This window comes from Canis lupus, chromosome 35, assembly GCF_003254725.2.
Source record: "Canis lupus dingo isolate Sandy chromosome 35, ASM325472v2, whole genome shotgun sequence".
Taxonomy (NCBI): domain Eukaryota; kingdom Metazoa; phylum Chordata; class Mammalia; order Carnivora; family Canidae; genus Canis; species Canis lupus.
In genome coordinates this window covers 6,514,954-6,659,132 of record NC_064277.1, presented here as the reverse complement: position 1 = coordinate 6,659,132, position 144,179 = coordinate 6,514,954, and the positions used below count along the sequence as shown (strand labels likewise).

Here is a 144,179-nt window from a genome sequence, read left to right as displayed (position 1 = left end):
CTAGCTTTATATTTAAGATTCCTGGAGCTATTTATATCTCTTCAAACTTGCCCAATGTTGCATTTGTTCAGCTAAGTTATCTAATTATCCCACTATGTTAATGAGACCAAGCTCATTAGAACCATCTCTTTCTGAGTCCTTCAGTATCCTCCTAACCCTGGCCAACCATCTTGGAAATGTATGCTATTGAAAACAAGGGAAACCTAGAGTGTGCTTGAGAAAGTTCAAACCCTTTACCACTCCTGGAAAACACCTCGAGAGTCACAAGCTTACTAATAGCCTAATTTTCATATAGAAAGGACAGACCTGATCATTATTTGTAGCTCATTTAAGGTAGTTAATGAGGAATAACCTAATGAAGAGGCTAGAAAAATGTAGCACAAGGATAGCTTTGAATTGGCTTAATCTTCTTTGTCCAGTGAAAGTCTATTCATCTTTTTAACCCTCCAAAAGGGAGTCCAAAGGGGTGACTCATTTGAATATTTAGCAACATATTAAATACAGTTTAGATTCACTATTGTACTTAAAAAAAATAACGTTGTTTAATGAGTGCATTTCTAACATATAACTCACTGAGAGGATAAACATGCCTTTTCAGTGTGCTATTTAAGAAAGAAATGTATTAAATGAGCCCAGAATTGTTAAACTTAGCTCTATAAATGTTCAGCAATTTTCTACTTTTCCCTTGCTTTGTCTGCATATCTCCTTTTTCTTTCCAACCTTGGCTGGATTCTTTTTAAAGTTACTGTCTTCTGAACCATGTAATTTTCAGTAACAAGACAGCTAGGTGACATATTGCAATATCAGAATTGTTGAGTCAGGGCTCCATCATAATTTCACAACTGTTAAAATCCCCACATTGGAAAACATGACTAATTCCTTCTAATTCTCAAAAGTCTTCTCCAGAGGAAAAATTGTATTTTGTGCTACTCGGATGTCATAAAAACAGCTCCCTCATGGCTCCTAACTTAGTTTGTTGGGGGCTTACCTAATAGAAAGTTGATTTTCATAACCAATTGCATTAAAAGCTTTCCTCATAATTCTGTTTAAGAAATAAATAGGGCAGAAACCACCTACAGACCCGACATTGAATTTTATTTAAAAAAGAAATGTTTTGTGTCCAGTTCAAACCAATAGGTTCATGCTTCTGAAGGTGCTTTTAAAATTCTTCATAGATATTGCCCAAATTCTTCTTGCCTTGCAGAGACCTATAATTTCTAGGTAACACAGAAAGCATTCTCCAAATTACAGAGAGAGAGAGATTTCTGAGAATTTTGGGTACATGGGTGGTCACCACATTTCTTTTGGCAAAATAACCAGAGCCACAGGCCCAAGTGAAATTACTGTTATACTTCCTTATAAATAATTGTAACAGCTGATATTTCTCAGTGTTTAATAGGTGCTCCTCCTGAATTGGCCCATCCTTACAACAACCCATTGAGGCAGGTGTTACCATATTCATTTTACAGATAAGGCACCAAGGGTGCAGGGTAGTTAGATGACCTCATTTTGTATACGAGGAATTTGTATACTCTGTAATTGCAGTTCTTGCTCCTTGTAGCCAACAGAGTCAATGCTTTGCTCAGATCACCTCAACTTTCCCATACGCCATTTTTTATGTGCCCATTGGTTTTGGAGTGCTTTCCTTTTCCAGAACCTCAGGGCACTGGAGCCCTGCTGGCCTGCATAGTCTGGAAGCAGGAAGTGCCAGGGGAATTTGTGCCATTTATCTACTGGATGATGGCTACAGAAGTATGAGAGCCCCAGGCCCTTGTCTTGAAGAACACACCTTCCATTCCTAAGCTCCCTGCAGACTCAGGTTAAGGCTCTTTGTGCAGGAGGACTCTGCCTCCATCTGCCTTCTGGCTTGGCCTCTTTCCTTCACCGTCTTGTTCCTCCACTCTGCTGCTGGCTTCTTCCTAGGAGCCTTTCCTCAGAAAGTCTTTTGCTTATGGATCCTCATCTCAGGATCTGTTTCTGGGGAGCCTGACCTAAGGTGCTCACTCCTCTCACCTATAGTTCCACAGGACAGGTTTCTCTTGGAACATGAAAGGGAGGTGTATGGTAATATGCTCAGACTCACTTGCAGAAGCTGTGAATCTTGGAACTTTTCAAAAAAGGAAGAAAATGAAACTACATCTTTAGATGCCTTTTCTGCACTGTGCACCTTAGCTGGGGATACCTATGAGTTTTGTTTAACCTTCCTCCACTCCATCATTCCAGGGAACGTGCCTTGGGGTTCTCATGAATTGTTCTGGGAAGAAAAGGTGGATCTTTTTTATGCTTAGGGCATCCTTTTACTTTAATCCAGTCAGCTCATTCTTAATAGTCTGTCCTCAAATCATGCTTCATCTTTTAATTTATTTTTTATTTAAACTAATGAGAGAATTTACTGATCATCACAACTGTAAAACCCAGAGCCAGGGGCTAGCTCTGGGCACAGCTGGATTCTAGGACTCCAACAATACCATTAGGACCTGGTCTCCCTCTGCTTCTCCTCTTTGCTCTGCTCTGTTCCTTTTTTCTTTTTAAAAACTTTTTATTTAAATTAATTTTAAAAAATAAATTAATATATAATGTATTATTGGTTTCAGAGGTAGAGGTCAGTGATTCATAGTCTTATATAACACCCACTGCTCATTACATCACATGCCCTCCCTAATGTCCATCACCCAGTTACTCCATCCCCCTATTCTCCTCCCTCCAGTGGTCTTCAGTGTGTTTCCTATGATTAAGAGTCTCTTAGGGTTTGTCTCCCTCTCTGATTTTGTCTTGTTTTATTTTTTCCTCTCTTCACTATGAGCCTCTGGTTTGTTAGTTAAACTCCACATATGCATGAGATCATATGGCAATTGTCTTTCTCTGACTTATTTTGCTTAGCATAGTATCCTCTGGTTCCAGCCACATCATTGCAAATGGCAAGATTTCTTTCTTTCTTTCTTTCTTTCTTTCTTTCTTTCTTTCTTTCTTTCTTTCTTTCTTTCTTTCTCTTTCTTTCTTTCTTTCTTTCTTTCTTTCTTCTTTCTTTCTTTTTTTTATGGCTGCATACTCCATCTTTTTAGTTGTGATATTTCTCTCTGATATAATAGGCTCATCTACCATTGAAAGCAAGATGAAACCTGTTAATAATATTAAGTTTTCTCAAAGAGGAATACTTAACCCAAGACAAGAAGTGATTAGCACTAAGTATTAGGAGAAATACTCAGCTCCTGAAAATCTGGAGGTTGGTGGATGGGTGGGTGAGTCTTGGGGAAAGTGTGTGTGTTTGTGTCAGTGTGTTGTCAAAGAAGCATGTGACTCAAGAACTGAACCCTTATGAGCTTGTCAGTGTGACATGGAGTAGAGAGAGAGAGAGAGACAGAGAGTCCTTTCTCTTCCTCCTCCCAACACTGGGAAGCAGCGCTGGTGGTGTTGTTTTCTTCATGGTCAGAGACAGGGCCTGCGTGGGTGTATGCACTCCTGTATTCAGTGCAGCACAGATCCTGGCAGTGAGGGAATAGTGCAATGAAAGCAAGTACTCTGCCTCTCAAGAGTGACCCCATGTGGCACCAACAACTGCCCAGAAGAACAGGATTCTTCTCAGCACGCTTCTGTGGATGCTCAGGGAGCATAAATTTTATGTTTTGGAGTTAGAACAAGTTGGGGCTTCTCACTCTTTCTGTAGCCTTTATATTATTCTCTACTGTTGTGTATGGTCTCCAATTTCTTTGATATCTTAGAACGTGCTTAGGAAGATAAAACTCCAATCTAATGAAACAGGGTAGTGCTTTCCCTGAGGACTTTGGGGTGTTTTCTCTGACACTAAACCTGGGGATACAGCCTTTCTGGCAGGACTAAGCTTTTAGTGGTTATACATTATCTGGTTGTTGGTCCCATGAAGTCTTTGCTGCCATAGTGAGGCTCCGAGAGGTTCACGTGTCCTGTTCCCTGAATTCCCCTGTTCATGGCCCAGCAATTCTTTCCATGCCTTGGGGAAGCTTAGTTTCTCTTTGCTAGTTCGACTCTAATTCTATGTGCATTATAGGCAACATGTCCTACCTTTCCTGAGTCTTCAGCTCTTGTCTGGTCTGTTCCTTCTCCCAGTGATGAAATGAAAACATTAGAAAAAACTTGAAAGTGGCTATTTCAGAGATGGACCTCTGACCTATACTAGGTGGGTGGCTTGGAACACATCTCAAACACTTTGAGTCTGTTTTTCTTCTCTAATTTGTTTTAAGAATTAAATGTGTTAATGTGTCCAAAAACATTTTATAAAGTTTAAAGTACTTATTATAGAAATAGTAGACATTATTATGTGTCATTGCACACAACTGAGATTCAATAGTTGCTGCTATGTCTAAATTTTAGAATTCTGCAGGTATTAGATCTAGTCCCATCTTACAAAAACAAAAACAAAAACAGAAAACCGCACTCACTTTTATCTGCCTCACACCAAGAATCTTTCTATTGATTTCTTCCTACATCTATAAATTCATTTAAGAGTATATACAAGCACAGTCATTTAAAAATGCTTTGTCATTATAGAAGTGTGTTAATTATTGGCTTAGATTGCTGAAGTTTGGAAAATGAGACAAGAGAAAGAAATGCGATCAAATCATTACATAAAAGCCCATATCCTGTCAGATCCCAACGTACACTGAAGCAAGAAAAGAAGGGAGGGATGGGGTTGTGAAGGAATCAGAGTAGTTCCAATGGGCATTCAACAACTGATCAGGGTGTGAGGCAATGCACTTTTTCATACTTCTTGAACAATTTAGGAACCCGCTGCTTGTTTGGAGTAGGAAAAAGCAAAGGATCTTATGTTTCCAATGCAGAGAGGCTCATGCATAATAGAGGCCCTCTAACTATGTGTTGCATGCATGAATGTTTTGTCAATTTGGGTCTTTCAAAACCCTGGGTCTGACTAGAGAAATAAATTGTTTCCAGAAACTGTAGAGCAGATGTTCCCAAGTGAAGAACCATTATTCTCAGAGTGTCTCGAAGTGCCTTGGAATGAGAATTCATGTAAGGAAAGACAGGAGATGGGAATCTTCCAGAATGCAGCCTGAGGAGACTCTTGAGGACAGAAGTCATTGAACATGACTTGTTTTTACTGTTGGTGCCTATGCTATAAGGAAACTTGGCAGAGGAGTCTGAGGAAACAGCTGAGCAGAAGGAGTGTGCGTGCATGTGTGTGTCTGCGTGTGTCGTGGGGAAAGAAGGAACTGCGCTGTGTTAAATGTTTTATATGATTTTATTCTTCTCCTACCAATCCTATGAGATAAGTATTACTATCCCTTTTATTCATTCATTTAAAAAATGTGATAAAAATATACCATAAAATTTACCATCTTAACTATTTTAAGTGTACAGTTCAGTAACATTAATTGTACTTACAGTGTTATGCAACCATTACCACCATCCATCTCCAGAACCCTTTCCATATGCAAAACTGACTCTCTGAACCCATTAAACAACTCCTTTTCTCTCCTCCTTCCAGTGCCTGGAAATCATCTTTCTTTCTTTCTTTCTTTCTTTCTTTCTTTCTTTCTTTCTTTCTTTCTTTTTTTCTTTCTTCTTTCTTTCTTTCTTCTTTTCTTTCTTTCTTCTTTCTTTCTTTCTTCTTTCTTTTCCTTCTTTTTTTTTAGATTTTATTTATTCATTTGAGAGACAGAGAGAGAGATATAGTGAGAGTGCGAGACAGTGCAAGTGGAAGCATGGAGCAGGCTCCCCAACTGAGTAAGGAGCCTGATGTGGGGCTCCATCTCAGGATCCTGGGATCATGAGCTGAGCCAAAGGCAGATGTTTAACAGACTGAGCCACCTAGGCACCCCCACGCTTCTACTTTCTGTCTCTGTGAAGTTGATGACTCTGGGGACCTCTTACAAGTAGAATCATACATGTTTGTCTTTTTGTGACTGGCTTATTTCCCTTTGAATGACATTGTCAAGGTGCATCATGTGTGGCATGCAAAAGGATTTCTCTCTTTTTTAAGGCTGAAGGATGCTCCACTGTGGGTTACTGTCCCTTTTTGTAGATTAAGAAACAGAACGGTGGTGTTCAAATATTTCCCTGAGGAAAATAAGCAGAGTAACTAGAATTTGAACCCATGATGGCTGGTTCCAAAATCTGTATTCTTTCTACCATGTTAAACTGCCTCCTCAGAGAATTTATTGAGTGTGTAGCTGGGAATCCTTTACATCTCCTAGAATTTCTCCCTATCTCCTGCCACTCCATCATATTTTGTGGCATGCAGGAAATTACTCTGGGGAAGATATATGAAATAAACCCAGGAGTTACCCCGCAGAGACCACTGATCTACTACGATGTGTGCTTGTTCCATTAAGAAAAAAAATGTTTACTCAACAGTTCTCTGCTGTGCCTTTTTTAAAGGTACACTTGTAATGTCACATCCAGCTCTCTTCCTGGTGTATATTTGGTGGGGGGGGGCTGAGGATGATAGCAATGTTTGGGTGAAGCATACGTACTGAACAGCGCTGAGCGAAAGCTGGTAGAGATGCCCACAGTATATTGCTAAGTGAAAAAACTGAGTTGTAATGTGTTATGGGTAGTAGGATTTTATCTTAGGACAATGAAGAAATAAAATGCATATACATGGGTCAATAGATGTGTGTGTGGATTGGTGTGTGGGGAGGGCTCATGATAGCAATCTAATATGACTACTACAGAGCAGCTCTCAAATATGTGGCGGATGCAGGAATGCAACCTCACATTAGAAACTCTAGTACGCCAGGAAAAACTGCCAAAGGTCCGTTTTCAAGAAGGCTTCCAGAACCCCAGAACTAACTGTAAATTTCACTACTGGAATAATCTCGAACTCTCTGTGATGGCCTGTATAGTATATCTCCACATGCAGTGTTTATGGCCATCTTTCAAAATATTTCACCAGTCTACTCACCCACCTCCTTTCCTTGATGTTCAACCAGATTGGTCTTTTCTCGGTTCCCTAAACAGGTCAAGATCTTTCCTGTCTCAGGTCCTTGGTTTGTGCGAAATATTTCCTTTGCCTGGGATGCATTTAACCCATTCTACCTGGTTGGCTCCTTTTAATCATTGAGTTTCAACTTTCTTTTTTCTTTCTTTTTTTTTTTAAGATTTTTTATTTATTCATTTGAGAGAAAGAAATGGAGAGAGAGAGAAAGAGAGCACAAGCAGAGGGAGAGGCAGAGAAAGAGGGAGAATCAGACTCTCTGCTGAGCAGGGAGCTCGACATGGGGCTCAATCCAAAGACCCTGAGATCATGACCTGAACCAAAGGCAGATGCTTAACTAACTGAGCCACCCAGGCACCCCTAGTTTTCAGCTTTCACGTCACCTTTTCAAAGAGGTCTTCCTTGGATACTGTGTTAGAATAGGTGCCCCTCCTTCCTGAGAACTCTACCTCAGCCCTCTGGTTTCTTGCACAGCCCTTCTAAAACTTACAATCCTTTTATGGGGCACCTGATGGCTCTGTTGGTTAAGCATTCAACTTTTGATTTCAGTTCAGGTCAGGATCTCAGGGTCATGATATCAAACTCCACGTTGGGCCTGCACACTCAGTGAGGAATCTGCTCAAGATTCTTTCTCTCTCTCTTCCTCTGTTCCTCCCCACTGTGCTCTCTCTCTCTCTCTCTAAAATAAATAAATAAATCTTTTAAAAAAACCTTTAAAACTTGTAATCATTTTATTTGCTTATTCTGTTTCTGTTTTTGCTGTGTCCTTCCCTGGGTAGAAGGTAGCCAAGGAGCAACGGCCATCTTGCCCATCATTAATACCCTTGGTGCCTGACACATAGTAAGTTCTCGGTATATGTTGTTGAATGATTGCACTCAATGCCAGATGTGCAAATGTGTGGTGTAGCAAAGAAATAATCACCCTTCCTGAGCACAGAGGGTATTCCATAAGTATTCGTTAAATTTTTAAAAAGGAGATTTAACACCATTGCAGAAGAGGAGGCAAATGAAGGAATGAGGCTGGTCTTCTGCTTGTGGTGAGAACTCCACAGAACTCAAAATTTGTATTGAGGTCAAAGGGAATGACATGGGACCTATGAGCCATTTGGGACCTGGAAGTGGGCAAGTGGGGGGTGATATATGTAGCCCCTGGAATCTTGGCATGGGGGGAAAAGCTATGAGTCCAAAGTGGTCATTTTTGGAGGCCAAGAGCTAAAGTCTCTTGGCAATTGATTTGCTGAGACACCTTTCCCCCACTGTGTCCCCTATGTGGCAGAAAGAAGTGTTTCTGGCTGGGCACATGGAGAGCTGGCTGCAGTGTAGGGAATAGTGGATGGAGCAGGTGGCCATCAGACACCAGGCCAGTAGGCAGAGCCAGGGACTCTGAAACAGAGGAATCACATACTGCAGACTCAGCAGACTGGGAAGGTACCTTTACCTAGAACCCCAGAACATTTGCATCTAGTACTCAAAGGTTGAATTTGTTGTATCTTCTCTGAGACAGAAGGTAGGAAACTGTAGCCACAAATCCAATCCTATAAACGAAAAAACTAGACTAGGGAGAGTGGTTTGAGCTTTACCAACTTCTGTTTGATAATATGGATGCATGAGATTTCTCAGGGCTCTGGAGGAAGAAAAGCTGCAAGCAGCTCTACCTGAACCCAACATCTATGAAAAAGGGAGCAATTAGAGGCGGGGAGATGGGCTTATGTTCTGAAGCACTGCTATGTAATGCAGTTGTTCTGGATTTCCTATTGCTTGCTCTGGCCCTTGCCATGACTTGGTGAACCCTTCTGACCTTCTAAATCCTCTCTGTGAAGTGAGTGGGATCACTAGTTCTCCTTTAGAGATGAGGAGACAGACTCGGAGGGGATGGAGAGCTGAGACTAAATCTTGCAACTTGCTGCCCAAATTATTCACTCTATGTGTCCCAAGGTTTTTAAAAGAAGAGGGCTGGGAGCTAGAAAAGAAATCTGTTTAGGTGTGCACTTGATGTTGGCTCTCAGCTTTATGGGGTTTGATATTTGTTTTTTGTTTTTTTTTTTTTTTTTTTTTTTTTGCTGGAGGTAAGAGAAAAGAATTGCTTCCTGAATTGATCTCTTTGTGATGTAGATGCTTTTCTATTATTCCCTGGGAAATGTACAGCCTGGCTCCCCAGGGTTTGGAGAGGGTGTGAAGGAAAAGGAGGCCCCCTTCTGTGGCAGGCAGCATTGGAGAATCTAAGATTCTGACCTGCATGTTGGACATTCTCCTTTTTAATGTGGGGACCCCAGTGTCCCTCCAAGGAGAGCTTATGGCACTAGAGCTTGCACTTATCTAGAGCTTAAACACTAAAGGACTGGTTTCAGAGAGGTGGCACTCTGGTAAAACAGATAAGATCAATTTTGCATAACTAAAGTGTAGCATCATCTCAGGCTGTGAAGTTTCTCAGTCATTTTTGATCCAAAATTCTTCTGCTAAAGACACCCATTTTATGTGAAGTTTTTTTTTTTTTTGTGATGTGATATTACAAATAAATATCACAGTGAAAACAAATGACAATTTTAGAACTTTTTTTTTTCCAATCAGCAAGCCCTCACTCCCATTCTTTACAGGCCTTGCCAGGAAAATTCCGGCAACTGTTGAAAATCACTTGGTATTTCTTACAGAGCAAGGATGGAATGCCCTGAGGCCGTGATTCCTGAAGAGGGGTCCTGAGTAAACTCCACCAGACAGCTGGAGAGATTGTTGAAAATCAGATTCCGGAGCTCCATTTCCTGAGGTGCTAATGGAGTTGGTCTGGTTGGCCTATGTCATCTGTACAACTAAAGAGCATCCGTCCCCCACCCCAAGGTCATTTACCCAGATTTGGGAGCCAGTGGTCTAAGTAAGGCAGAGGGCTCTGGTAGAAGAATTAACCGCAAACACAGCCTCCTTGGGTCCCTTCCTCCCTTCGCCTCCTGCAAGACCAACTCCATCCCTCTAGGTCCACTGCAGAAAATCCCTTCAAGTCAGCAATCTTCCTCCACCCAACTGAGTCCCTATTAGTGAAATAAAACGTAGCATTTAAAACAAAAGTTCATTTGTAAAGGTCCAACCGAAGGGAATTCAATTAACATGAAAGTATGTTCCCGTAACCCCCCACCCATCCTGCTAAGCGCCTTTCAGACCCGTCATCTGGAGCGAGAAGAGCTTCGTCAGACAGATAGAAACTGGGTCACAAGTTGCGTGAAATTGGAGGCTTTTCCTGGGCACCTCTTCGTTCAGATGTCCAGGGGGAGTGGAAATAGCTACAGCCCACCCATTGCCTGTTGGGATTCAGCGGAGCGCATCAGCCTTCAGGAGACCACACAGCATCTTGGGTGACCTACCTTCATCCTCACAGGCCTGCAATGGCCAGATTCACAAATGCACTGGTTAGAAACGGGGTGTTATGGTTGAATTTCATCCTCACCTCCCTACTGTTTTCTCCAGGCTCATCTTCTCAAGGGGGGATCATGGAGATGGAATCTCTGGCCCTTGTGCCTTTCAAGAGCCTTACATCTGAATTTCTTATTGGCTCCTGGACATTCTTCCTTGAATTAGAACACATTATCTGTCACCCCAAACAGCTCATTCCTCTAGACTCTCTCTGCCCCCTGTGCTTTCTTCCCAGGCCCCCTTCCTCCCCAGCCCAGCTCCTCTCCTACCACTTCCAGTTTCATCACTGGCTGCCAGGCCCTCTGCAAATCCTCCCACCACTGGTGACATTCCCTCTTCTGCTCTCTCGTTATCATCTTCACGGGAAGAATCCTAGCTCTCTCTTTCATTTCATTTTTTCCTCTCAACTACTAATATGATTGATCACTGGTTATTGCTGCCCCAAGCCTGCCCCTGTCCCTTCACACACTATTGCTGTGTCATTCCTAGTAAAGCTTCACTTTGCCTGTCACTCAGTCCCCTGTTCACAAACTTGGCCCTTACAGATTTCCAAATGTCCTCCCTATTTCTCAAGCCTTATTTCTTCCTCTTCACCTACCCGTAGTCTATGTGTGCACCAGCTAACTCTACACACTCCCTGTAATTCCCCACCTCTAGGCTGTGAGAAGTGCTGTCTTTCTTTTTAAAGATTTTATCTGTTTATTCATGAGAGATGGAGAGAGAGACAGAGAGGCAGAGACACAGGCAGAGGGAGAAGCAGGCTCCATGCAGGGGGCCCGACGTGGGACTCCATCTGGAACTCAGTGAGCCAAAGGCAGAAGCTCAATCATGAACCACCCAGGTGTCTGTCCCTAAGAGCTGTCCTTCTTTTAGGCTGTCTTTCCTCCAACCCTTGCCTTCAGAAATCCACCAAGTGCCACAGAAGTTTTCTGGATGTCCTTTCTTCATCTGGACAAAGGATTGCTGCCTCTTTGGTTAAATGGACAAACAGAATTTCGGGGGAAATGTGACGAACTATTTCCAGAATTACACAAAAACCCACAGACATGCTAATGTAACATACACGCGAACGCACACAGCAGTGCCATTTTTCAAATCCACACTTCTCTTTGATTGCTGGGATGAGATGGCAGAGATGCAGCGATGATCTGTTAGCTGGCACTGACAACAAGAACATGTGAAATAGATAATAGAGTAGAGGGAGGGGGTGGCAGAGCAAACATTTCCAGATTTAATCTTGGGTTTGTTGCCTTAACAACTTGATGTAGATTTCAAAGAGGTGGCCTTTTCTCTTAATAATCCTCTTGGAACCCAGAGTTGTCATAACAATGGCATTGAAAATGAAAATAGCCAGCCCTCCGACAAATGGCCTTTACCGCTGACTTTTCTTTTCAAGAAAGGCCTGTAGAAAACTGGGATCAAGACCTGATGTGGGGAAAGAGAACAGGTAAATTGTGCCAAATGCAAAGGGCTTGCTTGTGGCCCTGTGTCTGTGATGGCTAATTCCAAGCTCCAGACACTGAGACTGATGAACATTGTTCCCACTTCCTCAATCTGTTCCATTAGCAGCTTTTCATGATGAGGCAATGTCTTAGATGCGTTTTTAAATTTATATAACATGCTTGAACAAAAGGTTAAACTATATGGAAACTTTTTTTTTTTCTCTTAAAAGAAAATTTGGAGTCCTGTGGTCCTCAACCACTGGCCCATGGCCTAGATTCATATGATTAACTTGGCATCCTGCTTGCCTGTGTCTCTCTCCCCAGCTATAGCATTCCCTTCTTGGCTTTTCTCTCTCTTTGCTCCCATGGTCTCCAGCAAGGAATTTACATTGTCACAAGAGTACAAGCATCATTGGATTGCAATCTGCTGCTCTAGATTATGAATGCTCAATGATCCGTGTGTTTCTCTGTCTTCTGGCCTGTCTCTTACACACTCTTAGTCTGTTTGGGCTGTTATAACAAAATATCACAGACTGGGTAGTTTATAAACACAGAAATTTACTGCTCACGGCTCTGGAGGCTGAAAGTCTGAGATAACAGAGCCAGCAGGGTTGGGTGAGAGCCCTCTTCTGGGCTGCAGACTCCTCATTATGTCCTTGGATGGCAGAAGGGCAAGGGAGCCTTTTTGACAAGAGCATTAATCTTGTTCATGAGGGCTTTACCCTCAGGACCTAATCACCTACCCAAGACCCCACCTCCTAATACCATCACACCGGGGGTTAGAACATCAACATATATACCCAAGAGACACACAGTCAGACCACAGCATGCTCGATCAAGGCGTACGTGTTAGTATTTATTGACTGGGGTGTCCACGAGTGCATTCAATTGCATGACATGTCCAAGCTGATCACTTTCCCTGCAAGGACAAGCCCCTTAGGTAGGATATCACCCAGGGAAAGAGTGATGGAATATTTTCTGCCCTGTCCCTGGCACTCAGCCTATGTTGACTTGGATCACATTTCCCTGATGTTAAGTCAAATGGATAGTGCGTGGAAAACCTTTTGTATATCGTGGTCACCTTCATGTAGTTCAAGTGCTTCCAAACAGAAGTGGAAGGTGTTGAAGTAGGAAGAAAGGGATACTGTATTCTGCTGGGCTGTGGGCAGGCACCATGAGAGAAGGACAGTGTCTAAACCATTAGCTATATCCTTAAAAGTGTGAGCAAAGTTGGGGCATCTGTGTGGCTCACTTGGTTAAGCATCCAAATCTTGATTTCGGATCAGGTCATGATCTCAGGGTTGTGAGATTGAGGCCCACATTAGAGCCTGCTTAAGGTGCTCTCTCTCTCTCTCTCCTTCTCTCTCTCTCTATCTCTCTCCTCTCTCTCTCTTCCTCTGTTCCTTCCTTGCCTCTAAGAAAAAAAAAAAAGCATGAGCAAAGCTCAGGCTCCTGCATCCTCCCACCTGTGGGTTCTGACATTCATGTGGGTTGTGAATATATAGAAAGAAACGTGTGTGTTAAGAAGCCCTCATGAATCTTCTTTGTTTCTCAGATTCCTCTTGGGAGCCATTGTTGGTTATTTCATCTTTTTAATGTGAGTTTTAAGATTCTTGGGGAAGAAAAAAAGAAATGGTTTTCTGGTTCCTTCCCACTGGGATACCTTACAAAGAAATAGTCAAAGAAATAGTAGGGCTGAAAAATGCAGAGTGGGACATAAATTCTAAAACATCCCAGAATGCGTAGAGTTCAGAGTCAGTGCTGGAAAAATTTATCTAAATCATAATTCCTCCAAAAGGGGAAAACACCCCAATCATATAAAGACACAAATAAAATACAAATTTTTGCACACATTCAAATTTATAGTTCTTAAATGATTTTCTTGGAAGCTGCTACATGATGTATATCATCAATATTTCTGGTTTCCAGATGGGAAGAGGGAAATGGAATGCTAATGAATTATAGGTTTGATTCAAAGTAAAAAAAAAAAAAAGTTTCTTTTCAGTCGGTTTTCTTTTATTTATTTTAAATCCAATTATTGTCCTGCTTTGTCACAAAATGTAACATTTGTCATTGTTTTATAGGTTTGGTTTTACAAGGCCAGTGCTCAGGAAGCTTTTTATTTCCTCTTACCTACCTTGCCTGCAATTTGGGTATGTGGGCAACAAGTGGATGATAGTGCCTTACCACTTGGCAATATAAAATGTTGTTAACAAAGAGGAAACTGGAGTGTTTTCATTTAGATTTTGCTTTTAAATTATCACTCATCCCCCCCCCCAAGTAGCTTATCACAAAAATTGCAATACAATGACCTTTTATTTTATTTATTTATTTATTTATATTTATTTTTTATTTTTTTTTACAATGACCTTTTCTAATACTACTAGTCACCAGGCTGTAAACTGGTGAATTTTCTAGAAAGACATAATACAAAATACAAAGCTCCTAATTGGAATTCATTCTTATTGTCCTTGCCTTCATTTCCCTCTTTGTGCTACTACTTTATTGAGGAGTAAACAATCTTATGAGCAAAAGTGAGGTAGCAGGAACAAGGAGCAAGAAAGAAGGGTGGGTTAGTAGAAGATCCCTCAGTGAGCTGACCATAGCTCTGTGTGGCCAGTTGCTCCATCTCACGTGGGCTGTCCTCTAAGAAGCCATGTAATTATGTCGCAGGACAGCCCATCTAGGAGGAAAAGAGGGAACTGTCTATCTGTTCCTGTATTCCACTTGTCCAAGGTGAGCCTTCTGGGGGTTCATCTCCTGCACTTCTGGATTATACACATTGTTCTCGTATCTCTGGCCAGTGTGTTCGCTGATGAACCTTGGCTATCTTACTGACTTTTGGGCTATTGCCAATGACCTAGGCATCTAGCCTGCTACTTGGAAAATGACAGACTGTCAGATTAAAGACACCGCTCATGAACTTTGGAAAGCAATCACAGCTGTTGATCAAGAGGTCTAAGTCACTTGTGCAGGAGTCCTCTTGATACACATCTTATAATGCAGCTGCTTCAGAAAGGAATTATTTCTTGGTGCTTCCTAAGTAATGATCAGGGTAAAAGGGGAAGGTTAATTAGGTCAACAGGAATATTTGGGATTCTGACTGTTCCTAAGCATGGTCCTTTCTTCCCATAACAGCAACTCCAAGTTGGATTGGTTGGTGCATCAAGCCAAAAGGGGCCTGGAATTCAATTTATTTCTGGTTTGGCCACCTGGATTCTCTAGTGGGATTGCCATGATCCTAAATGATAAGGATAATGACCATTTGACTGAGTATACTGTTCACTGAGTCCCTGTGCAAAGAGGAAACTGGAGTGTTTTCATTTAGATTTTGCTTTTAAATTATCATTTTAAATTATCATTCATCCCCCCCCCCCCCCGCGCAAGTAGCTTATCACAAAAATTGCATGACCTTCTCTAATACTACTAGTCACCAGGCTGTAAACTGGTGAATTTTCTAGAATGACATAATACAAAATACAAAGCTCCTAACTGGAATTCATTCTTATTGTCCTTGCCTTCATTTCCCTCTTTGTGCCACTACTTTATTGAGGAGTAAACAATTCCATGTGGGGGATGTACTAGATCTTTGTAAGTTTTATGAAACATCCTTGTGCTTTTTGCACTTGACGTTTCTGGGTGAAAGGTCTGGGTGCAATAGGGAACAATTGTATAAAAGATGAAATTATACCTACTGGAATGGGAAATTTCAAGTTCATTATGGTAGAGGGAGAAGAACTCTGATACCAGGGGAGGGAATATCTCGGATTCCAAGGTATAGTGAATGAAGGACATCAATGACCTTTGTCTTTCAGAATCACCCTTAGGGACTTTCCCACTCTTGTGGCTCTTCTGAATAATTGGAAGCACCTTGAATTTAACTGATGACTGGGTCTGCCATCACCCACCAGAGAGCTCTAACTCTGACTTCTATTCCATTTAATGTTATCAAGAAGTCTTTTGAAAACAGCAGGGGGATGAATCTAGCTCCTAAGCTTCTCACCAAAAACACTTCTGAACCCCAATTCACAAAGATTAGCCATTCCACGCAGTGGATGGATACCACTTCATTAGTGGTATGTACAAATGGAGCAGATTATCCCCTTACGCTTTGCCTCTAAAACCAAAGACTAGACTCAATTATTCAAACTGAGCTGGGCACTTTAAAGGCCAACGGCCAACCAGAAGGCCATTTTAAAGACACTGTCAACTTGTTCCCTGACTGATACAGGTCCCACTTTGGGGCCTCGACAATTGTAAGCAATAGGTTCTTTCTGGGGCACCATGTGCCCTTCTGGGACTGTATTTCTTGTATGGAAAACAGGGATAATTCTCTCCTCAAAACACAACGACCTTCACTTTAGAGATGTTCTTTTGTTATTAAAATAATGGGGATTAAAAACTTTTGCACAGTAAAGGAAAAACTTGACAAAACTAAAAAGCAACCTACAGAATGGGAGAAGATATTTGCAAATGTCTTATCAGATAAAGGACTAGTATCCAAAATCTATAAAGAACTTATGAAACTCAACACCCCAAAACCAAAAAAATCTAGTCAAGAAATGGGCACAAGACATGAACAGATATTTCTCCAAAGAAAACATAAAAATGGCCAACAGACATATGAAAAAATGTTCAACATCATTTGGCATCAGGGAGATACAAATCAAACCACAATGAGATACAACCTCACACTAGTCAGAATGGCTAAAATTAACTCAGGAACAACAGATGTTGGCAAGGATGCAGAGAAAGGGAAACCCTCTTAGTTGATGGGAATGCAAACTAGTACAGCCACTCTAGTAAACAGTGTGGAGATTCCTCAAAAAAGTAAAAAATAGAGCTACCTTACAACCCATTGCACTATTAGGTATTTATCCAAAGGATGCAGACATAATTACTTAAAGGGGCACATGTACCCCAAAGTTTACAGCAGCAATGTCCACAACTGCCAAAATATAGAAAGAGCCCAGAAGTCCATTGATAGATAAGATGAATGGATAAAGATCATGTGATATATATGTGAGATATATATATATGTGATATATATATATCATGTGATATATATATAGATATGTGTGTGTGTATATATCAGCCATCAAAAAGAATGAAATCTTGCCATTTGCCATGACGTGGATGGGACTAGAGGGTATTATGCTAAGTGAAATAAGTTAGGGAAAGACAAATAGCATATGATTTCACTCTTATGTGGAATTTAAGCAACAAAACAGATGAACATAGGGAAGGGAGGGAAAAAATAAAATAAGAGGAAAGCAGAGAAGGAGGAAAATCATAAGAGACTCTTAACTCTAAGAAACTGAGTGTTACTAGAGGAAAGGTGGATAAGGAATGGGATACTTGGGTGATGGGCATTAGAAGGGTCCTTAAGCAAAGAGCATCTGTATGCAGTGGATGAATCACTGAATTCTACCTCTGAAACTAATAATATGGTTTGTTATTTAAATTAAATTTAAATTAAAAAATTATATAAATATTAGGTATATACTTTGGAGTGGAATTCTCTATCATATGATAATTCCATATTTAACTGTTTGAGGTACTGCCAAGCTGTTTGGGGTACCATATTTTTCAAAGTGGTTGTGGTATCTTACATTCCCACCAGCAGTGTGTGAGGGTTCCTCCCCTATCCTGGGTGTGGCCATTTATCTATCTTTTTATTCAGCTTTCATAGCAAGTTTCAAGTGGTATTTCATTGTGCTTTTGATTTTCATTTCCCCCATGGCTAATGATGCTGAGCATCTTTTTGTGTGCTTACAGGTCATTTGTATTTCTTTGGAGAAACATCTATTTAGATCCTTGGTCTACATTTAAATTGGGTAATTATCTTTAATTGGGTAATTTATTATTGGATTTTTTTTTAAGATTTTATTTATTTATTTAAGAGAGTGAGAGAGAGAGTGAGAGACAGGTCATGCGCAGGGAAGGGGCAGAGGGAGAGGGCGAAGCAAGCGCTCCATGGAGCAAGGAGCCTAGATGGGGGACTCGATCCCAAGACCCTGGGATCATGACCTGAGCCAAAGGCTGACTGCAAGAAGAGGCAGACCCAGGTGCCCCTTACTGGATTGTTTTTAATACACATAATATATATGTTTATATATATATATATATATATATATATATATATATATATATAATTTGTTTTGTTTTACACACACACACACACATATATATATACACATATATATATATGAACACTCAGTGCTCATATCTAATACATATATAGCTTATATTAGATCATATATAGCATGTTTTGGATATAACCCCTTAACAGATACATAATTTGAAGAAAGTTTTCTCTCATTATGTGGACTGTCTTTACTCCCCACCCCACACTTTTTTGATGGTTTCCTTTGAGGCCCCAAATTTCTCATTTTGATAATGCCCAGTGTATTTTTTTTTCTTTTGTTGCTTGTGATTCATATTTACTTTTGGTTTTAATCTGCATTTCCCTAATTAACAATACTGAGCATCTTTTCATGTGCTTATTTGCCATTTATATTTCTTTGGTGAAATGTCTGTTCAGATCTTTGCTTTTTTGTTTGTTTTGACTGGTGTTTTGCTTTCTTATATTTGAGTTGTGAGAATTCTTTCAATATTTTGTATACAAGTCCTTTATCAGTGTGTTTTGCAAAGGTTTATTCCACGTTGGTGGCTTGTCTTAATATTCTTCATAATGCATTTTTTTGTTTTGTTTTGTTTTTAAACTTTTTTTTTAATTTGAGAGAGAGAGTGAGAGAGTGCAGGAGCAGGGGGAGGGGCAGAAGGAGAGGGAGAAGCAGATTTCCCACTGAGCAAGGAGCTTGGTGTAAGACTCAATCCCAGGACCCTGAGATCCCGACCTGAGCTGAAGGCAGACACTTAACCAGTTGAGCCATCCGGGTGCCCCCGTAGTGCATTTTGAAAAGCAAAAGGTTTTCCATTGATGTAGTTCAAATTATAGCTTTTTAAAAATATGATTCTTACTTTTGGTGTCTTATCTAAGAAATTTTTGAGCATCTAAGCTCATAAATGTTATCTTCCAGAGTTTTTATGTTGTTAAGTTTGGCATTTAGGCCTGTGACCCACTCTACAATTTTTTTAGGGTGCACCATGTAGATCAAAGTTCTTTTTTTTTTGCACGTGGATATCCTAATGTTCTAGCGCCATGTATTGAAGAATATCCTTTCTTCATTGAAATGGCTTTTTGCACCTTTATCCCTGGGTTTTAGCGGTTTGACTATGATGTTTCTTAGTGTGTTTCCTTTTTTTTTTAATTTATTATTTTTTTTATTTATTTATGATAGTCACAGAGAGAGAGGCAGAGACATAGGCAGAGGGAGAAGCAGGCTCCATGCACCGGGAGCCCGATGTGGGATTCGATCCCGGGTCTCCAGGATCGCGCCCTGGGCCAAAGGCAGGCGCCAAACCGCTTCGCCACCCAGGGATCCCTCTTATTGTGTTTCCTTCACGTTTCTTCTGCTTAGGGTTTGTGGAACTTTCAGACAGCTTTTCAGGGCATTAGTTCTTACCAAGTTTGGTAAATTTTAGGCCATTACTTGTCTCCTCCACCACCCCACAATCTCCTACTGGTATTTCAATTACATATAGGTCAGACTGGTTGATATAGTCCCATATCTCACTGAAGCTTATTCATTTATTATTATTTTTGTATCTTTTCTTCCTGTGTTCATTATTGATAATTCCTGTTGCTATGGCTTAAAGTTCATTAATAATTTCTTCTGCTGTGTCTAATCTGCTCTTATTTCCATCTAGTGTGTTTTTTATCTCTAGAAGTTCATTTTGAGTATCTTTTGTATCTTTAATTTTTCTTCTTATCATGCTCATGCTCTTTGCCTCCTTGAACATATGGAATACATTTATAGTAAGTATTTTATAGTAAGTATTTTAATGTCCTTGTCTACCAATTCTATAACCTTTATCATTTCAGGGTCTGTTTCTATTGAATGACTTTTCTTCTGACCATGGCCCATATTTTCCTGCTTCTTTGAAGTTCTAATGCTTGTACTAGATCCTAGATATTTTGAATTTTATGTTTTTTTGGTGCTTGTTTTTTTTTTTTTTTTAGGGGGGCTGGAGAATGGCTTATTCTTTTAAGTACTTTTGTTGTTGTTCTGGAATAGAGTTCATTTACTTGGAAACTGCCTGATTCTTGAGAGGTTTACTTTTAAGTTTTGCTAAGCAGGTGTTATGGACTGAAAGCTTGTGTCTCCTCCAGATCCATGCAGTAAAGCTTTATCCCCTGATGAAATAATAGTTAAAGGTGAAGGCTTTGGGTGTGGTAAGTAGGTTTAGATAGGTCATGTGGGTGGAGCTCCCATGATGGGATTAGTGTCCTTATAAGAAGAGGAAGAAACACCAGAGTGCTTTTTTTCCACATGTGGGGATAGTAGGAAGGCAGACATCAGCAAGTCAGGAAGAGAACTCTCACTAGCCACTAACAGTTGGCACCTTGGTCGTGGATTTTTCAGCCTCCAGAACTGTGAGAAATCAATGTTTGTTGGTTAAGCCACTGATTCAATGGTATTTTGCTGTAGCAGCCCAAGGTGACTAAGAGAAGCCCAGAATGGCCTTTACACTTTGCTGCACTACTGAGGCAATTCCCTGCTGAGGACTTTACTCAATACTCTGTGTATCCAGAGGTCTTTCTACTTCAACAAATAATTTCTATCTCTGAGGATTGTTCCCCCTCCTTCTTTCAGTGTTTTCACCCCTAGTGTGGTAGTTGCTTCCCATGCATGCATGCACACATCAATGCTTAGTTAAGCACTTAAGATGAATGTTTTGAAGATTTCCTAAGTTCTCTGTTCAGTTCTCTTTCCTCTAGTGCTCTACCCTGGGAAGTTTAGCAACTCTGGCCTAAACAAATATTAAACTTGAGTTCTCAACTCAAGGAGACCACTGGGCTCTGAGTTCCCTTTCCCTGTTGCACAGTGGCTTGCAAACTCCAAGTGTCAAGGTGAACAGTCACCTTGTTTGCCTCCCTTCTCTCAGAGATTGCTGTCCTGGAATGCCTGTTATCCAACGACTAGAGACTATTGTTTCATATATTTTGTCCAATTTTTTAGTTACTTAAGGTAGAAAGGTAAAGCAGGTTTCTGTTAACCCACTATGTCTAGAAGTAGAAGTATTTCACCTTGAAGGGAGTGGTAGGGGAAGCTGCTGGTTTCTGTGTACTGCAGAAGCTAGACACTGGAAAAGCTATAATCATTGCAAGAATCTGGTGCTGGCCAACCTGCCCACACTGCAAGATCTGGGCACTGGGGAAGCCATGTATAATATATGAACTGTGTCCTGGGGAAGCCATGCACATTGCAGGAGCCTGGCAAGCAAGCACACAAAAACCAGGAAGCAAAATCCTTTCTTCTTATAATGTCTCTCCAATGCCCTCTACTGACAAAATTTAATATCATGCCATTTAGCAGAAAAATACTTTTGAAGGGGCCCATATCCATTTTCCCAGAGCAGGTAATGAAGTATGAATTTAGATTCAAGAGGCAATAGATTGATAACTGGAATAGACATTGTGGAGGATTGCTGCCTACTGGTATTTCAAAATTATGTGGCCATCTGGTAAGTTCAGATCTATAACGTCAATTAAATACTTTTCATGAAAAATTTTGAGCTTGAGATGACTAAGATTTATTTAGTTCTAAGTAGAGGATAGTGGCTTCATCTATTCCTAGCAAAGAACAAAAACACTTTAAAATAGCATGCTATATTCTTCTCCATTTTTCCTTATTATTTGGTAGAAGAGAAAAAGAGGAGAGGAAGGAAACTAATGTTGTTGAGCTACTTCTATGTGCCAGGTGCTTTGCCTATATAATTATTTGAAACTCCCAAAGACACCCTATGAAGAAGGTTGGTCATGTGCCATTTTACAGATGAACAGATAAGGTTGAGGCAATTTGAATGGACAAGAATTTCCTGGGAAGGTTGTTAACAATGAAGATGATTTGACTAGCCCCATAGTTTTGGTTAAGTACATTAGGGATGAGGTTTAGGAATGTGCATTTTAAACCAACACCTAAGAGATTCTGGTTCAGGTGGTCCATGGGCCACATCACCTGAAACACTCATTTTGATAACTTGTTCAAGTTCATAAGGTTCAGGGACATGTTTCAGATTGAATAGAGGACTATTTGTCCCTAACCACGTCCAGCCTTTCCCCTCTGCTACACCAGACTGCAATAGTAGTGAGAATGGAGCAATTATTGGGCATCAACAGGCCCACCCTAGAACTATGTATGAGGGAAGCAAGCAGTTTAATGGACAAACAGCTGTTTAAAAATAAGCCCAGAGCTAATAGACTATGTTTCAGAAACAACATTTTATTGGATCAACACTGGTTGAGCTGGTTGACTCTTGTGATCATGAAATAGTTCCTTCCTTTAATCTCAGTTCCTTGATGGAACCTCAGTAGAGGTTCTCCTTCTTGGTCTAGGGAATTGATGGCACTTGATTATAAATTATGCTATTAAATCATCAGATAATGTGACAATCGTATAATAAGAATATTCAATAATAAAAATTTCCAAGATTATCAGTTGTCAAAGACATTTGATATCTTTCAAAGCTAATTATCAAATGTTAATTGGTAATACCTATTTTCTTAAGTGATTACAAATGAGATAATTTTAGATGTTTTCTTGCTGGGTGATGCATCACGCAGCATATGAGATGAAGGAATGGAACTAAGTTGGTTTTGGGTTGGGCAAGAACACCTAACTAATTTTAGAGCATTTGGAGGTCAATGCATTATTAAATAGATGCATTCCACATGTGAGTGACTCATTTAGTCTTGGTTCTGCCCTTGTTGTGCAAATGTGACATTCAGACAAGCCTTATTTAAGTTATTGAGTATCTTTTTCTGCAAAAATAGAAACAGAGCATCTAAGGCAAAGCCAGATTTTGTGTCAATCAAATAAATGGGCCTGTAGATTCTGAATAAAACTTTGTATTAGGATTCTGACATCCCTGGGACATGATTGATTTTTGTTTACCTCATTCAAAAAGGAACTCTACTAGAAAAGACTATAGTCTTTTCATGAGTAGAAAAATTCAACTGCATAAAGTTTTTCTCAAATTAATTCATAAATATTATGCAAATCCAACAATCATTTAACCAGATAAATTGATGGTAAACATCATGTGAGAAAAAAATAAGACAGAATGGCCAGTCACATTAAAAAAAGGAGATGGAGGGGATCCCTGGGTGGCGCAGCGGTTTGGCGCCTGCCTTTGGCCCAGGGTGTGATCCTGGAGACCCGGGATCGAGTCCCACGTCGGGCTCCCGGTGCATGGAGCCTGCTTCTCCCTCTGCCTGTGTCTCTGCCTCTCTCTCTCTCTCTGTGACTATCATAAATAATAAATAAAAAAAAAAAAAAAAAAAAAAAAAAAAAAAAAAAAAAAAAAAGGAGATGGAGAACTATCTTTATCAGATATCAAAACATATTCTAAAGCTGCAAAAATTAAAACAATATGATATTGCTGCATGGCTAGAAAAAGATAAATAGAACAAGAAGAAGTCCAGAAACATACCCTAATGCATTGAGAAATTTAATAAATGATATAGGTGGAATTTTAAGAGAGTAGGTGAAAATAGGGACTATGGAACTAATGGTTTTGGATCACTTTGAAAACTATCTGGGGAAAAAAAATGGATTCCCAAAAGATTGATAGGTTCAAATCAGTAAGGAAACCAACAACTCAATGGGAAAATGGATAAAGATATGAAAGAACAATTTCGTAATAAAGGAAATTCAAATGGTTCTCAAACAAACAAAATGATAAACAACCTTATATATAATAAGCAATATAGTAATTAAAACTATAATGACACATCATTTTTTGTCTTACCTATTACATAGTATAATGTATGTTGCATCAGCTGGAAACTAGAAAACAGGCTCTTTCATAACATTGCTGGTAGAGTGAAATTTGTTACAATCTCTATGGAGTGCTATTAACAATACCTTTATTTTTTTAAAAAAAGATTTTATTTATTTATTCATGAGAGACACAGAGAGAGAGAGAGAGAGGCAGAGACACAGACAGAGGGAGAAGCAGGCTCCATGCAGGAAGCCCGACGTGGGACTCGATCCTGGGACTCCAGGATCATGCCCTGGGCTGAAGGCGGCGCTAAACCGCTGAGCCACCAAGGGATCCCTAGCAATACCTTTAAAAATGCTGATACCCTTTGACCTTCTATGTATTTATCTCATATGTACTCACACTTGTGAAATGACTTACATATAAAGGTATCCACCAGACCGTTGTGTGTTGGAAATAAATTACAATCCTGCTAATAGACCATAGGTATGGTATACCCATATTCCATATTATGGAATACCATGCAGTCAATAAAAAGAATGGGGAAGCGCTTCATATATTACATATAGGCCTTACATTGTTAGGTTTAAAAATTTGCATAACAATGAATATAGTATGTTGCTATTTGGGTAAACACAATGTATACATATATGTGTATATGCATGCATACGTATGTGCATATGTGTTTATGTATAATATATGTGTATGTGAATATGCAGGCTAACATATAAAATGTCTCTGGAAGATACACAAGGAATTGGTTACATTGGATGCTTCAAGGAAGATGAACTAGGAGATTGGAGAAGACCAGAGAGAAGAATTCTTACTTTTAAAGATAGCATCTTTGATACATTTTGTGTTTTATGCCATGAGAAAGTATTAACCATTCTTCAACATGTTTTTTTTTTTTTTTTTTTTTACTGGCCATTAGTAATAATTTTGTGAGAACTTCTAAGATGATCTGATCTCAAGGTGGCTTCTATAGAACGATTATCTCTTTTGCCAAAGAGTAGAAAGACTACAATTAAAATGAGTATATATTTGTTGTTTTTTTGTGTTGGTTCCTATTTTAAAGGATGGAGGTAAATATTTCAGGAAAAATACTTAGATTTGTGCAAAGTATATCCTCATATATCATCCTGTTTTGGCCTTAGCAGTGTTGAGGTAGCTATGAACCAGACACAGGGCCCAGGGTGCTATCTAGTCTCACCATTAGTCATAACAGAAATTCTTACTAGAACATAGATTTTCTGTTTCTTAACCAATGGTTTTCCTTATTGTTTTTGCCAATATTATTGGTATTATGCTAATAATAACTTCAATTTGATTATCTGCTATGTGCCAGCCACTGACGCATGCTATGTCACTCATTCTACCTGTTTTACCATCTTTATCTGTTTTATCATTTTCACTTTTCAAATGAGAAATATGAGCACCAGAGTTAAATAAATTGTGCAAATTCATGTAATAAATGTAGAGTAAGGATTTGAGCCCCAGTTTTCTTAACTTTGTGACTTTTTCCTTTCCTACTGTATTATACGTCATTCTTTTCAAATGAATACCTCATGGTTTGTATGTGTACCTTTCCCCTAAGTGAAATACTTTGTTCAATATCTACTGATTGATTGCTTCTTCTTGACCCGGGTGGTGTGCACAGAGCTGGGCTATGGCAGCTGTCTTCAACAGAGTACAAATGCAAGTGGGTGCCATCACCTGCAAGTTATGATGGTCTTGTCGCCTCTCTTTTCTGGCCTATATTGTGTTGCACACTGAAGACTCCACATTGTCAGCAGCAGCTCAGGCAGGCAGCACCCTAGAACTTCTTGGTCACCTTGTGATTTTTTTATGTTATAAAAAATTATTTTATTTATTTGTTTGACAAGGAGAGAGAAAGCACAAGCAGCAGAAGTGGCAGGCAGAGGGAGAGAGAGAAGCAGGTTGAGCAGGGATCTGATGTGGAGCCTGATCCCAGGACCCTGAGATCATGACCTGAGTCAAAGGCAGATGCTTAACTGACTAAGCCACCCAAGTACACCTATTTTTGCTTTTTCAAAATGAAAATTGCTTCATTGTTTTTTTTTGTATTTTAAAGATAATATGTTTTCTTACAGTGTAAGAAATTCAGATAACAGAGATTAATAAAATGGATAAAATTAAAATAACCCAAAAGGTCATTGCTATGACCTATGTGCTATTAACATTTTAACAAATATATGATCAGACCTCTCCCTGTGGATAGAGGAACATATACATAGGCTATAGACTGAATATAGACTGCATATAGACTGAATAATTTTAGGGCATTCTATTTTTTCCCACTTAATAAATCAGTCATCTCATGTTCTTGAGTATAGGCTACATCATGATCAACTTTAAAAGTGTATGGCATTTTGCCAAGTAGTTAAACTGTACTTAACTGATTTACTTCCCAGTTCTTGCTATTATAAAAATGCTATAATGTAAACTTTTTTACATAACTATATAGTTTTCCCATTCTTTCTTTTTTTTCTTAAACGAAAGATTTATTTATTTATTTTAGAAAGAGAGAGACACGCAGAGAGAGAGAGAGAACAAGCAGGAGGGGCAGAGGGAGAGGGAGAGAGAATCTCCAGCAGATTCTGCACTGAGCACAGAGCCGAAAGCTGGGCTCAATCTCACAACTCTGAGGTCACAACCTGAGCCAAAATCAAGAGTCAGATGCTCAACAGACTAAGCCACCCAGGTGTCCCTTCCCAATATTTCTGAAGGAGAGAGTTCTGTGAGTAGAATTGCTGGATTGCTTGTAGCTTTTCTGAATGAGCTTGGAAACAGAAACTTGAGATCGAGGTCTCATTATAGATAACCAGTAATAAAAAGGGTCTTCTGACTTTTCCTAATACTTTTGCTTACTTTTCTTAGTAATAAAAAGGATCTTCTGACTTTTCCTAATACTTCTGCTTACTTTTCTTAGTAGTGTGTATACCTGCCTTCAAACATCCACACTTTCATTGTAGTTTTTCTCACCTTGCCCCTATCTCTACACTGTCATCTCTACTGTTTTCCTTTATATAACATCTACCTTCTGGGGAAAAAATAACAATAGTTACTTTAGAATTTGTTTTATCATAATTTTTCTTTTTAAACGGATTTTCATTTGTTGTGTCTGATTTTTCTTAGTAGAGATGGCAGGGGTCTGCTCAGAGCAGCTTAACGAAGCCATCTGTGTGTACGGAAAAGCAGAGACAATTAAAACCTGTTGACAACTTTGGGCAAAGCTGTGGGCCTCATGTTCTGTAATTTATGTGAAAAACTGAAGAACAATCAGTTCAAGCTGGTTCTTCAAAAAGGCACAGCCTGTAACACGCTTTTGGCAGTTCAGTATCTTTGCACCATAGCAAAGGGGTATTTGAGTCCAACGAATTCTGAGATGTGCAATAGGAGCTCATGAACAGGGTCCATGAAAACAAACACACATGTTGCCATGAAGAGAAAATGGAAACTGCTGCTGTTTTTTTTTTTCCAGTTTTTCATGTAACTCTGTTTCTCTAACAGACAAATATGCATAGTGCTTCCTTCCCATTGCCCAGTGCTTTTTTTTTGTCAGAGTACACAGAGTCCATTCTGACACCTGCTGTGGGGCATGTCATCAGGGTTAAGGACACAAAAAGTGGCAAGGGTGCTTGGGGAGGCAGTGGTTTGTAGCAAAGATTTTATATTTAAATCTCAGCTCTGCTCCCTCCTAGCAACTTGGGCCACTCTCTGTTTCCTACTTTTCAAAGAGCCATACCTGGCTATAGGATATATGATGTTTGGAGGTAATATATAGGATATTGCTTATATTTCCATCCTTCCTTTCTCATCTCTCTATTACCTTCCACATTCTTTTACATGGTTCCCACCCCCATCCTGCCACTGAAATTGCACTGGCCAGGTAACCAGCACCACTTCTGTTACTAAATCAGTCTTGTCTTAGGTGTTTCTTAGGAACACTGACCAATTCCACCTTCTTGAAGCATTCCCTTCCCTTGGCTTCCAAAAATCACACTTAGATTGCTTCCTTCTCCCGCTGTGGGCACTTGTCCATCTCCAGTGTATTCATCTCTTCCTCTCCTATATTTTATTCTAAAGTTGGTGGTATTCAGTTTCTGTTCTGCATCTCCTTGTTCTTGTTTACACTTTTGCTACAGAGTTCCATTTATATCTATGACATCAGCTGTCATCCTATATTGGAATCTCTACTACATAATTTCGGTTCATACAACATATCCCAGTCCGTCTTCAGATGGCCATGCTTGGAGACCACATGCTGGTGCAGGAAATGCAGAGGTCATTTCATTCCTCATGTCCCACTTCCCTAGCCCATTCTCAACTCCCTTACCCTTTAGGGGTCCAGGAGTTTCAGAGAACTGGAAGCCCCTGGGAGGAAAGGGTCTAGTCTAGTCTAGTTTGGCCCTCTCTTGCTTCTAAGGGCTTGATGAGTGATCCTTGCTGAGCAGAGGCTGGATTCGGTAAGTTGTATAAGTGTGAACAACAGACCAAATCCTCACCACCACAGTAACCACTAGTGATGGAGTAGAGTCTTGCACTGACTAAAGTGACACTTTGGGAGTGGGTTTCTCACTTCCCAAGGTTCCTAACAAGGAAAGGGGCTCTTGTCCAAATTGAGCAAAGCCTGACTGATTAAAAATCATTCCATTTGCTCCCCAACATACTTCATCAAGGCACCAGGGTCAGAGCAATGGGAAAGGGTTTAGTGTTAGTCACCTAATGTCATAAGATTGCATTTAATCTCCAGAGAAGCTAGATTTTGAAGCATCTTTAATGACACAAGGTCACACAGAGCACAGATACACAGAGGCATTGCATCTTCCCTTGAGAGGAGATGAGGCTATACAGGAATGTGGTGGTAACTGAGCCTCACTAGAAGATGGGGCTACATGGAAAGGAGTGTTACCTGTGCTAGGAAAACTGAATTGGCAGGTTGGTTCCAAAGCTACTATGGGTGCTGGTGGAAGCTCTCTTCCAGAAGATCCTGAAGGACAAGCAATTTCTAGGCTGCTACCATGAGATATGGGTTGGGATAGGCTATAGGTTCACAGTCCCCTTTGCAGTAGTCATTAATATCATTTACTCAAAATTTCCAGCTTTCTATCTCCTGAGTATACAATACAATTGCACTTTCTGACCCTCTTCTGGTTTAGTGGGGCCACATGACTAGTTATGACCAATGACTTGTAAGCAGATATGATGTGGGCCACTTTGAGGCAAGAGCATATTATGGCTGGTCCTAGACCCTCCAAAGCTCTCCTTTCTCTCTGGTAGACAGTGGCAGGGTTAGAAATATGGTTGCTCTATCATCTTGGGTACTTGAGAGATCACAATGAGCAGAACTCTCTGCTGTCCTACCATGGACACAGAAAAAGTGAGAAATGGAACCTTTGCAGTTACAAGCTAGGGGCATTGTTCATGTTATTTGTTACCACTGCAGAACCTAGCTTATCCTGACTGATAGATACTCTTTCCCACTCAAGCACATACTCTCTTGAATGTCATAAGCAGCTTTTAAAACACAGTTAAAGCACAAAGGACTTATTAAGATGGTGAGATCCACATCCATCTAACTAAAGGGGGATCCAACCAAGATGGTCTTCACTAAACAAGGAATATCTACATTAAGATTTTTTTTTCATTTGTCCCAGGACTATGAAGTTATTTACTTGCAATTTTTTCTCAATAAGGAAAAGAAACATCTCTGGTAGGAAATGCTTTTTTTTTCTTTTTTAAAGATTTTATTTATTCATGAGACACACACACACACACACAGAGGGAGAGAGAGAGAGAGAGAGGTAGACACAGGCAGAGGGAGAAGCAGGCTCCATGTAGGGAACCTGACATGGGACTGGATACCAGGTCTCCAGGATCACACCCTGCTGTTAGGGTCTCTCTCTACCTTGTTTCAGTTCAGATCTCTCTTCGGCTTCAGGCATATCGTTAACTGCCTTGTACTTATTTTCACTTGGATATCTCACTGGCATTTCAAACTCAACATATTCAGTGTAAAACTCATTATGTTCATTTCAAAATATTCTTCTTGTGCTGTGTTCTCTGTTTCAGTGAAAGTTTTCATACCCATACAATTGAAGTATCCTTGACCCCTTCATCTTCCTTTGGCCTCACACTAAATACTTTGCCCAAACCCATGGTTTCTACTTTCTTGTGTCCCACCACCTATACCCCCTACTGGCCAGCATTCTTTCTTTCCTAGATCAATATAAGCCTTCTTCTCATGGATTGCCTTATCCCCAGCCTCTCCTCTTTTCTAAGCGTGTTTTATATTGCAGCCAGACAAGCAGACCTGCTCAAAATATGCCTTTGTCAAATGTCCTTTCATGGTTCCTCATTGCTCTTAGAAGAAAGATGAAGTTTTTAAATGTTGTCTTCAAATCCCTGATTTGGTTCCTGCTTCCGTCTCTGGTTGCATTTTGACTCATGCTCTGCAGTCACGCACACTAAACATAACTGAAAGTTGCATACTTTAGAAAACCCTCTTGGACTTGTTCCCTCCAGCTGGACTAACCTTTCCCTCTGGTTTCTTGGCTCACAATCCTACTCATTTATTTGTCCTTAGCTTAGATCTTACTACCTCTGAGATACCTTCTTTATGTAGCCTACCCAAGCAGGAATAGGTGGCCTTTTGTGGACTCCTTTAATAACCTATTCTTATACTTATTGCTCTATAACTCACCATTTAAACCTCACCATAATCCCCTGAGATAAGTATTATCCCTATTTTAGACAAGGGCACCAAGAATAGGGAATTAAGGTAAGTGGTTTAAAGTCAATCAGCCAGTTAATGGCTATGTGTGACTTGAACCTATAGGAGTCGGCCTCCCAATCTCCTAGGCTTTACTGCTGTACTGTCCTATATGACTGCAGTATTTAAAGGGGTCAATCTATATTGTTCATTGCTGTATTCCCACTGCTTGGCACATGACAGGTATTTGGTAAACTGAGCTGAATAAATGAATAAAAGAAACAATAAAAAAAAAAGAAACAATAAAAGATGCCTGGCAAGTGATAAGTTCATAGCAAAAACCAGCTATTATTTTTTTTTTTTACAAACTTTTTATACAGCAAAACAGAAAATAGAAAAGAAAAATAAGATAGTATTAGCTGAGTTTCTAGATAGAGTTCGGAAACATCAAGGGCATAAGAAACAGTGTCTACACTACTTTTGAAATGGGGAGGCATTTTCCACAGAGCAACCTTGCTAGGCTCAGTGTCCTGTTCCTAGTAGTTCAGGTTCTCACTCTATCTTGATAAACTGGTATGTCACAAAAGAACCTTCCCAGCGTCAGCAACATTTACCAGGATGCTGTACATTCACCTATATTTCCTTTGGGACAACAGACTATTACAAAAGCTCCTCTTCTGATAAAAGAAAATCAGTGCTTGCAGGAAAAGAAAATGTTTTCAGTAAGTTCAATATTAACTTGCATTTAGCTAATGTTTAAACATAAGAAAGCTAATTTTTAAGTAGGAATTTGTGTAGGGCAGGTGATACTGGTAGGGTTTCTGGTACTTTTGAGTCCATATAGGGTAAAAATGTTTTAGGATGAGTTTTTAATTTTTTTAAATTAATTAATTTATTTATGATAGTCAGAGAGAGAGAGAGAGAGAGAGAGAGAGGCAGAAACACAGGCAGAGGGAGAAGCAGGCTCCATGCACCCGGAGCCTGATGTGGGATTCGATTCCAGGTCTCCAGGATCGTGCCCTGGGCCAAAGGCAGGTGCCAAACCGCTGTGCCAACCAGGGATTCCCTAGGATGAGTTGTTAAATTATAAATTAAGGATTTCATTCAAGTGACACATGCATGTGCAAAATAAAATTGTATGCAGGATTATAATGAAGAGTCCTAGTCTCCTGATACCTCCAGTATCACTCCAATCCCACTATGCAGAGGCAACCTTTTACCCATTTCTTTTTGTTTTTCTGGTGGACAAATGTCATATTTCTAAATGTTATGCTTATTACTGCCATATTTCTCTGTGCACATATCACTTGATTTCTTGCTTTGTCACCCTGAGTATGATGGGCACTTGCTAGGTTTCTGAACATTCTATGTGTTACAAATACCTTTTTTCCTATTTCTTTTCCTCTGTGGGAGATTTCCAGTGTTATGGGTCCTGCCTCCCCAAGCTAGAAGCCAAAATTATTCTTCAGCCTCCCTTGCTTGAGAGAAGCAGGTTTGTGGCAGTGGCTCCACTAAGGAGATCTACCAGGACTGTGCTGTGACCTAGCAGGGAGCAGAATGAGGAAATTGGTATTAGGAGATCTACTTTCTTTGCTGGGTGTGGCAGCAGGACTTCAAGCTGTTGGAAGAACATCTGTCATCCAAGCCTGAGTGGCATTGGGAGGGGGTATGGAGTCTGTGCCAGCATTTGGGGTGGAGATGGGGAGATTTCCTAAGAGCAGCCCCATACAAAACCACTCACCGCAGGGTGCCTGGAGCCTCAGTTAGTTAAGCCTCTGACTCTTGATTTTGACTCAGGTCCATATCTCAGGGTCGTGAGATTGAGCCCCACCTTGGGTTCTGTGCTGGGCATGGAGCCTGCTTAAGATACTCTCCCTCTCCCTCTGCCCCTCCCCTGCCCCACTGCTCCTGCATGCTCTCTTTCTCTAAACAAAACAAAACAAAAAACACTCCCTGCAGAGCTGTTTAAGGAGCTAATGTTTGCTTTTTCTTCTCTATGCATTTAATGCTAGGACTCTTGAGCCCCCTCCTGCAATATAGCTGGGCTCTGCATTGGGTGAAACTGTGTAACCAGTTCTATGAGTCTTTAAGGGAAATCTGATTCCAATACCCAATTTATTTTTTTTAAATTATTTAAAATTATTTTTTTAAAAACTAGTCATCCTGATTTCTGCTCCTTGCAATAAAGAACTAACTAGTCCTTTTGACCAGGATATTGACCACTGCCATAGGAGATAAAGGTTTATTTTACTGTTTCCACTCTGCCTTCTTTTCTCCCTTCTTTTCCATTTTTTGGTGATTATATTTTACTTGTATGACAATAAATATTAATAATAAATCTCCACTTATTATTCTATAAACTTGATTTATTTTTTCCAGCTTTATTAAAATATAGTTGACATGAGTTTAAGGTAAACATGTTGATTTGACCACTTATATAATACAAAATGATCACCACTATAGAGTTAGCTAGCACGTCTATCATATCACATAATTACCATTTCTGTGGAAAGAACATATAAGATCTACTCTCTTAGCAACTTTCAATATAACATTGTATTATTACCTATAATCACCATGCTGTACATTAAATCCCCCAAACTTATTCATCTTCTAAAACAAAGTTTTGTACCCTATGACCAACATCTCCTGACCCCAGTGCCTGGTAACTGCCACCCTGCACTCACAAACTCTATCTCTTGATCTGACACTCCTGGGACCGTAACCCCCTACACTTGTCTCCATCTCCCACTGCCCTCCCACTTCCCATCTTCTGGCAGCTGTAACTGTGCTTTCACTTTGTCAAAATTGAGAACATTTCTATTCTATTCTATGATGATAATTAAATCTTCTATGCTTTATCTCTCTGTGGATTCTAGAACTGGAAAACTAATAAGCAGCATTGACATTGTTAAGACTATATAAATGTTGACTTCAGAGATAAGAATGGACCTAAGGATTACTTGTCCTGCCTTACAGGTCTGATGTCATGATTCCCGTGCACTGGAAGGAAAATGTTTCTAGCCTTCAGGTCACATGGACTTTTCTGTTCTTACACTTTATCAGTCACTCAAAATCAAGTCATATTTTATTCTCTTCATTTTTGGAAACTGACTTTTTTTCTTTATGTTTACTGGGTACTTCTAATTGGGATTCTTTTTTCTTCACCTAAAAAAGAACCATAGGTCTCCATCACAACCTCACATGTATCCAGCTTTTCAATCATACTAATTACTATTATGTAGAATCCCTTTATCTTCTCATGGTCCCCTGTAATATGGTCCCTCCTAGAATGTTTTAATCTGGACCTGTTGTTTAGATCTGCTGCATAGCCATCATTCTTGGGCTTCTCTTCAGTGATCTCCTGGAGTTAAGGCCTGTCCTACATTCCATGTCATCTTTTTGGTACTCTCCTTGGTTTTATTGGGATATATACTCCGAAGACCTCCTAAGACAGAAAATACAACATATAAATGGGTCTTTGTGTGTCTGAAAATATCTTTATTTTACTCTCAGACAATGCAAATTTGACTGGGTATGGAATTATGGGTTCAAAATTTTTTTTTCCCATAGAACTTGGAAAACATTGATTTGTTATCTTCTGAATTTAATGTGACTAGTGAAAAGTTGAGTGGTTCCTTGCATTTTTCTCTGGAGATTTTTATGATTTTTTTTCGATCTTTGGTGTTCTAAAATTTCAAAAGGATGTGCTAGTTGTGTAAACTATTTTCATTCATCCTGCTGAGTACTCAGTAGATTCATCAAATATGAGGATTTGTCTTTCTTCTATTTGAGGAAATGTCCTACTATTTCTTTTAAAAAAATTCTCCCATTCACATTCTCTGTTCTCTTTTTCTGTAATTCCTCTTAGCCAACTGGTGGATTTCTGCAACTCTTATATTAATCCTCTATACATTTTGTCTTTACCCTCAAGTTTACTCTTTGCTATTTGCTTTAAACTCTAGGAGAGATTTTTGGTTTTTTATTTCAGCCCTTCTATTGAATTTCATTTTTGGGTACTATATTTTTAATTTGTAAAACCTCTTTCTTGTCTTCTAATTGTTCCCTTTTCAATCATACTATTCTTGTTTTAGGAATATAATGTCTTTTTTCAAATATCTTTGAAGATATTAATTAAATATTTTAAAAATCTCTTTCTGGTTCCTGAATTATTTCTGTTTCCTTGAGACTGTGCATTTTGGACTTTTCATTTCATTTTGGTAGTTTTCCTCAAATATCTGGTGATCTTGTTTTTACATTCATATTTATAAATGAAGGATTTCTTAATGATCACTATCCATTGTTGGCTTCTTCTGAGTTTGAGTTGATATGCTTCTTGATAGGATTGTCTCCTGAATGAGAAGGAAGAAGGCTGGTTAGCAGGCAGGTTTTGCTTTACTATGTGTACATGGGGAATGAGCCTTTAGTAAGACATTCTGTTTCATCTCCTTCCACCAAATGTCAGAACAAGGAGAGCTTTACTATTAGACCAACACACTCACACTAAAATACAAATCCCTCTTCAGCCAATTCATTCATCACTTTAGAGAAGAGCCTCCAGTTGTTTACTTTTTTTCCTCTCACTTCTGGAAGTAAAAACCTGGTTCCCTTATTTCTATCAATATGCATGGGGTAAAGTGAGAGGGGATCACTAACCCTACACCTAGACATGCACTGACATTTTGCCAGGATAACTGGCAGCTGGCTGCTTCCCCTGAAATTCCCCTCACACTCACATTTGGACTTTGGCTTCTTCTACTTTGTCTCACCCATCGACATGTTGCCATCTGCTTTCATATGCAAGAAATGTGTTGAAGTCTTTCATCTACAATCGACCTTCCTTCCCAGTTTCTTCATTGCTACAGATTTATTTCTTCTTGCACTCTAACTTGTCATTTTAGTGGAATCTCTGGCAAGGAAGGTATTACACTCATGTGCTCAATCAACCATCTTGTACCACCAGACACTTCCCCACTCCATGGTGGTGTTTTTAAAATGAATTTCTTTGTTGAAAGTCTACTCATCTCTTATCTATATTTCTACAGTTTAATATTTTATTTCTGGATATAACAATAGGATCTTATTAGAAAGAAGAAAGCAAGAAAGAAGAAAATCTTAAAGGAAGCAAACAAATGAAAGAAATTTAGATAATATTAGCAATTCAAACCCTCTCTTAACCATTTTTTGATAAACAGTTAAAAACAGCCTATGTTATTAATCTCACTGAAGGACCTTTGTCTCACCAACCAATTTACCATGTGCCACAGAGATTATTAAATGAGCAACTTCCAAGAGAAACGTGATCCTTCATAAAAGAGGCAAGTGTACTTGCCAGCAGCATTTCCAGAATTCAGAAAACATGCTCCAGAGAGTCTGTAGGAGACCACAGATAAACCAGTCCCACTCAAGCATCTGATACAGCACTCAACATTGATACAGCAACTGTAAGGTTCAGGTTTGAAAAGCATACATTCTACTTTACTTAATTCCTTTCCTTGAACTTAATTCCAGAAAGGAAAGTCAGCACTTTAGGTACTATCTCCTCTAAGGTCTAGTTATCTCTTAGAAGCCATGCTTTGAAGCAGTACAGGGTCTCCCCTTCTCAAGAGACCTGTAGGCCTTTTACCTCTCTCTAGAACATTCTCTTTATTGAGGTGTGTTGATGTAATTTCTTTAATTCTTTGGAGCTTTAGGAAATACGAAAGCTAAGCCAGTAGACCATTTCTGTCTTTTTCCTCTTCCTCTAGGCAATGAATCCAGAATATGGGTAGGAGGAGTGAGTGGGAGCAGGAGACAAAGGAAAAGGGGCAAATATCACAAGGAAAAAATCAGCCAATGTTTAAAAAATAATGCCATAGAATATACATTCAAACATAGAAGTATGCTCAAAAGGTTATGTGAGGGAATATAGAATGGTGTTCAGCCCAGAATGGATTTGGAGGAATAGGGTGGGGCAGGGAAGGGAGATGAATAGGAAATTATTTTAGAAGACAGTTCTACAGAAATTATAACAGAATGTCTTGAAGAATTTGAGTATGAGATGAAAATAGCCTCCAGTTGTGATGGTTTGGTTGTTAGCCATCCTTCCCCTCACAGGCCTTTGTTAAAGGCCTTTTGCCAAAGTTGTGTCACACTACATTGAGGAAGAATCCTGAGCCCATGACTAATGTTCCTGGAGACTATGTGAACATGCAGAATGGCCATATTGTGTAAAAATCTCTCTAATGATTATAGAGGAAGAACAAACATTCCTGGAAAAGTTTGTGGTTACAAAAACTCAATGTCCACAGCATTGCCATTGCCATAGGACAGCCTTGGGGTGCTGTTAGTCAATTTCATCCAGTATTCCAAGGAACTTCTGAATTTTAAGAGGGGACCAGTGTGATCCCATTTAGATTCTGCAATGATGTCTATTCACCTAAGATTCATTTTGATCAAGGAAAAAACATTGAAGGTGATTATGAATACTTAATAAAACAGATTCTCAATCCAAGCACATGGATCTCTTATCACACTCACTGGATCCTCTGTTTGCTTATGGCTCAACATGGCAGCAGCCTCAAGTCTACATGACTTTGCCTTGGCTCCTGAGAGTAACTGACTCAATCACTCAGTGTGCCAAATCCAACATTTTATGAGAGAGAATCTGATTGACTAGAGTTAAGTTGTGTCTACCATTTCCTATAGGGCTGCTTTCCAAATTAGTTTATTGTTAAAAACACAGTGGTCAGCTTGTATCCCTTAACCGATGCTGTAGATGGAACAGAACTTTTGTAAGAATATGGAGGCAGCTAGGCAATGATTAGCCTTTCAATATTCATCCACAGCTAGTCCCTATTTGTGTAAATACTAAAGCAATTCTCTTATTTTAGTGCATCCTGCCTTTGATTTAGAAATATTCAATATTTTCTATTTCTGAATCTACAATTTAGAAATGTTCAATATTTTCTATTTCTGATTTCATGAATCAAAATATGTGGTCCCATATTCACTGATGGGATGAATAGAAGATTGTCTTAAAGGTTTATTTTAGGTAGTTCTTACAAGATTTTCAATAACTAAGGAACCCCTTGATGGTCTCGTTGCTCCAATAAATTAAAGGATGGGTGGTCACACATACACCTGCTTCAAAATTAAATCAAGGGCTATTATTCTTCAGAGGTTTATTTAATTTCTACTTGAAATTCTTTTCCCAAAGGCAATAAGTACTGAATAACTTTATTGCATAGCGGAGAAAGGCATTCCAGCACCTCAGGGCTCACCAAAATGAATGTGGTTTCTATACAGTCTAGCAGCTCTTGACTCTTACTTTTACATGCCAAGACATGTCAGTAAACACAGGCCACCATTTTCTCTGTGCTATTTTCACTGCTACCATTTTTGCGTTTCAGCACAAGAGCTGTTCTTAGCCAGAAAATGCCAGATGGCACAGAGGAATCATTCGTACTATTCCAGAGCAATGTCATCTGCAAAAAAGCGCCAATAGCTAATTGACAAAGATACCCTTGCTGTTTCTATAGAAGTCAAGATGTCCTACTTCTATCACTAGGACTTTCCTTTTGCAATAGACTTGGGTTGCAAACTCTCTTTGGAACTTTATTCTAGGCATAATCCTTCTCAAATTCTGTCTTCAGATGCTACTGTGGAATGCCTTCTCCTTCAGATGATTTCTCTTTACTTTGCCAGCTTTGGAGATCCACTCTCCTTTCCCTCCAAGTTACCTTAGCATTCCTTACCTGCATTCTTTGATAATTATCATTTGTTATTTGGAATTTTTAATCTTTTAAAAAAATATATCTACTTCTTATCTTCACAACCAGCTCATGAGATCCTTCTAGAAGACAACGAAACATTTTTTCTTTTTCTTTCTTTCTTTCTTTCTTTCTTTCTTTCTTTCTTTCTTTCTTTCTTTCTTTCTTCTTTCTTTCTTTCTCTTTCCTTCCTTCCTTCCTTCCTTCCTTCCTTCCTTCCTTCCTTCCTTCCTTCCTTCTCTGTTGGAGCCTCCATAGTGATTTTTGCTTAATATGTATCTAGTTAATATTTGTCGATTGGGAGATTGTTACTCTGAGGTTTGCAATATCCAGATCAGAAAGTTTAGAAGAATAGAGTTCTATAGTGTATGATGAAGTCAGTAACTAAATAGTAAAGTTTATCCAAAATTACAAAGTAGATTCCCCCCCCCAAAATTGTTTTAGTTGCTCAATCATTTGGCTAAGTCACAGAAAACAATGGATAGGAAATTACTCTTTACCATTTCATTCCAATGTTTACTTGTGAGTGTGGCTCAAGTCCAGTGATTTCCAATTGCCTGTGAATGGATTTGCTTCAATAGAATCACACATGAAATTTGCTGCAATAGAATCATGTCCACGTTTCTGAATCAGAATATCATAGTGGCATTTGGAAATTTAGCAAACACCAGAGGTGATACTGAATGATGGTTTTGAAAATTTTGTTCTAGAACAGTAGTTCTCCAAATGTAGACCCCAGACAACAGCATCACCATCACCCAGGAGCTTGTTAGAAATATAAATCCTGGGGTCCCAGACTGCTAATCAGAAACTCTGGTGGCCCAGCAATTACATTATATTCCTTATAATTCTGAAACATACTTAAGTGTGAGAATCATTGTTATAGGGACTTCTTATGATTATAATAATCTAATATTTCTAGGAAACCACCTAGATAGGAATTGGTCTGCTTAAAATATGTGACACTATTAACAATTTGTCATTTGTTTATTTAAAAAAATTTTTGCTAAGTGGCTCTTATGTGTCAGGTACTATGCTGGAAATAAAAAGATAAATAAGACATGGTTTTTGCTCTAAGGAATTTTCTGACTGAAAAGAAATATGCATATATAAACAAATAATTGTAATTCAGTGTTCAGTGCTACTGAAGATTAATTTTGTTAAAGATTACTTTTGTTGTGTAAAAGATTAATTCTGTTATGAGGGATGTGGTTCAGGGAGAGCTTCTGAGTTTTAAATCAGTTCACAAACTGAGGCATATACAGATTTTTTTTTAAAGATTTACTTATTTTAGAGAGAGAGAGAGTGAGCATGACTGGAGGAGGGGCAGGAGAAGGAGGAGAGAGAGAATCTCAAGCAGACTCCTCACTGAGCATGCAGCCTGATGTGGGACCCAACCTCATGACTCTGAGATCATGATCTGAGCTGAAACCAAGAGTTGAACGGCCAAATGACTGAGCCACCTAGGCGCCCAGTGTATACAGACTTCAATGCATGCAAATCAGACAGCTATTAAAAACCCACTTATGGCTTTATGTGAAGACCTGTGGGTTGAAGCAAGAAGATAACTGAGTTTGAAATGTCAGACATATGACCATATGAAACTTAGTCAGACATATGACCATAGCCAACCTCCTCTAATTTCAAGTACAACTAAAGCAAGGAAGAGTCCAAAAGAAGGAAGTCACAGGAAAGCCTGAGCTTTAGCATTAACTCCATCCACTCAAGAAAGGTGGGTTCACTAATATTATATTTTTACATGATACCTCTTAGAAGCACTGAGCAAGGGAGAAGAGAATAACCTTGAGTTATGCTTCTTATATTATTCCTTTCTGGGAATAAAGTGTAAGGTTTTTCTTTTTCTTTAATGAAAATATATGGGACTGAGTTGTCAAGGACCCTTCACAAAAAGCCAGAATTTGTAGTCAGATGAACAGAAGGAAGGGAGCATTTAAAATGGAGGAAATAGCACATGCAAATCTTCTGGGGTCTACAATAACATGGAAAGTTTGTAGAAACATGGCATGGAATTTGGTTTAGTTTTTTTGGTGTTTCTTTTTACTTAGGGACAGGAGACTAACTTTGTTTTTTCTAGTTTTATTGAGAAATAATTGACATATGTCACTGTACAAGTTTTAGCACACAGTATGATGGTTTGACTTACATATATTGTGAAATGATTACCACAACAGGTTCAACTAACATCCATTTTTCATATTGATACAATAAAAAGAAAAGAAATAAGAAAAAAAATAAAGGAAAAAATTCTCCTTGTAAGAACTTTTAGAAATTACTTTTTTAACATCTTTCTTATAGATCATGTAGCAGTTTTAGATATAATTATCATATTGTACACTCTACTTCTACTACATATTTATATTATAACTGGAAGCTTGTGCCTTTTGAACACTTTTCTCCAATTCCCTCTCTCCCTCCCTACCACCTCTGGTATTCACAAGTCTGATCTCTTTTCCTATGAGGTTTCTTTTTAAGATTTTATTTTTTATTTATTCATGAGACACACAGAGAGAGAGAGAAAGAGAGAGAGAGGCAGAGACACAGGCAGGGGGAGAAGCAGGCTCCACCCAGGGAGCCCGATGTGGGACTCGATCCCGGGACTCCTGGATCACACCCTGAGCTGAAGGATGCTCAACCACTGAGCCACCCAGGTATTCCTCTTTTCCTATGAGTTTGGTTTGTTTTAGAATCCACATGTAAGTGAGATCATGCAATATTTGTCATTCTCTGTCCTACTTATTTCACTTAGCATAATGCCTTCAAGATTCATCCATGTTGTTGCAAATGGCAGGATTTCCTTTTCTAATAGCTGAACAATACTCTGTTTATCTCTATATATCTCACATCTTTATCCATTCATCCACACTTACATTGTTTCATGTCTGGGCTAATGTAAATAATGTTGCTATGAACATGGGAGTGCAGATATTTTTCCAGTTAGTGTTTTCACCCCCTTTGGGTATATTCCCCAAAGTGGAATTGCTGGATAATATTGGTAGTTTCAGGGATCCCTGGGTGGCGCAGCGGTTTAGCGCCTGCCTTTGGCCCAGGGCGCGATCCTGGAGACCCGGGCTCGAATCCCACGTCGGGCTCCCGGTGCATGGAGCCTGCTTCTCCCTCTGCCTATGTCTCTGCCTCTCTCTCTCTCTCTCTCTGACTATCATAAATAAATAAAAATAAAAAATTTTAAAAAAATATTGGTAGTTTCATTCATAATTGTTTTGAGAAACCTTCATATTGCTTTCCATAGTGGCTATACCAAGTTACAAAGCCTAAATTTATTTTAAATGTTAAAAACAGAACTTTGTTAATTTTATAACAGAAAAATTTGAGAAGATCACCCTGAGTAATAATAAGAGACTGATAAACTATGATAGAGATGAAATAAAATGGACTCATATTGTACAACTTCATATTTACTTTCTTTATATTTCACAGTATTTATTTATATTCACATGTATTTAAATCTTATTTTTTGATTTATTTTATTGATATAAGAATTATAAAACTATGGGAAGGCATTCCCCAATGTTAACAATGAGTACCTCTGGAATGTGAAATCGGTGACTATTTTCATTTGTTTTGCTGTGTGATTTTCCCTGCTTTTTTTTTCCAGCTTTTGGCAGTGAACATATGCTGCTTTTATGAGATAGAGCTTTTCTGACGAATTATGGGTATGGGTGATCTGTCATTCTGTGTTAAGTGTCAGTCTGGATGATGGACCCTGGCCATCAGTGTTAGCCATGGACTGGGCACAGCAGTTATGTTTGGAGGAGGTTCCTCTGCTGAACATAGAACCAATCACAATCTTTATTATTCACCACTTTATGTTTTCTGTAAATTCAGGGTTTTTTAAAAAAAAATAAATAGATTCAATTTAAAAATTAAATTCCAAAGTAGTTGTAACAACTCTTTCTAAACTTTTTTGAATTTGGGGCTCTGGGGTTTGTTAAAAGCAAGCTATGTCCTCCTTAAAGATTTTTTGGTGACAGAATAGACTGGAGTCTTTCTTTAACCGCCTTTTATGGGTTTATTTACTTTTATATAGTTCATGAAAGAGATATTAATGTTTCTTTGCCTTTTTGTTTTGCTGGAATGAATCTTAAAAGTGAAGTCTCCAATAGCAAATCTTAAGAATTTTTTCCCTTCTATTCTGTCTTTGCTCATATTTTCTGAATTAATTTCTCTTTTTTTCTTTTTCAGAAATCTTGGGGATGCATGCCACTTTTCCCTTACTTGTGAAATGATAACTTTGCATTCATTCCAGACCAGCCTTAGTTTACCCATATCCTGTCTTGCATTGCTCTGCCCACAGAGGCACAATTCTTAAGGGCTGAGGGACGAACAGGGTCTTATTTAGGACTAGTTTCTGCATGACACGCTCATGGTCATGTCACGCAGGCTTTTCAATCAGGATGGAAACACCCAGCAGCTGGGTGTTCATCTGCCAATTCATCAATTTGAGAAGCGAATCTGTTTCCGTTCAAGTCATCGTGTGCAAGGCATGGGGGCTGGTTCTGTGCCCACAGTCACTTCCTCCACAGTTTCTTTTCTAACCTCTCCCACCCTGCCCCATGGCTGGTGACAAAAGCTGTCATTGTCATTGTCTTCTCAGGCATACCGCACACTCAGCAGAACAAACCAGAAACCTCATGGTGGGTGGGATCTCCTCTAGGAGAATGGAGGCAACAGGGTGAGAACAAAGCTCCAGCATAAGAGATGACAGACTGACATCGGAATTCTGGTGACTGTGGACAGGCCACTTCACCTGTCTGTCTGTCTCAATAGTGTATCCATCCTACTTGATGTGGAGGCACTGAGGCTTGGGTGAATCCTTTTTTAAAAATTTTATCTATCATCTATCTATCTATCTATCTATTTATAAAAGATTTTGTTTATTTATTCATGGGAAACACATAGAGAGAGAGGCAGAGACATAGGCAGAGGAAAAAGCAGGCTCACCCCAGGGAGCCTGTTATGGGACTCGATCCCAGGACCCTGGAATCAGGACCTGAGCCAAAGGCAGATGCTCAACCACTGAGCCACCCAGGTGCTCCTTGGGTGAATCCTTATTTGACATGTGGACAGGACCATGCAAATGCCAGCCTTAAAAAAGAAAGAGACTGGCCAGCAGGGGCCATACCTGATAGCACATGGAAGTAGGTTAGACAGGGTCTGGAATATTTGTAGGAAGCTGAATGAGGAGATGAAAGGCACATAAGAAATGCTCATGTTAGTTCATTTCAGTTTCCTCATAACCCTACAAGGTATATGGTCTTGTTTCACAGATGACTGAACTGGGACTCAAAGAGACTGAATAACTCAGATGAACATAGCAATCCAATAACATGACTGTTTATTTAAGGGATGTGTGATTCTGAAGCCAAATTCTTCCTATGATATAGATAGTGTGTGTGTATGTGTGTGTGTGTGTGGTTAACATCTGTAGCTAGGCAGAGTATTAAATGTGCAAATCAGGATTAATATTGAGAACTATATCAGAGGTACAAGTGGAAAGAGTTTATTAGGGTCACTGTTTATAGATGTGGGGACAGAGTTGAGGGAGTCAGTCCACTGCAGGGACTGACACCAGCAGAAAGCAGTCTACAGCCCCAGGCCCGAAGGACCAATGGATATCTAGCCTTGCAAGGGGGTCTCCAGCAGGAGCTGTGGCTGCAGAGACAGAGACAGAGGGCTGGCACAGAGGGCACATGGAGGGGAATCAATACCCTGATCTGACCTGTCTTTCCTCCCACCCTCCAGTTTCCTGGCAGTACCTCCTCTATTTAACTAGAAGCTACGGCAAGGGGGCCTGGCTCATGCAAACCATTGAGGCTGATGCCTTGGAGCCCAGGAGAAGGGCAGTCAGTGACAGGGAGAGGCAAATGGAAAATATTAGCACAGTAATCAACCACAAGTGTGGTCAACTTGGCGTCAGATCAGAATTGTGGTGATGAAAGAACTAGTGCAACCTAAGAACAGAAAAGTGGCCTTGGAAGCCACAGCTTCAAGAGCAGGGAAAGAGGTAGGCAGGGAAAAGGAGACAAGAATTATCACCAGGGCTACGTGAAGTACACTGGGATGTTGGAGAGAGTAAAAATATTCCCAGCCAAGGGGTGGAATGCTAGGATTCCACCTGCATAGATGGATGCCCGAGGTCTGGGGCTATACTTACACCCTTACAAAGATTCGGCATAGAATCATCTTCATAGGGCCCTGTTTGAGAGAGATGCTGATATAAACATCCCTGCAGCGCTGGATAAAGCCTCCTAATGGGTGTAATTAGTGATTCTCACTGGAATGAGTGGTTTGGAAATGGAATGCCGGGTTTGATTAGCAGGTACGTCAATCTCAGTCTGATGGTTCCATATTCTGAACCCTGTGTTCTTTCTACATGAAGTGCACTGGTTGCAAAATTTAAAATAGGAAGCATGAAGTGCTGGATCTTCACTGTGAGACAAGAGCACGATGTAAGCATGGTGGTACCTCTGTCGTTTTACAGTACAGCAAATTCATCCAGATGACTTGTTGGAGCATCCATATTTATTGAGCTCCTGCTGTATAAACTATGTAGACAACTTTGATGTGTGCACTAGTGTCCTAGAGTTGCTGTAACATATTACTACAAACTGATGGCTCAAAACAATGGAAATTTGTTACATCACAGTTCTAGAGGTTAGAAATCTGAGATCAAGGTGTTGGCAGGGCCATGCTCCTTTCAGTGGTTCTAGGAGAGACTTGTCTCCTCCAGCTTTTTCCTTCTCCCCATGGTCCTTGTCTTGCGGGGGAGGCCTCTCGCCAATCTTTGCATCCACCTTCATGTGGCCATGTGTCCCTGTGAATCTCTTTATGTCCAAGTCTTCCTCTCCTTTCTCCTACAAGGATACCAGTAATCATATTTAGGGTGAGCTCTAAATCCAGAAAGATTTCACCTTGAGACCCTTCACTAATTACATCCACAAAGACCCTATTTTCAAATAAGGACACATTCTGAGTTTTCAAGAGGACATGGATTTTCAAGAGGACATAGTTTTCCCCACAAAATCCATGTCCTCTTGAAAACTCAGAAGGTGTCCTTATTTGTAACACATTACAACATGAGTTAATGTGGGCCTTGTTGTTATGAACTTTAGTGTTAATTATTTCCCATATATTCCTTCTTTGTTCTCATTTTTCTTAGTTATGTGCAAAGCCTTTTGTGCTCCTATATTGTGTGTGTTTTCATTCACTTTACAATAAGATGAGAGCTCTGTCCACCTTTCTGTCTTTCCTAAATTGTCTTATTTCATCACGGAATTATCATGTTCTTGCTTGTACTTACTTTATTTCTTATAATGAAAAAATACTGTTTTAGCTGTTAATATTCAGCCTCCATGCTTATCCTCCCCCGAGGGACATTCTCAATGGCCTGTTTTTACCTAAGGTCTGCAGACAGCTCACAGCATCTTTAAATCAGAAATGGAGAACCTTTTTCTTGACTTCAAAATAGTTTCATTTTGTGGCCTGTTGATTTCTTGCTTCTTTCAGCAGCTTGGCCTGGTGGGGAGGTGTGGGTTTATCCAACAGGTAGAGGGTTTCCTGCAAACTTACAGTCTCCACCTCTTTACCTTCCCCTAAAACAGACATCAAAATTACCACTAAAGCTCAGAATGTATAGAACATTAAGGGTTTCACTCAAGGCCCTGAAGTAACAATATTAAGAGAATAGCAATTCATGCATGTTTGGATTTTTAAATCTGGAGTATTTCTGCCTATTATTTCATGTCCTTTGGAGAGGTGAAAACCTGGGGCCCTTATCAAACCTGGGGCAAGCTGGCTCCTTCCCTGGTTGTTCTGTTGTGAAGAGCAAAGGTACGACAACCAGTAACAGTGGCTAAAAGATAGTGGGAAGTGCTTTTGATAAGCTAACAAACAGCCTTCAGCAGATTTTCTTAATCACTTCTTTTAACCACCCTGTGGGATGGCCACAGATTCATAGAAGGGGAACCAAGAGGCTGAGAAGTTAAATATCTTTGCGTATTAATGGTTTCTCAGGAGGCTTATTTCTATGGTTCCCATTTTCTCCTCCTGCCAGTCAAGGGTCCATAGGACACAGTGGTTCACTCAACTTTAGGTAATTCTGGAAGATTTATTTGGAAAAGAACTATTTATTAAGGTGTAGAGTAGAGAAGAACCACAAGGGATGGTGTGGATACTTGGGCTTAGTAGCAGCTGAGCTATTGCCATCCAAGGCACCAGAGACATAGTGATTGAGACTGTACAGGAAGACCTGAGAGGAGCCATGACTTTCAGTCAGAGGATAAGCCAGCTTGGGGTGACCTTGAAAGGATGGTAAATACTTTGACCCCATTCTCCTTTCATGTAAGGTATCAAAGACCTTCAGAAGTCTAGGGAGAATGACCAACTTGTTCAAGTTTGCCTAGGACTTTCTCAGCCTTGGCACTAAAAGTCTCTCATCTCTAGAACCCCCACAATCCCAGGCAAACCCAATCTATTTTTCATCCTAGCTCTTGGACTCTGAGCCTCAGGTATGTGCTGTCTGGGGTATCCCCCTAGAGACACAGGGACATGCAGAAGCCTGACCCCATCGATCCATCTATGGGCTTCATTCATTAGCTCAACTAGTATTTATTGAGTACCTATTATGTGCAGCACTGTTCCAGCCTTTGGAAAGTCAGCAATAAATGAGATGCAGGCTGCCCTCTCCTCATTGAGAATGAGGAAGACAGGAACAAGGAATATAAATAAAGAAAAAAAATAAATAAACAAGGAAATAAACATGTGATATGATTTTAGGCAGTGATAAATGCCATGAAGAAGACAATGGAATTCTCAAAGTGCAGAATGGAAGGTTGTGACTGTGGGGGTGCACTCCTTTAGACAGGGTGGTCTCTCCGAGGTGATGCCTGCACGCATATTCCTGAGTGAAGACGTTTTGACCGTTCCAGAATTTGAGCTGATGGAACTGCCTGTGGATGTTCACTCACACTTTTTCATCTCCTGTGGCTTTTCTTCAGCTTTCACCTTTTCCCTCAAGTCTTTTCTTGACTCCCTCTGCTCCCGTCTGCTCTGCTTGAATCCCAAAGATAGAACCCGCTTTACCCAGTAATTACAATGTTGGACATGGAAGGAAGAGAAGAGAAGATTCAGAGGCTTGAGCCCACAGAGGATAAACTCTCTCATCTAAATTTTACTTTCTGGGATTCCAGCTCTTTCTTCCCAAAGAGTTCATTGCAGCCCCTGGGTTCTGAGTCAGCAGACCAGAACCCAGAGTCAGCAGACCAGAAGTATTTTCAGAAGGCTCTCAATGCAGGGATGAAGGCCTCGAGAGGTTAAGGACCAGCACCAGGTTTCCCAGGGAAACCAGCACTACTGGACCTCTTTGGGGAAAGTTCACATTTGCCTTTAATTCTGTAATTTCTACCACTTATATTGTCTAAAGAGATAATAGGGAGCCATGTTGAAGCTCAGAGATTCCCCTGATATTTCGTATTGTCTGTGGAGATATATTTATAACTTTGTTCTAAAAGGAAAGAAAAAACAACAACCCTGTTTTATCTCAAGACTCCTCCTCTTCGTTCAATAACTGTAAAGCCAATACAACATTATCGAACTTCCTTTGCCTCTGGAATTTAAAAGAACGTAACAGGCAGTAATTGCTGTCTTGTTCTTAGACCACAGGAAACCACTTGTCACTACCCATTCACAGCTGCTTTTCAAGAATATTTTCCTTGTCTGCATTAGGAAGAAATAGATGACTAAGCAAAACTAAAAAGCTATTTGTTATATTCCAGTCAGAGGAACTAAAGTAAATTTTCCTGGATGGCCACGTACTTGCTCGTGACGTATGTTCATGTGTTTGCACGTGGCTGGTCCATATACTTATTTATCTCTCTATTTATATTTAATTTGTTGGTTTTGCATTATAGATAGATTAGCCCAGGTATATTACAGGGGTGCCTACATTCTGAGTGGTTTCTCCAGAGAGGAGTAGCTATGGTAAAGCATAACCCACTATCTGCAGATTTGGTAATGTTTTCTCTCTCTCTTTCTTTCTTTCTTTATATATACACATATTTTTGTGTATGTGTATATATATAAAAATGAATATATATATATTTTGTGTATATATATGTATATATACATATGCATACAAAATATATATAATATGTGTACATACAAAGCATATATAATAGACACATACATATAAGTATATATAATATATATGCAACATACATATATATTTATATTTCGGTGCCTAGAGAAGAGAAACTTAACTTTTATACTTAATGGATCTCCCTTGTTTTTATATATTTTCTCCAAAGAACACCATTTACTTGACAAAATAATTCAACATAAGGGAAACGTTGAATCTGACAACCCACTTTCAACTTACTGATGGAAACTGGGGACAAGGTGCCAGTCTTGATTTGGAGTTTTCAGCTGCTTGTCAGTCTGTCATGGCCTTAAGACCTCTATCTTGAAAAAAGAATTGGCAAAAATTTCCCTGAATATCATTTTTTGAAAAAAGAAAAATCTCTCAATGAACCTCACAGAGCTTCCTTCTTTTCCCAATGTGCAGTAACACGTTACCTCAGAAGTGGATGCTCAGCCATAACAGCTGTTTCCTTAGTTGAATTAGAGATGTTGTATCTCCTCCTGGTTTCCAAAGAAAGGTGGAATCTAATGCATCAGGAGAGATCACTTAATCTAGGTGTTTTCCAAAAATTCCTCTCTTGAAAGACTCTCCAGAGACTCTCATATCCTGAGGGGAGAGAATCTAAAACTGTGGAGGTCTCCTTTTAGGTGAGGGGGCGAGTCATGTTATTCAGTTAATATTCCTATAATCTCTACAAAGCCAGAAGTTTTGTGTGTCCAAGCCCGTATTTGTCACAGTGTGCATCATTAGAATTTTCTGGAGTGCTTGTTAGAAGTATAGACAGGAGCTCCATCCCTAACCTGGTAGACCAGACTCTGGGGGCAGAGCCGGTGAGCTGCAGATTTAATATGTCCTGCACTTGAGTGTTATGTTCTTCAATCTTGAGAACCTCTGGTTTAAACAGGGTCACCCCAGACAGGAAAATTCAACATATTTTCATCACCTGAAGCCTTGACAATTGGAAGGATTACCCAGGTTTGCTCCCGTTTTTACCTTTACAACTAAAGTATAAGGTGGGAGGTGAACAACACACATGATTGAGAGTCTGAATTACATGGGATTAGAGTGTTTTAGGGATAGTTTAATACGTATTTATTGAGGAATTTTTCTATAGCAAGCATTGTACTCAGCAGTGGAGAAATACAAATGAATACATTTCATTCATATGTGTATTATGAATACATATATGGTGTCTATCTTCAAGCAACTTTTAAATAATACAGAATGCAAATGATTCCTCCATAACATGGTAAATGCAGAGTTGGAGTCCTGAAAAGGACCTCGAGAAGAAAAAGAAGCAGTATTGTACTACTTTGCAACTTTCTGAGCAGGGTGCAGCTCACACACAGAGAGAAGCACATATATCCTATGTGTGCAACTCAATAAATTTTCACACATGCACACAATCCATTATAACCACCACCTGGATCAAGATACAGAACATTTTCAGCAATTGAGAAGGCTCCTTTGCTCTTCGTGCAGTAACTCTCCCTAAAATGTGACCATTATATGGTCTCATTCATTTGGGGAATATAAAAAAATAGTGAAAGGGAATAAAGGGGAACGGAGAAAAAATGAGTGGGAAATGTCAGAGAACAAGATAGAACACGAGAGACTCCTAACTCTGGGAAACGAACTAGGGGTAGTGGAAGGGGAGGTGGGTGGGTGTGGGGGTGACTGGGTGACGGGCACTGAGGGGGGCACTTGATGGGAAGAGCACTGGGTGTTATTCTATATGTTGGCAAATTGAACACCAATAAAAAATAAACTTATATAAATAAATAAATAAATAAATAAATAAATAATTCCCTCAAACAGGCAAAAAAAAAAAAAGTGACCATTATTCTGACTTCTGTCATCATAGATTAATTTTGACTGGTTTCTCATATAAATTGAATTACACACGTGTCATACTTCTTTTATCTGGCTTCATCCGTTCAATATTTTGCTGTAACATTTCAGGCATTCTGTTCACTTTTCAGTACTTCTTTCTTTGTCAGTCTGTGGTACTCTACTGAATGGTTATATTATGATTGATTCATTTGACCACTAATGGTCATTCAGATAATTTCCAGTTTGAGGTAATAATGAATAAAGTGGCTATGAACAATCTTGCATGTGTTTTGGTGGCTCACATCTATTGGGTTTATACCTATCAGTGAAATTTTTGGATCACCGAGCTGCATGTATTATTCATCTTTAGACAAAACTGCTAACAGTTCTCCAAAATGATTGTACCATTTTCTACACATCCTAGCGGCAGTGTAGAATGCTCTCTGTTGTCCTGCATTCTTGCAGACAAGAATGTTTTGGTGTTTTCAGTCTTTTAAATCTTGGTTATTTGTGTGCACGCACATGTGTGTGCATGTTCATAGAGGTGGTATTTGCTAGTATCTCAATTATGTTATTATGTGCATTTCTGTCATGAGTAATGTCATTGAGTAACTTTTCACATGCTTATTGGTCGTTTGGGTATCTTGTTTTGTGAAATGTTGTTGCAAGTCTTTTGTTCATATTTTAAAATCTGATTGCTCTGACTGCCTTGAAGGACTTTAAACATAGGTTATAAATCCTTTGTTGGGTCTATCTGTTGCAAGTATCCTCTCCCACTGATGTTTGCCTTTTCTCTCTTTAAAGCTCTTTATTTTAACAGAATCTAATTTATTGGCATGCAGTCCTAAACCTTTTTACACACAGTCCCAGCCTCATTGACTTCTTTTCAGTCCCATCCCTGGTATTGGGATCTGCTTTAGTCCTTTTTGTCTGGCTGCTTCCACCTGATAAAAGAGAGGAAGAATAGTTCTTCATTTTGGATCCCATAAATGTAATTTATTTATAAAGGTGAGCAATGTACAATATTTTAGTTTAGATTAGTTTAGTTTAGTTTAGATTTCCATTTCCATTAAGCTGTCATAGAGACCTGGGTGACAACTGTAAAAACACAAGTGAAACCCATCTCTTTCAACACCATACAGTCAGATGCACCCCAGTTGTAATCTACCCCTCATATAAATTGAATCTACCCCTCATATAATTGAATTTATTTCTCTTGGCAGAAACCTCCCCTCCCCACTACCACCACCAACCACCCTCTAGCACTGTTCCACAGCCCTTGAAATTGGAAAATACTTTCCCTTCTCTTGATTTCAGTGAACTATGAGTGACTCAGACTTTCAGTGACCAGCACTCTATTGAGAGGATCCCTAGCAGGCAGCCTACTTCATTCTTTGAGGTTCCAGAATCTGTCTTGCCAAGCAACTTGAAAAGGCTTTCCCTTTGACCAGACTGGGAGACTCTAAGTTCACTCCTCTGGGCCATTCTAAGGAAAATTATTGTATTATATTATATTAATTATATTATATTATATTATATTATATTATATTATATTATATATATGTTTTACGAGAGCATGCATATGCAGGGATGGAGGGGCAGAAGGAGAGGGATATAGAGAATCTCAAGAAGGTTCCATGTTGAACCATGTTGAGTGTGGAACCTGACTAAGAGCTCAATCTCATGACCCTGAGATCATGACCTGGGCTTGAAATCAAGAGTCAGACGCCTAATCAACTGAGCCATCCAGGTGGAAAATATTTTAGAATAGAAAGATGGTTGTGGTGGTTTGAATACTTTCCTAAAGTGATTTCCTTCTGAATGCCTCCAACTTTACCCCCATTGCCACGTCAGATGGCTTCCCAGGCTAATGTCATTAATTCTCCAATGTGACTGCAGGTAACAATCAGCCTAGGCAGAAAAAAATGTGTCAAAAACACCAAAAAAAACCCCATGTTTTGACATCCTTATATTCTCATATTCCCAGAGCTGTACCTCTTGACTACGTGTTCTAGAAGGCATCTGTAAATTGGGACACTGACAATATCTATTCTAATTGAATATCTTTCTTTAGCATATTGTGAAGAAATAAGGCTCAGAGTCCTTTCCCTCTTTTCTCTCTCATTTGTAGGAGTGGAATTGTGACAAAGCATTTTTGTTTAAAAGATTAATTTTCTACTGCCAAAAGTGGAGTGTTTACCCAATGCACTCGGGTGCTGGCAGCCTCTGGGAGCCCTGTGCTAAGGGCTCATTGTTTTGCTCATTCTCTCGGCAATCAAACTGGTGTGTCAGATGTGACAAGAGCACCCAACACCAAGAAAAGGACAGTAATTGCTTTGCTGAAGAAAAAATAAAATGGACTTGCCTTCCCTATATAGCTTGTCCTCCTGGAAGCTACGAAAAAACTTCTAGTTTATTTTCCTGGATAATTGATGTGTTCTTCATTTGGCTTTTAGAAAAATACAGAAACCAATGTTTGAAAGATAAAATTATTTTGTTTTCCACTGTGTGAAGATGGGATTTTCCCATGGCACACTTCTTCATCCCAGGAGCTAATGGCATAAGTTAAGTCAAGGAAATACCTCATCCAAGCATCGCATACTATGGAGTGACAGGAGCCCAGGGTCTGGTGATTTTGTTGGCTGCTGGTGGCTCTGACGCTCCCTTAGGAGATGAAGTGTAGTGTGTGGGCAGATTTGGACTTCACGGCTTTAAAAAATCCCCCTTAACGTGGAGGTTCCTGAAACCCAGGAGATTTTCCATCTGTCTCCTTTGCAGGATTCGTGTTGGGGAGAGGCACCATCATACAGACATTTTGGATTCCCAGAATCACATTTTGAAAACTCTGTTTAATAAAACATGGATTTAACTCTCCCAGTTAATTTGTGTCTCTTGTTCATTTTTAAGAGAAATAAAATCCCCAGGCTTCTACATTACTGAAATCAAAGTCATAAAGATGTTACTTTCTAAGTATCAAATTTTGTTAAGAGAGTCATTCTTCAAGAAGACTTCTTAAAGAAGAAAATTTTAAGAAGAATATTTTAATGAGTGGCAAATGGAGGTTCAATCCTGTCTGTGACCATGAACTTGGAGTGTACTCTGAAATTAACTATGGGGGGAAAAAAAGGAAAAAATGTTCAGATAGCCTCTTGGTTCTTTTCAGCCCTTTCATGGGACTCTGATTCCTTTCTAGGTGCAAGTCATTCATCTACCAGTGCTCAAAGGCGGGTCACCCTGGTGGTTTCAAGTAGAACCTCTCTTTTCAGAATATGGTCTCTTTATAATTTTTTCAAGCTGATCTGTCATTATTGGCTTTGTAAGAGAGCATATTTGGAAGGACTTAGTCTGGAGAATTCATTTCTTCGCTACTTCCCATAGAATCCTAAATTTATACACTCCTCTAACTCAATCAGGTCTTTGCTTTACCCACCTTTATAATTTGAAAATATATAGTTTAGTTTTTTTTTTCTTCAATGACTTCCAAAATCTTGCCAATTTTGGCCTGTCTCAGTTCAGTGATAAGACATATGCAGCTGGCACAGCTCGTTTAACCAGACAAATGAAGTGCTTTTCTTAGAATTGAGCAGACACTCTGATGCAAGTTCTAAAATCTGAAGATCCTGCCCACTCCATTCAAAACCCAAATGATCAGCCAAGCAAAAGGTTCCTCTTTAGCCAACAAAGAATCCAAATACTTTTCATCCAGTAAGTTGAAAGCACAGACTGAGGCTGCACTGTTTACATGGGTGAGCAATGACTTACTCCAAATCACCAAGTTAAGCCATGGCTTCCGCAATTTATAATTTTTTTTTATATCATTTCCCTAGTAATGAGATACTGTTCCTGCGAATGCTGCCAAGGGCCAGGCATTATAGGCATTCATTTTATCTTTTTGTGGACATGAAAGCAGTGATCTCATTCTGTATCATAAACCCTGTTATCTGCAGCCAGTGTGTCCTGTGTTTCTAGAGGCCCAAAGAGTGCACCGGCTGTACCCTTAGTAGTCCTGGAAAAAAAAAAAAAAAAAAAAAAAAAAAAAAGGCTAGTTTCAGATTCTATGCAAATGTAGGAAGTAAACTTTACTTCTTCCCAGATTCCCAAGTCTCTGCTCCATGAGAGCACAGAATTTCATAGCACAGTTTGACCATCTTCTCCTCTGATATGTTTTTTTCCAATCTTCCAAATTGAGCTCAGTGCCTCTTCCAACCCTCCAGTATGTGCATATTGTAATTGTCAGTTTATGCCCCTACCCCTCCCTGTAGACTGTGATCTTAGTGTCTTTAACACCTGTAGTAATGGGCAGCCCGGGTGGCTCAGCAGTTTAGAGCCGCCTTCAGCCCAGGGCTTGATCCTGGAGACCTGAGATCGAGTCCCATGTCGGGATCCCTGCATGGAGCCTGCTTCTTCCCTTGCCTGTGTCTCTGCCTCTCTATCTCTTTCTCTTTCTGTGTCTCTCATGAATAAATAAATAAAATCTTAAAAAAAAAAACCCACCGGTAGTAGTGCCTAGCTCTTAAAGGCCCTCCCAAGATTTTGTTGAATGAATGAATAGAAGTCTGTTGGATAGCCATGCCAGTGAAATGTGGCTCTCATCAGCCTTTTGCCTGATTGTATTAGGCCTTTCTTTCCTTGCAGTGGGACATTCAGGCTGCTTGTCCATGATGGCTGGCCCACATGTGTTCTCCACTGACATCCTGATATAATATCTTGAGCAGAGTCACCTGAGAGTCCACTTGGGAAACAGCCATATCTGGAGTCCTAGGGGCCAGCCAGTCTGTTCCCAGTCATTAGTGTATGACCTTGCACTATCAAATCATGGACAGAGTTGCATCTCCACCTGTCCTGGCTTTGGGGACCAAGCAGACCTCTGTTCTCTGGGTCATTAAAAGAGTGTGAGTAACCATATGACTATGGGACATAAACATTTTCAGTAGCCAGTCCTAGAAGTCAAAACATGGGAATGTTTGTGTCATACTCAGTAATAAACCTCAGAGGACCCATGGCCAAGGCAATCTGACTAACTCAATGGGTCCAGATTTTGAGCTCTGTGCCCTAACTTAGAGCCACAAAACCATCCTGGTTGCTAACAGATGCTATGTGGTAATAAACACAAGTAGAAGTCTTTTTATTTAAGAAATGGGAGTAGGAGGGTATATTGCAAAGGTTTGATATATATTAAAGTGTTCCTGATTTCCTGAACTGAAGGGCAGTTTGTCCTTTAAATCAACTAGGTTGTCATTTCAGCGCTTGTCCAGAAGGAAAAGCTATTTTGGGGGGCGGGGGGGCATCGATCTAGGTCAGTCTAATTTCTGTTGATTTGATCCTCAGCCTAATGATATTTTTTTCTTCTTCTGAGTTTCTATCCCCTATACCTGCAGAGATAAAGCTTAATCCACAGCCTTACAAAGTGGAGTCAATGACATTAAGTGTTCAGGTTCCCAGTGGGATTCTTTTTTTTTTTTTTTCTCCCCAGTGGGATTCCTAAGAAGCAAAGAAGGAGGTGACTTTAAACTGTTCCCTTTAGTAAAGAAAGGCATTTTCTGTTCAAAGTACTTATTTAATTTACCTGTACATGGATTTCTGCATTTGTTTATGCCATGTATTTACTTAGCTCAGATATCTATTTATTTTTCAAGAGACATCTGTGTAGTATGTACCGTTGTCAAACCCATAATTTAGATTTACTGTTTAATCTACTGTTTCAGAATTTAATACCAAATGCCAGAGCCTCTGAGAAAGCAACTAGTGTGTCCTGCTTAGATTTTAGGAGATCTTTGATCTTACCACCCTTTCCTTTCTCCCTCAGCCCTTCCATAAAAATCCTGCTTGCCTTGTCACTAACATTGGTTTGCATTTTTTATTTCCTTATTATCTTTTTTCCCATTAAAAAAGTAACTTATGTATATTGTAGAAGTTGTAAAATCCAAAAAGGTGGGGGAAAAAGGAGAAAAGGGAAAATTATCCAGTTTTTCTAAAAGAGCTGCTATGAACATTTTGATGTAACTCTTCTCTTTTCTGCTGCTTAAAAACTTAGTCTTATTATACATATTATATTAACATATTATACAGACCCCTCTATATCTCAGTTTAACTTAAGGTTATAACATAAGCATCTCTTCTCCTTCTTGTAAACTATTCATGTTACTTTAGTGGAGACATACTACTTCATTATATTGGTATAACATTGTTTACTTAAGTAATCTCCTTTTGTTTAAATTTATCTATTTTCCTTGCTATTATAAACAATGCTGTCATAAACATCTTGTGGATGGAGGCTTTATGTAGTTCAGATTTCTTTTTTAAGAAACAATTCCCTGAAACATAATTACTGAGTCAAACACGTATAGCTATTTTCAGACTATTAACATACTGCCAAATCACTTTCCAAAAAGGTTTTGTCAATGTAGACTTTTTTTTCTAGCAATGTATCAGAATGTCTAGTGTAGCCATGTAAGCTCTTTTTTTTTAAATTTAATTTTATTTTGGTAAGAACATAACATGAGGATATGTGATATGTAACATGAGGATATGTGATAACATGAGGATATGTGATATGTCCCTCTTGATGTATTTTTAAGGGTACAATACAGTACCGGTAACTACAGGCACAATGTCGTACAGCACCTATGTTGTGGTCATTTGTGATGGCAATCCTAGGACACCAATACACAGGGTAAATTCAAATAACACCCACTGGGGAGTGTACATTTATATGAAATTAGCATGTCATGGTCAAGCAGAGTTTGTATTATTTAAAGTCACTGAGATCTACTAGGAACCCTAAACAGAATCACGGGTAGTTTCAGAGTGATCTTCCTAGGTGACATGTGATATCAGGGAACTGATAGAGAGACCCAAGCCACCTGCTATGTTCCTGCCTATCCTTCCCACCCACCCCCACCCCATCCCCATGAGCTTCTTGATGGATCTCTGCTCTAATTGGCCATTGGTAACAGGGTCTCATTTCCATGTCCACTCCACTGCTAGACTGTAATGATGATTGATTCACATAGCAAATGGCCTAAAGTGGCCCTCACAGCCTTATTATTGCAGATACAATTACCACTAGGCTGAGCTTGCTGCTACAGTGTCTGATAATGGACTCTAATTTGCCAGTGGGGTTTGTGATTCTTTGTTCCCAGACAGAGATCCATTTCTAAACTGGAGAGTAATTCATAAATATTTTTTCTCTCTAGTCATGAGGGAAGGCCAGATCTAATTGCATGTTGAAAGATAGTTCTATCTAGAGGCCACTGAGGGAGAATGTGGGCTTAGGCCTGGGGCAGGGGTCACTGATCCAGGCTGCTCATTTTACAGAAAAACCTACTGAGGCCCAGAGAGGTGATGTGACTTATTCAAAGTCACACAGCTGGCACTTTATGTTCTCTAACACTGCCTCCCTTGCTCTCTGAGTTGGGGAATAGCCAAGAAAAGGGTGGTTCTAGCAGCATTTTTAGATTTGCCCAGCTTGACTTCTGCTTATTTGAAATAATGGTAGGAATTTTAAAAAATAATATATTTTTGTTTCTATTGTACTATAATGTTGGAAACTCATTGATGAGAATTAAGAAATATAGGAAAATCAAAGAAAAAAGAAAAATTCACTATCATTTTTTCACAAGTTAGGATGTCTTATTCATTTACAATTTTTATCTGTATATGTATAAATTTTTTATTTTGGACAAATTTGAGATCATATTGTATATCTAGTCCCCCCCGCCCCAATCAATAGAGGGCTCTTACTGCATCTTAAAAAATCACAAGTAGGTCTTAAGACTCATCTGGCATCTTGTTCTTTCTGTAGCTGGACAGCTCTTAGATCTTATTCATCAGTCTGCTGAACTGTTCCTTTTTCAGAGGCATAGATGCCATCCAAAAATTTTCTCTTAGCCTTGTTTGTAACTGTTGTGGCTTCCTGAATCAAGACAAGTTTAATGTTATTTTCTTCAAGAATTAACTTACTTTTTCTGGACTTGAGACACTGGACAAGTGATGCCTAGCCTCATCTGAACCCTGTAGATGTATTTTTTGCCTGGGAAATTTCAGATTTCAACAAGAAACACTTTATCCTGAACAATGACCTTGATGGGGAAGTGAGCATGTGCAAACCTCATTCAGTAACAGAAGCCTATATAAAGTTCCACCTTCGTTCTGTTTTTTTTCTGCATATTGCAGGTTGGGTGCTTTTTCATGTGATGAAATATCATGTTATATCTTCAAAAACAGAATTACATAGTATTAAGCAATGAATATTTAGAAGCTATTTAAATATTTTTGCTGTTAGACATTTTTCAGTTTGTGCAATTATAAATAATTGTCGTATTTTAACTTGTGCATATGTATTTAAGATTACTTCTGATCATTTCTTTATAATTAACACTTAGAATTTGATTAAAAGAATATGAGTATTTTTTAAAATCTTAAACTATGCTTATTACTAAATTACATGGCTTCTGATTAGGGTAAAAATTGAAAGTTGGACTTACCATCAGAAAATCCAGGTTCTGGGCAGCCCAGGTGGCTCAACAGTTTAGTGCCGCCTTCAGCCCAGGGCCTGATCCTGGAGACCTGGGATCGAGTCCCACGTCGGGTTCCCTGCACGGAGCCTGCTTTTCCCTCTGCCTCTCTCTCTCTGTGTCTCTCATGAATAAATAAAATCTTTAAAAAAGAAAAAAAAAGAAAGAAAATCCAGGTTCAAATACCAAGTTTGCCACTTTGTTAGCTGTACGATCACAGGCAAATTCTCCTGTTTCTTAACCTAATGTGTAAAATAACAACAATAGTTAGCTAATTAGGTTATTATGAGAATTAAATAAAATAAATATTAAAATGGTTAGCACAGTGACTAAAAACTTAGCAGATCCTCAACAAATATTCATTGTTGTTTTTTTGAACTTTCATCACCAGTAATAAGCTAAGAACCAGAATCTTCTAGGGAAAGATAAAAAATTTTAATTTTCCAAATAAGTGGTTATTGATGAAGGGTTCAAGCATATAGATACATTCAGTGCAAAGCCCCTAAGAAAGCTGTTCTCAAGTGCTAATGCAATGAAGATGGAAGGATCGGGCTCAAATGACAGAGTCAGATCCAGCACTTTGAAGATGTCAATCCCTTCCTGTAGAGGATAATTTGGCAGGTTACATTGCTGTCAAAAAAGAAGGATTCACTAAACTTAACAGCCAGCTGCACACAAGTTTAGCTGCAGTCTCCGCCTGAGAGAGGAAGATGAGAGAATGGTTATGTATGGGGGTTAAGGGAATAAAGCTCTGACTCTAGATCCTTCCCTAAATCCTTCGATTCCCAAAGGCTACAAAGGAGGTTGAGTTGAGGCAATGTGGGGAAGTGAGCTAAAATCAAACAAACACAAGCTTTGAATCACCAAACTTGGAGACAAATCCAAACTCTGACACTTGCTAGATATGCAACTTTGGACAAATCACTTCACAGTGACCTCTCTGCCTCTATTTCCTACTCTTTCAAGGGATGCTAATGCAGCCTACTTAGCTAGGTTTTTTCCAGGCCAAAAGAAAATGAATATAAGATGGAAAAACATGTAATATTGGACAATTTATTACCTGACCTTAGTCTTATTTTCTCCATTCATAAAATGGGAAAAATAATAATTGTACTTAAGCTGCAATATTGTCATGGGAATGATTGAAAAAAAATATATGTGAAAAGTCTGAGTAATCTCTGCAGTGCTATGGAAAAATCAGGATTTGGGGGAGGGGAGGAGAATCTTCACCTCCAAGCATGGGAAAATGAGGACAGCAACTTTTCAAGCTCTGTGGGTCTGGGGCTGGGAGCTTACTCCTGTGCCTCAGCCAGTGGCCAAGCGTCTTCATTTTGTGTACCACTTGCTTAGGCATTGCCCTGCGGTCACTGTTTCCTCAGTGCCAAGATAATTCAGATGTTTTGTGTTACAAAAATCACTCACATCCAGATTTAGGCATATCCTACAGAGTCGGTTTGGGATAATCACTGTTTGTTTCCCAACCAGGGCTGAAATTCCTGTGGTCTGCTTCCAAGGTGAAGGCCTGATTATAGTAGTCAGTAACCACCTTGCAGAGAGGAGGAGGATGGGCAGTGCTTCAGTGTATAAGTTATGAACCTCAAGCACTAGACCAGCCTCCCTCTGGCATCTTGCTGGTCCTAGATCCATCTGGCAGGATTTGAAGTGTCAGGAAGAAGCAGTGTTTTTACGTCCAGGGTGCTACCCACCCAGCCACCTGCACAATACAATCCCTTCTGTCTGAAGCTTGTCCTGTGCAACCATCATCATGTACCTATAAGACTATGGCCAGGGCAAGGATGAGGGAGCAGGTAACGGGAATGGTACGAGCAGGTAATGGGAAGCCAAATGCCATTAATCACATGATTTTGAGCTGTTTAAGTTAAACATGAAAAACATAGGAAACTAGGACATTGGACATTAGGACTGACAGAAAGATTAGCCCTCTTTCTTACATTTGATTCCTGTGTAATGTTCCTGTCAAGCCCAAATGTATTCAACTCATTGTTATTTATAATAAAAATTAATAAAGCCTGCAGATATTTAGACTTTTCATCATGGGACCCACTATTAAAAAGAGAGCCCAATGGCAACAAAAGATGATCTTACCAAAGTTATTATTGATTGGGGAGGATACAAAGGGAGATATAAAATAATTGTATTTCACAAACTTTTCTTTGATGATCTGATCAGAGAAAGTTGTGAGTTGGTGAATTGCCCATCCTTGAGAGTCACTCAGCAAATCCTTCGTGGGAACCTGGCATGTAGTTATGATTGCTAGTGGTTGGAGCCCTCCTGGGAGTGGAGGTGCAGGAGATGGAGGGAATGGCTTTGAAAGGTGGCATGGAGGTATAATAAATGGAAGGATGTGGTCTCAAAGGGATGAGGGAAAAGGAGCCTTGGGTTATTCCTCAGTTGTAGCATACACGACTGATTAAGTAGTGGGGAGGTGATATTCCCAGGAGGAATAGATGCAGAAAGAAGAGCAGCTTCACAGGGGCCATAGAGGGGGGGTGGTAAGTACTCATCTGGTCTGAGTGTCTGAGTCCTTTCCCTATGAGGAAGGCATTGAGAGTAGTGGATGCACAGTGATGTACATTTTATCCAAAATTATAGAGCAGGAAACCAGTAGTTAGAGTTGTTGTATTCTTCAGTAGTGCCAGGGGTCAAATATGGGAGAGAAAGCCTCATTTATTACAGTGAAACTCAGAGAATTGGAACCAGAGTATGGGCTGTGTATCCATTAGCCACTTTGTATAACAAATCACCCCAAAACTTAGTGGGTTAAAATAATAACCCTTTCTTATTTCTTGTGAATCCATGGGGCAGCTGAACATCTCCACCAATTAGGACCAGACTTGGCTGATCCTGGCTGGACTCATTCCTGTGTCTATAGCTATGTGGGAAGTTTGGATGGGAGGTGGTTGGTCTGGGTAGCTTCAGCTGGAATAATTCAGTCCTGTTCCATGTTGTCTTTCATCTTGCAGAAGCTTATTCTCATAGTAGATGGGGGGTTTCAAGAGTGAGCAAAAGCATGCAAGTCCTCTTGAGATTTAGGCTTGCACACTGTCATTTCTGCTGCAAAGGCAGTCTCAAGACCAGTCCTGATTCAGGGAGTGAGGGACTAAACTTCATTTCTTGATGGGAGAAATTGCAAAGTCCCGCTGCAAAGAATATGAATACAAGGAGAGGTAGAGAATTGGGGGCATTTTCAGAAAAAATCAACTCCATATGAAGTCCTGAGACCAGGAAAGCTAAGGAGGGCAGAGGTAGAGCAAAAAGAATATTCATACTGATAGTGGCTTTCTATAAGGTCCAGTGCAGTTTTGTGAAGTCATTTAAAGAGTTTGAAACAAAGTGAACACTTGGTAAAAGAGGCGTAATGTGGAGGAAAAGTTGGCATGAACTTAGGGGAAAGGCCTGCTCATTTTGTTTTCCAAGCACTTCTGTTGTAGGGGGCACATTTCTTTAGTTGAAAGCTTTGGACCCTGTAAAAATGTGACTCACTCAAAGATAGGCAACACTGTAGTGTTGTGAATTTATGAAGGAGTTTTGAATCTTTTCTTGAGAGTCAGTTTGTCAGTAGAGAATAAGGAGGCAGTTGGCATTTGGAGGTAAAGCCTCACCCCTATCACTGTTCTGCAAGGAAGCTCACTCTCCTTATGTGAAGCCAATAGAAATGTCATTTGCTGTTTGGTGTCTGCACACTGAATAACTGAATGTGAATCAGCAATGTTGTGCAACTTTTAGAAAAACCAAGGAGTGTCCAAGGAAGGAATAAGGAATGAAGAATTTAGCAACCCGAGGCAGACTCCCATGGTTTCCAAATTAGCCAGAAATTACCAAAATGTTCTGTTGGCCCCTGGTCATTGCATAATGGTGTCATAGAGATTGTACAGAATCCAGGAAGTGAAGGTGGGAAGGTGGGAATAAGGTAGGAGAAAAAAGGCTCATAGAAGAATCAAGGATTTGAGCAACTAAACTAAAAGAAGGAGGAACTGGAGAGAGACCAGTGTTATGATTTGTGATACTTTAAAAAGAAGTCATGGGTGATAAAATGGGCCCCATATCTTTTGAGGAAAACAGAAAGAAAGGAGAATAAATGTAACACACGATATTAAGGTTGGATTTAAAGGGAGAATGTACTGAGTGACTTTTCTTAAATACCACTGGATTAGCTTTTAGGAAGAAATAGGCTGACTACAGAATAAGAGCAGCATGTCAATATTAACGTTGCTTAGCACAAATGTTACTTATGGAGCTACTGTATAAATAACTGAACTTCTCTCCTCCTCCCCCCCCCCCCCCCGCCCATGGGAGGGTCTTCAAAATGAGATAGCTGCTCTGGAGTGAAGGGCCCAGAGTAGGATTCACTGGCCTCGAGTTTCTTTCCAAGTCTTCCAAATGGAGGGCCAACATATTTTGTTGCGTCCCTGAGGTTTTTAGACTATTATGCCTTTGCTAAACACTCTTAGCTTTTATCTTGAGGATTTCTTCCTCATTTTGAATGCCAGGCAACAAGCGATCTCAATTGGTATTCACTTGGTCTTTGTGAACTCTTCCTTCTTTTATAGGAGTAGGGGGATGGTGGGCATCTAGATGTGGCCTCCCCCTAAAAATGCACATGCATGGGGCACTTGGGTGGTTCAGTTGGTTAAGCATCTGTCTTCAGCTCAGGTCATGATCCCAGAGTTCTGGGATTGAGTCCCAAGTTGGGCTCCTCACACAGCGGAGAGTCAGCTTCTTTCTCTCCCTCTGCCATTCCCCACCCCTTGTGCTCTCTGTCTCTTCAATCAATCAATCATCAATTAATCTTTTTTAAAAACGCACATGCAGTTCTCTGGAGTTCTCCACTAGAATTGGTTCCAACAACGCTAACTCATCTGTGTGATTTTGCTACTCACATACCACTTTGCCAAGGTGGCCTTCATCAGCTGTATCAGGAGCAGTGTGACTTGGGGACATAGGCTTGAGGTAGATCTGAATAAGATGCCTTGAGTAACAAACCCTGGAAGCAAAATCTGCTGGAAGTAGGGAATGCAGTTTAATTTCCTTATTTATAAGACAAATTGGGGCCCATGTAGAGTTGGGGGGCACACAGACTAGCGAGAATATTAGAAAAGAGCAGTGGTGTGTGCAGTGGATGAAGAGCAACTATGATTGCAGCCGAAAGAGAGGGAATGTGAGTGTGGATGAGTAAGATCAGTAGAAGCAAACGAAATCAAGTGCCATCTATCACCCTCTGTGCTATGTGGGCAAAAAGTCTGAATATGAAGGAGGGTGTAAACAAACAACTTCATGTTGAAAGGTGAGAAGCCCAATGACCTGTAGGCGGGACCTCAATGACGAGATTGCTTGGGTGTCTGAAACAAGTGATTCACCAGGGAGTTACAGCTGTTTACAGCTGACCCGTGTGTTAAATATTCATCACTCAGGGCTCTCTTGGGTGTGCAGTGAGATTTGTTCCAGTCCCCGCCAAGCAAAGCAGGAGTTTTTCTGTTTTATTGGAGAAGTAAAAAATAAGGAAACACATTTTTTCCTTCTCCTAAATTTCCAGTGTGTCTTTTGAGATTATTTACAGAGCTTGAATTAGTCAAAGAAAACTTCTGTTTATTTGACATCATCTTTTTCAGAGTGTATGTGTGGGGAAAGGTGGTGGTAGGGACAAGTAATTTCTGTTGAATGGGCTAAATTTCCCAGAGCTGTATGGTTTCTCTTGACTCTAGATGCCTTCATGAAGCCCCTTCAGAGGTGGGTGAAACCATTTGATATCTGTTTTACTTATTAGGTTCACGGGTGATGTCATGTTTGTTAATGGATACGAGGTGCAATACTACTATAAGTTGACCAAAATAAACAGAACTGATGGTTGCCTTTTTGAGTTTATCTGAAACATATCCACACCCTTGTGGGGATGGGTGAAATAGAAGAGGACACGTAGCATGATGAACATGGAGCAATGCAAAGAATGGTTGAATATATTGTACTCCTAGAAGCTAATATAACACTGTATATTAACATCACTGGAATCTAAAAAAAATAACAAAATAAAATAAATAAAATAAAATGCACGACAAAAGTAATTCAAGTCAGGACGGTTGAAAATAGAATTGTAAGTGTTCTAAGTTACCATTTAGGGAGGTTGTAAAAATAATCATTTATGTGAGAATATATTAGCAGTATTCTAATTCTAATCTAACCAAAAAGATTACATTCCACACATTAAATATTTGTCACCGATAAACACTTTCACTTGAGCTGGTTCGATAGATCCCTTACAATAATTAATCAGTGATGATAACATATAACAGGCATTATGACTTTGAAGTTTATAATTTGTTTTTTACATTTCTATGAGATATGGGTTAGTGCCTTTAATAGAGTCTAAGAAAGCTCAACTGATTTGCTTAAATTCACATAGCTGCCGAATAGTAGGTGTGGGGTTTTTTTTTTTTTTTTTTTTTTTTTTTTTTTTTTTTTTTTTTGGTGCGGGGCTTTTTATGGAGACTTTTTAAATTGTAGGTTCATTGTTCTTTATTTCACATCCTAGCTAAGAAGAAACATTGAAAGAGGCAAAGTAAGGATGCTAAACCAGCAGCTGTTGAGGGACAAAGCTCCCAAGGAGTGGAGGTGGAGTGGACCTAGAAGCAGATTTTGCCTCCTTAACCAATCTTGCCTTCTATCAAGCATTGCACAGGAGGCGAGGTACATACCTCTGTTGTTCTGGAAGAGGAAGCTTTGAAGGCCTCATTGATTTTATGATTTTATTGGGCTTCTACTTCATACTAAGCTTTGATCTCATCGCTGAAGATAGATTGGGGGGCAAGGAAGACAAGCCCTAATGGAACTTTGGTATTGCAGTTATAAGAGGTAAGAGTTACTAATCCTTATGGATTAAATGCTTTGCTCTACAGTGCCCTCTTTGCCAGACAACGTCAAGACTGAATAGAAAACTCATTACAAGTGCAGGTTTACATCTCTACTTTCCCACTTATTTTTCCCCATAGAAAATATGACACAATAATAACCAGCTTATTGGTTTCTTTGAAAAATTAAGATAATGTAGGTGATGCATTTAGCACAATGCCTGACATACAGTCAGTATTCAGTAAATGCCTAGTGCTGTTATTATCACTATTACTTTAATATATGACACCCAGTGCAGTAGCATTAGGTTCCCCCAAGGGAAAATGCAAAGAGATGTGACGAAAAGAATTGTCAATAGAAAGACAACAGAGAATACCTTTCTGGTGAGGACTCTATCTTGCTGCAGTAGAGACAACAGAGTCTCGCATGGTATCAGCTCATCAGCTGTGGCAGAGGAAGCAAAATGCTCCAGAGTGACCCTCGTGCTGGGTCCATGTAATATTCAGGAAAGGTTTGTTAGAATGCATATGGCATGTCCAGCAATGTGCTGGCTGTTGAGGGTTAAAAATGAATATAGCACTTTCCCCACAGCTATAGTGATATAGCTGTGAAATATATTCTATTTCTTTTAAATAAAGATGCCCTGTTTTCTACGGTGGTAAGGCAAGGAGGATTGTCCAGTGAGTACCTGGAGGTCAACTGCCAGGCAATGAGCTCACCAGGATCAAGGTTTCCTGTTCTCCAATGGCAGAGCCTGTGCTCAACTCAGCTTTTCATGGGACCATGTCCCCTCCCTGCTCATGTAGCAGCCTGAATCCAATGTTGCAAAATGTCTCCAGGTGCACAAGCTGATGTTCTCAGCCTCCAGTTGGAACTTACAGGCAGATGGCCCATCTGCTTTTTCCTCAACTAAGGCTATTTTTGACTCTCTTCTCTATAAGAAGGTAGGAGGACAAGGCCCCTCCTCTGGAGCACAGATATGGAGTCCAACAGCATTACCCCACCCAAGCACAGCTCTTCCTGGGATGGTGAGAGATAGGGAACGAGGTACACGTTCATGCTGATCTTGGCATCTTTGTTCTCCCCATCCATAGCCTCTTCATGAGTCTTGAGGCTATTTACCTTTACTCATCACTCCATTACTGCTCACTAGATAGAATTTGTACAAATGAAAGTCAAAGCAAATACTAACAAGTGTCTATGAAAACTTGTAATAAGAAGCCATTGAAACCCCCCCATGTTCTAAGTTTGGCAACTCCCGATACAATAGGGAATTAGTAAATTCAGGTAAAAAAAAAAAAAAGTGAGACTATTCCAGTCCTACTTTCCAACTTAAATAAATATAAGCTTGGCACTTTAGAAACACCATCCTAGCCTGTGACTATGTCTCATTATCAGGCAAGGTTTCCTGCTTCTTTTACTGACTTCACTGGATTTGTTTTCCAACTTTGGATTATTGCCAGTATTATTTTTCACTTGTAGGTGTTCATTACTCTCAAATTATGTCATGAGTGTATATTTGATTTCCTTAGTGTATAAGAATCCAAAGGCCAAGATCTATGTCTTATTTATGTTGTACCTTTCAATGGTAGATTGTTAACAACTGATTATTTCTTTTTTAACTGAACTTCTATGGTTAGGATAAAAAAAATCTTTGGATATGTCCAAACTAAAAGTCTAGGGCATGGTGAAGAAATAAGTAAAACCACAAACTATATTTCTCTTTACCCATTGGTTTGCAAAGCAAATTTGTTGAAAGTATAAATTAGTTATTCTGTGGTTCTTCATATCTTAGTATGCTTAGACAGGCAACAAAGCCCATTATTTTTGGCTGATGTGTCCGTGCCTTAGCCTCACTGCATTTCATAAATCAGTTCTTTGGGTTGTAATTTGGAGGAGTTGCTAATAATGTGACCTATCACTATTGTGATGTGGTCTTCCAAATATATTCACTCTCCCTTCAACATTTTTATCAGGGACACATTTAAAGTAGGGGAAGATATTAGTGAAAACAGAAAATAGTTGTGACTATTCTAAAGTTCATGTCAGTATACATAGGGGGAAACATCTCTGATCTCTGGCTGGTATCCATTAGACATTCAAAGTATGTTTGAAACTCTCGGGTTGTACTTTGGCTAAAAAGACAGGCTCATCAAATGTTTTCACATGGTAATACCTCCAACTGAAACAGAAAGCCACCACTAAATAAACAAACAGCTCTGGAAATAGAATTGTACCACAAAGTACTTAACCAGTATGTATATATTTTTTTAATGATGTTATAGGTATCGTGAAACAATCATCTTATTAAAACTTAAGGAGTTTAAATGACATTTTGGAATCAAATACTAGTCTGTCAGTTTCCCAGAGATTTTTTTCCCCCTTGAATAATTGATTTAACTGAAAAAAAAAACTTGCATGCTGATTTTGATTGTATATTTTTTTATATCAACTCGTTTTTGGTACCTGAACTATTGTGTTTATGTGGAATCAGAAGCAGCCCAAGGTAAGACAATGATGTTACTGTTGGAAAAAGTAGGAGGGGAAGAAAGAGAGGGAAGAGAAATATTGAAAAAGAAGAAGGGAGGACAGGAATTGGTAAGTGCAGGTCACTGGTAGGGCTATAAAAGAATACAGAAGGGGGCAATTCAGTGGCTTAGTCAGTTAAGCCTCTGCCTTTGGCTCAGGTCATGATTCCAGCATCCTGGGATGGAGCCCAACGTAGGGCTCCCCTCTCAGTGGAGAGCTTACTTTTTCCTCTCCTTCTGCTACGTCCTCTGCTTGTTCACTCTCTCTCTCTCTCTCTCTCTCTCAAATAAAATTTAAGAAAATCTTAAAAAAAAAAAAAAGAATATGGAAGAGTGGGGAGAGAAAGACTAGTCTGGGGAAATTTTATTAGGCCTGTAGGAACAGGGCAATTATATCAAAACTAGTTCTGATGAGTAGCCCAGAGGCCCTTTGTTAGAAAGATAAGCACAGATGGCTTGTGTTTTTGTGAACAAAGGTCACACTTTCTTCGGGAGAAGCCACTAGGCAAATTTTGCAGGCGATGGTCTCTCTTGTAGCAGATGCTGTCACTGCTCCACCCACATCCTTTTGGTTCCTTTGCCATTTTCTTGCACCGTGTCCCCCATATGCTTTCACTCCGGACAACCTGCATGGGTGTCTGAGGACCATTGGTGTTGCTTGGGGTGTGAGGACACCTTCAACTTTGTTTCACCTGCACATTCTGGAAGCTATATGTGCTTGGCAACTTACATCCCTCTCCCATCCCCAGAGCAGCCCTTGAGTGATGATGGTTGCAGCAGTTTGAATACACCAATTCTCCTGCCCCTGGACTCTGAGATGTGGTTGCGCTATCTCTACAGCTCCCCCTGCAGGACTGAGCCAAATTTACCCTCTGTGGGATAACTTTCTTCCCTTCCTTTTTCCTTTTCTTGTGCCTCTACTGGTTGTTTTAAATATGCTCCCTAAAACAAACTAGGGGTGGTAGAAGGGGAGGAGGGCGGGGGGTGGGAGTGAATGGGTGACGGGCACTGGGTGTTATTCTGTATGTTAGTAAATTGAACACCAATAAAAAAAAAAATCTTAAAAAAAAAAAAAAAAATATATGCTCCCTAATACACCTTATGAAACTTTACTTTGGAATCTGCTTCTGGGATCCAATTACCTGCACCCAATTACCTGCAAGTCCAGATTATTCCAAAGACCACTGAAGCAATATTTCATTGTTTGATCCTCAGAGGAGACCCAGCAAGATGCAAGCTTTACTCTATGTGTGGATCTATTCTTACAATGAGAGAGGACATTCCCCTTCCATACAGTCTCCCTCTGCCCACACTTTTCTCTTCAAGAACTTGGCTTCTGCTGGAACACGCTAGCATCTGTCCTGACACAGATGAACCCCATCCTTGGAGACTCAGTTCTCACCATCTCCCTCCTCCTCCCAGTCTCTGCTGTGGTTGCTGAAGCTCAGCTCCATCTGGAAGTCTGACAGGCATTTTTCTCCAGAGCTGGGAGTTATTGCTGGGTGTGTTTGGGAGTTGGCTCAATTCTAACAACCATCCCATCAACCACTGTCTGCCGATGTCACCTTTGCTTGGGTGGGTTGGAAATCACAAGGCAGGCATATTCACTCACAGCCTTGTGGTTTTAATAGACATTTATCACCCAACTCCAGATGAGTGTTAGAAGTAGAGTCAGGGGGTGTGTACTAAAATAGCACCTGGGTTTTTATAATTTTGAAGGAGGCAGCTAAGGCAGTGTTTTCTGGTTCCTTGTGATCCCATAATTGCTCTATGAAGTCATTGTGGCTCACCATATTCAGTGAATCAGTTCTTAGGATTCTAATTTAGAGGGGGCATGTTTTTCTTATTTTGAAATACTATGAAAAATGTGTCTGAATCTAATCATTTCTTCTCCCACACATATAAAAAGAGGACAGGAAATAACTCCTTTTCTCAAAGTTAGAAAATTGGAAGTGGTAATGACTATTTGTCCTTAGGAGGACTGTTCCAAGTGAATCGAGGCTGGAAAAAGCTCCCTGGCTGTTGAAACCACAGAATAGACAAATCAGAAATCCAGATGATTTTGTGATGGCTCTCATCAGGAGGCCAATTTGGGGGCATGTGGCAGAGATGGTACCAGGCTTCTCTTTGAAAAACCCTATAATGAGTGTTTGTTGAACTTGTACTATATGCCCATTAATATGGGGACCAATGCTAGTGGTGGTGGGGGTAAGTTAAACTGACTTTTATTGCCCTTCAGGAATACATTGTTTAAATATTATACTATATTATAAAACTCTGTTAATTTTGATCTCTTTGACCCAGAGATATTTTTAAAAGATTTTATTTATTCATTCATGAGAGACACACAGAGAAAGAGGCAGAGACACAGACAGAAGGAGGATGCAGGACTCAATCCCAGGACCCCGGGATCATGCCCTGAGCTGAAGGCAGATGCTCAGCCACTGAGTCACCCAGGTGCTACATGATCCAGAGATTTTATAGTGACATGAGAGATCTTCCTCAGATGGAAAACATGAGAGTTTTTAAATTTAAAATGCCGCCTTCTTGAAATCAGCTGTCTGATTGTACCAGAGATCCCCAAGTCAGCAGTCAACTGCTTCCTTCTCATTCTAGTAACAGAAAAATTGCAGTAAATCATGATTTTATGGGAGCTGTCACTCATATCTTTTCTGTACCTCTTATTTCTTGAAAGTTTCTTGTAGTTAAGCCAATTTTCAAAATACTTTGTTTTGACAATAAATTAATGGAAGTAAACATTTCTGACAGGCATTATAAACTGAAATTCATAACAGTTACATTTTTATCCCTAAGGGTAATTTTCATTAAATAATTATTGTAACAGAAATCACAAAGCTTGTTAAAAAATTAAACAGTACAAAAGTAAAAAGTAACCGGCCCTCTCAAACTCCACTTCTTAGATTTGATCTCAGCAATAGCATGTATATTTAACTAAATATTAAAGTGGAAATGGTATCTGAAGCATTGAGATAGGAGATTCCACAAGGAATTCCACAAGGATTCCATAAGGATTCCAAAGGAGATGGCCAAATAATAGTTATAAACTCATATACTTCCTATGTTGTATAAAGGGTTACCTTTTTTGGAGTTAAGTAAGATTTACCGAAAAGAGTTTTGGAGAGCACCATTGAGTTTTGTAAGTCTGCCCTTCAAAGTAGAGGCGCTTTCCCCTTTATTTTACATCCAAATGGAAGTTAATGAGACCGTGAGAGTTTTTAGGTACCCCTGAAATTTGTGGGCTTGCTGGGCCAATATCTGAGTTCAGTAAAAAAAAAAAAAATCTAATAGGTGGGAGATTGGCTGGACATAAGTTCTGAGTAAAGAAGAGATTGTTGCTGGTTGGGAATGGTCTATCTCTCCAGAGTTGCAAGAACTAAGGATGGATGAGTGTTTCCCATGGACTGGATACAGTTCATGTGAGAGGGAAAACCAATGTGGGGTCAGCTAAAGTCCAGTTAAAAGTTCCAGCTCAGCAGAAAGAATCAGAAGTGAATGGCCGAACTCCAGAGGCTAAAGGAGCTTCCAATGATAAGTGAGAACAGAGATGTGTCTGCTGATCTAGAGGAAATAGAGGAGGAATTTCTTCAGGTATAGGTGAAGGAATCTCTGAAGAACCCTTACAAGTGTTCATAAGAGATAAAAATCAGCTTAATCTTTTGTCAAAAGAGTACACTGCATCCATTCATGACAGTGTCAATCAAGTGAGAACATTCTTTGTCTCCCTTTCCTTTGTTCCCCTCCTGGGCTCCAACCCTGAAGGATCAGGGAGCTAAGGGAATGGAATAAGGAACCAGACAACCACCCCTTCTCAGTGATGATTTCCCATCCACAGCAGACCTGAGTTGGGGAAAAGGGAGAAACCTCAAATTTAAATCAAGTTTAGAGTGTTGTGTTTTTGTGAACAGAGGTCACAAAAACCAGTTGAATGATACATTATTACTAAATTGAGACTTTACTGTGACTTAAAATGACTGTAGGAATTTTGATTTTGTAAAAGTAACCAGAAGGTCATGCCCTGCCTAAGTTTGTATCCAGGATCAAAGGGAAAATGACTAACCTCACTAAATAAACATCTAGTGATAGAATACAGCTCAAAAGTCACGCTCTTTAACATGAGAATTATATAAATGCATATATGAGAGTCTATATACATAGACTTAAGACTTAAGACTAAGGTCATATTTATCAATACATGTGCTCAAGGACTAAAGATTCATTGGCATCTACTCAAGAACAGCAGTAATTTTTTACAAAGATTTTATTTATCTATTCATGAGAGACAGACAGAGAGAGTCAGAGACATGGGCAGAGGGAGAAGCAGGCTCTCTATGGGAAGGGAATCAGCCTCCCTACAAGGAGCCTGCTGCAGGACTTGATCCCAGGACCCCGGGATCATGACCCAAGCCAAAGGCAGACAGACACTCAACCACTGAGCCACCCGGGTGCCCCAACAGGAGCCATTTTAACCGAACTTTCTAAAAGCAGCAATAAGATGTCAAGGAATAAGTAAATGGACCCCTAAATCAATGCAAGAGATTCTTTTGAAATTACATATCATTATATTAATTGTGCTCATTTGCTCAGTCTTATTTTTCAGAGTAACTAACAACAGACAAAACTTTTAAAATCCTATAATTTAACCAATTAAAGTCCAATTCCTGTCACATCACCATCTGATTATGATGAAGAGTGCTCCACTATCTTGTAGCCATCTGAAGCAATGGTCTCCAACTTCTCCTTGGCAGGATCCAGTCTCATGGTCCCAGTCTAACTGCAAGCAGGGCTGAAAAGTACAGACAAATGGATGAATATTTGGTGAGCACTGACTGCCTCTGCCATTTACCATGTGCTCATCAATACTTATTGAGCAAATACTATATAAATTAGATGCCTTTTGGTAGGCAAAATCACAAACTTTAGAATTAGACACACCTGGGCATGAATTCCTACCACTTATTAGGTATTAATAATTAGCTAAGCTCTTAGCCGTGTCTACGTTTCCACAGATAAAGTACCTCCATAGAATTGTCATAAGTAGTAAAGAGGTAAGTCTTTAAAGATCTTGTTACAACAGTACCAAGCTGGTTCTCTTCTACCATTTTGCTGCAAGTCACTATGATAGGATTATATAAGATACAAAAATTTCTAAGAAATGATCTCCATCCTCAAAGAGCATGCAACTCTGGAGATATCAGTAGCATGAATACACAAATAAAAGACATTATGAAAGTGTTAGTATTGATATAAATGAGAGAGTCAGTAAGAATTCAAGGGAAAAGACATCTTGCTATTGAAGACTTTGTGGGAGAGGTTGTAGTTGAACTTGGTTCTGAAGAATGGGAGGATTTCAAGATGACACCATTGGATTTGGAAATTCTGTGTGGACAGAATACTTTGAGTAAAGGTGCAAAGTCAAAAAATTTAAAGGACTATTTGGCAGATGAAAATAGACCAATTTTGGCAGCAAATGGGTGTTTAAAATAGGGTGCTGATGAAAAATAGTCTGAAAAAGTAGGCCAAGTGCATAGATGAAGGAGGGTCTTGAAAGTTAGCTGAGGGGGCTTGAATTTGATCTTGTATTTAATGGAGAATCATACAGGGTTTTAAGGAATAGAGTGATAGTATTGAAGCAGTGCATACAGAAAGAGGCATAATGTGATGACAGGTAATAACAAATGGTCCTCCATGCCACTCCCAAGGAAAGCAGGGAGGAGAGTAAAGAGAAAAAGAACCTTAGAGAATTTTTAATCCAACCTTGATAATTTGTGGATGAGAGAACTGAGATGAAGAAATTAAATGACTAGCTCAAGATTATTTAATGAAGCAGGAATAGGTACAAGATGTTTCTTTTTTTTCTTTAAGATTTTATTAATTAAAAAAATTTATTAATTTATTCATGAGAGACACAGAGAGAGAGGCAGAGACATAGGCAGAAGGAGAAGCAGGCTCCCTGTGGGGAACTGGATATGGGATTCGATTCCAGGACCCCAGGATCACGACCTGAGCCAAAGGCAGACACTCAACCACTGAGCCACACAGGCACCCCAGGTACAAGATGTTTCTTTTTTTTTTTTTTTTTTTTTTTTTTTTACAAGATGTTTCGATGTAACCACTTTGGTGCTTTCACTTTAGTGACTTCTTTTTAATATCCTGTCAATATTCTGTTAGTTCAGGGCAATTTGGGATTCTCAAGATGCCTTCTTGTCTTTCCTTACAGGAGGAAACTAGTCTGGATGCCCTTGACATGAGTGATAGATTTCTAACATTCCCATGCATGATTATATTTTAGCCCACTCTGTATGTTTTTTTGACCACCTCGTATATGCCAGGCACTGTGCTGGGTATGCTGAGCACTATAAAGATGACAGTGGGATTTCTGCCCTCAAGTATAAGGGATAACTTAGACAAAGCATTTAAAAATGAATAGAGAAGGAATAGAATATTTTAGCTGGGGTTTCTGAAGAGGAAATGTAAGGAAAAAATGGCCTAAAGTTCATGTTTGTAGAGGAATGTATCTCTAGAATTGGATATTCACACACTATTCATACACCAGTAGTGTAGAGCAATCGACACCCCTCCAGTTGCTCTACTAAGCCTTTATCTACTTCACCTGTCTGGGCAAATTTGGTTCCTGGTAGCATACATGGGAGGATTGTAGGGGTATATGAAGAATACTTATTCACACACACACACACACACACACAAACACACACACACTTCTCTCTAATCATTATAAATTAATTGCAGTGGAAATTTGTTCTTGTTTTCCTCAATTGTCCATCATCTAATTATCTTCCTTCCTGACCTTTGGACTCAGAGATTATTTAATACAAGATTTCAGGGTTGATTTTTTCCCTTATATCTTAGAAATTTATTAATGACCACATAGATAGTCCTCATTTTAAGGTCAGATGACCATCTAGTTATGCCCCAAAGGTGGGGAGGTAGGAGCAGATTAGACTATGGTAGATAATGGTACCATTTCAATGTTAATTACATTGGTTCTATAAGATACTTACTACCATTTTTAAGATGCAAATCCTGATTTAGTGGTAAATGGGCATTATATCTGCAACATTTGAATGGTTCAAAAAATATTAGATACACAGTTATAGATATATATAGATATATGATGTATAGAGAGACAGAGAGAGAGAGAGAGCAAATGCAGCTAAATGTTAACTTTTGGGGGCAGCTGGGTAGCTCAGTCCGTTGGGCATCCAACTCTTGCTTTTGACTCAGATCATAATCTCAGGATTATGAGATCGAGGTCCCCATTGGACTCCATGCTCTACAAGGAGTCTGCTCAGGATTCTCTCTCTCCCTCTGCACCTCCCCCTCCTCAAGCACACACTCTCTCTCTAAAATAAATAAACAAAACTAAATGTTAACTTTTGAGGGATCTGGGGAAAGGATAAAGGATATCTGGGAAATCTCTGACTTTTCCCACTGTCTTTAAATCTGAAATTGTCAAAATAAATATGATAAAAATGGATTTTACATCACCACCCAGTGAATGTACACATATGTACATGTCCATTATTTATTCATTAAACTAAGTTTTAATGAATGCCAATCATATTCCATTCTAGGCAATGGATATACCTCAGTGATCAAAATGAACAAAATATCTTCCCAAGAAGCTTACATGTATATATACCACCCCTGTTAATGTATGTATGTGTGTATATGTATATGTCTATCTACATATACATATGTAAGAAGGAAACAAAACTTTTCTTTAAATTATACTTACTATTAGTAGTATATCATGATTTTTAAATTCTATGTCATTTAAAAAAATAAAGCCAATGAGGTAAAAAAAATTTGATTTCATGAACCACTAAGGGATCATAATCTTCAGTTTATAAAGCATAGCCCTGGATCAGAGATATAAAAGCATCAGCCAAAATCCCCTTGAATTTTAAGTGTTCATCCACAGCATCCCACTACACAAATTTGTGAATCCAACCTAAACCTATCTTCTGGTCTCCATTTCTTCCTTTCCAACTGCAAACTTGCCATAGCCTCAGCCATTTCAGACTTGTTCAGTCCAAAATTAAACTCTTGATCTTTCTCTTAAGACTGTTCTTCCTCCAGGTTTCCCATTTCAGGAAATAGCACCTCAACCCACCCATTGCTCATCTTAGAAAGACTGAAGTCATCCTTAACACCTCCTTTTTCTTCACTCCCTACAACGATCAGTAACCAAGTCCTCTTGATTCTCTCTCCTAAATATATCTCAAATTCATTTTTTCTTCTTGTCTGACACTGTTTTAATCTAAATTCACTAGCATCTTTAACCTAAATTATTGTAATAATTTCCCAGTTGATCTCCCTATATCCAGTCTATTCCTATTTCAAGCCTTTACATGATAAAATTATCTTTTAAACTGAAAGGCAATTATGTCATAACTTTTTTTTATTTTCCCAATACTTGTAAGAGAGGCTAACACATCCTTAACAACGTATTAGTTAAGATTATGTTTAACCATGAAGGACAAAAAAAAAAAAAAAAACCAAAAAAACCCTAAAATCACAGCGGATTAATAGGATACAAATTTCTTCTCCCTCACATAAGAGAAATAAGAGATGGGCAGACCAGGGCTGACTTTGTATAACATGATACCTAAGACATGGACATTTTCTACCTTTAGCTGGTATTGCAACATGCGGCTCTTACTCACAGTCAAGAAGGCTGTTTAGTCTCCAGTCATTGTGTCCATCTTCTGGCTAACTGAAAGGAGGAAATTATTTTGACACTTTCTCCCTTAACAGACCATTCTGCTTACCTTGTGTTGTCCACAGTGTATCATACAACCTCTTAGCCATAAAGGAAGTAGGATATAGTCTTTTATTTTTTTAAAGTGGACATCTGGGTTTTATTTCTGGGTAATTTTGATGCTTCTCATTAAATTTCACCATTTGCATGAGAAGGGGAAGGATAGTAGAGAATGTGGTCATTCTATGTCCCACTGCAGAGGCATGAAAAGTGGTAAGGATATCTCGCTGTGATGAACAGGAAATGGCAAGGCAACCAGATGCCTTATGCCTTGCATAGCATTAGGGCCAACAGCCCTTTTCATCTGAGTTCACCTCCTCAAGGGGAGATCTCCATGGAAAGAGCATGACTGACAACATGGCCAGAAAACCCCTCAATCCCATTCATGGGGCAGATGATAAGACAGGCACTCTTCCCTCCCAAGTAACTCAGACTGATGCAGGGCCAGACGTGTCCACAGAAGGTAGCATGATTGAAATTAAAGGTGTGACACCTCTCTGACACATTGTAGGAGCCCTGGGTTTAGAGTCTTTTATCCAAGCAGATGATACTCAGCTAAAAAAATGGATATTAATAATTGGGTATTCATAATTAAAAGTTTGAAAATGAATATATAGGAACTATTATTAGTTTCTGGCCTTTGAAGTTCTACAAGACTTGGCCCTGACATACACTCCAGCCATGATGGGCATCTCCCTTCAGTGAGCAAACATTCTCCTATCTCTAGATCTTTGCACGTGTTGCTACCCTCCCGAAATACTTTTTTGTTTGTTTCCTTGGAAAGAACTTCTTTGACCTAAAAGACAAGGCAATAATTGCTCTCTAAACTCCTTAGACATTCTCTTCATAGTATTAATTCTGTTACATGTTTATTTATGTAAGCATTTGATTAATATTATTATACTGTATTTGAAATTCTCCAGCATGAGTACTGAGGTATGTGTGTATAAACAGGTTAAACCTAACCTGTATCAACAATTTCGAGCTGACCAATAATCTTATAAATAAGCAAATTTAAACGACTCTATATCCACCGTGGAGGGTTGCCTTATTACATAAGGAATAATAGAAATAATAGAATAATAGAAATTTGACATATTTAAGATATTTGAGGGGTGGCTTGGTTAAACGTCTGACTCTTGATTTCAGGTCAGGTCATGATCTAGGGTTGTGGAATCAAGCCCCGCATTAGGATCTACACTCAGTAAGTAGTCTGCTTGAGATTCTCTCTCTCCATCTTCCTCTGCCTCTCTCCTCTGCACCATCTCTCTTTCTAAAGTAAATAAATCTTAAAAAAAAAAAAGATATATGATTGGTTGGGTGGAAGTTGGCAGACCCACTGCATTTGGAGGACCAAGAATTTTTAAAAAGGTAATCCCTTTAAGTCTATTCCAGTGGTACTTATGGTCCAGAGCCCAGCTAGGGTATGGCACGTAGTAGGCATTCATTTTTTGAGTGAGTAGGTAATTTAACTTAGTGTTCACTGTAGAGGTGGCTAATATTAGAATAAAACTAAAAACCCAGTTGAGAGATAAAAAAATCAATATATATATATATATATATATTTTTTTTTTTTTTGCTGTGTTACCTTGCTGTCAAGTAGAATCAGGTGAGCATTAGTAAATGTCATAGATTATCAATACCTTTATTATTATATAACTGACATAACAAAATTCATCACTTTAAAAGCCTATAATTTAATGGATTTTAGTATATTCACAGAGTTGCACAACTACAATATAATTTGGAACAATTTAATCATTCTCAAATGAAATCCCATACATGTTAGTAATCACTCCCTATCTCCTACTAATTTATTCTGTTCCTGTAGATTTGACCATTCTGTACATTTCATATAAATAACCAACTTCTTTCACTTAGCGTGACATTTTAAAAGTTTATTCATGATGTAGCATGCATTGCTACTTCATTTTTTTTCTATTTCGAATACCATTCCATTCTTTGGAAATACCACATTTTGTTCACCTATTCATCAATTGATGAACATTTGGGTTATTTTTACTTTTTGGTAATTAAGAAAAATGCTATAAGAACATTTGTATGTAAGTCCTTATGTGGACGTATGCTTTCATTTCTCTTGGATATTGTATTAGTTTGCTGTCATTGACTACACAGTAGCTTACTATCTTATTTAGTTCTAGAGGTCTGAAGTTCAAGAACAGTCTCACTGAGCTAAAATCAGGTGTTGGCCGGGTTGTTATCCTACTAGAGGCACCAGGAGAGCAGTTTCCAACTTCCAACCCACATTCTCTGGCTCCTTTTAACAATAGCATCACTCCCACTTCTGTTTCCAATGTCTTGTCTCCTTGTCTCTCCCTTCTGTTGTTACTTCTTTAACTGTCCTTGCTTGCATCATCACACAGGCTTCTCTAACTCTGGCCATCCTATCTCCCTTTTGTAAGGACCCTTATGATTACATTGGGCACTCACAGATAGTACAGGACAATCTCCCCATCTCAAGACACCTGACTTAATCAAGGCACAAAGTTCCTTAGGTGTTGGAAATTAAGATGTGGCTATCTTTGGGGGGCCAAAGTCTGTTTGTTTTTCATTTTATTGTAGCAAAATGATTTAAATTTTGATGAGGTTTAATTTACCTATTTTTTGTTGTTTTGGTGTTGTATATCTCAGAAACTATTGCTTAATCTGAGGTCATAAGGATTTCCTTCTATGTTTTCTTCTAAGAGTTTTATGGTTTTAGCTCTTACATTTAGGTCTACGATCTATTTTGAGGGTGTGTGTGTGTGTGTGTGTGTGTGTGTGTGTGATATAGGGCTATTTCACTCTTTGACATATGGTTATCCAGTCATCCCAGCACTGTTTGTTGAAAAATTATTTTCTCCATTGTGTTGTCACTCTTGTCAAAAATCCATTAATCATAAAAGTAAAGATTTATTTCTGTACTATTAATTCTATTCTATTCATTTATATGTGTATCCTTATGTCAGTTCTACACTCACTTGATCACTGGCTTTGTGCTTAGTTTTGAAATTGGGAAAAATGAGTCCTCCAGGTATGGTTTTCTTTGGTTTTGACTATTCTGGGTTCTTTGTACGTTTATAAATTTTAGGACCATTTGTCAATTTCTCCCAAAAGCCAGCTAGGGTTTTGATAAACATTAGAATCTGTAGATTGGGGATCCCTGGGTGGCGCAGCGGTTTGGCGCCTGCCTTTGGCCCAGGGCGCGATCCTGGAGACTCGGGATCGAATCCCACGTCGGGCTCCTGGTGCATGGAGCCTGCTCTCCCTCTGCCTGTGTCTCTGCCTCTCTCTCTCTCTCTCTCTATGTGACTATCATAAATAAATAAAATTTAAAAAAAATCTGTAGATTGATTTACAGAATATTTCTATTTTTAATAGTATCAAGTCTTCTGATCCATGAACCTAAGATGTATTTCCATGCATTTAGACCTTTAATTTCTTTCACCAGTTTTGTAATTTTCAGTGTATAAGTTTCATGTTTCTTTTGTTAAATTTACTCCTAAGTATTTATCTTTTTGAGGCTATTAAATTATTTTCTTAATTTTATTTTTGAATTGTTCTTTGTAAATGTGTAGAGATGCAACTGATTTTTTAAAAAGATTTTATTTATTTATTTGACAAAGAGCAAGAGAGAGAGAGCACAAATAAGGGCAGAAGCAGAGGGAGAGTAAGAAGCAGGCTCTTCATTGAGCAAGAAGCCTGATATGGGGCTCAGTCCCAGGACTCTGAGGTCATGACCTGAGCCAAAGGCAGACGCTTAACCAACTGAGCTACCCAGGCCCCCCTGATTTTTTTTAAAGATCTTCTTACTTTTTTAAAAAAAATTATTTATTTATTCATGAGATACATACAGAGAGAGAGAGAGAGACAGAGACAGAGACAGAGACAGAGACAGAGACACAGGCAGGAGAAGCGGGCTCCATGCAGGGAGCCTGACATGGGACTCCATCCCGGGACTCTAGGATCACATCCTGGGCCAAAGGCGGGCACGCAACTGCTGAGCCACCCAGGGATCCCCTTAAAGATTTTATTTCTTTATTTGAGTGAGAGATAGTGAGAGAAAGCACAAGAAGGTGGGTGGTGGTGGTGAGAGAGAGAAGCAGACTCCCTGCTGAACAGAGAACCTGATGAAGGGCTCATTCCCAGGACCCTGGGATCATGACCTGAGCTGAAGACAGATGCTTAACTGACTGAGCCACCCAAGTGCACTTACCCAAATGATTTTTTTTAAAATATCAATCATTTAACCTATAATTCTTCTGAACTCATTTAGTAGTTCTACATTCTTTTTATTCCTTAGGATGTTCTTTATACAATATCATGTCAGCTGCAGAGATTATTTTACCTCTTCTTTTCCAATATGGAGGTCTTTTATTTCTTTTTCTTGCCTGATTTTTCCAGCTAAAATGTTTAGTGCAATACTGAATAGATATGGCAAGAGTGGACATTTTTCTGATCTTAGGGGGAAAACCTTCTCTCTTTCACCATTAAGTATGATGCCATTTGCCAGGACTTAAAGGAATAGAAGGAAACTTTGTTTTATTCCTAGTTTGTTGATGATTTTTGTCATAAAAGAGTGTTCTCTTCTGTTAGATGCCTTTTTGTATCTATAGAGATATCATGTGGTTTTTGTTCTTTATTAATGTCATGCATTACATTGATCGATTTTCAGATGTGAAACCAATTCTAACATTTTAGATATAGGAAACTTCAGTTCTTATAACATTTATAATACCTGATTTAAGATATTTGTTTAGCAAGTTCAATATCTGAAGTTCCTTTGGAAGGTTTTCTTTTGATTCCTTTTTTTCCTTTTATAAATCTTTACTTTTTTAAAATTCTAAATTGGCCATTTTATTTAAAATATTTAACTTCAATTTTCTTAAATTTGAGTTTAGTTGACGCAATTACATTAGTCAGGTGTACAACTAAGTGATTTGACAAGTCTATACATTATGTTACGCTCACCACAAATATAGGTATTTGTGTCCTCTGTCCCATTACATCACTATTATAATATTATTGACTTATTGACTATTCCTTATGTTCTGCTTTTTATTCCTGTAAGTTACTCATTCCATATTGGAGATCTGTATTTTCTTCTTCCCCTCACCCATTTTGCCCCCTCCCATCTGGAAACTATCAGTTTGTTCTATGTATTTATAGTTCTACTTCCTCTTTTTGTTATTTTTAAGATTCCATTTATGAATGGAATCATATGGTATTTGTCTTTCTCAGTCTGACCTATTTCACTTAGCACAATGCCTTCTTGGTCCATCCATTTTTCTCAAATGGTACAATCTTATCCTTTTTATGGCTGTATGATATTCCATCATTACACAAAACTAGAACAAAGCTAAAATTCTGCATGGAACCACAGAAGACTCCAAACAGGCAAGGCAATCCTGAGAAAGAAGAACAAAGCTGAAGGTATCACAAGTCCAGATTTCAAGATATACTACAAAACTTTAGTGATCAAAACAGTATGGTACTGGCACAAAAATAGATTCATAGAAAAGAATAGAGAACCCAGAAGTAAACCCAATTAATCTATGACCAAGGAGACAAAAATATATAATGAGGACTATAAATTAGGCATAATATAATGTGGTAACTCTGAACATCAGAGTCCACTATCCTCCCCAGACTTTGTTTTTGTTGCTATTTTGTTGTTATTGCTATTTGTTTGTTCTGTTTGTGTAGTAACATTCCTTAACTAAGTCTTCAAAGTCTGTATTCCCTGTATAGTTACATCACTGAAGTCTTTGCTCAGTTAGTTTAGTGGTCATCTACTGAGATGTCAACTACTAAGTGCACAAAGCCCGTGTTCTTATTGAGGTTCAATAATTATTTTTCTTTTTTAAGAATAAATGCTCCTCAAATCATTGCAAGCCTTTCATTACTGTTTAGAGTTCTGAAAAAGTTGTTTTCGATGATTCTTACCATCATTTTATTCTTTTTATGGAGAAGCAGATTTACATTAGTCCTCATGCTGCCACTCCAAAACTCCTACCCCTTCACAAAAATCTCACTAATTTATTCATATTTGCATCTCATCACTAATTAGAAATAAAAATTATGAAGCAAAACAAACAAACAACCTTGATTCAGCCTTAGACAAAATTAAAATAGATTATAAATCACAGCCATTTGTAATAAGCCTCAAGAAAGAATCAGGTTGACTATTGAGTATTCTGAGTTTTAAAGTATTCTTCCTGTAAAATTAGAATATATACAATACAGAGTTCAGATAGGACCTCAGAGAAAAAAGGGTACATAGACAAAAGGTGAAAAAATTAGTTATATTATATTTATACCAGTTCTGATAATTATTATTATAATTATCCAAGATCTTCAATAGGACTAGAAAATTCTTCCCATTTGTTAGCTCAATATCCAGCACAAAATTCATATTTAATTTTTAATTTTTCTGATGTGTAACCTCCAATTGTGAAGCAAGTAAAAGTAATGCATCCTATTGCTTATTTTGTCAACATATTATATTTGTTATAGGATATGGAATTTGTTCATTTACGTTTGTAATTGAATTTACTAGCATTGTATTAATCACTATATAGCTTGTGTAAGCACCTCTAGTAATCTGGAAAACCACAGACCCTGGGATCAAATTTTCTTCTCCCATAGTGCATAAAATAAAATGTAAATTAATAGATCCAAATTCAAATGCAAGAGGAATCCTGGATTTTTTTTTCTTGTTTTTTTATTTTTTTTATTGGTGTTCAATTTACTAACATACAGAATAACCCCCAGTGCCCGTCACCCATTCACTCCCACCCCTGGATTTTTTGACAGTAGCTTGCCTACATACATTGGGTGTATGTGATAAGCACAGTTAAGTTTATTGACAGAGACATGCTTAAATTCATAGAGATTACTACCAGCAATAGGAGTAAAAGGTGACTCTTAATGTTTTAGACAATGCAACTGGGTACAGAAGAACAATTTATAGAAAACTATAAACTTTTTAAGAAATTTGAGGATACATTTATATTTTTTTTTATTTTTTTAATTTATTTTTTATTGGTGTTCAATTTACTAACATACAGAATAACCCCCAGTGCCCGTCACCCATTCACTCCCACCCCCCGCCCTCCTCCCCTTCCACCACCCCTAGTTCGTTTCCCAGAGTTAGCAGTCTTTACGTTCTGTCTCCCTTTCTGATATTTCCCACACATTTCTTCCCCCTTCCCTTATATTCCCTTTCACTATTATTTATCTTCCCCAAATGAATGAGAACATATAATGTTTGTCCTTCTCCGACTGGCTTACTTCACTCAGCTACATTTATATTTTCACTGCTTATAGTATATGTTTTGGATTGACACTGAAGCCACCTTTTAAAAACAGTTGTGTTGATTCATCATGAAAAACAAAGTACCTGGTGATTTGACATTTTTATATTGTGCCTTTTACCCCCGACACTTGTTCTGTTTCAAAACCTCTGAGATGATACGAAGAAGTGCATGAAGAAGATAAGTTCAGTTGCCATGCGCTGAGTAGTTCAAGATATACTGATTCTGTGGGAACTGGGTGGTGTTCCATTTTGACCACAAACACTCCCCTTCTTGAGTTGGATCAAGTGGAATCAAAGGTGACTCTGTGACTATTTTTGGGCAAGAGGCAGTTTATTGATGAATCAACTATTAGCAACATGTCTTTCTTGCAGATAGCTGAGTCAGAGCAAACTTAAGGCAAATATTCTGACAGCTTTTGAAGAAGAATTTGCAAGTTGTTTCCTCCAGTCTGGCACAAACCCAGATAATTGAACAAAATTTGTCTTTTTTTTTTTAATCAGTTGTATCTGTTTTTCTTTCTTTTAAAATAAAATTGACTCAAAAGTTTCCACTGAGTTCCAATCAATATGTCATGGATGGGCCAAGTCATCCTGGCAGAGGGAAGAACTGAGATTGTATTCCTGAGGAATGTGCCAGGTGTTAGATTTCTCTAAGGGAGGGCCGGAGTAAATTCAGAAGCTCCAGAGACCTGGTGGCAGTAAAGGTAGAAGGCTGCGCATGGCCATACTTAAGGCTGAGCAGTGCTCATGGTGAATATTGGCAGACTTCTATGGCTTGTTTCCTTGTTTCCCTACCATGTTACTTGAATAAGCCATTTGGCTACATTTACACCTCCTTTCTCCAGCTCCTGAAAGTAAGAGATATTGTGGTGAAGGATGGTGTAACTTTAACTTTTCTGCAAAAATATATTCTTGGATAGCTGAATATACATTTAGTGAATTAAAACATACAATTTCACTGAAATAGTATTTTTGAGATTTGTTCTTCTTTTCCATGATTAATCTTCAATTGGCAATATTACTGACATACTAGCTTCATGTGTCTCTGTCCTCAACTTGTTTGACAAGGAGTTAATAATTCTAATGGAGAACTTAAGATAAAGCTCTTTTTTGAGAATATTTATATTTTCCATATAGATGTAAGATTTGGAGACACCCATAGGTTAGTGGAGCTCAGAATGAGAAGGGCTATGAATTCTAAAATGTGTCATTTTATAACAACAAAAATAAAAACTGAAGTATTTGTTTTTAATGTGGCTGATATTAATATTTTGATTAATGACAAATTATCAGCTGTAACAGCTATAACTAGTTTTGACAGGAGCAGAAAATTTCTTTGGGATCCTCAGAGCAGCCTACATCAAAAGGGTAGCCATGTGTCTGGTTGCGTGCACATGTTTACATGAGCACACACAGTACGAGGACTGGTTTCATTTGCCTTAGGAAAAGAAATATGAGTCTACGTTGGAGAGGGAGTGGTCATGCGGCAGAAAATGGGGCCACTGGCTATGGATCCATGGGATGATAAAGTAAGAGCTTAACCCAGTCTTTCAAGGACCAGTTTATACCCTGGGAAGTAATTGTATATTCAAACAAAAAGAGCTGACTCTGAAAACTGTGACAATGAGGTGTCAAGCATGCTTGATTCAATTTTGCACTGAAGGTATTGACTTAAACACCTCTCTTTTTTTATTGTAAACACCTCTCTTACATAACTACTGTGTCTGTATGGAAATATGGACTTATGTTGCTACAAAATACACACAAAAAAGACATTATGCAGCACTAAGCTTCAAGAGCAACACTGGGTAATAATAATAAAAAGTAGCAATGGTGAATTGATGGGATTCTACATCCCTTTATGCCTGATAGTAGGAGAGGATCAATTCCTCCCCTTGGAATGAGTAAATCTGTAGGATTAGTGGGCAGCATATACCAGGAAGAGGGGATGATCCTCAAAGGGAAACTACTAGACTTTCTAAATAGAAGATGGCTGGAGGGGAGGTGTATAGTGATTATTTGGAAACATGAAATACATATAACCATAGTATTACTTAGATTTTAAATCAGTAGGTAAAAGACAGTCATAGAAAAAGAACACATCACATACGGGAAAACAGCAATAAGAATTATCACTTGACTTTTCCTCAGCAGCAAGACAATGGATGACAATGGAATGACATCTTTTAAAAGTTTAAATAAAAATAAAATTGTTAATTTAGAATTCTATATCCAATAACAATATTGTTCAAAAATGAAACAAATTTTGATGATGTTTTTAGATATGTAAAAGTTGAGAAAATTTGTCACTAGCTGAACTACACTACAAGAAATGTTAATAAAGATTTTTCATACTGAAGTCAAATAATGTCTAACAGAATCTTAAATCTTAAAAAAAGGAATGAAAAAAAAAAAGGAATGAAATACACCAGATACAATAAATATGTAAACAAATGTAAAAAGTTTTTATTGCTTCTTAATTTCCTTTAAAAAATTCTTATTAAAGCAAAAGTAACCAATAATGAAGATGAGACAGATTAATTAAGGAAAAAAAAACTCAATAAAAAGAAAGCAGAAAAGGAAAAAGAAACAAAGAACAGTTGAAATAACTAGAAAAAATACTAATAGACTTAAAACCAGTCATCAGTCATCAATTAAACCCAGACTAGTTTACAGAGCAAGACTTAACTGTACACGATTTTTGAGGGATATACTGTAAATATGAAGACACAAGCTAAATATAAAGGATGAAAAATATTTACCATAAAAATACTAATCGTAAGAAAATAAAGTGGTTATTTTAGTATCAGAATAAATAGGCTTCAGTACAAGAAGAATTATCAGAAATAAAAAGGAACATTTCATAATAATAAAAAGACCAATTCTTCAAGAGGATATAACAATCTTAAGTGCACATATGTATAATAAAATGATTTCAAAATACATGAAGAATTGATGGAACTGAAGAGTGAAATAGACAATTCTGCCATTACAACTTGGAAACTTTAACATTGCTTTCTTGATACTTGATAGAAAAGATAATGCTTGACCAACTTTATCTAGACACTTATTGCTTTTATAGATCACCAGGTGCAACAAGTTCAGAATACATTCTTCAAAATAGGTATATACAATAACATAGGGTATAAAATAAGTCTTGATAGATTTCTTGATAGGCTTGAAAACAGAGTATATTCTCTGGCCACAATAAGATTATACTATAAATCAACAACAAAAAATTCTAGAAAAATCTTCAAATAATTGGAAATTAATCACTCATTTTTAACAATCCTTGAGTAAAAGAAAATGTCACAGTTGAGCCAAGTAATAACAAAAAAGTAACTTATTTAAAAAAGTAATATGTAGGAAAGAAGTATTTAGAAATAAATTTATAGATTTTTTTTAAAGATTTAAAAAATATTTTATTTACTTATTCATGAGAGACAGAGGCAGAGACATAGGCAGAGGGAGAAGCAGGCTTCCTGTGGGGAGCCTGATGAGGGACTTAGTCCCAGGACCCCAGGATTAACATCTGAGCCTAAGACAGATGCTCAACCACTGAGCCACCCAGGTGCCCCAAATTTATAGATTTAAATGTTTATATTAGAGACACCTGGATAGGATAGCTCAGTTAGTTAAGCATCTGACACTTGATTTTGGCTCAGGTCATGATCTCAGGATCACGAGATTGAGCCCCGTTTAGGATTCTCTCTCTTTCTTCCCATGCCCCTCTCCACCACTTGCACTCTCACTTGTGCTCTTTCCCTCAAAAAAAGAAAAATACAGGAAAAGCATTTGAAAAAATACAAAACTAATTAATGATGAAAATTCTCAATGAGAATGAAACTTACTCAACTTGATAAAGGATGTCTATGAAAACATGCAATAACATCATACTTATTAGTGAAAGATTAAATAGGCAATTCTGCCTCCAAGATTAAGAATATTGCAAGATAATACTGTCATTACCCAGAGTTGTACTAGGGATCTTAGCCAGTGTAATAAGGGAAGAAAAAGATATAAAAGACAAAGATTGGAAAGGAGGAAGTGAACTGCCTTTATTTATAGACATATAAATATTCTCTCTATAAAAAGTCCTAAGGAGTCTGTATAAAGAAATGTCAAGGGCAGCCCCGGTGGCTCAGCAGTTTAGCACTGCCTTCAGTCTGTGGTGTGATCCTGGAGACCTGGGATCGAGTCCCATGTTGAGCTCCCTGCATGGAGCCTGCTTCTTCCTCTGTGTCTGTCTCTGCCTCTCTCTCTGTCTCTGTGTCCCTCATGAATAAATACATAAAAATCTTTGAAAAAAGAAATGTCAAGTAAAAAAAAATAATAGAACAAAGTTACAAATGCAAGGTCAATACGTAAAACTTAATGTTTCCATATGCTATCCATGAATAATTGGGAAATACCATCTACTATAATATAAAAAACAGAGCATCATTAAAGGTAAATTCAATAAAAATATGTGCAAGACTTATACACTGAAAATGTAAGACATTGTTGAGATAAATTATAGAAAACCTAAGTAAAAGGAAATATCCATGGAATGGAAGACTTAACATTGTCAAGAGGTCAAGTCTTCCCAATATGACGCAAAATTTCAATGCAATCCTAATAAATTTTTGTAGATATTAGAAATCTGATTTTAAAATTTACAAAGAAATTCAAGATTTAGAGTAGTGAAAACAATCTTGAATGACAATGAAATTAGAGGACTTATGCTATGTGAATTCACTACTTACACTGCATTTACAGTAACTATGAATCATTATATAGAAGCTATATATGATATATATGTGTAAATACATAAAAAATATCATATCAATCAAAAGATACGATAAAGAGCCCATACATAGACCCTCATATATGTGTTTAGTTGATCTTTGACATATTCACCAAAGCAATTCAAAGAGAAAAAGAAGTCCTTTCAACAAATGGTGTTAGAGCAACAGAAAAAGTGTGGAAATTTCAATTTACAGTAGACACAAAAATTTATTCTATTTCATAGATCTAAATGTAAAAGCCAAGCTTATAAAGTTTAGAGAAGAAAACCTAAGAGAATATCTTTGTGACCTTGGGCATTCAAAAATTTCTTGAATAGGATCCAGGAATAGTTATTTATAATATAAACTGTTGAAATTGAATTCATTGAACTAAAAAAAGTTCTGCTCTTTGAAAAACATTTTGCACTGTAAAAAAAAAAATAGTAGAGCTACATACTGGAAAAAATTCTCAATGCACATATCTGACAGTAAGCACATATATTCATATATCTTATGTACACATACATATATATATATAAACTCTTAAAATGCAAAATAAGAAAACAATTCAATAAAAATGGGCAAAGACTTGAAGAGACATTTAACAAACAAGATATATCAGTAATCAATAAGCACATTTTAAAATTATCTGCATTGTTAGTTATCTAAAATGAAAATTAGAACTACAATAAATAGCACTAAGAAATCATATAATGGTTAACATTAAAAAGACTAAGAATACTTAATATTCATGACCATATGGAGCAACTAGAATAACCATATATGACAAAGGGAGTGTAAACTTATATAACCAGTGGGGAAACTAGTTTAAAAGTTTCTTGTAAAGTCGAAAACAAAACAAAAGTACCCTATCACCCAGATATTATACTTTTAGATATTTACTCAAAAGAAATATAAATATGTCTCAAAAAGATCTGTACAAGAACATTCATGCAACTTTACATATAATGGTCAGAAACGAGAAAAGCCTAAATATCAATAAAAGAATAAACTGCCATGTACGTATACAATGGAGTACTAACCACAAATGAAAAGAATGAATTTCTAACTCATGCACAGCATTCATGAACCTCAAAAACATTGAGCCAAAAAGTTAAAATCAAAGAGTATTTTTGTGTGACTCCATTTATAAGAAACTTAAGTACAGGTAAAACTAAGATAAAAAGAATATTATTGCTTGGAATTCAGGACTTGGTGCTGTTTTTGGAGGGCACAGGACAATTTTCTGGAGTGAATGGAAAATTTCTGCCTTGACAGTGGTGTCGGCTACACATATGAATGTGTTTATTAAAACTAGATGAAAAACTTAGCATTTCTACGTTTCACTATGTATAAGTTATATATTATTCAAATGTATTTAAATATAGTATTTTCTACGTTTCACTATGTATAAGTTACATATTATTCAAATGTATTTAAATATAATATTTTAATATGTAAAAATACTAGAAAGAAACAGAATTTAAAAATAAATCAAAGAGTAGGAAAGCCCAGAAACTGGAAAGGAAAAATAGATAAATTTGCAAATTTGAGTATATAAAAATTGTAATTTATGTATGGCAAATAAAGGAGCATAGGTAATGTTAAAATGTGGATAACAAACTAGAAAAATGTATTTAATAGAGCAAAGGACTAATTAAAATCTAAAGAGCTCCTACAAATCATTATTATAAATAATTATCCACTGGAAAATAAAACATGAACAGGGAGTTAAAAGAAACAAATATATATAATATGTATATACATATATATTATATACATATTTATAAAAAACTAAACATAAATATGTATATATATAATATACATACAACATCACACATGAAATGATGTTGTACCCCACCCATAATAAAAGAAATGCAAATTAGCTAATAATTCAAATTTTTAACCAATCAGATTTGTAGAATACATAGCATTTGATAAAACAGAGTACTGGTTATGAAAATGTGTTTCTACATTTTTGGTGAAGTATAAATAAGTGCAAACTCTCTGAGAGGCAATGTACCAATTCTCATGTATTGGGGTACATATCTTTGAATGTACATATCTTTGAACTCAGAAATTGGACTCCTAGAACACATGTACAAAATACTGTGCTGTTTGTGATGACAAATGACTGGAAACAATATGGAATTGGTTTAACAAATTGTGATTACATTCAGACATTGTTTACATAAAGTCATGAAAAAGAACAAGGAACTTTACATGGTGATACAGATCTATCTAAAAGATAATTTGTTAATGAGGAGCATAAAGGCATATCTATATATCTGTGTGAATAAAATAGATAAATGTAAATATAAATGTAATATATGTTCAGAATATGTGTAGGAGGATTAATAAGAAACTCAACAGAAATTATCTAATGGGAAGGGGACAGTGGTACTGAGACAAGGTTGGGAAATGTGCTTACTTTTCATATGTAACAACAAAAAGTATTTTTTGCAATATTTATATATTTATAGTATTTGTGTAGATCTGGCATAGAGAAGATGGTAAGAAATGTTGAATAGATAGATGAACAAAGTTTAAGTTAGCAGGAGTTTTTTCTACACAGGCATTCACTGTCTATTGTTTATCTATTCTCTAATTTATCTCCACTCTAGTCTATTATTTCATTCCTTCTAATATTTTTGGGTTTGCTTTGCTCTGATTTTTCTAGTTCCTTAAGGTGTATAGTTAGATTATTATTTTTATATCTATCTTCTTTTTAATATAGTTGTTTGCAGCTATAAATGTCTTGTGTAGCAATGCTTTTTGCTGTATCCGCTAGGTTTTGGTGTGTTATGTTTCTGTTTTCATTCATTTCAAGGTACTTCTAGTTTTCCTCGTGATTTCTTCTTTGACTCATTGGTTAAAAGTGTGGTGTTGACTTCCAATATTTGTAAGTTTTTCAATTTTCCTTCTGATTTGCAGTTTCATTCCATTGTGGTCATAACAGATACCTTGTATAATTTTAATCTTTTTAAACTTATTAAGACCCATTTTGTGGTTTAACACATGGCCTGCTGCGGAGAATTCTCCATGGACCCTTGAGAAGACTGTATATTTGGAAGTTGTTGGGTGCAGTGTTCTGGACAAGTCCTCTATTTTCTTTTGATCTTTCTGTTCAATCCACTTTCAAGAATGGGCATCAAATCATCATGTCCATCGTAAACTTACACAACGTTATATGTCAATTATGTCTAAGTAAAAAAAGAAATAAAAGAACTTAAAGTCTCCAATTATTATTGTAGAACCACTTATTTCCCTATTCAATTCTGTCAATTTTTGTTTCATATTTTAAGATTCTATTGCTAGGTGAATGTATGTTTATAAATGTTATATTTTCATGGTGGTTTGAATCTGTTGTCAATATATGACTTTGTCTCTTGTAAACTTTTTTGACCTAAAGTCTAATTTGTCTGACGACAAGATAGCCATCCTAGCTCTCTTTTGGTTGCTGTTTGCATAGAATAGCTGAGTAGCTATTGAAAGTAAAAAGCTTTTACTTTCAATACATTTTTTACTTTCAATCTCTTTGTGTCTTTATATATAAATTGAGTGTTTTGTAGACACAATATAGATGAATCATGGTATTTTTTTATCCAATCTACTCAACCTTTTAAAGTTTTTAATTAAATTCCAGTTAGTTAATATACAGTGAAATGTTAGTTTCAGGTGTACTATATAGTGATTCAACACAACAGCATTGCTCATCACAACCAGTGCACTCCTGCCCCATTCTTCGTTTTTTTTTTTTTAATTTTTTATTTATTTATGATAGTCACACAGAGAGAGAGAGAGAGAAAGGCAGAGACACAGGCAGAGGGAGAAGCAGGCTCCATGCACCGGGAGCCCGATGTGGGATTCGATCCCGGGTCTCCAGGATCGTGCCCTGGGCCAAAGGCAGGTGCCAAACTGCTGCGCCACCCAGGGATCCCCCCATTCTTCGTTTTTAATAGGAGAGTTTAATGCATTTCCATTTAAAATTATTACTGATAAGAAAGTATTTACACCTGCCATTTAGTTATTTGTTCTGTAAGCCTTACATGTCTTATTCCTTTCTTTCATTACTGCCTTCTTATGTATTTATTTCTTTTCTTTTTTTCTTTTGTATTTAGTTGATTTTTATAATGTGCCATTTTGATTCCCTTCTTTACTGTCCTATGCATTTAAAAAATTATTTTCCTAGTGATAACCTTGGAAATTACAATTCATATCTTAAACAACTAAATAATAATATCATTTCAGAATATCAACTCAGTTTTAGTAGTATAGAAGCACTCTATTCCAATGTATCTCCATTGCTCCCCCTTTGTTTTGTTATTGCTACAGATATATTTTTACCCATTGTTTGCCCTTAACATAGATTCACAATGACTGTATTATACATTTGAATTTCAAATCACATAGGGAAAAAAAGAAAAATTATAAGCCAAAAGTATAATAATACTGAATTTATATTTACCGATGTGGTTTCCTTTACCAATGTTCTTTATTTCTTCCTATAACTTTGAGTTATTGTCCAGTGTCCATTTTTTAAAAAATATTTATTTATTTATTTATTCATGAGAGACACAGAGAGAGTCAGAGACACAGGCAGGGGAAGAAGCAGGCTCTCCACAGAGACCCTAATGTGGGGTTCAATCCCAGGATCCAGGATCATGCCCCAAGCCAAAGGCAGAAGCTCAACCACTGAGCCACCCAGGGGTCCCATCCAATGTCCATTTCTATCAGCCTGAAGAACTCCTTTAGCATGTCTTATAGTGAGGATTACTGGTAATATATTATCTCAGCTTTTATTTTTCAGGAAATGTCTGAGATTTTCTTTTATTCTTAAAGGATGGTTTTGTCAGATATAGCACTCTTGTTTGATGGTGGATCTTTTTTTCCTTTAAATATGTCAATCATCCTACTGCCTCTTGCCTCCATGGTTTTTTTTTTTTTAATTTTTTTTAATTTTTATTTATTTATGATAGTCACAGAGAGAGAGAGAGAGGCGCAGAGACACAGGCAGAGGGAGAAGCAGGCTCCATGCACCAGGAGCCCGACGTGGGACTCGATCCCGGTCTCCAGGATCGCGCCCTGGGCCAAAGGCAGGCGCCAAACCGCTGCGCCACCCAGGGATCCCTATGGTTTTTAATGAGAAATTAGTTGTTAAGCTTATTGAGGATATAAGACAAATTGCTTCTCTATTGCTACTTTAAAATTTTTCTCTTTTCCTTTAGATTTCAGCAATGTGACTGCATCTCAGCATGGAGATCTTTGAGTTTCTTATCTGTAGTTCATTGAGCTTCTTAGATATATATTTTCATTACTTTCATCACATTTAAGAAGTTCTTCAAATTATTTCTTCAAGTGTTTTTTTCTGCCTTCCTTTCTGTTCTCCTCCTGGCATTCCTACAATGCAGATGTTGATCTGATTGATGGTGTCCAACAGGTCCCCAAGGTTCTGTTTATTTTTCCTTCTTTCTGTTCCTCATTCTCAATTAGTTCACTGCCTATATTCAAGTTTTCTAAGACTTTCTTCTACATGCTCAAATTTGGTTTTGAGCTCCTGCAGTGAATTTTTCTTTTTTTTTAATTATTTATTTCTTTATTTGATAGAAAGAGAAAGAGAGAGTGAGAGAGAGAGAAAAAAAACACAAGCAGGGAGAGGAGCAGGCAGAGAGAGGGAGAGGAAAAAGCAGGGAGCAATTCTGTGGGGCTCGATTCTGGACCCTGGGATCCTGACCTGTTCCAAAGGCAGATGCTTAACTGACTGAACTACCCAGGTTCCCCTCCAGTGCATTTTTCATTTCAGATAACTTTCAACCCCAGAGTTTGCATTTGGTTCCTTTTTATAATTTCAATCTTTTTGTCGATATTCTTATTTTGTTCATACATATCTTAAAAAATTTTCTGTAGTTCTTAATCCTGAGTGTGTTTGTTTGTTTATTTATTTATTTATTTATTTATTTATTTATTTATTTATTTATTATTTTTAAAAGCTCCTAGGCAATGTTGTTAATGTTTTTTAAAAAAAAATTAAATATTTTATTTATTTATTCATGAGAGACACACACAAACAGAGAGGCAGAGACACAGGCAGAGGGAGAAGCAGGCTCCATGCAGGGAGCCCAACGTGGGACTCGATCCCGGGTCTCCAGGATCATGCCCTGGGCTGAAGGCAGCCTAAACTGCTGAGCCACCCGGGTTGCCCCGTCCTGACTGTATTTTAGACAGTTGATTTATCCTTTCTGATAAGTAATTTTAATACCTGGGCTTTCTCAGTGACGATTTTTGTCATTTTCTTTCCTGTGAATGAACTATACTTGTCTTTGCATCACTTGTAATATTCGTTGTTTTGTTGAGAACTGGACTTTCTGAGTTTTATAATATGGCAACTGGAAATGTGATTCTCTGACATGCTAAGGAGTATTGATTTCTCTCTTTTGAGAGCTGGAGCAATCTGTTTGTGATTTTTCTAATCCATCTTCTGCAAAATGTATATTCTTTATTGTGTGTGTCCCTGATATTTCTGTTCCATTATATCGGCTGTCATCTAGTGACCCAATGAAAATTTCCTTAAATATTTGGTTCCAAAAAGACAAAAGAAAATAAAAGGGCCGTGGATCTTCAAATCTTCTGACAGAGGTCACTGAGCATTGCCGCTACAGTTGAGAAAGCTGAAACTAAGTCCCTCAGGACACTTCCCCAGAAACATAGGCAACCATCCTCACAGCCACGATGGGGCTGAAGAATAGGGAATGGTGGCTGGTTCACGTATCCCACATTTTTACCTAAGAATTTTGCATGAAGTTACTGTATGAGTGCATTTTTAAATTAGTGTATATGGTGTATGTCTATCTATCTAAAATTTCATTTCTTACTTTTTCCACCAACTATCATGTTTTTAAAAACTGTGGTAAAATATACATAACACAAAATTTACCTTCTTAATAATTTTTAAGTGTACAGCTCAGTGGCATCAAGTATATTCATATTGTTGTACTACTATCACCACCATCCCTTTACAGAATGATTTTTACTTCCCAAACTGAAACTCTGTAGCCATTTAACCCTAATTTCCCATTCCACCGAGCCCCAGACTCTGGCAATAACCATTCTACTTTCTGTCTCTGTAAATTTGACTACTCTAGGTTCCTCAGCTAAGTAGAGTCATAACAGTATTTGTCCTTTTGCGACTGACCTATTTCATTTAGTAGAATATCCTTCACATTCATCCATGTGTCAGAACTTCCTTTTTTAAAGGCTGACTAATATTCCATTATATTCCACATTTTGTTTATCTATGCATTAGTTGACGAACATTTGGATTGCTTCCACCTTTTGGTTGTTGTGAATAATGCTGCTCTGAACATGGGTGCACAAATATCCATTTGAGCCCCAGATTTCAATTCTTTGGGATATATACCTGGAATTGCTGGATCATCTGGTAATTCTATGTTTATTTTTTTAAGGAACTACTATATGATTTTCCACAGTTGCTGCATAAGTTTATATTCCCATCAACAGTGCAGAAGGATTCTAATTTCTCCACATCCTTACCAACACTTGCTATGTTTTAAATAGTAGCCACCCTAATAGGTGTGGCATCATTTTCTCAAAGCCAGACATGTTTCTTCAAACTGCCACATTATACTCCAGAAATGTGATTGCACATTATTTTATGCGTATTCTCTCCCAGGGTGGACACCCAGATTACATCCACCACCCCACCATCATACATAAAGCTGTAGTAACATCTTCACTCATGTTCTCTTTTGAATCTGTGTGAAACTTGTTTGGGCATATATCCTCAGGAATGGAATCACTAGCTCTCAGTGTATGAAAATATGTGTGCTCTTAAGCTGACTAAGTCATCAAAGTAAAATCATATTGCTCTCTGGAATAGCTACACGGGCTTATACCCTGCCAACAACATATGAGGATTCTCCATCTCCACTATCTATTACAAAAACTTAGCAGTATACAGCTTTCTATCTTATGCAGTCTTACATGTAAGAATTTAATTTTTTCTTATATCAAATTATGTTGAGCATTTCTTCCAATGATTATAAGCTTTGTGAATTTTTTTATATTAAAAACACCCTATTGAGATCTTTTGCTCATTTTAATTTTGGATTCCTAAATGTTTTGTTTTGTTTTGGCACTAACAGGATAGGCACTGATGTTCTGGATATACTTTTTTAGATTTTATTTATTTATTTGAAAGAAAGAAAGAGAGTGTGAGAGAGGTAGAGACCTTGAGCAGGGGAAATGGAAGAGGGAGAAAAAACTCCCTGCTGAGCAGGGAGCCTGATGCAAGATTTGATCTCAGAATCAGATCATGACCTGAGCTGAAGGCAGATACTCCAACTGAGTCACCCAGGCACCCCCATGTTCTGTATATTAATCTTTTTAGACATTACATATTCTTATAATCTGCCATGTGTTTATTAAGTTTGTCTTTAGTGTTTTCATTAAAGTTTTTAATTTCAATAAAATCATTTAAACAATTTTTAAATCTATGCATTACATTGTTTTGTTTTAATTAACCTTCCTCTGCCCATAGTTCACAGAAAAGTTTCTTCTAAATTTTACTCTATGAACTCAAAAATTTTACCTTTCTTGTTTTTCAATCCACCTTGCATCCACCTTTATATGTAGTATTGTTAGGAAGAGATTTACTTTATTTTTCTTCATATAATGGGAGAAATATGCTTTCCACATATTTTCTCCACTTAATTTTTCTCTCCATTATCTACTAATCAAGTTGTTTTTCTCCATTAATTTGTAATAATCTCTTCATCAGATATTTTGTTAGTATATACACATGGTATGTAGTACTATATACACATATACATAGCTCTTTTTGTACTCCATTCTATTTCATTGCTCTATTTATCTGTTTGTTTCACCAAGACACAGGTTTTTAAAAAATCATAATGATACTTTATACGTTGAATTATATGAAATTACTAATATTCAATCGTTTTTGACCTACAAAAATGGTGATTTCATGTGGTTCCACCCAATAGTATATCTTCAATCTTTTTTTAAAGATTTTATTTATTTATTCATGAGATACACACAGAGAGGCAGAGACACAGGCAGAGGGAGAAGCAGGCTCCACGCAGGGATCCCAATATGGGGCTTGATCCCAGCACCCCAGGATCACGTCCTGAGCCAAAGACAGATGCCCAACCCCTGAGCCACACAGGTGTCCCATATATCTTAAATCTGATGGAGCAAAAAGTCCCTTCTCTTTGCTCTTTTAAAAAATCTGTTTATATGCATTTATTTTGCTAAATTCTATTTTAAGTTTAATTAATTTAGTTTTAAAATCCAACTAGTATTTTAAGTTTCATTGAATTTTAGATCAATGTAAGGAAAATCATAATATTGAGATAGATCATTTAAGAACATAGAGTATCTTAATTTATTCAAATAATTTTTAATATTCTTTATGAAAGCTTTAAATTCTTCTACACAGAAATATATATATATATATATTCTGATTTAATTTGTAAATCCCTTAATTTTGTTATTTTGAAAAATATGATTTTGCATTTTATTTTGAGTCAGTCTTTACTGGATTGGAGAAATACTATTGAGTTTTCTAGATTGTGCTTCTATTGAGATATCTTACTGAACTCTCTTATTCTAATTATTTTTCTATTAGAAGTTTGTTGATTCTATTTGTTTTTCTAGATAGATGGTAATATTATCTATAAATAATGATAGTTTTACCTCTTTATTTCCAATCTTAAAACTGTTTCCTCTTCCTTCCCTATAACATTAACCACTACTGTGTTGAAATACATGGTAATAAGGAACCCTTATTTGTTCTTAGTCTTTAGAGGAAAATCTGGTTTCTTCATTCTTGTAACCTTTAACATTTGGCATTCTCTTTGTACATATTAACATTCAAAATGACCTCAGAATATTCAACCAGCTTCCTGGTCCAAATCCCTCTCTTCATGGCTTAAAAAATCACATTCATTATAAATCAACTAGAAGTAGGGTGAGGTAAAATTGTTTTTTTACATTATGTATCTCCCTAGTCCTTGTGCTGGTCAAAATGCATCTTTTTTTTTTTTTTTTTGTATTTCTGTATAAAATAACCAAATCCTTCTATCTAAACTTTGACACCTCATGAAAAACTGAAAGGAAGACATGTGGCTTACTGAAGGTCCTCTTTATTTCCAAAAAGAGGGAACTCCTTATTTCTCCCTAACCTGTCAAGGGAGGCATCTTAATATTCTCAAAGTCATATTTCAAATTTTTGCACCGGTAGCAGCCTCTAAAATGTGTCCAATGTTTGTGAGATAATTAGTAACCTTCTAGGGTCTTTCCCCTAGCAACCTCAATACCTACCTTTCATACATGCCATCTTATTACTGACAATGATGGCATTCCATTTACTGTTTTAAAACTGAACTTTACTTTCCTGTTTATAAATATGTTTTAAATACAAAAGGTTTGGCTAATTTAAAAAGCAGTTTGATTTGAAATATCTGTCTATTCACTATCTAAAAGAAAAATGAAAACTCACTTCCAGTATTATGCTACAGAGTCATTATTACTCACAGTTATATTGATCTTCCCCTTTGTTGTTTGAGAAGATAAAATATTTGTACTCTAAAACTGTCATTAAAAGTCAAGTCTTGAGATTTGTCTTTGGTTCCTAGACCTCCCATCCCATTTTGTTGTCCTACTATTTTGGACTATAAATAGTATATGTAATTATTATATTATATTATATTATATTATATTATATTATATACTATACTATATTATAGTATAATTATATACTACAAATAGTATATATAATAGTATATATAATTATATATAATATAGTCCTCAACTATAAATAGTTGTTATAAAACTGCAAGCCCTAATGGAGAAGTTATTCAATGCAAATCAATATATGATAGACAAGTTAATATCTGGTTTGTGATGAAATGGATCCTGATCACTTTTCCCATTTTTTAAGGCAACAGTAAGTAGGAATGTATTGGAGAAAAGGGGCCTATTGCTATATCCCATTTAGTACTCAGAGAATTCCATGAGATTAGTCTTATTTCTCATTTTCTAGAGGAGTAAAATATAGATTACTGAAATCTTAGGGTAAGCAAGGTCACAAGATATTTATGTGGGAGAGCCAGATTTAAAACCCACATAAGTTTGACTCCAAATTCCTCACTTTTTTTCATTTCAGCACAGAACCCACAGGCATTTCTTTGCTGAAATTGGCAGGGCAGCTCTCTTTCAGAGAGGTAATTTCTGCCTAATTAGTAGATCATGAAAGCTGGACCTAGAATAAGAGACCTGGCTTTTCCCGACTCCCAGTGTGGAAGATAGGGAAGCTCTGTAGTCTAAATGAACTACAAGGCAACTGCAACAAAGGTAGAGGTCTTAAAAATTGGGTAGGATGAGTATCAAGGGCAACTTAAAAAGTGGTGGATCTGAACAGGAATATACCTAATTTTAAAAATGAATAAATAATTAATAATCTTGCAAAATAGAAAGCATCAAGACCAAATGGATTCACTAGTGAAGTCTACAGAACATCTAGGAAGAAATTATATCAATTGTCTACAATCTGTTCCAGAAAACAGAAACAGAGAAAATACTTATTCTATGAGCCCAGCATTGTCCTAATACCAAAACCAGACAAAGAAAAGAAAATGAAAAGTGAATGCTTTTTATGAATATGGTTGAAAAAATCTGAAACAAAATATTAGCAAATTGAATCCAATAATATATTTAAGAAAGAACTATATGCCACAATCAAGGGGGATTTATCCTATAGGTATGCAAGATGGTTCAATATTTGAAAGACATTTTATATAATATCTGCATCAACAAAAAGAAGAAAAGTCACATAATCATATACGTAGATGCAGAAAAAGCATTTGTCAAAATCCAATACCTATTTAACATAAAAACCATCAACAAACTAGGAATAGTGGGAAACTTCCTCAACTTGATAAAGAATGTCTTTAAAAACCTACCACTAACATCATACTTAATGGTGAGAAATTCAACTTTTCCACTAAGATCAGGAATAAGATAATATCCCTTCTCTCTGCTCCTTTTCAAGATAGTCTTGGCTAAACTAATTAGATAAGAAAAGAAAAATGAAAGTTATTAGGATTGGGAAGAAAGACCTAAAACTGTCTTTATGCACTGATGATAAGACTGTCTGTGTAGAAAATCTGTAGTAATTAACCAGAAACTTGAAACTGATACATGATTATGGCAAAGTTGCAGGATACAAAGTTAATATAAGAAAATTAATTGCTTTCCTATATACTAGCAATGAACAAGTGGAATTTGAAATTAAAAATAAATTCCATTTATATTAGCTTCAAAAAGTGAAATACTTAGACATAAATCTAACAAACTATGTATAAGATTTATACAAGGAAATCTATACAACTCTGATGAAAGAAATTAAAGAACTAAATAAATGAAGAGAAATTCTATGTTTTTGGATAGGAAGACTCAATATAGTCAAGATGTCAGCTCTTCCTAATGTGATACTTAGATGTGATGCAAACCCAATCAGTATTCATGCAAGTTATTTTGTGAGTATTGACAAACTGGCTTTCAAGTTTACATGGAAAGGCAAAAGACCCAGGATGCCCATTCAATATTGAAAGCCCTTTAAACAAATTGTGATGGAATATTGGACATCCACATACAAAAATTAAGTCTAGATACAGACTTTATACCTTTGACCAAAAAAAAAAGATCAGTAAAAATAGATCATTGACCTAAATGTAAAACACAAAACTATAAAACTCCTAGAAGATAACAGAGCAGAAAATCTTCATGACCTTGGATATGGCAATGACATGTTAGCTATACCTCATGAAAGAAATAATTAATAAACTGGATTTCACGAAAACTAAAAAAACTTCTGTTCTGAAAAAGATCATGTCAAGTGAGTAAGACAAGCTACTGACTGGGAGAAAATATTTGCAAAGACACGTCTAATAAAGGGCTGTATCCAAAATGTAAAGTACACTTAGAACTCTACAATAAAAAAGTAAACAATCTGATTAGAAAAAAGGGCAAAAAAACCTGAATAGGCATCTCACCAAAAGAGATATAAAGATGACAAATAATCTTATGGAAAGATGTTCAACATCAGAGTATTAGGGAATCATAAATTAAAGCAACAATGAGATACTACTACACACTTATTAGAATAGCCAAATTCCAAAACGCTGGCAATACAAAATGCTGTTGAGAGTATGGAGAAACAGGAAAACTTCTGTTGCTAATGGGAATGAAAAAAGATACAGCCACATTGGAAGACAGTTTGGAGGTTTCTTACAAAACTAAATGTACTCTTATCCTACAATTCGCAATCACACTCCTTGATGTTTTTTTTCCCCCCAAGGAATTGAAAATTTAAGCTGCACAAAAACCTACAAACAGATGTGATGTGTATGGCAGTTTAATTTATTACTGCCAAAACTTGGAAGTAACCAAGATGTCCTTCAGTAGGTGCCTGGATAAATAAACAGTGGCACAGGCAGACAATTAAATATTATTTAGTACAAAGAAATGAGCTATAAAACCATGAAAAGATGTGGAGGAAACTTAAATGATTATTACTAAGTGAAAAAAGCCAATCTGAAAAGGCTACATACATATTGTGTGATTGTATGATTCCAACTACATTCTGGAAAAGACAAAACTATGGAGACAGTAAAAAAGATCAGTGGTTTCCAGGTATTGGGAAGAGAGAGGGATGAATAGGCAAAGCACAGAGGGAATTTGAGGCAGTGAAACTATTTTGTATGATACCACAATGGTGGATACATGTCATTTATACATTTGTTGAAACTCATAGAATATACAACATCAAGAGTGAATCCTAAGGTAAACTATGTACTTTGGGTGATAATGGTGTATCCATAGGGTATCATCCATTGTAACAAATGTACCACCATGATGCAGAATGTTGATAGTGGAGGAGGTTATAAGTGAGCAGACTGGAGGTAGGGAGGAAGCATATGGGAAATCTCTGTACCTTCTGTTCAATTTTTTTAAGGATTTATTTATTTATTTTAGAGAGAGAGAGACAGCATGAGCAAGAGATTCAGAGGGGAAAGAGAATCTCAAGCAGACCCTACACGGAGTACAGACCCTGATGCAGGACTCAGTCTCATGACTCTGAGATCATGACTTAAGCCAAAACCAAGAGTCAGATGCTTAACTAACTGTTCCATCCAGGAACCCTTTTCTGTTCAATTTTTATGTGAAACTAAAATTGTTTTAAAAATCATCTTTTTAAAAAAAAAACTAAATAAAAATCTTTGAAGAAAATTTCTAAAGTGGTAGAAAAATTTAGTGAAAGTAAATTCTTAACAATGAATCCCTTTTTGTTTTTTAATCACTTAATACTGTTTCTGTTGGATATTTCAGGCTTTACAATGCTCTCTGATACTATCTTAATCAGGTGTCGACCTTCTTTATGCAGAAGCCTCTGTTCCATCTTCATCCAATAGGCTACTGGAATGCTGTTTCTAAGAAATAAATTTTATTTTTAAGCATGAAGTTCCACACTTTAAAATCCTACAGAGGAGACATCAGTAACTCCTACTAAGCTTAATATAGGTACAGACCATAACATAAAGAAATATTTATAGATATGTGTATATACAAGGATTAGTATGCACACATATATATTTCATTGCTTTATCAGCTGAGAGAACTTGAAACAATGACACCTAGGTAACAATGAGCATACACAGTGCCCAGATTTGATTTCTTTTTTTTTTAAAGCTTTATTTATTTATTTTAGACAGAAAGCGCATGCAAGCTGGGAGAGAAGCAGAGGAAGAGGAAGAAAATCTCAAGTAGATGTCCCAGTGATCATGACCTGAGTTGAAATCAAGAGTTGGCCCCTTAACTGACTGAGCCATCCAGGCAGCCCCTAGATCTTGACTTCTAATACCATTCTCCAATGAAAGAAACCAGGGTTCCCGAGAGAAATAGTTGATTCTAAGATTGAGGCAGGAAATATTCAAGATGAACTTAAGGCATCCAATAATTCCAGAAAGTAAGGAAGTTTTGTTTTGTGTTTTGAAGCCATAACATTGTGGGGGAGTATGTCAAAGGAACACAGGAGCCAATGGAAAGCACTCTCAATGGCCATGGCTGGAACCATTTGAACAATAAAGTGAAGAAATATTTGATTATAACCAAAAGTATAAAACAAATATCCATGAGTCAATGCTGTATAAATAAATGATTGAATAACTAAATAAATGGAGAAGAATAGATAAATCTCCCATGCAGAATAATTCCAAGTAATTTAAGCAGATTTTCTGCCCTCAAGGAGTGAAACAGAACTCCTCACTCTTTAAGTGTGGGCAGCACATAGCAACTTCCTTCCAAATAGAGCAATATAAGTAGGAGAAACAGAGTCACTTTACAGAGGGGAAATCTGACAGACACTACTTCAGTCTGGTTATTAAGGTCAACATCAACAGTGATAAGCCCTATTTATAGTGTCTCCCCTTGATTAGATGTGATTGCGATGGCAACAGGCTCTGTGATCTTCCTCCCCAAACCTATAACTGCTGTCTTATGATGAGATAAATATCAGATGAACCTCAGTTGAGGGACATTATATAAAATAACTGAGCAGTACTCCTCAAAACTGTCAAGGTCATTAAAAGCAAGGACAACCTGAGAAAGAGTCACAGCCATGAGAAGTCAAAAGAGACATAATGACTGAATGTCATGTAATATCCTTGATGGTCCCCTGGAACAGAAAAAAAATAGGTATAAACTGAGCAAATATTAATAAAGTATGGACTTTAGTTAATAGTAATCTATCAGCATTGGTTCAATAATTGTGACAGGTATATCATATTAATGTAAGATATTAATAATAGGAGAAAACTGCAGGAGGAGATATGGGAACTCTTCGTACTATCTTTGCAACTCTTTTTTATAACTCTAACACTATTCTAAAAAAATATCCCCGAGGCTTCATGAAAAGTTCCAAATAAAATGTAGTGTCCTGTTGCAAGGTAGAGATGGTGGAGAGGAGCTCCTCTAGGCATTTCTAGGCACTTTATTTTATTTATACTTTTATTTTTTTTTTATTTCTAGGCACTTTAAGTGGTTGTGAATGAAAGGGATTGAGAATGAATGTTGTCTTTGCTTTACTCATTTAAGAATGTGCACCTGCAGTGAGAGGCAAGGGCCTCTACACGCCTGTGTATTCACGTGTGCTAGACTCTGTGTAGCTGGAGATAGCTGCTATGGAGGAAAATGAGCAGTTGCATTAAAGCCAGAATATTTGCCCTGCCTAACAAAGTAAATGAGAATCTTTGTAATGTATGCACATCTATACACACACACACACACACACACACACACACTGCATTAGAAATGACTTTAGTGCAGCCCCACCACTCAGACTTCCTGCTCTCCTGGAGACAGTTTTTTACAGTTTAGCCCCGAGTTCTGGAAAGAGATGCCCAGAAGGGCCAATACACACCTCTCTGTCCTTAGGGTTGTTCCTTTAAACCAGAGGGCTCCTCATCCCATGCTCAGTCACCATCACACACGAGAGTTGTACTAGTTTTTTGTTTTTGCTTTTTTCTCTACCAGAAAGTGACTCTCTCTTCATCCCCACCCTATTCTGCTTTGTTCTTATTTTCATGGCCTCCTGGCATTACCTCAGAATAAACTAAAATCTCTTCAAATTGGATCCTTGAATAATTCCAGAGGGAAGAGTTTCTTTGTAAACTCTGTTTGGTTATGGATTCCGTACAGTGTTTGCAAATTCTACAGTGCTGGAAAGCCTCCAGACCTATTTAAATCCCTTTTCCAATTACCCAGCACCATCAAAGATGTCACCAGCTTGAAGCAAAAATCCAAAAAGATTCTTTTCTTCAGAGTGTATGTGTGAAAGTCCAGAATTTTTAAAAAGCATGTTGCTTACAGGATACCATCAGCTGGACACTAGAATTTGGAGATCTGACAATTAGTCTTGTCCTTTTGGCTACTGACAATAGAGGCGATCAGGCCCTGCCTCTGACAAATGGTCAAGTTTCCCAGTATGAGGAAGATGTAGAACAACTTAGAAAAGAACATTTTAAAGCTGTGCTACTCACATTCAGTTTGGGTGATCCCAAAAACTACAGGGTGAGCTATCACTGCCAGCAGGTGGTCAAAGCAGGTGCCTCTCACCTCCTGAAAGTCTCCTAAATGTTGGAAATCTACAGATCTGATCATTCTGTGACCAGGTATCTTTCCCCTTTCTGAGAAAAGCAAGGAGACAAATCGCTAAATATTAGGCCTAGGAGGCTTTGTTACCTCATTTCATAGCCCTTAGGCTTTGGGAATTCCAAATTTGGAGTGAAAAGCTTGTATTGTAGCTGTTCATAGCCACGAGGGCCTTTGCTGACTCTTAGAGCTATCTCACTTCGAAGGGGATAAAGTCCAAGAACACCTTCCCCTACGATATCCCACTTCCCTACTTCACTAACAGAAGTGATTATCCTACACACTAAAATGAAGTCTTATAAAGAATAAAATCCATGACTGGGTGGCTCAGTCAGTTAAGGATCTGCCTTCAGTTCAGGTCATGATCTCAGGGTCCCCCGGATAGAGCCCCACTCAGTCTGCTTGTCGCTCCACCCCTCCCCCTGCTCATGCTCTCTCTGAAATAAACAAATAAACAGTCTTTAATAATAAAAGAAGAAGAAGAAAATCCAGCCACAAATGTGATCACTAGGTTTCCCAGAGTGCGTTCATTAATGTCCCTGTCTCCCAGGATGGGGAATGCTCTTTAGGGACCGTCTTAGTCAGCTTGAGCTGCTATAACAAAAATACTTTAGACTGGGTGGCTTATAAACAACAGAATTATTTGTTACAGTTCTGGAGGCTGGGAACTCCAAGATCAGCCACCAGTATGACTGAGTACTGGTGAGAGTTCACTTCCTGGTTCATACACATGGTCTTACACAGAAGAAGGGGCCAGGGAGCCCTAAACATCTAAACTGGAGACATAAAATTCCTGCTGAAACAGAGACACTATTAGCTGGTTGGGAACCCCGGGAGTATAAGTTGCACGGGTCTTTGCTTAGTCACCAGTGCTTATTTCTAAGTATCTCTTATTCAGGGACTTAAAATCTCTTATTAGATATTCGTTCTTTTTCTTTTTTGGAATTGTACGCAGGAAATCTTCCATGGTCATGAACTGATGCTACCAAATCCTTCTGGACCAGCTGGAAGAAGTATCTTGTCCAGGGAACTTACTTTTTTGGAGGACGCTTTTATAACACAAGTGTCTCCCCTCCATCTCACTCCAACCCTGACACTGTATTGATTGGCTTTTGTGTGCCTTCTGTTCACCCACCAAGAATCAATCCTCAATCCTATGGGGTTCTCTTCTGCCCTGGTCTTCTGTGGCTAGTGTGACTGACTTACTTGGTTTGACCAAGACTGTCTCAGTTTTAAAACTGAAAACCCTGTATCCCAGGAACTCCTTCGGTCTTAGGCAAATCACGATGGTTGGTCACTCTATTTGAGGTTCATGGACCTGTACTCAGGTGGGAACCCCACTTCAGCCCTGGTAGCTGAATCCTACCAAGGATTCAAGATGGCCAAATCCTTTTTGGTTGTGGGAAGAGGCAGACAAATTAACTGGGACTCAAATCATATTCACAAAGAGCTCTCAAGTCCCCTGTCTCTTTATCAATGAGGCTACTTTTCCTGAATGTTTTTTTCATGTGCTGAACCAATAGGTCACACTCAGTTCTGCCAAATGTAAGGCTTCAGAGGTGGCTGCTCTGAACACCTGGATCAGATCCTGTGGTGATAGGATCAAGAGATCCCCAAAATGTAGCTAAGCCTATGTAGTTTTATTTACTAGGCTCTAGAAAACAAAATCATATCACCAAATGTCCATTGAACAGTAGCTAGGTCTTGCTGCCACTGCTCTATTTATAGCCTATAAGTCAAACGAGCCCCAAGATTTCTGAGAAAAAAGGGTTCTAGGTTTGAGACACCCAGGAATGCTTCTGGAAAGCATGATAGTAAGCTGCATTTTGAAGAATAAAATTGGAGGAAGAATAGAAAACGATTCCTGGGGGTCACATTCTAAAGCACAGACCACACTATCAGTCCGTGAATACAAATATTCTAATGTGCCTGGTTTGCTTTCTCTACAAGTTACAACTATTCTGGTTTTGGAGACATAAGAATACCTCCAATGATCTATGACACTGACCCTTCTTTCAACAATTACATCTGCCTTTAGACCACCTATTAGGTTGACTATTTACTATTACTATACTATTTAAAGCTTCCAAGAAAAGGAACAAGAGCAGGGACTTTAGTAAACTATTTTAGCAATAGAATAGTTTTGCAGTCAGTATATTTTTCCTTTTTTTTCCTGCAGGGTGAGTGGTTTTTCCTTAATTTCTATTATCATACTTGCTATTTTACTTTTATTAAATCATAGAAGGACCCACGCTGGAGACAGATTTTCTCTAGTATCTGAATGATATCCTAGCGGTAGGTTGGGAGAATGCCTTTTCTTTTATCTGTGTATGTGAGTGTGAGAGTGCAAAGTGAGGGAATGTTGGTGGAAGAGGTATGAGAAGTTGGCGAAGCAGATGGGGAATAATGAGTAAAATGACTGTGTATGACTGTGCACTAATTTACAGGAGTAAATACAATAGGCTCTGTCAAAAGTATGCATTACATTTTCTATGAGACCAGCCTCTTTTCTGTGTCTACTTTCTCCTCTTTCTCCCATCCCAACTCATATTACTTTACTTTTCAGCCTGCCTCTCTAATCGAAACCTGTGCTCAAAATACTTATTTATACTAAGATGTAAATGATAGATAGTTCAAAAGAATTTTGACACCACTTGTAAAGAATTTACAACCACTTGTAAATTCTCTTCTATTTTAATTAGATTGTACTCAGGCTATAAACATGGTGGCTAGGCTAAGTTGTGGAATATCAATTATAAGATGATTGGTTGGGATGGATTTTTAAGGCTTTAGGGATCCTGCAGAATACAAAACTATGGCTCCACCTAAAGATTAGTCCACCTAAAAATGAGTCCAACTTTGACAGAGAGGGATTTATTTTTTTTAAGATTTTATTTATTTATCCATGAGGGACACATAGAGAGAGGCAGAAACATAGGCAGAAAGAGAAGCAGGGTCCCCTTGGGGAGCCCAATGCAAGACTCCATCCTGGACCCTGGATCATGACCTGAGTCAGAGGCAGATGCTCAACCACTGAGCCACCCAAGCATCCCAACAGAGAGTGATGTAATCAAAAGTGAATATAAAGGCCAAAAATTTATAATTGAGTACAACAGCTCAGACAACTAGAAAACTAATGTTCCTGAATTAGGTTAATATTCCCTTCCTTTTCTTTTTGCTGCTCAACTACAGTTCTGTAAAATTCTGAATCACTTCCTAAAAGTTTAATGGATTTGGACTCAGCCAACATATTATGTATTCTCTCTCTCCAGTAAGTCAATCCGCTAATGTTCCTTGAGGATCTATATCAAAAAGCACTTTGCTGCTTCTTCTGAACAATGTAAAATGAACACATGGATACCTTACTTACAGGATTCCTTAATAATTAGAGGTAATCTATGTAAAATTTTTAGTATTTAGTTCAAAATAAGCACTCAATAGGTGGTCGCTGTTGTTGTTGCTTTACCATTATTCTAGCTAGAATGTTCTCTGCCTGCTTGACTTTGAACAAGCTAGTTCACTTCCCTGAGCCTCAGTTTCCTATTTGGATATGATGAAGATGTGAGTAGTTCCTATTTTACAAATAAGTCTGTTGTAAATCTTAGATAACATATAAAGTTGCTTTAAAAACTATGAAACACTAAGCAAACATAAGGAATTATCATTCATCTGTTAGTTAGAAGGATCAGAGTCCCAAATGCATGGAGGAATCAAATGCTCTTCTTATATCTCCTACTACCTAGAACAGGCTTGAGAAGAGATCTGGGGACATCTCTGCTGTGCTGTCCATTGCCCAGGTATAAATACAATTCTTTGTTCAATTGGGCATATAGGATGTTAGAAGATAAGGTTGAAATTGGTCTAAATTCTTACCTCCTGATTGCATCATCCATTTGTTCATTCATTCAACCCTTATTTTCTAGTGGACTCATGAGGAGGAGAGAGAGAGATTGAGAGACAGAGAGAGAGTCAGAGTCTGTTTCTCTGACCTTCTGATTCTTCTGTGAATTGAACCAAGGGAAACTCCTTTTCAATTCCTATTGCAGAGTAGGTAGGAGGATGACACATGTGCCTAGGAAATAACTAGGTCACAGTTAGTTTCTGAAGTGTCTCAGACCTCTAAGACTATAGGTGCTGCCTTTGAGGGATGATGGGGCTGGGCTTCTGGAAATGTCAGAGAAAGTCGCCACAAGGTTGCATGGAAGAATTAACGGTTTGTTAAGTTCCTAAATCTATGATGGTGGCCATGGAACACTGTGTGGAAAGTGTTGCATAATGAGTGTTTGGTTCACTAATATGCATATGTTTTTATAATCTGTCTAAGGGAATTGAACCCTCTTATTAAAACAACATGAAGACTCTCTAAAGTTTTAGTAGTCATAGGAGACTGCCAAAGTAAGACAAGGTATTTGGGCCAAGTGCATCTACTTCTATTCTTAAATTTCATCTATCCCACAGGTTTTCTTTCTTTCTTTTTCTTTTCTTTTTTTTTTTTTTTTTTTTGGTTTTCTTTCTTCAATTACTGTGGGCACCATTGCATTGGCTTTCTTTCTAAAACTCTGTCCCAGGGGTAAATGAAGATCACTTTTCTGAATTTTTGAATTTTAAGAGCTAGAATTTTCTGGAAGACTTTCTTAATGTTATAAAGGTTAAAGAGGGAGTTAGATAAGGACAATCTAAAATACAGAGCACTGATTTCTGATGGACAAAGCCATCGTCATCCCTACCTGTTCTACTCCAATGTGAGCAGAGAGATATATACTCTTAATCTCAAGGATGGATCCACATTATGTTCAAGCTCCAGGCTTCCTGACTTCTCATAAGTTTTCCTGTCTTCTCAGTTTTCTGTCCCTGTAGATTGTCTTAGATACTTTGTACATTATGAGCCCAAGCCAAAGTTGACAAAAAGATGGCCTTAGAAAAACTACTACCCAGTTCTATTTCTAGTCTGAGGTGCAGACCTTTTCTTGGGTGATTGGCAGGTCTAGGATTATATTCATGATGAATGAATGAGCTCATACTTTTCACACTTCTATACACAGGAGCCTCATCTCTATCACAGTTCCTTCTATTAAAAAAAAATAAGCAAATTCATTGACAAGCCATCCATGCAAGGATGGACCAGTGCAATGGCCATAACAATGCACCTTTGAGGCCTGCATGGGAACATAAGTGACTAACAGCACAGCCACTGCCCTCCAAATCCACTGTCATGCTCACTTGAGGCCATGCTCACTGTGGGCTGCTCTCAGGCAGACTGAGTAGAGGAATGGCCCTAAGGCATGCCCATTCTGGTGAAACACAGGACTCTTGTGGGTGGCTCTTATGGACGGAGGCCTCACCATCAGCTGGGCTGAACCTGACCTGGGATTGTGTCATAGTCCAAACCTCTCCTTGCCCAATTCTCCTCCCTTCCCTCTCTCCTCCCACATTTGCCAGACCTGCAGTGTGGATTGACTATGGTGCCCAACTTCTCTGGATCCCTCCCTCAATAAATTTCTGGGACTTCTAATACCATCCTGGCATTTGCCTCTAAGCAAACACAAACTAACATAACCAATAACTGAGGAGATGTTTGGTTACAAATTTGAGATGTGTTTGCCAGTATAACCCATGTGAATTTGGAGTTTCATATATTTCAGTCCTCCAGACATCTGCTAGCCTCTCAGCTGCTCTGGTTGCCCAGAACACTGGGTGAGCTAGTGAAGTAAAGGCAGAGTGAAATCTGATTTATTCTCCCTGGGTTTTTCCCTGTATTTTTAAGGGCAGCTGTAATCACAGGAGGAGACATTAGCACATAGCTGCCTCCAGACTTGGGAGCCTGACTCTAGGAATTCAGCCAAGGTGCCTCATCTAGGCCCATCCAGGTTATATTAGCCAAACCATTTTGTTACTGCTTGGCAACCTAACCAGTTAGGAGCTTCTGACAGTAGCAAAAAACCAAAACCAAAACCAAAAACAAACAAAAACCCACCACCTTGTTTGGGAAACCTTGAAAAATGTAGGCCTGTGGTCATTGGCGCAGTAAAGAATATGCTTCTTGTTTGAGAAAGCAAAATAAAATTCCATCTGCGTTCACAGCTGTGCTGGATACTTAACACAGAGATGAAGCATGAGTTTAGAGAATCATCAACACGGGAATAGCAGATAATGGTGCAGACATCCATTTTCATAAACATATCCAGAATTTTGGATTCTAATAATTAAAAAGCCTATAAATTGGTGTATGTGTTTTTTTAATCATTTAGCATGGTTTTTGTTTTGTAATTATTTATGGAAAGGAACCTTATAATATTTTCTATACTGAGGGTCTCTCAAGGCCTCTACTGAGCACATAGGTGTGGCCCCAAGACAATCAGTCCCCATCTACTCTCATGAATGAGTGCAATCAGTGGTGTGTTGGTAAATGTTTATTTACTAGATATCTGAGAAGAAAGGCCCTAATCTGTAGTGTTTGCTGTTTTCCACGGTGTACCTACTCCCACACAGGCAGCATCAAGTTGCCAATGTGATGTCATGGAACATGCTGCTGAGAAGAGATGCATGACCGCCTCCCCTAGGCTCATGGGAGCAGGGTCCAATACCCCTCTGGTTCCAATTTGCCCTGATTTCTTTGCCTTATAATGGAGAAGGCATCCTGCATAGGGGACCACTTTGGCAAAATTTATCTCAGAGGCTTCTTGTCCAATTAATGTCACTGTCTGTGTTGATTCTAAGGTCCAGGTTTCTTTGTCATTTCTGTAAATAATATGCTCTATTTCCTAGCATAAAACATCTATGGCCATCTTGGGAAAACTGTTATAGTAACAATGAGGAATATAAAGGCAGGGGTGATACTTTTCTCCCTCAAAATTCCAATCTTGCTCCTCTGTCATGAGATAGCTGCTTCGCTGTCAGCACATGGCAACATCTAAGATGATTTGGCCAATCAAGTTTAGGTATTAGCTTAATGGTTAAGTTATCAGCCCAATAATAAGATTCTTTTAAAGCTACAAACTTCCTTAAGGATCTAATAAATGCTATCATTCTTGCTACAGAAAAATGTACTAGCACTTAAAATATGCCTACAGTTTCATGGAGGTCTGGCTCCCCTCTCCCCCAACCCAGTTCATTCATAAATCTAAAATTTAGAACATCTACTTTACAGAAACTTTACTCTCTATACCTAAAAGTCCCCAAATCTAAGTCAATGAAACCCAAGAGAATTTTATATAAGAAACGCCTTACCCTCTACATGGAAACATTACTTTTTTTTTTTTAAGATTTTATTTATTTATTCTTGAGAGACAGAGACAGAGAGAGAGAGAGAGAGAGAGAGAAGCAGAGACACAAGCAGAGGGAGAAGCAGGCTTCGTGCAGGGAGCCCGACGTGGGACTCAATCCCTGGTGTCTAGGATTAGGCCCTGGGCCGAAGGCAGGCGCTAAACCGCTGAGCCACTTGGGCTGACCTGGAAACATTCTTTATAGGATTTGTTCAGACCAAGTATGTTAATCTCAAAAAGGGGTATTTTAAAATCCTAATATTAGCCTCTGCTGAAGCACTTTCATGCACAGAGGACTCTGACTTCCCTCAGGAGGCTGTAGAACTGCCCTAGTAATTAACGTGAACTGGGGTAACAATATTTTGGAGCTGCTTCTTTCACAAGGGTTGGAGCTGATTAATGAGCAGACGTACCTGACAGGGGCAGGGAGAAAAAGTTGTGAGGAGCCTGGAGTTGAGGTCCTTGGGTGAGAAGAGCTAGAAAGTACAAAGCAGTCTCATTAAAAATGCATGCTGTTGAGAAAGAAACCTTTACATGGCCTCATTTTACTACCTCCTAAAAGATTTCCTAATCTAGCAGGCTTCTGATGACCATATTAGGTCACGTTCCTTTTCTCAACTGGGCACTCCTTCCATTTCTTTTAAGTTCTGCTGAAATCATCATCGCCCTTGGGTCATGTGGGGGTGCCTGTGCCATCTTTTTATAGAAACAAACTTCCTAATCTATAAATTAGGCTTCAGAAAAAAAGAAAATTAGCTTTAGAAGCTGCTTCAATTTTGCCAGTTTTCTTTAGGGCCATGGGACAAATTCCATTACCTCTGGGGATCTGTGTGTATGGTTCTCATTGGTCAAGGCTGGTATATGGCTTTACAAACATTTTATTTTTCTGGGGGAGGGAATCTACAATCTGGCCAGAAGGCTTTGATCTTTCAAATACTTAAGAGATTCCCAAAGTGCCTAACATTAATCTTGCCTACATTTATTCAATCAGAATTGAGTGTTTTCTATGTGCGGGCCACTGAACTTGGTGCCAAGGATAGAGCGTTAGGTGAAAATATACATGATTCCTGCTATCAGGATCATAGTGGAGACATCTATTAATAGAAAAGCAAAACAAATAAAAGTGAAGTCACACTTGAGATAGCCACCATAGAGAGAAGGTGCGAGGTACCCTGAGAACCTGCAATGCAGGACCTGACCTAGTAAGAGGAAAAAAGATGCTTCCCAGAGAAAGTGATGCTGTAGTTGAGATCTGAATAAAATACAAGTGGTAACTGGGGTAGGGAGAATCTAAACAGAGAAATGAATTTGTGTTAAAGTAAGTTGTGTTAGTGTTGGGGAGCAGAAAATGTTCAAGAATTAAGAAAAATTCTTAATTTTATAGCTGCTAAAGAATAAGAATAACGAAAGTAATGGAGACAATGCACATAGAATATGGGATCATGGTTGTGGTTGATGTGCCAGGAATGATGGAGGGAGATACAGTCTATGAGGGGCACACTATGGGCTTCAGCTATATTATCATTCTGCTTTTTGTTTCAAGTTGGGCAGTGAGTGTATGGAGTTCATTATAACACTCCTTATACTTTTATACATCTATTATTAGTTTTTTTTTTAAGATTTATTTATTTATTTGAGATAGAGAGAGGGAGAGAGCATGGGTTGGGAGAGGGGCAGAGAGAGAGGGAAAAACAAAATCTCAAGCAGATTGCCCTCTGAGTGCAGAGCCTCATGTGGGGCTCAATCCCATAACCCCGAGATCATGACCTAGGCCAAAGTCATGAGTCAGACATTCAACTGACTGAGCCACTCACGTGCCCTATTAGTTCTTTTAAAGAAAGACCAATGAGCCCGAGTGAAAAGAGAGAACAAAAGAGAATGGCAGAGAGATGAAGCTGGAGGGCTATAAAAGATATCAGTAAGTGTAGATCGTTCAGCTTAACTAAATAAAAACAGTATGATGGCTGTTTTGTGTTCTAGCTCAGGTGGCACAATCCTTAAATTGTAATTTTTGTTGTCACCTTAGGGTGACTTAAACTATTACTTGTGTAGTGTTACTAACCATGGCTTTAAAAAAAGATGTATTTGTTTATTTGAGAGAGAGAGAGAGAGAGCTTGTGAGTTGGGGCAGAGAGAAAGGGAGAGAGAGAATCCTCAAGTAGACTCCCTGCTAAGCACAGAACCTGACTCCAGGCTCAGTCTCAGTCCCTGAGATCGTGACCTGAACCAAAATCAAGAGTCAGACACTTAACTGACTGAGTCATTCAGGTACCGCCTAACTATGGGCTTTTAACATGCAACTGACTATTTCATCATAGAAATGATAAAATGTTAACTTATCCGAATATTAAGAACTCTCTTACTATTGCTTATAAATATACAGGAAAATGACAAGAATATAGTAACACTAGTATTTATTTACAACACTGTAATTTAAAACATGAGACACATTGAAATTAAAGACTGATTTTTTTTTTTTTTTTTTTTTTTTGTAAAAAGTTGCTTAAGAGGGATCCGAGCAGTGTCTGTCTTCTTTTTCTTGCCATATAACATGCTCCCTGGGGCCAGCAGCTTTTCTGTGCCTTGGCTAACTGTCATCCTCCTTCCTAAGTTTGGATCAGCCTCCAGCAATCTATCCTTTGAACTTTCAGTGTCATGAAAAATCTCTGAGAATTCCTTTAATACAAATTTCCATTGTTGGTGTTGGTGGTGTCACCTTCCCCAGATCATCTTTATCCTTTCCATTATAGCCACTTTACTGTTTTCTGCGTGTAAGTTCACGAACTGCCTGAAGCTCATCTGGCTGTGTGTCTAGAGTCTCTCCAGTGAGGGCAGCATCTGCATTTCACACAGTCAGCTATTTCTTCTATAACTCCACTTATTTACAATTTGAATTTCACTTCCACTGGTTCCACTTTTTTTTTTTTATTAGCTACAGTTTCATCTTTGTTGGCTTATTCTCTTTTGATTCTTCATTTCTGTAAAATGTCTCCCACCCAAGTACTAACCAGGCCCGACCCTGCTTAGCTTCCGAGATCAGACGAGATCCAGCGCGTTCAGGGTGGTATGGCCATAGACAATTTCTGTAAAATGTCATGTGGGTTTATCCCAGGGAGACAAGAAGCCCACACAACCACACACTTTGCTGTCTGTGCATGATAACAGATGCAATGACCAGTCACTGGCAAGCTCTGAAGGGAGTGACATGATTGGTCCCTGATCAGAATGCACATCTTTTATGTGGTGATCTTTAGACTGAAGAGCAAGTAACAAAGTTTGAACTTGATGCAATTAGTCGCATTTAACACAGTGTTGACTGAAATTCATACATATTGGAACTGTGCAAAGTGAGGATTCCTTGTATTTACATTATGAGTCAGAAAGAGTATTTCAGTTAAGAGAGAGCAGAGCAAAATAGAGCAAGGATCTGAGGAAATGAAATGCAGGACAGTTTAGGTGAAAAGGAGGAAAAATGTGCAATCTGAGCTTCCCTATAGTGAAATGCAACATCAGAAATGATACAAGATACCTGGTGAGGGAATGTAGGAAGTGGGGGCAGCACTGGCTATGGGAAGATTCCCAAGGGAGGATAACCCAAACTACTCCTGCTTTAAACATTTCCCAGGTTGGCTAAATATCTGCCAAAGACCCAGGCATCCCTAATGGGGTGATTTCTGATTGATTTTGTGTTTCTCTCTCTTTCTATATCCTGCACATAATGAGTGTTTTCTCTCAGTTTTCAAAAGAAAAAGTGTTATAAAACGATTAGTATCATTAGGCAAGCCTGCTTGAGTGTTCACTGTTACTTATTGCACATATATTCACATGAAGTTTACATGTGAAAACTTCCCATTGCAATGCAAGCTTGCCAGACACAGTCATTCCTACAATTCTGCCAAAAGTTTGGGATTTGCTGCCGGAGAGAGGTGGAAAATACTTGGATGAGACTCCATGAACAGGTTTGGAAGATGTTAAAGAGAATTGAGAATACACATGAAACACTTGATCCTGTCAATAAAATTATCTTTAACATAAATCTTCACTTTAAAGTGATAGAGAAATTTGGTTTTGTTGTTCTGTTTTCAACAATGTAGGTGAATGAAGATCTTTTAGCAGCTGATCTAGGTTTGGAAAGAAAGTTTTGCCTGGGTGTCTCCTGGTCTCTGACTGTTCACAACAAATGACGACACATTTTATCAACAGATTGAAAATGGTGTCATGAACAACCTGAACAAATCCAAAGCCAGCAACTACATGCATTTAGGGCATATAAAAATAAGAGTTTTGATACCATTGAAAGTTGGTAGGCTTGGGACAATGTTATATATTTCTTAGAAATCACAGTTGCTTAGACACAAAATCACCGTAATATTTTGGTATGGAGAAGGTTGCAGTGGGTCTCAGATTAGCATCCTTTATGGGGTAACTGATAAATTTGGAGAAATTTCATCTGCTTTGGGTTAGGTGTAGAGCATAATTTGTAATTTTGTTATTTTGGCTTCCCTAATCTACAACCTAATGGTGTAATCAACTCAATAAAATGGAGTGTATTTCTAGACTTGAAATGAAACAAATCCAGTTCTCACTTCTTTCCTAGGCAGGTTTTGGGAATAAACTGAATGATTTTCAGGGTGTTTTGAGTTGAGCTTATTTTCATGGGCCCACTAGCTTTTGGAGTAATTTAAAGATTTTTAACTTAGGATATTTCTGCTACTTTGGGATTCCACTGGACTTGTTTTTATTTTTAAGAAAGGTAAAATTAAATCATGAAGTTTGAGCCACTCTCATAAACAGAATGAAAAATTACTCCCTTCATGTGGGAAGTGTATATTTCAGTTATCACTTGGAAATCCTTTCTACTCTGTTCATTTATTTATGGCAGTAAAATTGAGTTCTTTTGTTAAGAAAACATTTCTCACTATTTGAGAAGTCTGAAACTGGCAAATCCTTAAAGTAAACAGAAAAGGAGATCTTGAGCATATTATTTGTGGTTTTTGTTGGAGAATTTATAGTGATTTCAATTTAGAGTCTGTTTTTGAAAAAGAGCTTAAATGCTGCTATTGTGAAAAAATGACAACATATTTTTACGATCTTAATATTTATAAGAAAAGAATGGGTTCATATTATTGTTATCATTATTATTATTATTACCCTTTTACTGATGCAATAAATACTGAAATTTGGGATATAAAACATTTTTTTTCAATTGGTATCTTCTACTTCCAGTAATGGTAAAACAATTTGAACAAACCCTCCTGCTGAGAACAAGTGAATGACAGGCACTGAGGGGGGCATTTGATGGGATGAGCACTGGGTGTTATGCTATATGTTGGCAAATTAAACTCCAATTAGAAAAAAAAAAAAACGAGTGAAAAAGACAGATGAAATAGGAAAATAAAATCTTTAAAATTTTTGCTGTGAGGGCATTTGTTTATCCAGAGAGGGGAAATGAAAAGCAGAATCCCAGGGCAAGGGGAACACAAGTCAAAGTCTGGAGCCTACCCAAGGAGAGAAGTCTGATACATCCTACTCATATTTAAAGCTGGGAAATAAACAAGGGGTAGTGGAACGGGAGGTAGGTGGGGGATGAGGTGACTAGGTGACGGGCACTGAGGGGGACACTTGATGGGATGAGCACTGGATGTTATACTATGTTGGCAAATCGAACTCCAATAAAAAAAATATACAAAAAAAAAAAAAAAAAAAAGCTAGGATTACCAAAGTTCTTCAGCCTTAAGGTCAAAGCAGACCAGAAGCAAGCCAGCATTCACATTGACTCACAGCCCATGTTCTCTTCCTCTGGCTGGTCTGGGGAGTCTCAAGACTTAAACTTGCATTCAGGTGGTCTCACACTGGGGGCTCCACATGCAGCTAGGGAGCAGAATAAACCTTTAGTCTGAAGGAAGGCACCATCATCCCGGGCCTCAAATTATATGCACAACTTTTTTTTTTTTTTTCAAATTCTCTGGTCAAAGATAAGCAGGTACATGAGGAGATAAGACACCATGATCAACTGTCAGCAGAAACAACAAAAAACAGAAAGAGTCCACAATGATTTGAGTTATTACAGTCACCAGACACAGATCATGAAACGATGTCTAATAAGCTTGAAAAAGTAGAAGAGGAGCTTAAAACATATAAGCATCCAAAGGAAACTTTTAAAAGGAGTGTAGCTAATATACAAATAGAAAAAAAAACATAAATGATAGGTGTTTAGGCTACAAATTTAGACTATAAAACGCATACCCAAGAACTGAAGAATTCATACTTTTCTGAAGCACACCTAGAACAGTTACAAAATATATTCATATATTTCTGACCATAAAGCAAGTAATCAACATACTTTACAAACATAGGGAACATATTCTAGCAATCATGTAAAAAGCAACTTTAAAGAAAGGTAGACTAGAAAATCTCTACATATTTTGAAGTAAAGACCTGTATTTCCATATAACTAATGAGTCAATGAAGAAATCGTAAGGGAGGTTTGAAAATATTTTAAACTGAATAATAATGAAAATGCTGCATACATTCATGGGATAAAGTTAAAGACATGATTAGAGGAAAACTTATAACTCAAGATAAATATATAAGATAAAAGAAAGGCACAAAAGCAATGACTTAAGCATCAATCTATGAAGCTAAAAATAGAATGACAAATAAACCCAAGCAAAGGAAAGAAAGAAAGAAAGAAAGAAAGAAAGAAAGAAAGAAAGAAAGAAAGAAAGAAATTTGATGTAGATTTTTTTGTAGATCCCCTTGACAAGTAAAGGGAATTCTATTCTATTTGTAGTCTACTATTGTATTTTATTATGAATTAACATTGAAATCAATCAAACATTTTTCTGCATCTATTGACATTATTTATATGGACATTTGCTTTAATCTCTGAATATGGTTAATCATAACAACAGATTTTCTTATGTTGAAACAATCTTGAATTCCTGGGGTAAATCCAATTTGGCCATGATTTATCCTTCTTTTTAAAAAAACTGCTAGATTACATTTGCTAATGTAATCTTGTTGCATTAAGTTTATAGATCAACCTGTGATTTTTTTCTCTTATTTTACTATCTTTATTGAACTTTGGTATCAAAATTTTACTCAAATCATAAAATGAATTGAGAAATATGCTCTTTCTCTTATCTAAAGAATCTGGGAAAATTGTAAGTTCTTTTTCTTCAATATTTTGTAGAATCATCTAGTGAAACTAAATGGCCTTGAGTTACCTTTCTAGGTACACTTTGGTTTACTCAAGTTTATTAACAGTTATGTACTATTTATTGCTTTTATTTCTTCTTGAATCAGTTTTGATGAGAGATATTTTTTGAGAACTGTGTCTGTTTCAACTAAATTTTTAACTATGTCAGCATAAAGTTGATAATATTCTTCTTTGTTAAATATCTGTAGGATATCTTATGACATTGATTTTTCCATTGTTAATATTGATAATCTCAATCTTCACAATAAACCTATGAGGTATATTCTATTATCTTTACTCCATGAATGAGGGACTCAGGCACAGAGAGTTTATCTGCTTATGGAATGGATTGTAGACTTGAATCCAGGTGGCCAAACTCCACTTCCTTGACTTTTTTTTTTTATGGTAACACATAATACATTTATTTTTTAAAGTAAATTAAAATGCAAATTATATATTTCTCTGTTTCAACTTCTAATATGGTGAACATTGGCAGATAAACTTCACATAAACTAAAACTCTTCGGGGCACTCAATAATTGTAAAAAGCTCCCTGAGTGATTTTCAGTAGATAGCCAGGGTTGAGAACTGCTGCTTCAGAGTATGTTATTCCAGGTCATGGGGGCTGTGGCCCAGGCCAGCAGAACCAGGTGAGGCCAAAAAAACAGGGGCCTCAGGAATGTTCAGAGGTGTCTACCTCTCCCAACCATTACATTCTACTCTTGCCATCATAGTAATGATACCAATGACATTTCAAAGACCTAAAAAATACTTTGGATAACATGAGCTTTATATAATTTTATATTTTTATTACTGTACTGTAAAATGCTAAGTCAACTAGCTGGAACACAGCTCTAAAGAGGTCAGTGCTCTAAAATCCATCCCTGGTTGAGCAAGTTGATTTTAACCAATTCCTTTAGCCTAAGCTTGTAGCACTGAGACAACCTTATCAGATTTATTAAAATTTCAGGCTTATGTTCACAAGAGGACTCAATAGAGTCCAGACCCATTTTTTTAAACTGACAAGCAAATGCATTTCTAGTGCTAAAACCCTGGACCAGGCCACCGTCATCTCTTGCCTAGGCTACTACAGTAATTTACGATTGGTCTTCCTTTGATTATTTCCTATGGAGAAATCATTATTTTGCTTTAAAAACAAAAAACTTTAATGTCATTTTCTTAATTATAAGCCTTTTTGGGGAACAACACTTTAAAATCTATAACAATGTTTTCTTTCTTTCTTTCTTTCTTTCTTTCTTTCTTTCTTTCTTTCTTCTCTCTCTCTGTCTTTTTTTATGACCAAGGAAACAAGTTTTGTCCTGGTCTTCCCAAGACACCCAACTCTTGAGAAGTTGTTAGGACTTCTGTAACAATGGAGGGAAACATCAGGACTGAAGAAGTGAGACAAGGGAGGGAAGAAAGCCAATAAGGTGACATTAATGAGCAGGCACCTTGGGCTTGACTCCACTGGAGGGCCTCCAGAAAACTATATACATAATCTGCTTCAGTTTTTCCCACGTGAAGGTGGGCTAAATTGGTTATTAATCTAACTAACATACAACTGACATTAACTGAGGTCTCCTTTTGAGGAAATTAACTTTTTAGCACTTCAGGCCAGTCCTGAACATAGACCAGACAAACTTGTGTGATTAGAGAAGAGGAAGAGGTTCATGGGTGCTTCAGCACAAAACCACTTGTGTATAAGGGAACAGTGAATGTCAACAGGAGTCCTTGAATGAAGCATCAACACTTGCACAGCTGTGGTCAGCTTCTGGCCTGTCTTAAGTTTATTCTAGTAACCAAATCTTCAAGGTGGAACTAATACTTCAAGGTGTATCTTCTTTAAAATACAGGAAAACAAACTTTAACAGTAGGATTAATAGAACACACACAGTCTCCTCTGCTATATTTGGTCCTAAGGCATATAAAATATATTTATCTCCGTCTTCTATACTCCACTTTAGAGTTCTTCCACCTTCATTCAAAACTTCTACTAGCCTAGTTTTCTTGTGTAATAAGTAACCCAGACATTTACCCTTAAGAGGTTTGAACCACTGGTTGCTGTGCTTTAGTCGTGCCATGGTTGCTATAACCAGCCATTTATGGTTATCACTAGGCACAGAAGCACAAAAAAAATAATCCCTGAATTCCTCTTTATCATCCTGAATTCCTCTTTATCTAGCAGCAACCAGAGATCTTGATGACAATCTAGGTTGGTTATGTCCACCAATATAAATCCTTTCTTTTCCTGCTTGTACATGGGCAGTAGGAGCCCAAAATGATAACTTTGTATTTAAAGGGTTTAATGGAAGTCTTGCTGTAAACTCTGGGTTCCCTTCCATGCACACCAGAACCTCTAATCAAAATGAATCTGAAAATATAGGGTTAGGAAGCACACATTTCCCCAAGTGGGCTACCAGGAGTGATTATATGAGAATCATTCCTTCCCAGTTGTTGGCTCCGAGGCTCATGTAGTCTAGCTATCATGGATAATGTATCTTACAAGGGCCATATAATGGTTCAAAGTATATACTGTATCCCAAATGGTCATGCTCCATTTCAGGCTCATGCTTCAGCTGTGCCTTCAAGAGGCCATTCATCATTCAATCAATCTGCCTGTTTCTAGGTGATGTGACATAGTGTAGAAATGATAGATCCTATAGTCATGTGCTCACTTCCACACTTTGCTGCCTGTGAGTGACTGAGTGACTGAGCTGCTAATATTGACTCCAAGACTCATTGCACTCATTCTCACAGGTCCTTCTAATATGTTCTTCCCTACAACTGCTTGCCTCTGACCTTTCAAATTTGCACAGCTTGAACTCTGTCCTGGCCAGGCCATTAATCAATGTCCAAGGAGCCATGTGTAGAGCCATTTCCACACAAATGTCATGTCCCAGTGTGTGTATGGTGACCTGTCCACTGAAAGTATTTCTCCTCTCCACCCTACACCAGGGCAACTCCTCAGTAGAGCTGTAGTTTGTAACTAATCCATGTTTTGGCTCACATAGTTGTGAAGTGGGGGAAAGGCATTTGTGCAATGGAGACATGTAGCAGTGGTGTCTAGACATGTTTGTGTAACTTGCCTATGCTTTTCAGAGCTGCTTAGGCTCAATTTCAAATGTACAGTTTTCACTGAATGATAGATTACTGCAGAGCCTGACCGACCAATCCTATAATTTGTTGGCTCTGATGAATCCCCTATTCATGATGGGTAGCTCCAGTCATGTGATAATTTTTTTTAAGATTTTATTTATTTATTTATTCATGAGAGAGACAGAAACACAGGCAGAGGGAGAAGCAGGCTCCATGCAGGGAGCCCCACATGGGACTCCATCCCCGGTCTCCAAGATCATGCCCTGGGCTGAAGGCAGCGCTAAACCGCTGAGCCACCGGGCTGCCCAATAATTTCTTGCTGCTCCATAGCCAGGTACTCAATCTCTGTTTGACTCAACAGTAGGCCAAGAGCTGCTTTTTTGGATAGTGAATAGCTCTTTGATACAGATGGCAATAGTTTGCTCTAGAACCCTTGCGCTCTGTACTGAGCCTTTACCATTGAGGTTTGCATGAGATTCCACACACTGTTCTCCTCTACTATAGGTATTTCTATCTCTGTTAGGTCCATGGATCACATGACCCAAGTAGCAGGGAGGCTCATACTGCAGCCTGAACCTGCTGCAGAGCTATTTCTTGCTCTGGATCCACCCAAAACTTGCAGCTGTCTGAGTCACCCAATAAATAGGATACAAATAGAATACAGCAGAATTTCTAAGCATATGATATGCTGTTTCCAAATTTCAAAGATGCTTACCCAACATTGTTCCTTTTTTTTTTTTTTTTTTTTTTTAGTGGTAAGAAGTGCAAAGTGCAATAGCTTGTTCTTTACCTTAAAGGACTGTCCTGGCATGCTCCAGACCTGACAGCTCCTAGAAACTTTACTAAATCTCTGTAGTTCCCTACCCCACCCTCCATCATCTAGTAATGCACACATCTTACAAGAGCATAGGAAACACTTGCAATTTCCTGCTACCCAGGTCTGACTAATGTGATGCTAACAATATAGTGGACCAACACGATTTTCTGTGAAATTTCCAGATCATCAAAAATCAGTTGGACTATATTGTAACAGAGTTCAGAAGAAATAAAAAGGGTAAATGCATGAAATTATCTGTTCCAGGTTATTGGGAACTGCCTTTGATTCCTTTCCTTGACAGGCATACAAAAGAATGCATTTGCCAAAGTGGTATCCACATACAAAGTACCAGAGGCTATATTGATTTAGTGCTAAATCTAGTAGAGATATCACACCTCTAAAACAATTGTAATTGGGGCTATCACTTGGTTAAGTTTATGATATCACCCCATCAGCTCCATGATCCATCTGGTTTTTGCAAGGGCCATATGGTTGAATTAAATGGGGATATGATGAGAATCGCTATTCTGCATGCTTTTACATATTTGAGGGTGGCACTAATATCAGACATTCTCCTTGGAATGCAGTACCACTTCTGACTTATTATCTTGGTTGAGGAAAAGAGGCAATTTAAGGGTCTTCTGCTTGGCCTTGGCCATTATTATGATTCTTACTCCACAGGTCAGAAACAAATATGAAGGTTCTTCAGGATGCTATGTGTATCCATCTCTATTATGCAATTGGGAACCAAAGAAATGACCACAGGTGGGTCCATAGACCCACTGAACTCACTGTGAGATGGACTTTAATCAAAACTCCATTAATCTGGCATCCATGAATCCCAACCATAACAAGGTGTCATGGTGGTGCTTGTGGTTTCATGGCGCACACATCAGCTTAGATCTTAATCTGAAGATGTCAGATGATCTGGACATTCCCCTTTCCCAATTTTATATTTAACCAGCACCAGTCCTTTGGTGAAGACTATTGATTCAACAGCTTTTGGTTCTTACTGTCATGTTGCAGAGTATTTCTTCTAGGAGACAACTCTTCCATCAATGTCCTGGTCAGGCCCCCTCCTTATGTCCTCTCAGACTAGTCTGGGCTTTTTAATATTAGCAGAGGTAAGATCCCAAGAAAGCAAGCAGAATCTCACAGAGGCCCATTCTCTGTTAAGTATTGTGACATTTTCTTTCTCTACTGAATCATTCCATATGCATACAATTAATCTACAATATATCACTTAATAAAAAAAAATAAATAAACCCTCCATTGGTATTACTGTCCCCTCCAGTTCGTACTTCATTCATTGTTCTATCTTTCACTGTGGAAGTCTGCTAAATAGATTCTTACCCTTTTTTCTCCACTTCTTTCTTGATCCCAATTCAAGCAAGCACCTGTTCCTATCGCTTAATTGAAACTACTCTTGTCCAGATCTCCACCAGCCATTAGATGATGAAATCCTATGGTCATTTCTCTGTTCATACTTCCCTATCAGTGTTTGGCCTCTGTCCCCCAGCACTCATCATTTCTTTGTACACAGAGGCCCTTTATTGTAACCACCTGTGATTCTCTCTCAAAGAAGCAAGCTTGGCTAGCTAGAAGAAGGCTAGAAGTTCAAGGTTGTCAATGTCTCCAGGAGCAGCTCTCAGCCAATGAGATCGGAGCTGGTACCTACATGCCCTATCTTCCCTCCCTTCTGGTGGGGTGACTCTGACACAGGTTCTATATAGGTTCCCAGAAGCTTCCAGTGGGATTAAGCTCAGTTTTCTGCAGTGAGAACTGTCTTATGAACAAACCTTGCCTAGACTCTCTGCCCTACACTGTCTTACTTCCCTACTCCTTTCCTGGTGCCCCTGAGAATCACTTCTTAAATCAACTGCTTAAAATCGATTCCTTATCTTAAGATATGCTTCTGGCAGGGAGTCTGATTCTAGTAGATTCGTGGCAAAAATGGCTGCAGTTTTTCCTTCACTGTATCTCCTTCGCAACATGACTTTGCAGCTTCTCTCATCAAGAGATAAACACTATTTCCCTACTCTTTGAATCTGGGCTGATCTGAGTTGTTTTACTTTGTGGAATGCATCATAAATAACTAGTGTTCTTGTGCTGAGCTTAGTCCTAAATGATTGTTACATACTTTAGCTTGTATTGGCTTAGTGTAATATAGGGCCTATAAGACAAGGTTATGTTTATCTTATTTAAATACTTAGTCATATTCCCACTGCTTAGAACTAGGCTGAACACAAGTGCAGAGGGGCCACACTGTATGCTTGAGTGAAGAATTGAATATATACACACACACTGTAGGCTCAACCACTTCTAACTGGGAAATTTCACTTTTCAAGTTGGAATCCTGGAGAAAGCACTTTGAGTAGATTGGTGGCAACAGAAGCCTGTTGGAAGTGAAAGAAAGGAAATGACTGGAAGGATTTTGCCAACTAATACAGCAGATCACCCCCTTAACCCCATTCAGTTCTACCTCCACCTCAAATTTCACTTGTTTCCTATTCCAATTCCTAACTCTCCCCACCATGTCCTCAACAAACAGTTCAAGTTCTGTCACAAGTGAAATGAATTCGGTAACCTGATTGATTGATCTATTGATTGTCTCTGGTTCTTTTTCTAGTTACTATGTTTATTAGCTCTCCTTAACAGCAACTCCCTGCCTGCCTCTCAGGGGGAGTGGTACAAAAGGGAGAACCAATCTTTCCTGCAGCTAGCGTGCCTGTGAACTCTCTGTGGGCGTGTGACATTACAAAAATAGAAGTGGCGGAGCAGTACTCTCAGTTACTTGGGATTGCAACAGAGGGAGACGTGAAATTTGCTTTTGCAGCTGTTCTTTACAAAATGGCTCCCATTGAATAATGAGTGTCTTGCTTTTTGATTAAAATTTTTTTCACCCCGTATTCGCTTCCAAATAACAAGGTCAAGTTTGTTCGCTTTGGTGACCTTGGCTGCAGGGTTGGCCAGTACTTACTGGCACGTCAGCAAATGCCCATCCTCCTTCTGTTGACTGCTTTGTCATTTATAGGGACTGTACCTGAGTACAGTGTTGGAATGATTGACATTTAGTTCTGAACACTATTTTGATTTTTTAGTCCGATATTTTCCAGTTTAACTCCTGTTGGAAGTGACTCACTTGTGGTTCGGTGGAATTTAGCTTCTGGCTCTGGTGTAGTAATCAGTATTTGCTATTGGTTCAGAATTCAGCAAAGTGTTGCTTTTTAATTTGAGTAGGGTTCATAGTTCAAATCTGAACATCAGAATTGAAATTGGTTTGCTTAATTATGTGATCGCCAAATGCTAGTAACCATGTACAAGAAGCTTGGTGTAATGCTTTTAATTCTTGATTGTGTAGACGTGGATTATAAATGTCATATAACGCTCCCTTACCAGATTTTGGGCAGTAAACTATATGAGAAAAAAGTTCACAGTATTTGAGTTACTGAATATACGCAAAGTCTTCCTGTCCAGTATACAGATTTGGGGACATTTATGACAGTTCACAAGTAGCTTAACATTGTTTGATCTAACTGAAGCATAAAGGAGGTATCTTGGTATAAGTGGGGAATGCAACTTTGAATTCCAGTCTCAGTCCCCGCACTAACTAGCTCTTGGACAAGTGCTCTTGCACAAGTGATCTTTCATTCTGAGCAAGTTTCAGTCTGCTCATTATTACATGGAGCATAATCCAACTTTAGGCCCCTTATATTTTTCAGGGTTGCTGTGAACTAGGGCAGGAACTGTGTCCTATTCAATTTGTAGCCATATTGCTACAAACACTACGTAGTTGTGTGTTTAACACTCAAATACATTGAGTGTTAAATGAACATGAAAATACTTTTAAAAATGTAAAGCGAAACACATCTAAATGGAATTATATAAACTGTTTTATTATCTAAGTCCTTCTTTCTCTTCCTCCTCTTCCTCCTTCTCCATACTATGAAACATGGAGATGTTATAGAATGATATAGAATGAAAAGTATTTTCTTTTTTCAGAGAAGCTTAAAGGTTTTTTCCCTGACGTCCAGAACTAGTGAGACTCATGGTTAGTACAACTCACATTGCTGGCTTTCTTAATTGTCTATTCATTCACTCATTCATTAACTCACCATACATTTCCAAGCACCTGTAGGGTATATAGTTGGTTTTATGACTGATATTGAGAGATCAAGATATGGTCCACATCTGTAAACAGGTTCGTTTTGGAGATAGATACAAGAGAGCCACTTAACTGTGGTAATGCACCATAGCCTGGCTATCTAATCACATCAAGAAAAAGTGAAATAGGAATTCCTTCCCCTGACCCATATGTCCTGCAATAGTAGGAAATCAGGAAAAGAGAGTAAAATTTTCTGTTTCCATGGAAACAGACCTGATCAGAAAAGCAAGAGATATGCATAGCAGCTACCTAGAGTAGAATATGGTTGTCCTGCCGAGTACATGTTGCTATGGAAGGCAAGAGGCACCAGCTAAGTGGCTGGACACTGAAGAGAGAAAAGAATAAATGTTCGGAATTATTTTGTCCATAAGACACTGAGATATGATTGAATGCTTTTTTAAAATTTTCTTTATTTATTCATTCAGACAGAGAGAGAGAGGCAGAGACACATGCTGAGGGAGAAGCAGGCTCCATGCAGGGAGCCCCAACGTGGGATTCGATCCTGGGTCTCCAGGATCACACCCCAGGCTGCAGGCAGCGCTAAACTGCTGTGCCACTGGGGCTGCCCTGATTGAATGCTTTTAGAAGCATTATTGGTTTGATGATGGGTAAAGAATTTGGATTTTTTTTTTTTTTTGGAGAATAACTCTATTCACCAAGAGACACAAATTTTCAAATGTTATCAGAGACACTAAAAATCTCATGGAGTTTTGCTACCCTTGCTACCCTTGACATCCATTAAACTAGAGAGATATTCATGGATAGCTGACAAGAGGATGAAAGGGGTGACTTCCTAATGATGAAAATAATGACACCAAAGCAAGAACTGGCAAATACTGGGCACTTTCTAGGTGCCAGAGACTGTGCTAATTGCTGACATGCATTATCTATTTTAACCCTCAGCACAAATGTGTGAGGAATACAAAGCCTATAAAGATGAGGAAGATGAGGCCCAGAAAGTTTAAGAAAGTTGCCTAAGATCATGTAGTTGATGAGAAACAGCTAAAGTTTGAGTTCATGTCTGTTGGACTCCAAAGTCCAGATATTCAAATATTACATTATATACATATCCTGTGAGGTCTCTACACTCCAACCATTCCAACGTGAATCTCTTAAAGTACTATAGTACTTTTTTTTTTTTAATGAGTTTTGGTTATACCATTTGTCTGCATCTCCACAGAATCCAAGCATGCAATAGAGGAATATTGTAATAAAGGATTGTGTGAGGGAGATCACCCATGCCTGGGCTTCCTTCCCTGCATCTTATTGCATACAAGCCATCACCAGGCCAGCATCTACCATGAAGATGAGCAGCAGTTCTACTTTGGAGAATGGAATGTCTGTGGTCATTTTATGTCGACAATCTCTTCAAAGAAAGCAGAAAATTTACATGTTAGAAATGAGTCTGGAATTCCATTCATTCATTTGCTCCAGAAATATTTATTAGGGATTTACTGTTTACTGAAGATTCATAGAGGGGAACAGCTCAGAAAATCAGTGCCACATGTGTGCTTTAATAGAGGCATGCTCTGGCTGCCATCAGCATGCCCAGGAGGAGCATGGGATTCAGTCTTAAATTAGACAAAGGGAGGGGGAAATGCCAGGAAGCACTTGCAAGAGAAGTACTTAAGTCTTAGGCAGGAAGTAGGAGTAAGCCAGCGTGATTCAAGGGGTAGCTGTGGGACATTCCTATGGAAATAGCCAATAGGCAATCAGAGTTTGCCAGTTTCAAAACCTTTCAGCCATTTGATGATGAACAGAACTGAAATAAGACCAATGCACAGGTGTGGAGCTTCAGGCCACATAATCTTCCTAAGGGCTGAGGTGAGACCCTTACATTCTGTAAGATTTTTAATGCTTACAAACTATTTTATACCATGACATCATTTAATCCCTTTCAAGATAGACATTATTATCCTCATTTTTCAAAGATGTTATATGATCTTCCCAAATTCACACAGCTCTGACAGATGGGGCAACAATTTAAATTCTCGCCCCCACCCCCCATTCCAGGGACCTTTCTCTGTACCTCCCTCCAACTGGAGTAGAAGTCTGCCAAGAAGCTCCAGGCTTCTGAAATATGCTCTGAGGACAAAACATGCTACACCAGATATGAATGGCTATGTGTGGCTGTTGGGGAGGAAGTGCTGGGACGGATCAGTGGTGGGTTTGGGTAGGGGGTGGGGGACAGGTTTAAAGACCCTGGAGAGGAGGCCAGCAGTGGCAGGAACAAGAAGGACAGAGATGTGCCCAGCAGGTAAGATATCAGAGGGTCAGTCAAAAGGTGCAAGTGGTAGGGTTGCATAGCTTTAAATCAAATGCTGGAAGACTCCTCTAGATCTTATCAGCTGTCCCTCCCTACTAGCCAGGTTGCCTTCTCCTCTTCTGACCAATCAGAATAAACCCTTCACTATAAACAATCAGACTAGCTTTGACCTTGCTGAGATGATAGGAGTTATCCTTGCCCACACCTCCCCTAACACAGTTCTCCTCACACAGTGTCATGATTACCTGTTACTTGCCTTCACTCCTTAAATACTCCAAGTCCAGTACCTGGCATGTGGCAGCCAAGTAAATATTAAACGAATTACTGAAAGGAACACAGGCCATGTTGAATTGTACCCCTGGCTAAGATAGGAACAGAGAAATTCGGGTTCATATATTGATTCTGCTTAATTTAATAAAAATGTATTAGCAAATTCTTAGTGTAGAAGACTCAGGAGAGTAGATACATGGTCCTTAATTTCTACAGAGCATCCGATATGGGTCCTATCTATACCAATTGAACAGTTGGCAAACAACTGGCCTTAGGGTGTTCTAATTGTCCTTAAGTAATTGGAAAATCAGGAAATACTGTCTTTCATGGAAACAACACACACCAACAGGAGATAACTATCTTCTGTATGTGCAGCCCAACACAAATGTAGTACCACCAACCTGAATACCAGCTAACCCCTAGGATAGACACTCACTGATAATTAAGGAGTGCAATGACAATGGTTTACAGTCTGATCCCTTTAAGAAATGAATATCTTTCAAAAGATCCCTCAGAAAACTAAAAAAATTAAAAAAACCTTTAAGAGCCAAACAATGAAATGTAATTATAAGCTGTATATTTGAGAATTTTAGATAGGAAATATTCTCGATCATCCTCTAAGTCAAAAATCCTCTAAGTCTTTCTGCCAAATGGGGTGTCCAGCTAATAACTGACTAATCCAGAGCATGGTAATGACCAAAATTAAAGCTAATCTCTTACTGGAGTCTTCAGAGACCATGGTTCTAGGAAAAAGAGAACTATTTCACATTCTTATTTAGAAAAAAACTCAGGCAGAAGGGCACAAGCAGTCAAGGGCAAATCTTTAGCAGGACCTCAGTCTGTAGGGAGAGAGTGGTAAGGCTGCCAGAGACTCCTCTCCAAGGAAAATGTTGGTGCTTCTCTGCTTCTTTGTTCTGGGTTCAGCAATATATCCCAGACCTGGTTCTCTGTTTTCTAACAAGATGCTTATTTTCTCCTCTTTGGAGTCACTAGTGTCTTTTTTTTCTGAGGCTGGCTGTGCATTCTATCTGCAGCGAAGTGGGAGCATCCCTGCTGGGGACTCCCTTGCCCTGCCTCTTGGGATGCAAGAAGTAGTACACAGACATCCCAGGGCAGGGTGCTGCCTCTGCCCTCCCCTGGAGCCTGGTGAGCTGCCTCACCCTCAAGTCAGTTCCTGCTAGATATTTTATGATGGTGCTATGAAGGGAATGCTTTATAAAACTCTCAGAGGTGCCAAGGAGCTGTAGAAAAGCTGATAAAGAGACTAAAGGGAGATTTGAATGCTGCCTGTGGGGATTTGGAAATTTGTCATGTGGAAGGGGAGCAGGGCAAGAAGAGAGGATTCCTGGATAGATAGGCAAAGACAGAGCCTTAGTATCATCTAGTGCAACTGCCTCATTGGACCAATGAAACTACTGAGGTGAGGTCATTTCCTTAGGATAAACATGACAGAATAGCTAAATATCTGCTTAAGCAGGCTGCTACTCCACCATGGAGTGGGTACCCCATGGAACAAAGGACTCCTCTTCATTGCCAAAATATGAACAAGGGTTAAATGTCACTCTACAAAGTGTGATAGCCACTTTTATATGTCCACTTGATTGGGTTACTGGGTGCCCAGGTATTTGGTCAAACATTATTCCGGGTATGTCAGTGAGGGTATTTCTGGATGAGATTAACATTTGAATTTGTAGACTAAATAAAACAGATTGCCCTCCACAATGTGTGAGCCTCATCCAAACTGTTGAAGGCCTGAACAGAACAAAAAGACTGCTCTCTCTTGGGTAGGAGATAATTCATCCTGCCTGACTACCTTTAAGTTGCAACATCTCTCTTCTGCCCTAAGACTGGAACTTCTGACATTGGCTCTCCTGGTCTTCAGGCATTTGGATTCAGATTGTAGTTGACCATTAACTCTCCTAGGTCTCCAGTTCCTTGATGGAACTAGCTTGCATTCCTTTATTATTAATGAGAAAGTGATAATCATGAATTTATTCATTAAGTTGACATAGAAATTCATATTTGACCAAAATTAGCTTCTCCCTTGCCTGTGATGATGTTAGTTCATAACCTCCTGAGGAGCTTCCTATGTAAAATCTGAAACCAGGTTCAGTGCAGGGAGGGCAAGAGACGAAAAAAAATAAAAAAATAAAAAAATAAAAAAAAGAGGTTGGTAGGTGGCAGATTTAATAAGCAAGGGAACTTACATATGAGGCTTGTCTTGAGTGGCTGCAGGATGAGTAGATTTCCACACCAGGCTGCCAAATTTTAAAAGTTTGCAAAGAGAACTTAACTGGGTTCAATCATGTATATTATCTAGATGGTCTCAACACTACATCACTATCTCAAGGTTATGCCCTTGGGTAGTTTCTGGGAATGCGAAAGGCAAGCAGATTGCACATTCCTGGGACAGGAGAGAGGGTGAGGAGACTCAATTGCTGGCATCCAGCTCACAGGTCAACTGGTGGTCATGTCTTCTATAAAACACCCCCAACAGATGGCTCATAAACTAGGCTTATGCCTTATCTATGCAAGTCTTACAGACTAGCTTTGATTGGGCCCATTTTGGCTGATGACAAGCTACACTGTTTATCTCTTGTTCACAATACCAAATGCTTATGGATCATTATTGAGAAGCTAGGTGATTGAATAAGTGGTTGAATCAGTACTGAAACAGGGAAATCAGAGGGAAGGCTTGCCTGGAGGGTAAGATGGGAGCTTGAATTTAGTAATTTAAGATTGAAGAGATTGAAGAGATAATGAGATTTCCAATTAAATGCCTAGCAGGGAATTAGAAATATGGGTCTGGCAAGAAGTGTCAAACCTTAGGCACCTTCCTCATAGAGAGATGAAAGTTGAGACCAAATGAAGGAATGAATTATCAGAAGGAGGGGCACCTGTGTGGCTTAAGTATCTGACTCTTGAGTTCAGCTCAGGTCATGATCTCAGGGTCATGAGACCGAGCCCCTTGTTGGGCTCTGTGCTCAGTGGGGAGTCTGCTTGAAGTTCTTCCTCTCCCTCTCTCTATGCACCTCTCCCTGCTCACCCATGTGTTCTCTCTCTCTCCCTCCCTCTCAAATAAATCAATATTAAAAAAAATAAATATCAGAGTGAGTGAGATAGCAGTGAAAGATGGGAAGGGCTTAATCATAGGGAACACACATGTTTATGGAGAGAAATAGTCTTCATCTCAACACATCATTCTTTGAGTGGTTACTCTGTGCCAAATGTCATGTTGAATGTGGGATTCAGGAGTATAAAAGACAATTACAACCTCCACTTTTCATGGAACTTGTGGTCTACACTTACTGAAAAGATCAGGACATGCCAGTAATGGAAGACAGCCAGTCCAAAGGCCACTCATTTTAATCCTAATATTACAGCTTGGTGGTAGCAGAGCTGGAGGCTGACCCTTCCAGGATAAACATTAGTCCTTGCCATTCTGGGAAGGCACTACATCAGACTGTCCTTAGACAATCTACACAGATTTGAGGAAAGACATGGTACGTCCATACAGCACATCATATGGACTTCTAACTCCTCCCTCCTCCCTCTGAGAGCTCTTAATGTCAATGCCCATCATAAAGTACACGCACATCCCAGAAAAGTCCACAAAGCACTAGCTGTAGTCTAGCCAGCAAGGAAAAGAAGAAAATTGTCTGACATTGAGCACATAGTCTGTGCCAGACACACACTCCCTAGATATTTCATGACTATTATATCAATCATTTTCTCATTCATCAATAAAAAGAGTCAGACTCCCTTGTTCTATTTCCCAAACTTCTCTTAATATACTCCCAACTTAACTTATATAATTTTCCTTAATAAACTTACAGCCATCTTACATTGCTCTTAACCCACGTCTCTTTTTCTCCGTGCTCAATCTGGCATTGTTTTGGAGGCACCAAAGATGAAGATTTTGCAATTGGTTTATTGTTCCAATCTGTTGATTTCTTATTGTCTTCATTGTGTAATCCATCACATTAAGTAACCTTCTAAACTTCAACAGCATCCAAAAATATGAATAGCATATGAGTAAGGTCCTTATTCGAAATACTATTAAATTTTAATAGGACTACATCCCTATACGCTCCAATGTAGAGATTTCTGAGGAACAGGCTGAGAAACTAAGCTGTAAATATTGAGGATACATTTTCAAGGAGTGAGGTGGTTAGCAGTGCCAAAGGAAGCAGGGAGTTTGACCTGTAAGGTACCTGAGAAGATCTAAAGAGTAATTGCATGAAAATGGGTGGCTCAGATGGCTCATACTGCAGCCAGTAAAGGCAAGAACAGGTAGAGATGACGTAAAGGTAACTTTGGTACACCAAAGAGTTCCTTTAATGTGAACCCACCCATTAACGTGACTTCCTGCCACATATGTGTACAGGTTTTAGACAGAAGCTAGTTCTTTAAATGTTTTGAATTCTTTGAAGGATTTCTACTACATGCAAAGTACTCCCAATGAATAAAAGTGGTGTTATTTTTCATCACCAATTTTATTCTTGCTATAATGAAACCACTTTAAAAGGGAATGAGGGGGGCCTGAGTGGTGTAGTCGGTTAAGCGGCCAACTCTTGATTTCAGCTCAAGTCATGATCTCAAGGTCTTGAGATCAAGCCCCACATTGGGCTCCTGCTCAGCATGGAGTCTGCTTGCCATTCTTTCTCTCTCTTGCCCTATGCTCCCCCCCCCCATTTCATGCTCTCTCTTTCTCTCTCTCTCAATAAATAAACATATTTTTTTAAAGTAGGGAATGAGATTGAGGGAGCAAGGCAAACTCAATTATCTTCATCTTGGTTTGTTGTTCTAGAATAGGCTCCATTCTTTTATAAAAGAAGAGCAAGCATTTTCAGAATCTAATTTCTTATTTGCTTGCTTACTATTCAGCTTATTCATAGTTTTTCTTTATGGAGGAAAAGCAGTGAAACAACGAACAGGAAATTTCACCACACTGCAGCAACTGCAAAAAATGATTGTTTTAGCAAGAAACTACACACTCACACTAACCACAATCCCAGGCCTTCCCCTTCATTTCCTTTGCAGAATGATTGTCCAGAAACGACAAGACAGCACAGAGAATAAGGTCAGACAGGAATTCTTTCATATTTTTAAACTTTAAACATCACCCCTTAATAACAATAATGAAAGTAAATAGATTGATGATTAAAATAACATTTTTGACCATTGCTATATGATAGCCTTGTTAAAAACTATACATGTTTTTGACTATTTCATTTTCATAACTCCAGGAGGTTCATATGTTTGTCATCTTTATGGGATAATAACGAATGGCACTAGAAAGTGGATGCCAGAGACCCAGTTAATCGTAATGTTATATTGTCTGTACTTAACACACCATACTCTCTAAGCATGGAGAATATATATACCCTCTGCAAGTATCTGGTGAATGAATGAATAATAAATGACTGAGTATCAAGAACAAGGGAGAAGAATACAGCTTAGAAATAAGTTCTATTAAGTACACAAGCAGATTGTATCTGTGAAATAATAAATAAGGAAATCAGGCACAAACCTGGCAGATATATTACTGTGAATCAACTAATAATAGCAATTCAGATAGGAATATTACTCAGTCATCAAAAAATTAAATCTTGCCATTTATTCTGCTAGGCAAAATAAGTCAATAAGAGAAGGACAATTTTCATATGATTTTACTTATGTGTGGAATTTAAAAAACAAAACAGAGGAGCATAGAGGAAGGGAGGGAAAAATAAAACAAGATGAAATCAGAGAGGGAGATAAGCCAAAAGACCTTTTTTTAAAAAATATTTTATTTATTTATTCATGAGAGACAGAGAGAGACAGAAAGAGAGAGAGAGAGAGGGAGCCAGAGACACAGGCAGAGGGAGAAGCAGACTCTATGCAGGGAGCCTGAAGGGGGGGACTCGATCCCGGGTCTCCAGGATCAGGCTCTGGGCTGAAGGCGGCGTTAAACCACTGAGCCACCCAGGTTGCCCCCAAAAGAGACTTTTAACCATAGGAAACAGAGAGTTGCTGGAGGGAAGTTGGGGGGGAGGATGGGGTAACTGGGTGACGGGCATTATTAAGGAGGGCACATGACGTAATGAGCACTGGGTGTTACATGTAACTGATGAATCACTGAACTCTACCTCTGAAACTAATAATACGCTATATGTTAATTAATTGAATGAAAATAGAATAGAATAAAAATACAGCAATACAAATGAAACACATCCTGTAACCAGTGATCTTTTGTCATTAGACCAAATCCAAGTATGTGGTAAGGGCCATAGGGCAAAGAAATAGTTACATTTCATAACCAATGGTCAGCAATAGAAGAGTTGAGACAGTGGTTATTTAGAAACAATCTAGTAGAACTTTTTTGCAAAGTTGGAAATGTTCTATATGTTCTTGTTCAACAAGGTAGCTGCTAGCTGCATGTGACCATTGAGTACTTGGTATGTGGCTAGTGTAACTGAGGAACTGGATTTTAATTTTTTTTAATTAATTTAAAATTAAATGAAAACATTAGGCTAATCACCACTGTACTAGACAGTGTAGAGACTGAGAATACAATGATCTTTTCCCAGAATCATGTTGTCTATTAAAAAAAAAAGACACCTTGGTATATTAATTTAGCAGCAAATCTGAGCTTGAGAGCCATAGGATTTTTCTCATTCTGGCTAAAAGAAGTAGAGCTGTCTACACTAAAATGCCCAATCCTGAATGAAAAGGGGGAAACAATACAATACTTCCAAATTAAACATCATCTGAAACCAGAAAAAGGGAATTAAGACACTGACCTGCTTGCCAGGGTGAGGATCCTGGGGCTCAGTGGGGAATGACCATGTGGAAATCACTGGGCAGTTGGTATCATCTCACTGCAGATGATCCACAGCTAAAAAGAGGTGAACTTGCAAATGCAGCTCTTGGTCAGCCAGTCAGACTTGGTAATGATAAAAGGAGTGGTCACTCCTACCAGCTTTGAAGTGAAGGCTGTCAGAAACACAACTTGTTAGAGAAAAAGAAAGAGACCCTGGAGAAAAAGAGGGGGACTTTATTGTACCAAGTCTCCTCAACAGCCCTTTGCTGTTGTACCTGGGTTGCCCTGTGCACCTGCTCTTCTGGTTCCCTGCCCTTTCTTCACTTCCTTCCTTCTCTGTTGCAGGAATAAAAGTGTTTCTGGCCCAACTTCAAGCTATGTCCTGGGCAGGGACGACTGACTGCAAGCAAGCTCATTTCTTGGGGAGACCTGTAGGAGGGTAGAGATCATTGTGTCCCCTGTGTGTCAGGAAGCATGATCACCAGGTAGTGTGCTGCCATGAGAGACCTTCAGTAAGCTGAAAGCCTGGCATTACTGCAGCAATGACAGACCCAGAAGTGGAGTGGGCAGCCCAGGAACTAATCCATGTGACACTACTCAAAGGAAATAGAAGCCCAGAGGAAAGAGGGAATTCATCTTTGGATAGAATGCATGCCTTTCTTCACCAAAGTACAGACCTTAACAAACTTGAAATAGGTATCCATTTCTTCGTGGTGCTGTCATGCAACCTAAAATTGGACAAACATTGGCCTGCAGCTAATCTTAATAAGAAGAGCACTCTGGAGAACTCTTCAGCAGCAAACAGAAAGATAATTCATCCATTAAATAATGCCAGTGGAACGGTAGAGTTGATGACCCTTCCCCCCGAGTGAGGGGCCCATCTGGTTGTCTACTACTTCAGGAAAGTCAAGTTTGCAAGTATGATACAAACCCATTTTTACGTATGCAAATCCCATGCATGTGATTCTTGATTTTCAAATACAAATTTTAGAGTTGAAGGCATTTTGTTAGAAGCAGGCATAAGTAGGCGGTCAAAAGTATGATTTCTAGGTTCAGAATCCTTTGAGAAGGCTGAGGGCATACTATGATTCCAGGAGCCCTGGGAAGGCATCTTTAGTCAAAATGCTTCCCAGACAGAGGCTGAAATCCATCTCCTCACGTTGACGGTGCCTGAAATGCCACCAGCCATGGATCTCTTAGGACAAGCTAGTACTTCTTTGGGACATCATCATTCTGTCCTTCTATAGGACTCAGAATCCACAGGGTCTGATTAAGTGTAAGGACATCTGCATTTGGGAAGAAGAGAGGCAATTTGGGAACATGTGGGCCTGGGACCCAGGGATTAGGGGAGATGACAGGAAGGGAAGTGAAAAGACCTCAGTGATAAATTTTCCTGCTCAAAAGTTTGCCTCAGGACAACCTGCCATTGAAAACATGACTCTTGGTGAGGACCAAGCTATGGACTGATACATCAGTTGCTTTTGCAGCAACTCCACTCTGGTATCATACACACATCTTGAAACCACCATCAGGCCCCAAAACTGAACTCACCCTCCCTCACGTCGCCCCAATCTGCTTCTCCTTTTGTATTCCCATCTCAGGGAGTGTGGCCCCCACCACTCCATCATCTGGCCTCAGAAACCTGGAGATGGCCTTTGACTTTTCCCTTATCCTCAACTCTATATCAAATTAGTCACCAGGTCCTGGTTATTCTCTAGAATTGACCTCTTTGCCCATTTCCTCCTATTTGCATTTCTATTTCTACTGTCCTAAATCAGATCATCACTACCTCTTGCCTACAATGAAGCCATAGTCGCTCTCGGGTTTCCTTTCTGCCAATACATCCTACGCGATGCCAAAAGAAGGCTAGCTCGCTGACAAACAATTACTCAGATAATATTTTACCCTGCGCAAAAACCTCTACTCTCTCCCTATTACAGAGAAAAGAAAATGTAAACTCCCAAACTGAGACTTTAAGATCTTCTTGGTTATGAGCTGAACTGTGTCCCCTCCCTGTTCCCCTCAAATTCATATGTTGAAATCCTAACTCCCAATACCTCAGCCTGTGACTGTCTTTGGAGAGAGCTTTTAAAAAGGAAATTAGGATGGGCTCCTTAGGGGTGAGCCTAATCCAATAGGACTGGTTTCCTCATAACAACAGGAGTCTAGGATATAGACACACACAGAGGGAAGACCGTGTGAAGACACAGGGAGAAAACAGCCATCTACAGATAAGGAAGAAACCAACCCTACTGACACCTTGATCTCAAACTTTCAGTGTCCAGAAATGTGAGGAAATGTATTGATGTTGTTTAAGCCACTCAGTATTTTCTGTGACAGCCCTAGAAAAGTAACGTACTCTCCAGCTAGTCCCCCGACCTCCATGTTCTGACTAATCTCCTAGTACCTTTCCTCGTTGGCTTGTTCGCCCTAAGCCTTCACCTCACTGGCTCTCACCCAATTTATGTTCTCTGATCTTCTGTCTTTGCCGTGATGACCCCTCTATATAGACTCCCCTTTCCTTCATGTTTCCCTCTAGATCTAGCTCACATCTCATATCCTCTAAAAAAATTAATAGAACATTCTAGATGAAAGCATTTCTCTTTGCCTTACACTTATACTGCCTATCCCAAATCCATTATCCCCTTCTTTTTGCATTCTCAATTTTGTTGGAGAAGGGCCTTGGTAAAAACTTCATTTCTTAAATTGTATTTCAACAGGGGCTTGTATGGTACATTTCTAGCCGCTGAAATATTAGTGTAGGTTGTTAGGTGGGAACCAGGGAGAAAGCCTGGGCATCCAGAACAAAACAACAGAAACACACAGCTCTGGAGGCTGGAAGTCGGAGGCAAGACGTAAGCATAGTTAATTTCTCCTGGGTAGGCCTCTCTCCTTGACTTGCAGATGACACCCACTTGCTTTGTCTTCACATGTTTTTGTCTCTGTGTGCATGAATCTCTGGTGTCTCTTCCCCTTCTTATAAGGACACCAATTGTTTTGGATTAGGTCCCAACCAAACAGCCTCATTTGAACTTAATCACCACTTTAACAATTTTATCCCCAAATATGATTACATTATGAGGTACTGAGGGTGAAGGCTTCTGAGGTACTGACTTTTGGAGGAAAAGGAAGAAAGGAAGAAAAAGAAAGGAAAGAAGGAGGAAAGATGGCATAAAAATAGATACATAGATCAATGGGACAGAATAATCCAAAATTAAACCCATGTGTATACAGTCAATTAATTTTCAACAAAGGAGCGAAGAATATACAATGGGGAAAAGACAGTCTCTTCAATAAATAGTGTTGGGAGAATTGGTATTGATATGTAAAAGAATGAAACAAGACCTCTATCATACAACATACACAAGAGTCAACTCAAAGTGGATTATATACTTGAATATAAGACAAGAGACTGCAAAACTCCTAGAAGAAAATATAAGGGATGAGCTCCTTGGCATCAGTCTTGCCAATTATTTTTTGGATTTGACACTAAAACTAAAGGCAATAAAAGCAAAAACAAATGGGTGGGACTACACCAAGCTAAAAAATGTCTTTATAATGGCTGAGTAATATTCCATTGTGTACATATACCATATCCTCTTTATCCATTCAGCTTTCGATGGACACCGAGGCTCCTTCCACAGTTTGGCTATTGTGGCCATTGCTGCTAGAAACGTCGGGGTGCAGGTGTCCCGGCGTTTCATTGCATCTGAATCTTTGGGGTAAATCCCCAGCGGTGCAATTGCTGGGTCGTAGGGCAGGTCTATTTTTAACTCTTTGAGGAACCTCCACACAGTTTTCCAGAGTGGCTGCACCAGTTCACATGCCCACCAACAGTGCAAGATGGTACCCCTTTCTCTCTTTCTCTACATCCTCTCCAACATTTGTTGTTTCCTGTCTTATTAATTTTCCCCATTCTCAGTGGTGTGAGGTGGTATCTCATTGTGGTTTTGACTTGTATTTCCCCGATGGCCAATGATGCGGAGCATTTTCTCATGTGCTTGTTGGCCATGTCTATGTCTTCCTCTGCGAAATGAAATAAGTCAATCGGAGAAGGACAAACATTATATGGTCTCATTCATTTGGGGAATATAAACATTAGTGAAAGGGAATAAAGGGAAAGGAGAGAAAATGAGTGCAAATATCAGTTAGGGTGACAAAACATTAGAGACACCTAACTCTGGGAAATGAACAAGGGGTAGTAGAAGGGGAAGTGGGTGGGGGGTTGGGGTGACTGGGTGATGGGCACTGAGGGGGGGCACTTGGCGGGATGAGCACTGGGTGTTATGCTATATGTTGGCAAATTGAACTCCAATAAAAAATAAATAAATAAATAAAAATAAAATAAAATAAAAACTGTCTTTACAACAAAGGAAATGATTACCAAAAATAAAAATCAACCTGTGGAATGGAAGAAAATATTTGCAAACAATGTATTCGAGATGGGAGTTATATCCAAAATATGCAAGAAATTCATAAAACTCAATACAAAAAAATTAAAAACAGGATATGAATTTGAATAAACATTTTTCCAAAAAAAAAACCACAAGAAAACATTTTTCCAAAGAACACATAGAAATGGCCAACAAGTACACGAAAAAGTGCTCAACATCACCCATCATCAGAAATGCAAATTGAAGCCACAATGAGCTATCACTTCACACCTGTCAGGATATTATTATCAAAAGGAGATAACAGGGGCACCTGGGTGGCTCAGTAGTTGAGTGTCTGCCTTTGGTTCAGGTCATGATCCCAGAGTCCTGAGATCGAGTCCTGCATCAGGATCCCAATGGGGAGCTTGCTTCTCCCTCTACCTAAGTCTCTGCCTCTCTTTTTGTGTCTCTCATAAATAAATAAATAAAAATCATAAAAAAAGAAAAGAAAAAAAGGAGATAACAAGTGTTGGTAAAGATATGGAGAAAAGGGAATTCTCGTAAACTGGTGCAGCCACTATGAAAAACAGCATGGGGATTCCTTAAGAAATTAAAAATAGAACTACCATATGATCCAGCACTCCTACTTCTGGATACATACACAAAGGAAGTGAAATCACTATTTTAGGAGATATTCATATCCCCAGGTCCACTGCAGCGTTATTCTCAGTAGCAAGGTAAGGAAACAACCTAAGCATCGGACAACAGGTGGATGGATAAAGTAACTGTGGTATGTATACATACAACGGAATATTGGCCTTTAAAAAAAAAAAGGGAAATCCTTTCATTTGTGGGAACATGGATGGACCCAATGGGCAGTACACTAAGTGAAATAAGCCAGACAAAGAAAGAGCAATACCATATAGTATCACTTATGTATGGAATCCAGAAAAAAAAATCAAACACATAGAAACTGAGAGTAGAATAGATGGTGATTGCTAAGGGCTAGGGAAAGAGAGAAATAGGGAGAAGTTAGTCAATGGGTACAGATAGTCAGTTATAAGATGCATAAGGTCTGGAGATCTAATGTATAACATGGTGGTTGTAGTTGATAACACTGTTTGATACAGTTGAAATCTGTTGGGATAGTAAAATGTAACTGTCCTACAAAAAAAAAAAAAGAGGCAAGTATGTGAAGTGATAGATGGATTACTTAAAACTCGATGGTGTGAACCTTTGCACAGTGTCTACATATGTGTATATCAAGTCATCACATGGTACATTTTAAATATATTACAATATTATTTGTTGATTATAACTCAATAAAGAAATTATGCTCCATAACAGACAACTTAAATATAAAAACTATTTAACAAATGAAAATGGAGGAAAGAAAGAAGAAAAGAAAAAGGAAGAGAAAAAGAAAAAAGAAAGAAGGAAGGAGAAGAAAAGAAAGAAAGAAGAAAGAAAGAAAGAAAGAAAGAAAGAAAGAAAGAAAGAAAGAAAGAAGAAAAGAAGAAAGAAAAAAGAAAGAAAGGAAGGAAGGAAAAAGAAGAAAGAAAGAAAGAAAGAAAGAAAGAAAGAAAGAAAGAAAGAAAAGAAAGAAAGAAAGAAAAGAAAGAAAGAAAGAAAAGAAAGAAAGAAAAGAAGAAGAAGAAGAAGAAGAAAGAAAGAAAAAGAAAGAAAGAAAGAAAGAAAGAAAGAAAGAAAGAAAGAAAGAAAGAAAGAAAGAAAGAAAAGGGCCAATATATCTGTGGCTCTTTC

General features: G+C 38.4%; 2 long non-coding RNA genes across 4 annotated transcripts; both read right to left on the bottom strand.

Moving 5' to 3' along the window:
- Positions 1-32,740: 32,740 nt before the first annotated feature.
- On the bottom strand, positions 32,741-69,737 carry LOC118353391 (uncharacterized). Of its 3 annotated transcripts, none has more exons than XR_007408417.1 (3): positions 69,181-69,737; positions 58,603-58,774; positions 32,741-34,707 (listed from the first exon to the last, which is right to left on the bottom strand). It is a non-coding gene; the product is annotated as an uncharacterized LOC118353391 (long non-coding RNA). The 3 variants fall into 3 exon arrangements; XR_004812235.2 differs by lacking the exon at positions 32,741-34,707 and adding an exon at positions 50,099-51,060; XR_007408416.1 differs by lacking the exon at positions 32,741-34,707 and adding an exon at positions 51,695-54,122.
- A 625-nt stretch (positions 69,738-70,362) lies between these two features.
- On the bottom strand, positions 70,363-138,328 carry LOC112658829 (uncharacterized). The gene is made up of 3 exons (XR_003135992.3): positions 138,023-138,328; positions 119,142-119,294; positions 70,363-72,828 (listed from the first exon to the last, which is right to left on the bottom strand). It is a non-coding gene; the product is annotated as an uncharacterized LOC112658829 (long non-coding RNA).
- Between the last annotated feature and the right edge of the window lie 5,851 nt (positions 138,329-144,179).